The following is a 135,779-nucleotide window of genomic DNA, read 5'->3' on the forward strand; positions in this document are numbered from 1 at the left end:
CGATCTATTATGAAAGAGAGGCACTTATGGAAAACTCCTGGGAACATTTCAACTCGTGAAGTTGAACTCGTAAAACAATGAAATCGTGAATTCATCGAGTTGAAATATTGAATTCATTATGTTCCAATCGATAACAGGTAGTACTATAATGTCAAAGCCCTATAACATCGACTAAAACGGTATTTTATATTCAATAACTATCAATAGAGATATGGCGGTTGTCCGGTTAGCGCAGTGGTAAGCGCACTCGCTTCTCACCTAGGCGACCTGGGTTCGATTCCCGGCTTGGGCGCATGTGAGTTTGGTTTGTGGCCACCAAGCCGGACAAGTGGGTTTTCTCCGAGTTCTCCGGTTTCCCCCATAACACAAGACCACACTCTCGCGTAAAATCGTGCCAACGGGAGTGATTAATATAATGTTGTAATAACTTGCTTCATCGTTGTAAAAATAAATATGTTTAAACTAACAAGAGATGTGGCGGCATTAATGTCGGCGTCTCAAAGAAGACATGTTTGTTTCGAACCAAGACATGGTCATGTTGTTTTTTTCCTCTACAATGATACTTTAACGTGGAAACGGACTTTAGATTGATTCATACCAGCCCATAGTTATCTTCAATATTAAGCTTAAATTATTTCCCTGTAGTTTGTCAATCATTTTGTAAGCAGTGACACATCTGTCATTAACGGAAAAGTGTCCATAAAATGTAATTCTATAATTCAAGGTTGGTGACGTCATCGTAACAAACACCTTCAAGCAGAGTCAAGTTCAAGAAAAGGGGTTTATTAATGGCAAGAACAGAAGAACCGGACAGACGGGATTAGTGCCAAAATACAAAATTGTTGAAGTCTTTATACGAAGACAATACACGCATCAATAAATGTTGTCATGGAGATTTTCAATGTTGAATGTTGAAAGTCACTTTCTATTCGTTCGCGTGCTTACTTTTACTTACAACGGGGATAATATTCAACAACATTCCTATGACATGGTCTTGTGTTTTCTTGTATATTTATTTATCTATTTGAATAAACTAATTATCGATCCGTTTACCTTAGGAGCAATGATTTACATAAGGACTGCGGTGCGAGTAGGACATGTTGTGAGCTGATGTAATAACAAAGACAAGAGCTGTGAAAGAGACAGTGCACTCGACTATTCCGCAGTGAAGTTTAACGATTGCAAAGTTTTGACGAAACATGCATGGATCACTGTAAAATTAGATTACATGCCTTAAAACCTTAACCAGAATTTCTGAGAGAAATTATAAACGGACATAATTTGCATTATATGCAAAACAGAGTTATCTAACTCTATTAATTAAGTAAGATGGATCGTTGAGAACACCTGTATACAGTTTCAATGCAATACATGAAGTAGTTGCTGTGATGTTGACTTATGTGTGCTTACATACAAAACCTTAACCAGAATTTCTAAGTCGAATAACAAAGGGCAATACTTTGCATTATATGCAAGATATGAGATATGATACATGACTGTATTAAGTTTCAATGCAATACATCAAATAGTTGCTGAGATATGGACTTATATGTGCTTACATGCAAAACTAGAACGGCTTAGTAATATAACAAAGGGGAACATTGAGACAGAGTTATCGTACTTAATTGATAAAATTTCAATGCAATACATAGTTGGTGAGTTATTGACTTAATTGTGGTTACATTCACAACCTTAAACAAAATTTCGAGGTCTAATAAAAAAAATGGGGTAAAATTAAAATTATATGCAAGATGTTGTTATCTTACTTGATTAATTAAGTAGGTAAGATGGTTGCGAGACCTTGTATAAAGTTTTAATGCAATACATCATGTAGTTGCTGAGATATCGACTTATGCACGCTTATATGCAAAACCTTAAACATATTTTTCATGTCGAATATTAAAGGGCCATAATTTACTTATATGCAAAAAAGAGTTATCTTATACCTGTCTAAAGATTCATTGCAATACATGCAGTATTTACTGAGATATTGACCTAAATGTGGTTAAATCCAAAACCTTAACCAGAATTTCTAAATAAAAAAATAATTGGTATAATTTGCATTACATGCAAAATACAGTTATCGAACTTGTCTATGTAAGTAGGTTGGATGGTTGAGTACCGATGTATAAAGTTCCAATACAATATATCATGTAGTTCCTGAGATATTAATATGTGTGCTTACATGCAAAACCTAAACCAGAATTTCTAAGTTGAATAATAATGTGGTATAATTTGCATCATATTCAAAATAGTGTTATCTAACTTCATTAGTTATGTAGGTCGGATAGTTGGAAACACAGAGCTAAAGTTTCAATGCAATACGTAATGTTTTTGCTGAGATAATGCCTAAATGGTGCCTACATGCAATACTTTAACCAAGGTGTGACGCTGCTGCCGACGCTAGGTGAGTAGTATTCTTTCATAATCTTCGAAAGTCGAGCTGAAAATGAAGTTCTTAATAATATATCGAAGGAGCTCAGGCCGGTAAGAAAAACGCAATAAGGAAATAACAAAATTGGGGAAGACGTAATCTCCACAGTTAAAGATATGAAGAAACAACGATCTTACTATGGTAAAAAAGAAACACAATTGAAAACTACAGACTAGGGTGTGAGGCAAGGAATCACGCATCGGAATCAATGGAACGTTACGCCAGTGCCAACTGAAAGTAGTATTTAAAAAAAGCATACTGGATCCTTCCGCAATATTGCCGCAATGTAGTGGGTAAATATTATGGAACTGGGATTAATATAACATAAACTTGTTAACAGTTTAAGAGTATCTGATAAAATATAAGGTATCGATCTACACACTTGATTGTGATTTACACGTCAGATGCATAACTTTGTAAATGTAGATAATATACGATAATCACAAGCATATTAGCAGGGTCTGATCCAGGATTAGACGTTAGATGAGGCACAACTTCATTTGGACGTCGCCATGTTCGACTCAACCTCAGGGTAGAACAGTATATGGTTTTAATGTGGCAAGGGAGGGGGGTCCCTATTCATTTTCCCCGTTTTCACAAATCAATTATAGGGAGACGCCTCCGCCCACAACTCACCAAGTCCTCATCCAGAGAATATGAACAAAAATTGTAACCTGACATAAATAGCAGCCATTTTAACTTATAACAAGTAATTACATACAAATCCATTTTGTTTTATTGTGTAGCAAATATAAAACGTTCACGACTAATATTGGATGTAATGTCGAGCACCGAATGATATCAGACCAACATTGTAGAAAAAATGTAATATTCATAAGTGAATCAAAAACAAAATTTGTTAAACTTCAATGTTTTTTACTGTAAAATATCTCGTATTTCGACCATTAAATCATTCTAAATTTGTTTTCTTTAGTTTTTTTAGACAATTGTCTTAGTTGACACAAATATTTGACACAGGAACATGGTAATATGTCATTGTCAAACCTTTTGTTTAAATAAACTTATATTTAAAACTTTATTTAATTAGAATGATAAGTGTTTGTGTTTGAGTACTATGCAAGCTGTACTAGAAAAAAGTTAACGTTTTACCTTTTTATATTCTCCTAAATTCAACAGAAATAATTTGTTTCATAATGATCACCACATCTAATAAATCTAACAAATGCAAATAAAAAACAGCTGATATAATTTTGAGCCTTTAATACAAACAATTTACTATATTTTTCACTGTATGGAAAAACTTAATTTGTTCATCTTACCTGTTTACACAGTCAGATGTTAATGTAGAAGTAATTTCATTGTTCATTAAAACATTTGCATGTGCAAAAATTATTTATTAGTGAGGAGTATCGTGGTACGTTCTGATGTTATCATTTTCAGACAAGTTTAAATACCAATGATATAAACAAATTTGTCTAATTTATAATCAATATTCATATAGTGATATAAGCTCCTTATAAATGGTCCTAACACACTTATTCAAAAACTACATCGATACAAAACAAAATTTCTCGATTCAGTTTCACTGAGGATATTTCAGATCCAAAAACTCCTAATTCAAAAATAGGCAAACTCCCTGTCCACAAACAATACTCCTTATTCAAAAATAGGCAAACTTTTTTTCCACAAACAATACCCCCTATTCAGAAATAGGCAAACTCCCTGCCCACAAACAATACTCCCTATTAAAAAATAGGAAAACTCCTCATTTATAACACATGTCCGTATTCACAGACAGTGGCAATGACACCTTGCAAGTCAGCGTAACAGGATTCCTGAAGCTTTGAATATGTTGCTTCCATATAACATAACATAATACAATTTATTGTAGTGCAAGACCTCCGGCGCAATTTACAATTTTCAGAGAATAGTGGTGACAAGTTATGCATACATATATACGATCATATAAAACATATTGAACAATACAAAGAAATCATGAGCCCCATTATGTACAGAAATAAATGCATTCACTATTTTATGATCATGATATATTTCGTTAATATGTTCATGTCGAGCAGAATTAATTTAGAATTTAACTAGCTATGATACTTAATTAACAATCGGAATACATAAGTGTTATGGGATTTATTTTATTGTCATTAAGCAACTTGTAGTTGTACATGTCCTGAAGTTTAGACACAACATTAACATTTTTCAAATAAATAAAGTTTTAACAAATTAGATAATTAACTTTAAATTATTTTATACAATGATTTTATTCTGTTGGAATTAGTGTGCATGTGGTTTTACATACTTGAAATGAATTACGCTCATATTCACTATTAAAATTCATATTTAATCATTTAAAAAGCCTCTGAAGTGCCTAATTTCCATTTAGTCAATAATTTGTCTTATTAAGTTAGTTTACTTAGAAGTCTGGGCATTCGCACTGGCTAGTAAAGAGGCATTCGCGGTCAAGTTAGTTATTATTTATTTTTGCTTCACTAAACAATTAACTCGACAGCACGGGCTGTGATCGTCCTATACCGAATTAATGGCTTAGTAAAGCAATGAAAAACAGTTTTTTCCCCAAAATATTCCCAGCATGGCCAAATTAATGCCATTGTGAGAAGTGTTTTAAAAGAGAGTTTTCTTAAACTTGAAAAAACACTCTTTTTGCGAAGTATACACAGCATAACATCTCATTAGGTCACTTATGGAAATCCTCCACAACTACTAGCTTAAGCTTGATTTCTGTTGGGGAAATTTTCTGAAAAAGGTGAATTTCAGATGCTTATTTTGAGACGAACAAACACTCTCCTCAATATCGAGCTAAAAGGAATTAGTATCCACTAACCTTTTGGTTATTGTAGATACGGGCCCAAAGCAGATGCAACCCCTGCCATGACCTTTTCCCGGTCCGACCCCACACACACCAGTAACCGTGGCAATATATTGTCTAGAAATAGAATGATAAAATGGTCTATAAATGGAATGACAAAATGTTACAATTTATTTATGGATTGTGCTTTTTATTGAAATTATATTAGTCATGATGTTGAATATATTCAAACTCTAAAGAAAAGATAAATGTCCATTTAAAACGTAATAATTATTGACATATTGAGGTAAGTTTAAAAAGGTATTTTACGAATCGGATTCATCCACATGCATGATTCCATTACAATATGCCATATCGTGTTCTTAAATGCTAAATGTTCTTTCATTTCATGTATTGACTTGCCGATCGTCATGTATATATGAACAAGTATTATTTCCTGTTCAATGATCAAGGGTCATTTTGACCTATTTCATTGTATAATGATTATGTTGAATTTTTTAACTGAACTTTTTTTATAATCTGTTTTTTTTTTCGCTATATGAAATATGCACACAATCAAATATCGTCTTTTTAATATATATTGTCATTCTATTTTTTGTCTTTTCCAGATAGTTTTCATTACCATGAAAAAGAGGTTTTGCAATAACAGTTCGTGACACTGTGTACCGATTAAATGATGAATATTTGGACATTGCAATTTTTTATTAGATTTACATTTTGTATTCTTAGTTCATTACAGGTATTTATCATATTTATAAACAATAGTGCCGCTGAGGGAAAATCAACGCTCTTCTGTTTTTGTGTTGTTGTTTTTTCAGTCAAACTTGCATAACGCAACAAGTATTAAAGTAATATTTATGGGACTTGCTGCACATATAAACATTGTTACTGGTAGTACGTGTAGAAGTTTCATGGGATTATTTTGAATGATAATTCAGTTATAGCCAAATTGTTCCATGACCTTTTCAAACTATCAAGGGGCATTTAAACTTCACAATCATTAAAGCCAGATAATTGACCTCGCTACACATGAGTTTACTTCTGTATTTATTAAATACAAACAGAGGTTCTCATAACTAATAATTTGTCAATCCTGATTTGTTTTAGCCGGGGTCTGACTGAATACGAGAGACTCATGCTCAAAACAGAATAAACGGGCTTTCAAGGTACTTCTTACTGTTTTTAATGCAAATGTCCGAGCAAAAACAATCTTAACACATGTACAATAGTCGGAAGTTAATAGCTCTAAGTTCTGATTTCTTGATTAATCCTGAACTTAAGAACCCCTGTAAAAACTTATCATACAGCACATGACATCCATTTTTAGAGGAAGCTTAAATTGATATATTCATGGCATATAAAATCATATCATTGAGAGCAGGATTGGAAAGTTTGAAGGGTGATAGGCAAGGTTTCTGCTTATCATCACAGCTGTTTCTTATAGTCTTGCAGTACACTCTAGAAGAATGTCAATACACACTAAGATATGTAGACGAAAATTATATGACAGGTTTTCGAATGTTAAACTAGAACATCGGAAGTATGTGGTAGTTAAACATTTCTGGGGTGTTGTTTTTTAATTAAGGTACATAATTCACTTAAAATATTTTTTGAAAATTGATACAAGAGCACTGTGATCGAATAGTAATACAAATCTATTATTCTCATTAATTATAGTGTCATTTTTTTGTTAACAGGACACACAATATCAATGTTGTCATTATATGTCTAAAACAAATGTTATCATACTAATTTTCCAGTTAAAATGCAAACTTTCTTGAGGTATGACCTTTATAAACATATAATGCCAGCCCGGGTTGCCGGGAAAAAGCACAGTAACAGTTGTGAAGAAGTTCGAAACAGTTAGTGAACCGCATATTAAATAAAAATTGGACAAAATTCAATAAGTTCCGGATGACATTGTTTATGAACCCACAGTTGCATTCTTAACCACAGCGGATAGTCCCCTGAACATTTTACGCACATCATTGACCCTGATTATTGAGTTGCGCCCCTACCGCACTGCGGATGGTCTCTGATAATTGAGTTGAACCCCTTACACAGTGCGGATGGTCATACCGACCCCTATTTTTTTTATTCCGGATAACATTGCTATTGCACCCACAGTTGCATTCTGAAGCTCTGAGGATAGTCCCTTGAACATTTTACGCACAGCATTGACTCTGGTTATTGAGTTGCACCCCTAACGCACGGCGGATGGTTCCCCGATCCACAATTCTATAATTCCGGATTGCATTGCTAATGCTCCCACAATTGTATTATAATGCACTGCGGATAGTCCCCTGAAAAAATATGCACATCATTGACATTGAGCACTGATTTTCACCCTAACACACGGCGGATGGTTACCCAACCCCCAAAAATGTTATTCCGGATTACACTGCTAATGCGCCCACAGTTGCATTATAAAGCATTTTGGATAGTCCCCTGAACAGTTTACGAACAGCATTGATATTGAGCACTGATTTGCACCCAAACGCATGGCAAAAGATTACCCCACTCCCTAAATTTGTATTTCGGATTACACAGCTGATGCACACACAGTTGCGTTTTGAAGCACTGTGGATTGATTTGCAACCAAACGCACGGCGGATGGATACCCCATCCCTAACATTTGTATTCCGTATAATACTGCAAATGCATCCATATTTGCATTTTAAAACACTGCGGATAGTCCCCTGAACAGTTTACACACAACATTGACAACGAACATTGCTTTGCACCAAAACGCACGGCGGATGGTTACCCTACACCTAATTTTTATTCCGGATCACACTGGTAATGCACCCACAGTTGCAATATAAAGCACTATGGATGGTCCCCTAGTATACATACAGCATTGACAATGAGCACTGATTTGCACCCAAACGCACGGCGGATGATTACCCCACACCTAATTGTTTTATTCCGGATTACACTGCTAATTCACCCACAGTTGCATTATAAAACACTGTGGATAGCTCCCTGAACAGTTTATTCACAACATTGGCAGTGAGCTCTAATTTGCACCCAAACACACGGCGGATGGTTATCCCACCCCCAAAATTTTCACACCGGATTACATTGCTAATGTCCACACGGTTGCATTTCAAAGCACTGCGGATAGTCCCCTGAACAGTTTATGAACAGCTTTGAAAATGAGCAGTGATCTGTACCCAAACGTACGGCGGATGGTTACACCACCCCGAATTTGTTTAATTCCGGATAACACCAAAGTTTGCATTCTAAAGCTCTGCGGATAGTCCCCAGAACAGTTCGCGCAAAGCATTGACATTAAGCACTGATTGGCACCCTTACTAGTGTTGGTTGGTAACGGTAATTTGTAAAATTCTTTATTATTAAGTATTTATACATGTAGAATATTGTTGTTTTTTTCTTCTATTTGTCATCAGAAAAAAATGGCCCTTTTTGCCAAACGTTACGACACTATATACCGGTGATATTGCGGCATGCACGAATTTCAATGATAAATGACGCGAACAAGTAGTTGGGTGGGAACGATAATTGGTACAAATTTTATTCACAAGAATGTATACAATCATGTAGAATGTTGTACCTGTATCTTTTCATTGTCATGAGAAACAATGCACTTTTTGCCAAACGTTACGCCACTATGTCCTGGTCACGCATGGATTTCAATGCAAAAAGGGGTGAAACAATAGTTGTTTAGGAACGGTTATTTTTGCAATTTTGTATTCATATGGTTGTATACGGTGAACCAACCAATTATGCGGTGAACCAATAGTTGGTTGGGAACGATAATTGGTAAAATTTTGTATTCATAAGGATTTATACATGTTGTACCTTTCTATAATTGTCATCAGGAACATGGCACTTTTTGCCAAACGATACGCGACTATATCCTGGTCATATTGCGGCATGCACGGATTTCAATGAAAAATACGGCGAACGAATAGTTGGTTGGGAACGGTATTTTGTACAATTTTGTATACATAAAAATATATGCATGTAAAATGCTGTACCTTTTTTTTATTGTCATCAGAAACATGGTTATTTTTTAGAAACATTACGGCTCTATGTCCTAGTCAAATTGCGACATGCACGAATTTCAATGCAAAATGCGTCGAACCAATAGATGGTAAGGAACGGTAATTTGAACAATTTCGTATAAGGACGTACACATGTAGAATGTTGTACTTTTTTAAATTGTCATCAGAAACATGGCACATTTTGCGAAATATTACGGCATGATGTCCTGGTCCTAATGCGCCATGCACGAATTTCAATGCAAAATGCGGCGAACCAATAGTCGGTTGAGGACGGTAATGTGTACAATGTTTTATTCATAAAGATGCATATATGTAGAATATGGTTGCTTTCTTTTAATTGTCATCAGGAACATGGCACTGTTACTGCACCATGTCTCTGTCATATTTTGGCTTGCTAGAATTTCAATGCAAAATGCGGCGAACGGATGGGAACGGTAATTGGTACAATGTTGTATTCATAAGGATGTTAACACGTAGAATATTGTTGTCTTTTTCTAATTGTCATCAGAAACATCGCCCTTTTTGCCAAAGTTTACGGCACCATGTCCTGGTCATATTGCGGCATTCAAGACATTCTTGCAAATGCGGCGAACCAATAGTTGGTTGGGAACGATAATTCTTATTATTTGGTATTCATAAGGACGTATACATGTAGAATGTTGTACCTGTTTTTAACTATCACCAGAAACATGGCACTTTTTGCCAAGACCGCACAATGTTTTGAGGTGCTGGACATCAATATTCCAGTCAAGCTTTAAAAGCTATGACTTCAGAGACTCCAACACAACGCACAAAGAGGAGAAAACACTAATGCAAAGGAGAATATATAAATAGTTTGCCAATGTTCACTGTGTTGGCTATTGTTAATGAAGTGAAACCCTGCTATCCCGTATTGCCAAATATTTATATCCAACCCTTTCTTCATGTTCCTTTATTATTATTTTTCTATTTCCAATGACTGATGTCCAGTATCACGGGGCGCGTGTTGGAGTAAAGGACGGGTCTAAAAAGACCAATGTGTTGGCCGGCGTAGGGGGTGGTGATGGAAGTGGCGGTAACTTGTGGTACTGGTTCCAGGGGTAAGTTGGCGTCCGGTTGGCCTTGTTTGCGCTTGTTAACCTTGGGGAGTCTTTTAGTCGGAAACTTGTTTTATATGGCTGGAAATCGACATCAACTAGGATCTAGATGCATCGTCATGTCTTCAATCGTCTAAAAAGTCATCGACATATGAGCATAAGTAATGAGGTTAAATTGAAATTCAAATCAGCTGGGGTTCGAATGGGCGGTTGCCCTTCGCAAATAGTATCTGGAGTGACGTGTGACTGACCAATATTTGATCAATATTCGGATAGATCGGCCTGCCATGGTGGTGGTTAGCTCCTCAACTGCTTGACTGTTCCTCATATTGAATATGTGCCATGAATGTATAACAATGGAATCGGTTAGTGAATATCATTGAAATCGGTCAGTGAATGACACTGGAATCGGTTGGTTGGGCGTAGTCCAATGGTATCAGAGCAAACGTAGGTCCATTGTTTATCCATGCTTTTATCACTGGAAAGATTTGGATTTGTTAAAGAACTGTATACAAAGTGCTATTGTATAGTAAACATACAGGTTGTGATGTGCTGAAGTAGAGTATGCAAGGTGTTATTGTATAATTCACATACAGGTTGTGATGTGTTGAAGTAGAGTATGCAAGGTGCTATTGTATAATTCACATACAGGTTGTGATGTGTTGAAGTAGAGTATGCAAGGTGTTATTGTATAATTCACATACAGGTCGTGATGTGCTGAAGTAGAGTATGCAAGGTGTTATTGTATAATTCACATACAGGTTGTGATGTGCTGAAGTAGTGTATGCAAGGTGCTATTGTATAATTCACATACAGGTTGTGATGTGCTGAAGTAGTGTATGCAAGGTGATATTATATAGTTCACATACAGGTTGTGATGTGCTGAAGTAGAGTATGCAAGGTGTTATTGTATAATTCACATACAGGTTGTGATGTGCTGAAGTAGAGTATGCAAGGTGCTATTGTATAGTTCACATACAGGTTGTGATGTGCTGAAGTAGAGTATGCAAGGTGTTATTGTATAATTCACATACAGGTTGTGATGTGCTGAAGTAGAGTATGCAAGGTGTTATTGTATAATTCACATACAGGTTGTGATGTGCTGAAGTAGTGTATGCAAGGTGTTATTGTATAATTCACATACAGGTTGTGATGTGCTGAAGTAGTGTATGCAAGGTGATATTATATAGTTCACATACAGGTTGTGATGTGTTGAAGTAGTGTATGCAAGGTGATATTATATAGTTCACATACAGGTTGTGATGTGTTGAAGTAGTGTATGCAAGGTGCTATTGTATAATTCACATACAGGTTGTGATGTGCTGAAGTAGAGTATGCAAGGTGATATTATATAGTTCACATACAGGTCGTGATGTGCTGAAGTAGAGTATGCAAGGTGTTATTGTATAATTCACATACAGGTTGTGATGTGCTGAAGTAGAGTATGCAAGGTGCTATTGTATAGTTCACATACAGGTTGTGATGTGCTGAAGTAGAGTATGCAAGGTGTTATTATATAGTTCACATACAGGTTGTGATGTGTTGAAGTAGAGTATGCAAGGTGCTATTGTATAATTCACATACAGGTTGTGATGTGCTGAAGTAGAGTATGCATGGTGCTATTGTATAATTCACATACAGGTTGTGATGTGTTGAAGTAGAGTATGCAAGGTGCTATTGTATAATTCACATACAGGTTGTGATGTGCTGAAGTAGAGTATGCAAGGTGCTATTGTATAGTTCACATACAGGTCGTGATGTGCTGAAGTAGAGTATGCAAGGTGTTATTATATAGTTCACATACAGGTTGTGATGTGTTGAAGTAGAGTATGCAAGGTGTTATTGTATAATTCACATACAGGTTGTGATGTGCTGAAGTAGAGTATGCAAGGTGCTATTGTATAGTTCACATACAGGTTGTGATGTGCTGAAGTAGTGTATGCAAGGTGTTATTGTATAATTCACATACAGGTTGTGATGTGCTGAAGTAGTGTATGCAAGGTGCTATTGTATAGTTCACATACAGGTTGTGATGTGCTGAAGTAGAGTATGCAAGGTGTTATTGTATAATTCACATACAGGTTGTGATGTGCTGAAGTAGAGTATGCAAGGTGTTATTGTATAATTCACATACAGGTTGTGATGTGCTGAAGTAGAGTATGCATGGTGCTATTGTATAATTCACATACAGGTTGTGATGTGTTGAAGTAGTGTATGCAAGGTGATATTATATAGTTCACATACAGGTTGTGATGTGCTGAAGTAGAGTATGCAAGGTGCTATTGTATAGTTCACATACAGGTTGTGATGTGCTGAAGTAGAGTATGCAATGTGTTATTGTATAATTCACATACAGGTTGTGATGTGCTGAAGTAGTGTATGCAAGGTGCTATTGTATAGTTCACATACAGGTTGTGATGTGCTGAAGTAGAGTATGCAATGTGTTATTGTATAATTCACATACAGGTTGTGATGTGCTGAAGTAGAGTATGCAAGGTGCTATTGTATAATTCACATACAGGTTGTGATGTGTTGAAGTAGTGTATGCAAGGTGATATTATATAGTTCACATACAGGTTGTGATGTGCTGAAGTAGTGTATGCAAGGTGCTATTGTATAGTTCACATACAGGTTGTGATGTGCGGAAGTAGAGTATGCAAGGTGTTATTGTATAATTCACATACAGGTTGTGATGTGCTGAAGTAGAGTATGCAAGGTGTTATTGTATAATTCACATACAGGTTGTGATGTGCTGAAGTAGAGTATGCAAGGTGTTATTGTATAATTCACATACAGGTTGTGATGTGCTGAAGTAGTGTATGCAAGGTGCTATTGTATAGTTCACATACAGGTTGTGATGTGCTGAAGTAGTGTATGCAAGGTGCTATTGTATAGTTCACATACAGGTTGTGATGTGTTAAAGTATTGTATGCAAGGTGTTATTGTATAGTTCACATACAGGTTGTGAGGCATCACCACGATAGTTTGAGGTACCATTTCGTCCAGAAAAAATAATCAACTCACAAGCATATACGTTTACTGTGTGTTAGCTATATATATTGGGATATGCTGTTGTGGTCAGCTGCTCAATTGCCCGATTTTCACCGGTCTACATATTTACTATGTGACGTGAAATTAACAACGGTTGGAATCGGTTTGTTTGATGTAGTTAAACCGTTGATAATAGAAACCATTGGTAGCCCACTTATACAAATACTTATGTTGTGTTAATAAATAAATATGATAGAAGCTAAAGCTGTCCATACTTATAATAATTATATGGTTACAAATCATATTGGTTTATTCAGATGTAGTTGTTTACTTTGATATCAAATGACGCTACATATCTGTTGTAAGGCCAACAACTGAACTAACATACACAAAAATTGCAAAGCAAATTTTGCTGAAATTGTTGTAGAACTGTCTTTGTAAAAAGGGATTGATTGAAACACTTTTGCAATCTATTGGCATCAATTGCAAAAGGTGTAAAACAATAATGTTTTCAATACACCCGGAAGCAGTGATTAAATAAATTGTTTTAATTTGGTATCCCTCGGCATAAGATATTAGAAGTTTACTTACTTATATACGAAAAGTATTTACAAGTGGTTGTTCATTTAGTTCAACTCTTGAGAGTTTATCAGAAAAAAGTAATAAAGGCCACAAACAAGCTTAATTCAGACTTAATTAAAATGCCGGCTATAGCAATACGTCATTACTTGTCTTCATTTGATAAACTTATGTAGCCTGTATCAAATTATGAGTGTGAAGTTCGGGGTTAATAACAGCATTGAGATAGAAAGAGTTCATTTGGTAAGTTGGTAAGACATTCTAGGTGTAAGGATAACTTTGTTTATGGAGAACATGGTAGAACACTATTAATCACTACAAGAGTTGAAATTGTAATACACTATTGGTTGAAATATTGACAATGGGATGCTATCAATTGTGTAACAGTTTATAAATACTGTATAAAGATTTAATACATATGTCGAGTGTTTGACTACTCATACAATAGAGTGTTCGATATAAATGTACCAGGATGTGTCATGTGACTTGACACATTGATATTGAAAATTATGGTACCAAAAGTTTCATACGGTTACATAAAACTGTTTTATATGTGTTTATATGTTTGAAAACTGATTCAGTTTCTCATATTCTTATATTTGCAAGGTTGTTATAACAATTCATGTTTTATCTATTTGTACCTATATTGATGTCATAAGAAGTGAGACTTTAATAAAATATTAGTTGTTGTTGTTCTGCCAGAGAAAATGGTAATACCGACAAGTCCCGGCAAGAATAAATATCATTTTTCAAGTGGATTTAGATTAAGAAAATACTAATTATAAATATACATATGTGTAACACATGGTAAAATAACATATAGAAAAAACAGAGCACATGTTTCCTGGTTTTGTTGCCATCTGCTAGAAACATCAATGTTGTTAACAGTTACATTAACAATACTGTTGTGTTTGAAATAAAAAAGAGTCAGGTTATTTTGCAAAGAAACTGTTATTCAATGCCTTTGAAAAAAAATACAAATTAAATATTTAATCTTAATGTGTACCAATGATTTTAAAAAGAATGTAAATATTTGTTATCATTCTCTTAATTAACACGTAAAATTTATAATTGTGAATGCGATATCGTATAACGACTTCAAACACTATTTTCGTATTAATCTCTCATGCGAGGTCCTAATGTTCCTGTCCGGTATAAATCATAGCTTCTAAGGTAAAAGGATCGATGATTAGTAAATTCAAATAAATAAATAAATATATAAGAAAACACAAGAGTATGTCATATTAATGTTGTTGAATATTATCTACGTTGTGAGCACAGGTAAGAACGCGAATAGTTAGTGATTTAACTTTCAACATCCAACATTGAACATCTCCATGGCAACATTTATTGATGCGTGTATTGTCTTTGTATAAAGACTTCAACAATTTTATATTTTGGCACTAATCCCGTCTGTCCGGTTCTTCTATTCTTTCCTATAATAAACCCCTTTTCTTGAACTTGACTCTGCTTGAAGGTGTTTGTTATGATGACGTCACCGACCTAAAATTGAAGAATAACATTTTATGGATATTTACCGTTCATGGCAGATTTGACAATGCTTACACAATGCTTAAGAAACTATAGAGAAATAATTTTGGCTTAAAAAATGAAGACAACGATGGGCTGGTATGAATTAACTATAGTCCGTTTCCACGGTATGGCTGGTATGAATTAAACTATAGTCCGTTTCCACGTTATGGCTGGTATGAATCAAACTATAGTCCGTTTCCACGTTATGGCTGGTATGAATCAAACTAAAGTCCGTTTTCAAGTTTCGGCTGGTATGAATCAAACTAAAGTCCGTTTTCAAGTCATAGTATCATTGTAGAGGATAAACGAACATGACCCTGTTTTGGTTCGAAACCAAGTTGTCTTGTTTGAGAGACCGCCATATATTTATTGATAGTTATTGAATATAAAAGAACTGCTTTAGTTTATATTATATAGGTTTTCTAGATACGCACATATATATAGTATAGTAGTTAAAATAGATACCTACGTATTTGTATGATTCTGACTAGAATATTTTTAGTTTCAAGAATTCGAGAACTCGCGGAATTTATTAAGAGGTGTAGTGGTTTAAAAGTGACTAGACACCAGATGGTCCAAAAATCGGCAAATACAGTATTTCTTGAACACTAGCCTAGAATTGCAAATGCGAGCTAGGATTTAACATTTCAGTTCACATGAAATGGGTCCTCCTTTAGGAAAAACGGACAAGCTTTTCAACCGCTCGGAAAAGCAAATAAAATACTCATTGACGATATTCACTTATCCAACAGTTATCAAGAAATTGTAAATGTCAGTATATGCATTGTACGTACATTGGAACTCATGGTACACACGAGAAAGTCGCATCTTGACAACAAAACAGTGTCGCGAACAATTCCATCCAATGCCAGTTTTTCTGACGTTCGAGTTTTAACATTCGTGGAATACTTTGTTGTGGTTTTGTAGAACATAAACACATACTCTTGGTATATGTAGAAAGATTTAGTACAAATATAGAATTCAAAACATAAGAGGTGACCAAAACCCAAAAAGACAATGGATCAATTTAAATCTTTACAAACTTTTGTTCGGCTTCGAAGAGAACCTCGACCTTGTCCGACGCCAAATACACCTTGCGCTCAACACGGCCGTGAACTGCCTCGTATGCACTATACCTGGTTATTTGTGTTAAATTGGTGTCAATTTCTACAGAAAAAGGTTCTCATCTTCATACAAGTATCACTGTACCTAGTGATCTGTGTTTACAATTTGTCAATTTCTACAGAAATAGGTAGACATCTCCATATACATGTATGTTTCACCTTTCCTGGCAATGTTTGTAATATGCTTGTCAATATAAAAAAAATATGTTGACATAGGCAGACAACTACATATATGTATCACTGTACCTAGTAATTACTACATAAATAGGTAGACATCTTCATATATGTATCATTGTACCCGGTAATTTGTGAAATATGTTTATTAATCTATAGTTAAATAGCTTGACCGCTCTATATATGTTTCATAAATTAAAGTACAGTTCAAGATCTTTTTGGACATATATATGTTCTTAAAGTGTTGTCATGGACATAAATATAAACCAATTTAAAAAAGAAACACTAAAGAACATAACTTAGAGTAGAAAAAAATGCAAATTACTCCATTCATTCGCATTAAGCATACTTATTCAAACATTGACCTTTAAAATATATTAACCAATCAGCCACATGGCTCATGTACTCTTCTAATGCATGGAACCTGGCCTCTGGACCAATCTTGTCCGTTCTTCTTACGTACACCATTTAACAATCATTTATAGCAGTCAGTATTCATAATTGACACATGGCTACTGAATATAAATGTACTTTTAACCAACATTTATAGCAGTCAGTATTCATAATTGATACATTGCTACTGAATATAAATGCCACTTTAACAAACATTTTAGCTGTCAGTATTAATAATTGATATATGGCTACCCAACATACTATAGCTGTCAGTATTCATAAAAAACAAGTGCTGTATAATAACAATGTTGTTTTATTTTTTAAAAAGTCGCTTTCTAAGTTTAAATTAAAATTCAATATAAAATTGGATGGACAAAGCTGGTATCCATAATATTCTTGTTAGTTTTCTCTGAGTGCTTAGGTTTTCCCAAAAGTACAAAGTCTGTGAATTGTTTAAACCTATATTATACTCAGATCGATGTTTTTAAGTGTGTTTTGCAATCTTTATTTTTTATTTATGTTTACAAATAGATGGATATAGAACACATAATATTAGTAAGCCACATGTACCGACAACTGGGGATGTGAACGGCATTGTCTGAATTGCGTCCTGAAATATTCTCGAAAGATTATCTTTCACCAGCATGACGTATTCAGCCATTACTCCTATCCACCAAGCAGACGGGTGTTTGTTGAAGGAAAACAATTTCTTGGTTAAATAATTTGGAATTTCCGTTGGATTCGTAATTGAATTTCCATATGCGGGCAACGTCAGTTCTTCAAATGAAGTATACTTTGCAAGGTCTTTCTCTACAAATAGTAAATACAATTTAAATCAAGAGATGTGTTTGGTTAACACAAGATGAGTCCATTTGTTTAACACTTTCGTTGGTATTAGAAGTACCAATAATTAAAGATATATGCAATCAATTCAACTCTTTTATTGGTATTAGAAGTATCAATACTTAAAGATATATACAATTAATCCAACACTTTCATTGGTATTAGAAGTACCAATACTTTAAGATGTGTACAATTAATCCAACTCTTTCATTGGTATTAGTAATATCAATACTTTAAGATGTGTACAATTAATCCAACTCTTTCATTGGTATTAGTAATATCAATACTTTAAGATGTGTACAATTAATCCAACCCTTTCATTGGTATTAGTAATATCAATACTTTAAAATATCTACAATTAACCAATAGTATGGGTTTGTTTATCTGTAACAGTTGGAGCAGCGTAATTACTATAAATGCAAACTTAACGTATAGCTCTAAATAAATAAGAGCCCAATGACTAAACAACATCACAAATGACTTGTCGACATTAGTGCATTAGGGCTAAACGTTGTTTCCAAGGAAAGATTTAGCCATTTCAGTGTGAAATTATCATAATGTGTCTTGGTTACTGACATAACAATGTAAACTTGAACAATTTTAGGGAGGGCGCACACCGAATTCGCCTCCGTCTAAAACCGCGAGTGTATAAAATTATGTTATGGCGTAGTTGATTTAAATAACATGCGAAAACGCCATAAGGCATAGTAATCACATGCAGATTGAAACACAATAATGCATCGATTATCTGATTTTAAAATGGTCTTAATGCTTTTCGGTGGTTAGTTTAAACTTTATTTATTTAACAAATAGCATACAAACATACATACGTTATATGTATAGAAATGAAATACATCACAATATGTTCGAGGATTAGAAAACAAGAAATAACTTATTTTAATTCTGCTCCTCCTGCTCTCCGGTGGTTCATAGAGAGTTATCAGTGCAAATAATGATATTTCACTTGTTTACCGATTTTCCACGGGAACAAACAATTATCATCTAATTGAATAACTATCATCTTTTACTATAGCCTATTGTTAAAGTTATAAATGTGTGTTTATGATTCATCACTATTTATCATTATTCGTATTTTCAATATATCATTACCATGTTAACTTATAACAATGCATGTAAATGTATTACAATGTAAATGAATATGTTCTGTTTTTGGGAAAATATTCTGAGTTGATTTCAGTTGATACGTGTTCGCGGTCTCATCAGAGGACTGGTCGTGAAATCGGGGTGGTCGCATATAGGGTTTTTACTGTAAATGTATTACAATGTAAATGAATATGTTCTGTTTTGGAGAAAATATTCTGAGTTGAGTTGAGTTGATACGTGTACGCGTTTTATGCTGTTTAACAAAACATAATTGGCTTGATCTCAATAACCCTGTTACCGTTACGTTATGAATCATTGTTAATTGTTTCAAAAACGTTTGTAATTAACTAAAACTTACTCCAATAAGGCGCTTACGTCCGACAAAGTACTGTTCATGTAGTTCTGCAAAGACGTGGTTTTCATATATTGATCAATTTTAACGAAGTCTCTCTTCGCTTGAGATGCAAAATGTAGCATCATAGTCGTGCTATTGAAATGTAGTTTTGTAACTATCGAGACGGAGTTCGTTTTTGGTTCTTTTGTCGGCATAGTAACTGAAAAACAATTGAGAATTTCAGGAATTCATCGTTCAAGTGTTCTTTATGAAAAATATAGCTTACACCAGGGTTGCAGAATTTTACAATAAAAATATAACTTGGTTATTGAAATATTTGTAAATCGGTACTTACCAAGATCTAACTGATTGTTGACGAATTCGTATTTACAGATGATGAGGACTAAACGTGCTCCGAAATCGCCAGTAAAGCCTGTATTCCTTTCACACGTGTCATTTTCATAAGACTTATAGTAATTAGTTATCGAAGTATCCCGAAGTATTAACATTGATATTTTTCCACCGAAAATGTTAATGTTGAAAGTCAAAACATTCTCTTGCTTAACTTTTGCATCAAAAATATCAATTTTGTATTGGCGAGATCAAACACGTTTGACTAATTGCGTACATGTGAGGATATAATGCCCATAGCCATTATGACAGTCCTCCAAATTGATTAAAGATGCACACTTACACACAAATAAGATATACCACAATTAATACATTTGTTTTAATATACCAAAAAAAGATGAATACATGTCGAAAGCAATGGTTTTTATGAAGGATACCGTATTTTATGTGAAAGAAAGTTGCAGAATACACGGTATTTCTACCTTATGAGACGATAACAGAGCACAGTAAATCTTTTAGCACTCACCAATCATTTAATATTTGTGCGTTTTCATATATTAAATACACGCTTACAATCTCGTTATCAGTAATTAATATTTTTCATAAATGCATTATTTAGTAAGTAGTTAAAGGTTTATCAGTCAAGATTTATGTTTGTTTACATGTGTATGTATTTTTTTCATAAGAGTGTCACTTTGAAATACAAGATTTTCTTATGTGGTTACCTATCCTATTAAAACAAAGTACATTTGATTTCATCGCCTGTCTCGCAATTTCTCCAATAATTATTTTGCACTGTGATTTAGTTAACACATCCTAACGGTGTGTGCATGACATATAGGGATTTTCAAAGAAAAGAGGACTATTTCCGAAAAGAAAAAAAAGAAAAAGGTATCCACAGAAACATTCGCCATGCAAAAGGGCAAACATGATTTTTACCCATCATAAAGCTGAAAACACATTCCAAGCTAATTCCCTCAGCAAGAAAACTAAAACATGTCACGGTAATAGCTTGACCGACATAATTATCAATACATGCAGTACTGAAAACTTATGAGAGGCTGACTTTATATTGCGCACTTTACCCCAACATTTGGACATACTAGACTTTGCTTTGAGGGTCAAATTATACCATCACAAAGCTTCCTGTATTCGTGATAGTTTTCACTTTTGTTAATGTTGGCTAATAGCCCATTGTTTCCGCTACATATAGGCAAGAGACGCATAACAATGCCATTCGGAACAACTCGACCATTTTCCAACGAAAACAACCTCGGATGTATGCCGGTTCATTAAAAAAAGTAGCTCGTGAAAATTTATATAATAGTATTAATCAATTGTATTGTTTTAACGTGTAATTTGTATTACTTACTTCATAGTGATTCACATTGAAGTGTATACTTGCATAAATAATTAAGATCCCCAATATAAAAGTAAAAATATTTAACTGTTAAATTGAGATAACAGCGCGATCTTCTTGCAGCGTAGTTATATGTTAAGATTTCTGACAGAGTAAACCGTCCATATACATTTGAGGTTGTTTTCGATGTAAAATGTCCAAGGTGTTCCGAATAATAACAATGTATTGTAAAATTGGCATCCTATTGTATTCCTTCGAATCCCGACAGCACCACCACTACTCTACAGCGCCATCATTAGAGCAACAGCGAAACCACTAGTTCTTTTTATTAAGAACGTGTCAGTTTTGATGTGTGCCGGCTAAGTACTATACATAACAGTTATATTTGCACGCGCCATAAATTTCTTTCGTTCTGTCTATGAACCGACGTATAGCTGAAAAGATGATCTCAAAATAGGCAGAAGCAGGAATTGGAAGAAAAGCTCATGGCAGCAAAGTTTGTACTATATTAAAACGAAAGTGTAACCAACCTGTATTAAAAGTGAACTTACAGGGCACCACATTCTACGATTTTTTTAAATATGTCTATTAAATAAAAATATCAGATCAAATATATGTCATACTTACTTGTATACAAATAAACTAAAGGCACAGCTGCACCACGGAAGTGGACATGTCTCATTGTCTTTGCACCACTGATAATTGGTGGAGCTGGCGTTAAGTAGGCGTGCAGACAGGCCCATATAAAATCCATTGAAGTGATTCAGTGACTATGGAGGCCCGCTTCGCTTGCAACGACTTCTGTACCTAAATCGGAACAGTACCTTAATATGGAACACCCGTTATAAAATAGTTTTTCCGAACACGATCGGTTTATTTACGATTTTAATCAATATAGACGCTTGCCTTAGATACAAGTTCCAAAGAACTAGATACTCGGGTAAGTATTTCAAATGCTGCTATCATTCAAAGTTGTTCATGTTCAAATTTCAATAGATGGCACGCAGGGGAATGACTTCATGCTTGCCATAATCACAGCATACTGGTACAGACTGTATGTTTTTTACTTAAATCGTCAAATTTTACTGACAAAAATGACCAAAAAACCCAGCTAGAAATAAAATAAATTATTAATTTACTAAAACAAAACAGGTAGCAATAATTTTAAAAGGATACATAAAAATAAATAACGAATTAAAACTGTTCCATATTTAGGTACTCCGAGTACAAAAATGGCAGTCCTTGACTGTGCGGTTAATAAAGTACTTTTCATTCAGATTGGTAGTAACTTGAAAATGCCATTTATATCAACCAATAGGTCTTGAATCATAGTAAACTGATGGATACTTTTGTAGCTGTGGTGCAAGTCTAATTAAAAATATTTCAAAAATAGTGCCAAAGTGTTCCTATTTAGATACACATCTGGTCGCTGACCCTTGGGTGTGTCTCTCATGTAATAAAATATCTCAACTAGATGTTGCCTGAGCAGAGACGCAGACTAGCCGACTGCAGATTACATACATTATCAAGATAACCTTAAATGAACACCCAAGCGCCGACAGGTACCTTAGGAAGGACGATCCATGCACCGGAGGCCCACACAGATTAAACCAGTAGCGCATCACAGACCAGAGGCTGGCCAACTCCTAGGGTCCTTCACCAGTAGTCGCTGCAAAAGAAGCGGGCCTCTATAGGCTTGATGCAGCTCAATGGATAATATGTTGGCCTGCTTGTATGGAGGGTCCATAACAAGTCTCTATTACCCCCAATTACATGACCAAAATTTGCCCATGACGTAAATTTGCCCCCGGGGAGCATATATACACACCCGTTGGCAAATGTGCACCTGAGGTACTGTTAACCTCGTGTATTTAGCAATTGAGAAAAATGAGTATTTTAAATACAATTTCTTTAGTTCGTTAAGGAAAACATAATATATTATATCTACATATTTTTTAAACTGTAACTGCTCATATATGTTTAATTCGAAAAAAGAAGAAAAGAATAAAGAATTTGTATTTCAAAGGTTTAAAGTATCTGCTGAGATAGGAGTTCAATACCGTTTTATTAAATGCATTTTGAAAGCTTAGCACTATATCTTAAGACCCATGCGAGTCTCAAAGAAAGCCCAAATATCGCCAAACTTGGAAACAGTATATGGGCGAAGTTATTTTTCAAGACTATATAAAGAAAATGCAATATTTTCAAAGCACCAGATTAATCATTATCAAAACAATCATAATCTTGAATTATCATACGCATTACCGGATATGCAAATGTCTGTAGGTATACTATAATATAGTGATAAAAAACTCATTACTTTTCTCCAATATTACTTTGTTGGAATAATAATCTGGCATGTGTTTTCTGACCGAATATAAAATCCGACCCAAGGGGATCTGCGTTAAATCTTGCCATTTTGACGAAAAACGTGAAAAATGAAGGTAAGTTTATTACTGTAACGTATGTGTGCTTGTTTTCTTATGGAATCTAAATCCAGTCCGCTGTTTGCGATGAACGCAACATCAAGGGCTGGTTTTAGTACGCGTGAAGTGGTTCGGAAACACTTTAACCAGCCCAACTGCGTTCATACCTCGATAATGACATTAATCCCGCAATTCATTCCTTAAGTGAACAAATCTCCAAAACTTTTTTCAAATGATGATATAACTATCACTTATATAACTGCATTATATAATTGAATTTAAGATTGACAGCAGTTTCAATGGTCATAATAGAAACCATATAGTTCCAGGATAAAGACAGCTGCGTCGAAACTCATCATATCATTTTTTATCGCAAGCTGTACATTGTTTCCGGTTTAATACAACCATTCACTAATTTAACATGTGAAATTTACAGAACATTGCGCCAAATTGTTTGTAAACGTAACAATATTTCGGAAATGACGTCGTTAAAATTGTGTCCCAGCCTTTTACGCATTTTTATTTCACTGATATTTTTTATAAATCAAGGGAAAGCATAATAATAAAACAATATCTCGCCGCATGTTTGAAAACAATTTCATTAGAAACAATTATTGCTCAACTGGTAATATTCCAGGAAGACATATGTTTATTTCTCGTTTTAATTTGATGATATAAAGGATAAGTCGTTCGTCGTTCGTCGTCATGAAAAACTCGGAGTTCGAAACTGTGTTAGTATTAAAGCGAGCCCTTGCTTATCAATTTGCAACTTATGTACTTGAATAACCCCTCCAAATAATTTCTTACTGGTATTTACAAACTGAACCAAACTCTTAACACACCATGTTATATATATGGAATATATTGACAACAACTTTTAAATAAATTGTGGTAATGTAGTTTCTTAACAGAATATTGCACATAGGGTTAAAGTACAGTTCTTGACAGTCCTTAGTTACTCGCAGTCGAAAAGACGGGGCTTATCATGAAAAAGTCGTCAACTCATGATTACTGTTAAACCGTACCCTGTATTGCTTGTGGTATACAGAGAAATCGCACATATATATGTTTCAAGTATAGGCGTATCAACAAGAAACTAGTGATTTAAACAACAAATTAACCGATGGAGCATTTGAAAGTCAGAATGACATTTAATATAAAAATAATATCATTGATTAGGCATTAGATAAGAAAACAATCCAAATTATTACTGGGTGTCTTATTAGCGCTATTGCTTCTTTTTGTTCATTACCTTACGAAACGTCGAACAAAGCAGTTGTACTATCTTAGCCATGTGTTCTGATATGTCATTTTATTTCAGATTAAAGGCATACACTATTGCATACTGATCTCTGAATGTGATGACAAACAACGATTTATGAATTCAATAATCCGCATAACCTACATTACACATTTCATTAGGATGTTGAACGAACAATCAAAAGTAAAAAGACTTTCATATATTTTTCAGTTATTTCATTAACTTTTTAAATCAAGGCCTGTTTTGTTTAGCAAGTCATTGAAGACAGTCACAGTAAGTCCAATACGTTTGAACATTCTGAAAGTAAATGTAAGAGGTTTTTAAATTAGAATTATTTTTTTCTTCAGATTTTAAGATCTTGTGTATCATGCTATTAATTTACAATCTAAAACATATTAAAAGAATGAATGATTAGTAACTATTGGGGTTACAGTATTGGAGCGGTCAAAGAAACAGGTGTTTACTATGGGTTTGTACTTATTTATAAGTACTTAACCGCTTACTTGTACCAACACTGGGGTTAATAAGGAGTTAAATTGGAAGGAAATTTACATAATGCCTTACATAGCTACAATTGATACATTTATGCAAGCCTTTCAGTTTAAAATAATAAATAGAATCATACCTACGAACAGATATTTGTTCAAATGCAAAATTTCCAACTCCAGCCAATGCGACTTGTGCTCAAGCGATGAAGAAACAATTAGTCACATGTTTTGGGAGTGCAGCATAATACAAGATCTGTGGAAAAACCTTAAGACCTATTTTCAGTTTAAGTGTATACTTGTTGAACTTAATCTATTAACAGTTTTATTTGGAGTAAACACAGCTACACGTAGTAAATAAAGCAGCACACACTTGATGATTCTATTGATGAATATTTAATTCTCTGCTCAAAATACCGACAAGCGATACCAAACTTTTGTAATATTGAAAGGTACTTGCAAATACGTATAAATATCGAACGCGAAATAGCCATCATGAAAAATAAATTAGATATCATTTACATAAATGGAATTTCTTATCATAAAACAAAAAACAACAACCAAACATTAAATACCAGTATGTCTCTCACCCCCCCCCCTTTTATTCACCCCCTCCCCTCCCCCCTCAACATTTTTTATATAAATATAAACATTAAAATTTTAGTCAGCAATTCAATATCTAACATGGCAAGGCGTGTCAAGAAATAAGCTTATTTAACATAGATGAAACATTAAGTCATATGATAATTGAAAATATCGTGTGTGTTTTTTTCTTCTGTATATGTAATACCGTGTTTGATATTGATATTGATGTTGTATACATATTAATAAAAACAAAAAAGTTTGTTTACAGTAATACAATTTGTCTGATTCTACCAAAATATATGTGCGAATATTTTACCACAAATGAACCGTTTTAAAACAAAGAGTTCAGTTAACTTTAAAATCTCATATTAGTCATAAAAACATACCTGTTTGGTGTTTAATAACAGCTATTATATATGTTCCAAGATTCATATAAAGGAACCAATCTCCAATAAATATTACCCCAACAAATAAAAAAACGTCTAAATGTATCCTTAACATTTATTTCAAAAACAAAACATATCTGATCATACGCATTTATTTAAGAAGCGTTTATTTGACTTGTTATTAGTAATAGGTGTCCAATTCCAGAATCATGAAATGGGTTGTCATGTTTGAATTTAATACCTATCTACCGAAGCAGTCCTTTAATCAAAATCGATAGGTGATATATAGCGAACGTTCGAAAATGCAATTACTACATTGGCAAATTATTCGAAATACTTTTTTTCCTATCATTTGACCATTACATGTTATTGAATAAAAAATGCATATCTTGCAATATTTTGAATTATATGGCTGATTAATTTCAAGAAGTGTTTTTTTTAACTTGTTTTATGATAGTTTACGCTTTACCTTTAACTCCAGTTTTCCTTGTTAAAGTATGATTCTTCAAAGAAAGTTGTTTCTTCGTTTCGAAGACAAGGGCCTGCAAGCATTGTCCTGGACTTTTAAAAACATATGTCAATAAGTGGAATTCACTAGACTTGCTTTCTAATCATACGTGGACTTATTATTTTTTCAGACTGTCGAATACTATTTTGTTTTGCACCCCCTTTTAATCCCAGCGCATTCACTGCAAGCGAGGGAGCCAACTAGCAAATGTTAGCCTTAAATACTTATTGTTATTGAATGGACAAAAAACGTCAAATGTGGAACCGTGTAGATACACTTTTAATACAGGTTGGCTTCAACTTGGTTTTAATATAGTAAAAACAATACAATTAATTAATGATTAATACTATTATTCAAATGTGCATCTACTGATGTGCCGGCATACACCCGAGAGTGTTTTCGATGTAAAATGGCCGAGGTATTCCGAATGGCATTGTTATGCTCCTCGATATTGCCTATATGTTGCGGAAACAATGGGCCATTAAATATACATTAACCAAAGTGAAAACTATCCCGAATACAGAAGACTGTGTGATGGTATGTTTCACAATAAAACTGACTCTTTCATACCACAAGTCCTCAAAGCAATGTCTAGTATGTCAGTGTGTGTATACCACGTGATAAATTGCGTCATAAATGCTACGTCGGAAGGCAATATTTTGCTTCGATTGAAGACTTAAAACAATGATAACTTTTCATTTTCTTTACTATTTTAAATGAAAAATAGCGCAGTCTATGCAGCTTACGGAGCCCCGCCTTCGGTCATTTACCAAATTTTGATTGAGAGTTTAGTTTCTTATAACACTTCGACAAACCTTTTCACGATACGGCCGTCTGACGGAGCACTGTCAAAACATTGTTTGGGAAACACGTTTGTCGAAGTGTTTGATGAAACTAATCACCTTATTATACTCCGGTTATAAAACAAAGGTGGGGCTCTTTAAGCTGCATAGACTGGCCTTTGTTTCATTTAAAATGGTGAAGTAAGCGAAAAGTTATCTTTGATTTAAGTCTTTATTTTAAGCAAAATATTGCCTTCCGACGTAGCATATATGACGTAATTTGTCACGTGGTATACACACACTGTATGTTACAAATGTTGGGGGTAAGGGCGCAATAAAAAGTCAACCTTTCATAATGTTTCAGAACTGTGTTAATGATTATGTCGGTCAAGCTAATACTGTGACATGTTTTAGTTTTCTTAAATGTTTCTGTGGATTTATTTTCTTTTTAAATGGCGTGTCTTCCAGGGCGTACGTGTGCTGATTGGAACAGTCAACGAAAAGGACTTGACAAGGTTCTTGTTTTTTCCATTTTTGAAATACTCTTTTCTTTCAACCTTTGAAAATCCTTATCTGTCATGCACAAACCGTTATGAGGTTTTCAGTGTATTTGGGTCAACAGTATACAAAGTCAAAACAATTTTCAGAACTAAAAACCACTGCAAAAAAATATATTCGAGAAACCGTGACACGCTTTCCAAAACGATACAATCAAATGTACGTCTTTTAATTGGATAGGTAGCAACATAAGCAAAACCTAATATTTTAATGAACTTGAAGGCCAGCCATAACGACTACGGGCATTATTGTCCCAATGTCGGGTTTGATTTCGCCAATACAATTTTTTATTGATGCAAAAGTTAAGCAGAAAAAAATGTTTTGACTTTCAACATAAATATGATCTGTTGAAAAATATCATTTTTTGACGGATTACTCCAGTAACGGATTAATATAATTTTTAGAAAATGACACGTTCGAAAAGAATACAGGCTTTATTGGCGATTTGTGGAACAAGTGTAGTCCTCATTATCTGTAAATACCAAATCTTCAACAATCAATTAGATCTTGGTAAGTACCAATTAACAAATATTAACATAGCCAAGTTAGTGTAAGCTTTATTTTTCGTAAAGAGCAATTGACGTTGGATTCACGTAAACGCCTTATTGAAGTAAGATTAAGTTAATTCCTAATATTTTTAAACAATTAACTGTGTTTCATAACGTTACGGTAAGAAGCGTTCACTGGCACCTGATTTTCAAACTTAAGTTTGTTTTTTTTTAAATAAAAAAAATCTCATAATTCCAAACTAAATACGACAATGCCAGAAATGTGAACACATTTTCAATGTTCTTTTGTTTCATAAATATGCACTTTGTACTGTCTATATGTTCGATAGATAGACAGTAGAAAGTGCATATATATATATATGAGAAAAGAAATCACATTTGTGTCATTGTATTTTTTTAGTTTTGAATTATAAGAAAAACAATTTATAAAAAAAAATGAGTTTGAAACTCCGGCGCCAGTGGAATCGTTATTGAGATCAAGCCAATGATGTATTGTTAAACAGCATAAAACGCGTACACGTATCAACTCAACTTAACTCAACTCAGAATATTTTCTCCTATACAGAACATATTCATTTACATTGTAATAAATTTACATGAATGGTTATTCATTAACATGGTAATGCTTTATTGAAAATAAAATTAATAATAAATTGTGATGAATCTTATACACAAATTTATAATTGTAAACAGATAGTAGAAGATAATAGTTATTCAGATAGGTGATAATTATTTGTTCCAGTGGAAAATCGTTTAACATGTGAAATATCATGTTTTTGCTCTGATATAAAAACGTGTCGTGTTATTTTACGAAGTCACTGTTATTCAATGACTTTAAAATATTAAACAAATTAGATATTTCATTTTAATGTGTAACAGTTAATTTAAAAAGAAATGAAAATATTTGTAATCATTCTCTTAAAAAAATGTAATATTTAACATTGTGATTGTGATATCGACCTCACACACTTTTGTATTTTCATGCGAGGTCCTTCTGTTCCTGTCCGGAATAAGGCATTGCTCCTTATGTATACGGATCGATGATTAGTAAATTCAAATAGATAAATAAATATACAAGAAAACACAAGTCTTTGTCATATTAATTTTGTTGAATATTATCCATGTTGTGAGCAAAGGTAAGCACGGGAACGAAAAGTCAGTGATTTAACTTTTAACATCCAACATTGAAAATCTCCATGGCAACATTTATTGATGCGTGTATTGTTTTTGTATAAAGACTTCAACAATTTTGTATTTTGGCACTAATCCCGTCTGTCCGGTTCTTCTATTCTTTCCTATAATAAACCCCTTTTCTTGAACTTGACTCTGCTTGAAGGTGTTTGTTATGATGACGTCACCGACCTAAAATTGAAGAATAACATTTTATGGATATTTACCGTTCATGGCAGATTTGACAATGCTTACACAATGCTTAGGAAACTATAGGGAAAACAATATGGCTTAAGAGTGAAGATAACGATGAGCTGGTATGAATTAAACTATAGTCCGTTTCCATGTTATTGCTGGTATGAATCAAACTATGGTCCGTTTCCACGTAATGGCTGGTATGAATTAAACTATAGTCCGTGTCCACATTATGGCTTGGTATAAATCAAACTAGAGTCCGTTTCCACGTCATGGTATCATTGTAAAGGACAAAAGAACATGACCCTGTTTTGGTTCGAAACCAAGTTGTCTTGTTTGAGATACCGCCATATCCCTATAGATAGTTATTGAATATAAAAAACTGCTTTAGTTGATTTTATAGGGCTTTACCATTATAACATTATTATTGATAGCAACATAATGAAATCAACTCGATTAATTAACGATTTCATTATTTTACGATTCCAACTTCACGAGTTGAATTGCAGCAACGAGTTATCCGGAAATGTCTCGCTTTCAAAATAGATCATCATTCCGATGCATGCATTATACAAATCTCCTACGCATTGTTATCCCTTGATGAGAAGATCACCTACGCAATTAGCTAGACATTTGAACGGAAAAACAAAGTACCCGCTGTGTGGAATTAGGTATTACACGCATATTAAAACACTGTTGTGGTGTGATTTACAAATTAGAAAAACACAATTACAATAGAAGCTACAGTAGCAGGCCCAATTTCTCAAAACTTCTTAAGTTACATCAGGATTAAGCTGAGTTCACTATTTTTGTTTTTCAATAATTTGCATAATATTTACATCTTTGAAAGTGTAAGTTCATTATTATAATGATCACAATAAACCATTTTCATTTATCAAAATTCAAGTGGGTATTTCGGCTAATTCAAATAAGCTACATAAGCCTGTTAAGCTTAAGAAGTTTCGAGAAATTAGGGCCAGTCATGTTTAAATGCACAAAGGTCAAGGATAAACAAGCAACAAAAAAGAGACAAACGTTACAAGGAACAACTCTCAAAATATCGCCATTAGTAAATATTGGGCAGCCGTTTCGGAACGGTCAGTAAATGTTTAGAAAATTTTAAGAATTCGCTTTTTAAGTTAAATATTTTTTCTTACCTTAAAACTTATTTCCATATGCACTGGATTACTATGGTGCATCATAGCAGTATATATTCTTGATAATTGTATATAATAAAACCAGTCCACATCTACGGAAACTGCTCTGTCGAAAGCATCCCCTGTTTGTACGTGCATGAGTTCGTACGCCAATCGACATATCTGTTAAGCCATGTTTAGATGTATTCATATACACACATATATATGATATATAGTATAATATATAAAATCAGATTCTTATGTATTTTGCATGATTCTGAATCGAATATTTTTACTTTTTATAATTCGAGAACTCGCGGAATTTATTAGGAGTTGTAGTGGTTAAAAAGAAACTAGACACCAAAAATCGGCAAATACAGTATTTCTTGAACACAAGCCTATAATTGCAAATGCCACTTAGTAGGAGGCTGATAATAAATTATTTTACATTATTTCAAGAACAAACGCAACAATCATGTTGCTGTCTCATCTGAGTTTCGCCGTTTTAATGGTTTCCCAGTTTAAATCATATCTGTTAATAAATTCAAAAAAATATACCGACGCTATTTTCAAACTTACTGGATTTTACGTGGTAAACAACCACCAGTGTGTTTCGATTTTTCTAGCAATTGTAGCAACTGGTGTCAAGTCACTTTAAATTTACAGAACACACACGAAAGAACAAAACGCATCAGTTCAAAATTTCAAAACACACAAAATTTCAATCATATGATAAAGCATTGCATTTGGAATTTAAATGCACATGAATTTGTCAATAATATGTACTAAACGTGCGATTGGCCATGACGTATTGACTAGAATTTCAGAATATATTTCGCTATATATTAGGATTTAACATTTCAGTTCACATGGAATGGGTCCTTCTTTAGAAAAAAAATCATACGTTCACTGCACTGACAAGTTATTCAACCCCTCAGAACTGCAATTAAAACACTCATTAACGATTTTCTCTTATCCAACAATTATCAAGAAATTTTAAATGTCAGTACACATCCATTTCAGAACTGCAATTAAAACACTCATTAACGATTTTCTCTTATCCAACAATTATCAAGAAATTTTAAATGTCAGTACACATCCATTTAGTATATGCATTGTACTTACATTAGAACTCATGGTACACACGAGAAAGTCGCATCTTGACAACAAAACAGTGTCGCGAACAATTCCATCCATTGCCAGTTTTTCTGACGTTCGAGTTTTAACATTCGTGGAGTGCTTTGTTGTGGTTTTGTTGAACATAAACACATACTCTGGGTATCTGTAAAGAGGTTTAGTACACATATAGAATTCAAAACATAAGAGGTGACCAAAACCAAAAGGACAATGGAATAATTGAAATCTTTACAAACTTTTGCTCGGCTTCGGAGAGAACTTCGACGTTGTCCGACGCCAAATACACCTTGCGCTCAACACGGCCGTGAACTGCCTCGTATGCATTGTACCTGGTTATTTGTGTTAAATTGGTGTCATTTTTTACAGAAAAAGGTGAACATCTTCGTGTACCACTTAACCTAGTAATTTGTGTTTACAATGTGTCAATTTCTACAGAAATAGGTAGACATCTTCATATACATGTATGTATCACCGTTCCTGGCGATGTGTGTACTATGCTTGTAAATATATGTTGACATAGGCAGACAACTACACATATGTATCACTGTACCTAGTAATAAGTACATATTAATAAAATAGACATCTTTAAATATATTTCATTGTACCTGGTAATTTGTGAAAACTGTTTGTTAATCTATACAGAAATAGCTTGACCGCTCTATATATGTTTTATAAATTAAAGTACAGTTCAAGATCTTTTTGGACATATATATGTTCTTAAAGTGTTGTCATGGAGATTGGTATGAACCAATATAAAAACGAAACACTAAAGAACTCTAACGTAGAAAAGAAAAATAGGCAAATTACTTCATTCATTTGCATTAGGCATACTTATCCAAACATTGACCTTTAAAATATACTAACCAATCAGCCACATGTCTCATGTACTCTTCTAATGCATGGAACCTGGCCTCTGGACCAATCTTGTCCGTTCTTCTTACGTGCACCCTTAAACAAAAATTTACAGCAGTTAGTAATCATATTTGATACATGGTTACTGAATATTAATGTACTTTTAACCAACATTTATAGCAGTCAGTATTCATAATTGATACATGGTTACTGAATATAAATGTACTTTTAACCAACATTTATAGCAGTCAGTATTCATAATTGATACATGGTTACTGAATATAAATGTACTTTTAACCAACATTTACAGCAGTCAGTATTCATAATTGATACATAGCTACTGAATATAAATACACTTTTAACCAACATTTAAAGTAGTCAGTATTCATAATTGATACATAGCTACTTAATATAAATATACTTTTAACCAACATGTAAAGCAGTCAGTATTCATAATTGATACATAGCTACTGAATATAAATGTACTTTTAACCAACATTTAAAGTAGTCAGTATTCTTAATCGATACATGGTTACTGAATATAAATGTACTTTTAACCACCATTTATAGCAGTCAGTATTCATAATTGATACATGGTTACTGAATATAAATGTACTTTTAACCAACATTTAAAGTAGTCAGTATTCATAATTGATTCATGGTTACTGAATATAAATGACTTAAAAAAACATTTATAGCAGTCATTATAATTAATTGATACAAGGCTTATGAATATACTATAGCAGTCAGTATTAATAATTGATACATGGTTACTGAATATAAATGTACTTTTAACCAACATTTTAAGTAGTCAGTATTCATAATTGATACATGGCTACTGAATATAAATGTACTTTTAACCATCATTATAAGTAGTCAGTATTCATAATTGATACATAGCTACTGAATATAATTGTACTTTTAACCAACATTTAAAGTAGTCAGTATTCATAATTGATACATGGTTACTGAATATAAATGTACTTTTAACCAACATTTATAGCAGTCAGTATTCATAATTGATACATAGCTACTGAATATAAATATACTATAACCAACATTTAAAGCAGCCCGTATTCATAATTGATACATAGCTACTGAATATAATTGTACTTTTAACCAAAATTTAATGTAGTCAGTATTCATAATTGATACATGGTTACTGAATATAAATGTACTTTTAACCAACATTTAAAGTAGTCAGTATTCATAATTGATAAATGGCTACTGAATATAAATGCACTTTTAACCAACATTAAAAAGTAGTCAGTATTCATAATTGATACATGGTTACTGAATATAAATGTACTTTTAACCAACATTTAAAGTAGTCAGTATTCATAATTGATTCATGGTTACTGAATATAAATGACTTAAAAAACATTTATAGCAGTCATTATAATTAATTGATACAAGGCTTATGAATATACTATAGCAGTCAGTATTAATAATTGATACAAGGTTACTGAATATAAATGTACTTTTAACCAACATTTATTGCAATCAGTATTCATAATTGATACATGGTTACCGAATATAAATGTACTTTTAACAAACATTTTAAGCAGTCAGTATTAATAATTGATACATGGTTACTGAATATAAATATACTTTTAACCAACATTTAAAGCAGTCAGTATTAATAATTGATACAAGGTTACTGAATATAAATGTACTTTTAACCAACATTTATAGCAGTCAGTATTCATAATTGATACATGGTTACTGAATATAAATGTACTTTTAACCAACATTTATAGCAGTCAGTATTCATAATTGATACATGGCTACTGAATATAAATGTACTTTTAACCAACATTTAAAGTAGTCAGTATTCATAATTGATTGATGCTTACTGAATATTAATGTTCTTTTAACCAACATTTATAGCAGTCAGTATTCATAATTGATACATGGCTACTGAATATAAATGTACTTTTAACAAACATTTAAAGTAGTCAGTATTCATAATTGATTGATGGTTACTAAATATTAATGTTCTTTTAACCAACATTTATAGCAGTCAGTATTCATAATTGATACAAAGCTACTAAATATAAATGTACTTTTAACCAACATTTATATTAGTCAGTATTCATAATTGATAAATGGCTACTGAATATGAATGTACTTTTAACAAACATTTAAAGTAGTCAGTATTCATAATTGATTTATGGTTACTGAATATAAATGACTTAGAAAAACATTTATAGCAGTCAGTATTCATAATTGATACATAGCTACTGAATATAAATGTACTTTTAACCAACATTTATATTAGTCAGTATTCATAATTGATACATGGCTACTGAATATAAATGTACTTTTAACAAACATTTAAAGTAGTCAGTATTCATAATTGATTTATGGTTACTGAATATAAATGACTTAGAAAAACATTTATAGCAGTCAGTATTAATAATTGATACATAGCTACTGAATATAAATGTACTTTTAACCAACATTTATAGCAGTCAGTTTTCTAAATGATATATGGCTACTGAATATAAATGACTTAGAAAAACATTTATAGCAGTCAGTATTCATAATTGATACAATACTTCAGAATATACTATAGCAGTCAGTATTAATAATTGATACATAGCTACTGAATATAAATGTACTTTTAACCAACATTTATAGCAGTCAGTTTTCTAAATGATACATGGCTATTGAATATAAATGTACTTTTTACAAATATTTTAAGCAGTCAGTATTAATAATTGATACATGGTTACTGAATATAAATTAATTAAAAAACACATTTATAGCAGTCAGAATTATAATTGATACAAGGCATCTGGATATACTATAGCAGTCAGTATTAATGATTGATACATGGCTACTGAATATACTATAGCAGTCAGTATTATTAATTGATAAATGGCTACTGAATGTACTTTAGCAGTCAGTATTTATAATTGATACATGGCTACTGAATGTACTTTAGCAGTCAGTATTAATAATTGATACATGGCTACTGAATCTAGTTTAGCAGTCAGTATTAATTATTGATACATGGCTACTGAATATACTATAGCAGTCAGTATTAATAATTGATATATGGCTACCTAATATACTATAGCAGTCAGTATTAATAATTGATACATGGCTACTGAATATACTATAGAAGTCAGTATTAATAATTGATACATGGCTACTGAATATACTATAGACGTCAGTATTAATAATTGATACATGGCTACTGAATGTACTATAGATATATGGCTACTGAATGTACTATAGCAGTCAGTACTAATAATCGATACATGGCTACTGAATGTACTTTAGCAGTCAGTATTAATAATCGATACATGGCTACTGAATGTACTATAGCAGTCAGTATTAATAATCGATACATGGCTACTGAATATACTATAGCAGTCAGTATTAATAATCGATATATGGCTACTGAATATACTTTAGAAGTCAGTATTAATAATTGATATATGACTACTGAATGTACTATAGCAGTCAGTATTAATAATTGATATATGGCTACTGAATGTACTATAGCAGACAGTATTAATAATTGATATATGGCTACTGAATGTACTATAGCAGTCAGTATTAATAATCGATACATGACTACGGAATGTACTATTGCAGTCAGTATTAATAATCGATACAAGGCTACTGAATGTACTATAGCAGTCAGTATTAATAATTGATACAAGGCTACTGAATATACTATTGCAGTCAGTATTAATAATTGATATATGGCTACTGAATATACTATAGAAGTCAGTATTAATAATTGATAAAAGGTTACTGAATATACTATTGCAGTGAGTATTAATAATTGATATGTGGCTGCTGAATATACTATAGCAGTCAGTATTAATAATTGATATATGGCTACTGAATGTACTATAGCAGTTAGTATTATTAATCGATACATGACTACTGAATGTACTATAGCAGTCAGTATTAATAATCGATACATGGCTACTGAATGTACTTTAGCAGTCAGTATTTAAAATTGATACAAGGCTACTGAATATACTATTGCAGTCAGTATTAATAATTGATATATGGCTACTGAATATACTATAGCAGTCAGTATTAATAATCGATATATGGCTACTGAATATACTATAGCAGTCAGTATTAATAATTGATACAAGGCTACTGAATATACGATTGCAGTCAGTATTAATAATCGATACAAGGCTACTGAATATACTATAGCAGTCAGCATTAATGATTGATACATGGCCACTGAATATAAATGACTTTAAAAAACTTTTATAGCAGTCAGTATTAATGATTGATACATGGCTACTGAATATAAATGACTTTAAAAAACTTTTATAGCAGTCAGTACTAATGATTGATACATGGCTACTGAATATACTATAGCAGTCAGTTTTAACAATTGGTACATGACTACTGAATATATCATAGCAGTCAATATTAATAATTGATACATGGTTACTGAATATAAATGTAGTTTCAACCAAGCTTTATAGCAGTCAGTAAACATAAGAGATACATGGTTACTGAATATAAATGCCACTTTAACAACAGTTATAAGAGTCAGTTAACATTATTCAGTCATGACTACTGAATACAAATGGTAAATGGTAACAGACACATGAATGACAAGTGCTGTATAATAACAATCTTGTTTTATTTATTTTTAAAGTCGTAACACTATTCTAAGTTTAAATTAGAATGCAATATACAATTGGATTGACAAAGCTGGTATATCCATTATCTTCTTATTGGTTTTCTCTGAGTACTTAGGTTTTCCAAAAAGTACAAAGTCTGTGATTGTTTAAACCTATGTTATACTGAGATCGATTCTTTTAAGTGTGTTTTGCAATATTTATTTCTCATTTATAATTACTAATAGACAGATATAGAACACATAATATTAAAATGCTACATGTACCCGACAACTGGGGATGTGAACGGCATTGTCTGAATTGCGTCCTGAAATATTCTCGAAAGTTTATCTTTCCCCAGCATGACGTATTCAGCCATTACTCCTATCCACCAAGCTGACGGATGTTTGTTGAAGGAAAACAATTTCTTGGCCAAATGATTTGGAATTTCCGTTGGATTCGTAATTGAATTTCCAGATGCGGGCATCGTCAGTTCTTCAAATGAAGAATACTTTGCAAGGTCTTTCTCTACAAAAAGTAAGTACAATTTAAATCAATAGTTGAGTGTTCAGTCCGAAACCCTGTAAGAATATATGGTAACATTGGTTAACTTTTTCATTGGCATTAGAAGTACCAATACTTAAAGATATATAAAATTAATCCAACACTTTCATTGGTATTAGAAGTGCCAATACTTTAAGATATATACAATTAATCCAACACTTTCATTGGTATTAGAAGTACCAATACTTAAAGATATGTACAATTAATCCAACACTTTCATTGGTATTAGAAGAACCAATACGTAAAGATATGTACAATTAATCCAACTCTTTCATTGGTATTAGAAGTACCAATACTTTAAGATATATACAATTAAATCAACACTTTCATTGGTATTAGAAGAACCAATACTTTAAGATATATACAATTAATTCAACACTTTCATTGGTATTAGAAGTACCAATACTTTAATATATATACAATTAATTCAACACTTTAATTGGTATTAGAAGTACCAATACTTTAAGATATATACCATTAATCCAACTCTTTCATTGGTATTAGAAGTACCAATACTTTAAGATATGTACAATTAATCCAACACTTTCATTGGTATTAGAAGAACAAATACGTAAAGATATGTACAATTAATCCAACTCTTCCATTGGTATTAGAAGTACCAATACTTTAAGATATATACAATTAATTCAACACTTTCATTGGTATTAGAAGTACCAATACTTTAAGATATATACAATTAATCCAACACTTTCATTGGTATTAGAAGTACTAATACTTTAAGATATATACAATTAATTCAACACTTTAATTGGTATTAGAAGTACCAATACTTTAAGATATATACAATTAATCCAACTCTTTTATTGGTATTAGAAGTACCAATACTTTAAGATGTATACAATTAATCCAACACTTTCATTGGTATTAGAAGTACCAATACTTTAAGATATATACAATTAATTCAACACTTTCATTGGTATTAAAAGTACCAATACTTAAAGATATGTACAATTATTTCAATACTTCCATTTGATTTAGAAGTACCAATACTTAAAGATATGTACAATTAATCCAACTCTTTCATTGGTATTAGAAGTACCAATACTTTAAGATGTATACAATTAATCCAACACTTTAATTGGTATTAGAAGTACCAATACTTTAAGATATATACAATTAATCCAACTCTTTCATTGGTATTAGAAGTACCAATACTTTAAGATGTATACAATTAATCCAACACTTTCATTGGTATTAGAAGTACCAATACTTTAAGATGTATACAATTAATTCAACACTTTCATTGGTATTAGAAGTACCAATACTTTAAGATATATACAATTAATTCAACACTTTCATTGGTATTAGAAGTACCAACACTTTAAGATATGTACAATTAATCCAACACTTTCATTGGTATTAGAAGTACCAATACTTAAAGATATGTACAATTAATCCAACTCTTTCATTGGTATTAGAAGTACCAATACTTTAAGATATATACAATTAAATCATCACTTTCATTGGTATTAGAAGTACCAATACTTAAAGATATGTACAATTAATCCAACTCTTTCATTTGTATTAGAAGTACCAATACTTAAAGATATGTACAATTAATTCAACACTTCCATTGGATTTAGAAGTACCAATACTTAAAGATATGTACAATTATTTCAACACTTCCATTGGATTTAGAAGTACCAATACTTAAAGATATGTACAATTAATCCAACTCTTTCATTGGTATTAGAAGTACCAATACTTAAAGATATGTACAATTAATTCAACACTTTCATTGGTATTAGAAGTAACAATACTTAAAGATATGTACAATTATTTCAATACTTCCATTGGTATTAGAAGTACCAATACTTTAAGATGTATACAATTAATTCAACACTTTCATTGGTATTAGAAGTACCAATACTTAAAGATATATACAATTAAATCAACACTTTCATTGGTATTAGAAGTACCAACACTTAAAGATATATACAATTAATCCAACTCTTTCATTGGTATTAGAAGTACCAATACTTTAAGATATATACAATTAATCCAACTCTTTCATTGGTATTAGAAGTACCAATACTTTAAGATATATACAATTAAATCAACTCTTTCATTGGTATTAGAAGTACCAATACTTAAAGATATATACAATTAAATCAACTCTTTCATTGGTATTAGAAGTACCAATACTTTAAGATATATACAATTAATTCAACACTTTCATTGGTATTAGAAGTACCAATACTTAAAGATATATACAATTAATCCAACACTTTCATTGGTATTATAAGTACTAATACTTAAAGATATGTACAATTAATCCAACACTTTCATTGGTATTATAAGTACTAATACTTAAAGATATGTACAATTAATCCAACACTTTCATTGGTATTATAAGTACTAATACTTAAAGATATGTACAATTAATCCAACACTTTCATAGGTATTAGAAGTACCAATACTTTAAGATATATACAATTAATTCAACACTTTCATTGGTATTAGAAGTACCAATACTTAAAGATATGTACAATTAATCCAACACTTTCATTGGTATTATAAGTACTAATACTTAAAGATATGTACAATTAATCCAACTCTTTTATATCAAGCTCTTTCATTGGTAAAAGTAATATCAATACTTTAAGATATATACAATTAACCAATAGTATGGGTTTGTTTATCTGTAACATTTGGAGCAGCCTAATTACTATAAATGCCAACTTAACGTATAGCTCTAAAAAACAATAAGAGCCTAATGACTATACAATATCACAAATGACTTGTCGACAATACACAGTCTTAAGACAAAATAATAAAACATTAAAACTTACCATTGTTTATATTCATTGAATTTGATATCGAACAAGGCCATTGTCGCCTATGTTTTAAATTCATATAATTTCCCCAATTCGTCGGAATAAATGTAGGGTTCTTTGCATCCATGACCAATGCTCTCTGTAGGGAAAGAGCAGCTACCAAACAACTAAGGGTTCTGTGTATAAAACTTCCTATAGGTGTCCAGAACACATGCAGACACGTCAAAATTCTAGATGAGTTACATTGGGGAGATTCCTAGAGGCAAACAGAATGAAAACATGCATGTTTGAAATGTATAATAAATCTAATATAAAAACTGCATCGTCGATTTGATTAAAACTGTGCAATAATTGTGCACTTTAATAATAAGTTCAATTCTGCCAACGCCCCCTTGCACCGCTTAAGCGCTATTTAATCTTTGTCGATATTGATTCTCCAAAAATATATAACTAAACTTTTTTTAAGTAATTATGTACCTGAACCTATTATACTAGTCATCAGAATTTTTCAAATGGTAAAATCTAAAGACCAAATATTTTTTCAAGTCGGACGAATCAATGTATTAAAACCTGCAGGCGATATTAGTTCGAAAAAATTTACTATAGCTTCTTCAATTTGGTTGAAAAGAAAATCTATTATAGACAGTGTAATTTCATGGAATAAATTCTCATCAATTATATATATATATATATACGTTTTTATTATGTATCCAGTACAAACAGAAAGTCCCAATACTCATTTTGAAGCTATTAAGGGCATTCTCTTTCATGCTATTTTTTTTATAAAGTTACTTTTATCCATGTATGTACAAAACGTTTTGATCATTTTTTAATTGTTTTTATTCGCGGAGAACCGGATTTTTTATAAAAAAAAATAAGTGCAGTGCTGCATCTTTCAAATATGTTGAATATGACATGATATAGATGCAGTGTGTATTTGTTAATATGAGTGCATAAAAATAGGTGACCTCCAAATAATTCAATTTGCTGAGCATAAATATTTCCCAAAGGATAACTCGTATGATCTTATATGTATATATATTAACGCATTTCACAGCATTAATGATACAATAAATTATATAATTCAGAGAATAATATCAAGGGGTGGTCAATAGGCAGTTTGAGTCAATTTTGTGGTCGTTTACCATATCATTGACTCAGTATATAGGTTAATTACTTACAACGCCCAATCCGATTAGCTACATCAATGTTAGATGAAATTAAAACCAATATTAAATATCTCACACACACATACACACACGACCCAACCCCTTAGTGCCGTACGTACCGTACATATTCTTAATTTATCAACGTGTACCTTATATTGATTCAGATGATATTGGACCTCACTCTGCAGCTCACGTGACATCTTTATTCTCCATTCGTTACCCGTCTGATGTCTGATTTGTTCTTCTAGGATCCCCCTTGCGAGTTCACTGGCATGTAAAATAAATTAAATACAAGGACATAATATATATTGCCAATGTCGTATGGTTACAAATTAAATATATATAAAAACTAACTTTTAAAACATTTTTTTTGTATTTGAAACCGAACAAACATTTGAACCAAAAAACTGATATAACAAGCCATCGAGCATTGCTAGCAATTGTCCCCCAACAGGTTTGTTGCCATAGTTACAACTTTTTTTAAATATGTTTACTTGACAACAAAAGAAGAAGTGCATAATCCCTAAATGCCCTTCTTTTTACGTACCAGATTTCATGATTTTAGCTTTTTAATACTTTTTGAGTTATATTAAGATCCACCCAAAAGTATTATTTTCACTTATTTGTAGCCATAGCAACCACAATAATTGTCGAAAACAAACGACGTTCATAATACTATAATGGCCCTAAGAAGATAAGAAAAATATTACGTCTGTAGTTTAAGAAGCTTCTTGCACACATTTGATAACGTTTCCATTATCCCAGAATCGTTTGCAGACAGTTCCTTCAAACCTTCACATCTTTTGAGAACAAACTCGGAAAAATGGCCAAATCCTTTGTCGTGATACCTTTGTATTAGTTCCTTTTGAATTGCCTCGTTAATCGGCAACCGATCCTTTCTCTATAACAACAATAAGCATATATGGGTTTGAGTGCACACACACACGCACGCACGCGCGCACGCGCGCGCACGCACGCACGCTACCCGGGCGGCTAAATCCTCTTATTACTCAATTCAAACAAACTGATGCACATGAACAACCGTAAGAATTTAAGGACCCGATAATATATAGACAGTACAAAGTTCATATTTAAGAGAGAAAACATATTTTCAATACCTTTTCACATTTTTGGCATCTTAATTTTTAGTATGGAATTACAAGATTTTTTTATTTAAATTAAAAAAAAAAATGAGTTTAAAAATCCGATGCCAGTGGTATTACCTATAAAGATCTTACTTCTGTTTTCATTTCTTTTGATTGATTTCTTATCTGTGATTATATACAGTGTGTGTATACCACGTAATAAATTACGTCATATATACTACGTCGGAAGGCAACATTTTGCTTAAAAATAAAGACTTAAATTAAAGATAACTTTTCTTTTACTACAGCGTTTTAAATAAAACAAAGGGCAGTATATGCCGCTTAAGGTGCCCCGCCTTTTTATTGTCGAAGTTTGATAAGGTGATTAGTTTAATCAAACACTTCGACAAACCTGTTTCCAAATTTCCATAATAATGTTTTGACAGTGCTTCGACAGACGGCCGTAATGTGAAAAGGTTTGTCAAAGTGTTTTAAGACACTAAACTCTCAATAAAACTCTGATAAAGACCGAATGCGGGGCTCCGTAAGCGGCGTAGACTGCGCTAGTTTCATTTAAAATGGTGAAGAAATACTGAAGTTATCTTTGTTCAAAGTCTTTATTCGAAGCAAAATGTTGCTTCCGACGTAGCATTTATGACGCAATTTATCACTTGGTATACACACTCTGATATATTTAGCGACGATATGCGTCCAGAATTAATGCCAATAAAACCGTTTTCTCAACTCGAGTTAATTTAGATAAATAAAGCTCTGGTGAATATGAAAGCAATTTAAAACACATAAGGCTGTATATAATACAAATTCGCGCATCATACCAATGAAGAAAATGGCGAACTTTTTACAACGTCTTGAAGTTTAAGATCAATCTGCGTAGATGAGAAGATTTCTTCAAAGGTATATAACATATTTTCTTTAACTCTGGAATTGAATACAAAGTTGTACAATACTACTGGATAAAAATATCTAAGCAAATGTATTTTTACGAAATATTTATAACCATCTTGTTTACAGATGCTTTATCGAATTCTATAGTCTGATGTAACAAATGTTACCATGGCAAATAAAGGTAATTGTTGTTGTTGTTGTTGTTGTTGTTGTTGTTGTTGTAAAAACCTTACAATTCCTGATGAGTTATGTAAGGAAATTTTTAATGAAGAAACAGAGTATTTATTTCTTAAGGCTGTGATTAAGTTAATTTATTACACGCAATATTGAATATATATAATATATGAAATTACTAATAAAAACATTTTATGTAATGTGAGTTTTCATCCTTGTAGATACTTATAGATAAACACTATATCCTGATGCGGAGCGCATGTTTCCCTTTTATATTCATCTTGTTAAATAATTTACCACTATCCCAAGAACATGAAGAAAGCACTGATTAGGGGCTGATTTAGGAATTGGCGTTAATGCTGCACACTCACAGATTTACCATTTTTACAACTTTTTTTGTCTTGGAATGAGCAATTTTTTTAGATAATATCTGCAAATCAGTGATATAAGACTGCTGACAAAATATCAGATCGCAGATTTTTATAATTCCGTTCCAATTTTATTTTTTTTGCCTAAGACCTTTACTGACGGTTTAAGAAAAAAAACCAGTAAACATCATTTGTTTAACTTATAAATAAAAATCTGCGATCTTATTTTTGTCAGCCGTCTTATATGACTGGTGTTCATGTATTTTCACATAAATTGGCTCGTTCCAAGACAAATAAAGGTCAAAACGTTGAATCTGTGAGAGTGCAGCTTTAAAGGAAAGAACGAATGCCCCTTGCTCAACGAATACAAACAACACACGATTTTAGTTAGTACTATAGCAGTGTGTGTATACCACGTGATAAATAACGTCATATATGCTACATCGGAAGGCAATATTTTGTTTAAAATGAAGACTTAAATTAAAAATAACTTTTCTTTTACTACACCCTTTTCAATGAAACAAAAGGCAGTCTATGCTGCTTTAAGAGCACCGCCTTCGTTTTATTACCGGAGTTTGATTAGGTGATTAGTTTCCTCAAACACTTCGACAAACCTGTTTCCAAAATATAATGTTTTGACAGTGCTCCGTCAGACGGCCGTATTGTGAAAAGGTTTGTCGAAGTGTTTTAAGAAACTAAACTCTCATTCAAACTCTGGTAAAAGACCAAAGGCGGGTCTCCATAAGCGGCTTAGACTGCGCAAGGTTTCATGTTAAATGGTGAAGAAATGGTGAAGTTATCTTTGTTTAAAGTCTTTATTCGAAGCAAAAAGTTGCCTTCCGACGTTGCATTTATGACGCAAGTTATCACTTGGTATACATACACTGTATAGGGCTAAACGTCGTTTCGAAGGAAATATTTTGTCATTTCAGTGTGGTATATTGCTTCCAAACGCATTCTTTTCATAACCTTTCTTTATTCATAAAACAAATGTTAACTTGAACTATTTTAGAGGGGGCGCGCACCGGATGCGCCCCAGTCTAAAACCGCGAGTGTATATGCTATTTCGTAGTTGATTTTAATAACATGCGAATTAATGTGCCATAGGGCATAGTAATGACATTCAGATACACCAGAATGCATCGATTATCTGGTCTGATGGTCTGAAAGATATGATTACTTAACAAATACAATGAAATATTCAATGAAAAATGTATTCCGGTGGTTTATAGAGAGTTATCAGTGCATATAATGATAGTTCACTTGTTAAACGATTTTCCACAGGAACAAACAAGTATCTTTTAAATGTAATAACTATAATATTCTACGATAGCCTATTGTTTTAAGTTATAAATGGGTGTATATGATTCATCACTATTTATCATTATTGGTATTTTCAATATACCATTACCATGTTAATTTATAACTATGCAAGCAAATGTATTACAATGAAAATGAAAATGTTCTGTTTTGGAGAAAATATTTTGAGTTGATTTCAGTTGAGACGTGTTCGCGTTTTATGCTGTTTAAAGTGACACTCTTATTCAAAATCAATACATACACACGTAAAACAAACAACAATTTTGACTGATAAACCTTTAACTACATACTAAATAATGCATTTATGAAAAATATAAATTACTGATAACAAGATTCTAACCACGTATTTAATAGCAGAAAGCGCAAAAATATTAAATGATTGGTGAATGCTAAAAGATTTACTGTGGTGTACTATAGTCTCATAAGGTAGAACTAGCTTGTTTTATTGTCATTTATTTTAAATTAAACTCGGTATCCTTCATTAGAAACATTATTTTCGATATTTATTCATCCTTTTTGGAATATTAAAACAATATTATTAATTGTGGTAAATCTTATTTGGGAGTAAGAGTGCATCTTTAACAAAACCTAACTGGCTTGATCTCAATAATGCTTCAGACCGTTACGTTATGAATCATTTTTAATTGTTTCAAAAACGTTTGTAATTAACTCAAACTTACTCCAATAAGGCGCTTACGTCCGACAAAGTACTATTCATGTAGTTCTGCAAAGACGTGGTTTTCATATCTTGAGCAATTTTAACGAAGTCTCTCTTTGCTTGAGATGCAAAATGTAGCATCATTTCCGTGCTATTAAAATGTAAATTTGTGAGTGTCGAGACGGAGTTCTTTTTTGGTTCGTTTGTCGGCATAGTAACTGGAAAAAAATTGAGAGTTTCAGGAATTCTTCGTTCAAGTGTTCTTTATGAAAATATAGCTTACACAAGGGTGCCGGAATTTTACAATAAAAATATAACTTGGTTATGAAAATATCGGTAAATCGGTACTTACGAAAACCTAATTGTTTGTTGACGAATTCGTATTTACAGATAATGAGGACTAAACATGCTCCGCAAATCACCAGTAAAGCCTGTATTCCATTCACACGTGTCATTTTTATAAGAAATATAGTAATCCGTTATCAGAGTATTCCGTCAAATATTGATATTTTTCCAACGATCATGATAATGATGAAAGTCAAAACTTTTTTTCTTCTTCACTTTTGCATCAATAACAATTTTGTATTAGCGAAATCAAACACGAAGTGACGATTGACTATTCGTGTACATTGGGGAAATAATACCCGTAGCCGTTATGCTCGGCGGGTAATCATTAGAGCCATAACATTTTGTTATGTGTTGAAAATGCTCCAACGCGTCTTCCGTTATAGTGCCAATGAGTGGAATATGGATGTAAACAGTGAGTATGGTTTCTTATTTTTCATTTTAAGAGGTTTATTCGAGTAAATTTAAAAAAATGGAGAATGTAGTTCCACATAGGAATGGCCATGAGTTGTTCATAATGTAAAAGATCTGAATAAAACTTAATATCTGATTAAGAAAGAAAAAGAAATCCACAGAAACATTCAAGAAAACTAAAACATGTCACGGTATTAGTATATATATAGTAATCCGTTTGTGGAGTATTCCGTCCAAAATTGATACTTCTCCAGTGAAAATGGTAATGTTGAAAGTCAAAACATTTTTTTTTCTTCTTCACTTTTGCATCAATATCAATTTTGTATTGGTGAGATCAGCAACGTTTGACTATTTGCGTACTTTTGTATGGAAGCTATTTGTTGCCAAAAGTCCAGACGCGTTAATTCCCACAATGTGCTTCTTCACGGCGGGTAATCATTGGAGCCATAACATTTTGTTATATGTTGAAAATGCTCCAACGCGTCTTCCGTTATAGTGCCAATGAATGGAATATGGATGTAAACAGTGAGTATGGTTTCTTATTTTTCATTTTTAGATGATTATTGGAGTAAATTTAAAAAATTGGGGAATGTAGTTCCACATAGGAATGGCCATGAGATGTTCTAAATGTAAAAGTTCAGAATAAAATTTAATATCTGATCGTCTTGAACTTGCATAACTTGCTAAACGTTAGTGTTGACAACGTAAAAACGAGAGGTTTAGGTTTAGACCTTAGGTTTAAGCATTTTCTTTACATGTGTGTGGCTTATTGACAAAAGGTTGCCACGTTACAAATTTTAGAACTATTTGTTTTACTTGCTGCACTATGCTCGATTTTCTGAACGTTGTGGTGCCAATGAATAGGTTGTGGTGCTCATGAATAGTAATTTAGTAGGAAACGAATTGTGAAAAAACTGTAGTAATTTCATAACATGAAAATTAAAAATAAACTGAATTAATATCATGATCGATCTTTTTAAAGTATAAACTATCGTAAATAGATAGATAGATAGATCTTTTATTTCCTCCATACATGGAGAGCATAACATATATACAGCAGGTTTAGTTGATACCAAAGTACAATACAAATGTCAAATAATGCATGGTTTTATATACACAACATTGGACAAGATATAAACATACAAAATAAATGAACTGGTGTTTTTAAATTTGAAGGATGATTACACCTATATACAACAACAACAACAACAACAACAACTTTTAATGCATTCAGGCAATAATGCCTATAGCATACAAACAGTTTATGAGCAAACAGGTAGAACTTAGCGAGAAGCATAAAAATAAAATGTGAACATAAAGATAAATGGTTGTTAGTCAGTAGTAGTAAATTATTTTGCAATTAAAGGTAAATCTAGAATGCTTAAATAGAACATTTTGTTATTAACAATTTGATAGAACAAAAATTAATTCACCAAAGTCCGAGTGTTTGTTTAACAGAAGTTAGATGTAGTAGTATTTATACAGTCGTGAATATCTTGAGCTAACTCGTGTTTTTGTATGTACTCAATGACTTGACACCCACGTGCTATGTGGTACTACAACCAACTTTCTATGAATGAAAAGTATTATACATTTGTGAATGACATTCCAACCGTGAATATATAGTGAATTAGTTGCAGCAATGTATGTTAAGTTGCAATATTTTGTATGGTATTATTCATATGTAGACTGTCCAACTGGTGAGATTGAATAATGATGTTATTTATTTTAAGTTCTTAGGTTATTTGCATGGTATATATATTTTGCCATATTGATGGTTGTGTTAATGGTTTATTCGCATAATAATTTTGTAAACTTGTGTATATTAGGCCAGTGGCAATAGTATGGTTTAAAGAATTGTTTACGTACATCCCTAAATTTTGGACATACTAAAAGAAAATGGTATTCTGATTCTATATGTGCAAGGTCAGTGAAGATATCTACTCAATTATCACAACTAAAATATAACTGAGTAATTGCCCGAGGTGTTTGGTTGATTTGTTTATAATTGCAGGTTTTTGGAACCTAGAGACAAGAGCGAAATTCTAAATTCCATATTGCATAAGGAGAATCAAATGTAAACGATTTAATTTATATGGAAAGACAAATGTGAGAAGCTTTTTTTTTGTTTATAAGAGTAAAAACATTTGAAGTTCTTTGTATTACCTTACATGCTTCGAGTTAATATTGCTCGTATATTTCATCAAGATTTCTGTATGTAAATATTGATATTAATATCTGACGTATCATAAAATGAGCTTCATCATTATGTCTCAAGTTCTTTTCAACACAAGCTAATGGCATTTTATTAACTAGTCAATGTTATCAATTACCATATAAACGCGTTCAAAACATACCACAGGTGCAAATTTGCGTACGTGGCATAATAACGCAACATATCGTAACGAATAGATGATATAGCTGTTTCATGATGTACTTCATACGGACATAAAATACTACGCATTTCAAAATGTAGATCAAAATCATCATTTGAATGTGAAAATGCAAATATGATCAATTTCGACAGCGCTGTTTTGATATAATCTTCGTTTTATTTGAAGTCATAACAATAAATATATTTTATCTCTTTTCCCATACTAAAAGTCAAGTGAACCATGCATCCGGTGCAAAACAAGCTACATTTGTTAATATTCTAGCACCAAACAACCCAATAAACATCTTTCCCCAGGTCGAAACAATATTTAGAAAGCAAAAACGTATTTCTATAAGTCCACTGAATTCCTCAAACCCCATTAGGACGCAATTTAAAATTGTGTCTTGTAGACAAAATAGGTCTCCAGCAGCCCTCTGCATCCTTATTGTGGTTACAGACATGCCGATTCATGATCAAACAAGCCTCAGACGGGCTCTAAAAAGTCAAGCCAGGGCTCATTCAACCTCATTATGCCATAATGGCTACCATCAACCCATCTCAGTCACCACAGACAGATTGTTCTCAAGTCCACTGTGTGTCCAATAATCATTTTGTGCCAAACGAACAATAAAGGGGCTCTATATATGAAGTGCCCAATTGACAATAGTTTTGTAATACACGTACTTGATACTAAACGTTGTGAATAGATATAGCATTGCTGATTGGCCCGAATCCCACATGATAACGGTGATTTTAAAAACGGTATACCGGCGAAAATACCTCGAGCCTCGGAAAATTTGAGCGAAGCGGGAAAACTTACGCTCAGTGTAAAGAGATCGGTCCTTAACGTTCAATTCGAGCCAACGAGGAATTCGAGCCAAACGAGTTCGAGCCAACGGGGTTCAACTTAATTGATACGCAAAAGTTCGTCACAATTAGTTTGTACAAGTCATCTTTAAATCAACGCTCTTCATATGAGAACATTCACCTTGTGTTATTTTTTTTAAATGATTGGCTGTTGTTATGAATAAGAAAGGCAACATTATTGCAGACTTCATAGGTACGATCTGGATCAGTCAACTATAAACTTCTGATTACGGTTTTTTGACAAAAGAAAGCAAATGGGTAAATTCTAGTTAAATAATAGTTTATTGCATGTATGTTGACAATAAAGCAATACAAATAGATCATATATATATACCTTATTTAAAACAAATGAATGATTATCTGACATGCAAAGGGATCGGGCCACGAGTTATACCAACATCAGTTACGGCCCTCTCCCAAAACGTCAAATTAAATACCAAGCAAAGGTGTTGAAATATCAAAGTTAGTTTTTATATAAATATAAATTTGTATTGTTATAAAGAGGACATAAAGATTTAAAAATAAATATAGAGAACAATATGAGATAAGATATATAGAAAGAACACGAAAAAGAGAAAATTAGGCTCCTGCTACTGATCTTGTAACTTAAAAACGGTTGGTGTTTTGAATAAAACAGTGAACTTTTCTGAATATTTAAACATTTTGATCGGCGGAAACCATGTCATGTCCGAAAATTAGTTTAGCTGTACTCAGTGGATGAAATTGTATTGTGTTTCTGAACATTGTTAATCTCTGCTCTGTAAATAATGTACATTGAAAGAAAAAATGTTCAGTCTGACTGATAAACCTTTAACTACTTACTAAATAATGCATTTATGGAAAATATAAATTACTGATAACAAGATTCTAACCATGTATTTAATAGCAGAAAGTGCAAAAATATTAAATGATTGGTGAATGCTAAAAGATTTACTGTGGTGTACTATAGTCTCATAAGGTAGAAATAGCTTGTTTTATGGTCATTTCTTTTAAATTAATCTCGGTATCCTTCATTAGAAACATTATTTTCGATGTTTATTCATCCTTTTTGGAATATTAAAACAATATTATTGATTGTGGTAAATCTTATTTGGGAGTAAGAGTGCATCTTTAACAAAACATAACTGGCTTGATCTCAATAACGCTTCAGACTGTTACGTTATGAATCATTGTTAGTTATTTCAAAAACGTTTGTAATTAACTCAAACTTACTCCAATAAGGCGCTTACGTCCGACAAAGTACTATTCATGTAGTTCTGCAAAGACGTGGTTTTCATATCTTGAGCAATTTTAACGAAGTCTCTCTTTGCTTGAGATGCAAAATGTAGCATCATTTCCGTGCTATTAAAATGTAGTTTTGTGAGTGTCGAGACGGAGTTCTTTTTTGGTTCGTTTGTCGGCATAGTAACTGGAAAAAATGAGAGTTTCAGGAATTCTTCGTTCAAGTGTTATTTATGAAAATATAGCTTACACAAGGGTGCCGGAATTTTACAATAAAAATATAACTTGGTTATGAAAATATCGGTAAATCGGTACTTACGAAAACCTAATTGTTTGTTGACGAATTCGTATTTACAGATAATGAGGACTAAACATGCTCCGCAAATCACCAGTAAAGCCTGTATTCCATTCACACGTGTCATTTTTATAAGAAATATAGTAATCCGTTATCAGAGTATTCCGTCAAATATTGATATTTTTCCAACGATCATGATAATGATGAAAGTCAAAACTTTTTTTCTTCTTCACTTTTGCATCAATAACAATTTTGTATTAGCGAAATCAAACACGAAGTGACGATTGACTATTCGTGTACATTGGGGAAATAATACCCGTAGCCGTTATGCTCGGCGGGTAATCATTATCTAGAGCGATAACATTTTGTTATGTGTTGAAAATGCTCCAACGAATCTTCCGTTATAGTGCCAATGAGTGGAATATGGATGTAAACAGTGAGTATGGTTTCTTATTTTTCATTTTTAGAGGTTTATTCGAGTAAATTTAAAAAAAATGGAGAATGTAGCAAGTTATGCAAGTTCTAGACGATCAGATATTAAATTTTATTCAGATCTTTTACATTTAGAACAACTCATGGCCATTCCTATGTGGAACTACATTCTCCATTTTTTTTTTTTAATTTACTCGTATAAACCTCTTAAAATAAAAACAAACAAAAAACATACTCACTGTTTACATCCACTCATTGGCACTATAACGGAAGACGCGTTGGAGCATTTTCAACACATAACAAAATGTTATGGCTCCAATGATTACCCGCCGGGCAGGCCTCCAAGTTCATTAAAGTATTGATTTAACATTTGTCATTATAGTAGACACAATGAATATTTGCCAGATCTAAGCTGTATAAATTCATTATTTGACATTGATCTGCAGTCGACACTCAAATTTGTACATGTAAATAGAGAATACTATTTTATATTTTATGCATTTTTCTTAAAGCCATAAAACATTAATTTTCGAACGGAAATATAAAAATCTACGATCTAATTTTTTGTCAGCAATCTTATATCATTGGTTTGCAGATATTTACACAAAAATTTGCTCTTTCAAAGACAAAAAATAAAAAAGTTGTTAAAATGGTCAATCTGTGATCGGTATTTACAAGAATGATACAAAAAGCAAATGGGTTGGAGAACGGAGTTCAATTCCGTTTTATTAAATGCATTTTGAAAGGTTAGCACTATATTTAAAGACCCATGCTAGTCTCAAAGAAAGCCCAAAAAATCGCCGAACTTGGAAACAGTATATGGGCGAAGTTATTTTTCAAGACTATATATAAAGAAAATGCACTAGTTCAAAGCACCATATTAATCATTCATTCGGAGCTCCTCGGCCATTATTTTCAAAAACAACCTCGGATGTATATGGACGGTTTACATACTTAAAAAGTGGTACGTTTAAGTCCGCTGCAAATAGATCGCGTAGTAATCTTATTTAGTGGTTAAAATTTATGACTTAACTCTTGGGAATCGTAATTATGTTTGCAATAATACACTTCACTGGCAATCAGTTTAAACTGAGAGCAATGAATACACCTCTTAAACACTACATTTAATTAATGCTTTTATTCAAAAAATACGGACTACTTCAACAGATGTACCGGCATACATCCGAGGTTGTTTTTGAAAAAATGGCCGAGGAGTTCCGAATGATTAATCATTATCAAAACTATCATAATGCTTATGCATTAACGGATATGTGAATATATGTTGGTATTCTATAAAATACTGATATTATTTCTCGTTTTAATTTTATGATGTAATAGATCTTTCATTTGTCGGAGGATATTTATTTCATTCCGGAAAAAAAATTGTGTCAGAAGTGGGATTTGAACCCACGCCCACATACGTGGATCAGAACACTCATTGTAAAGGCTTTGCCTTGAGTCTGACGCCTTAGACCACTCGGCCATCCTGACTACTGATAAATTTGGTTCAAATAAATAATAAATATTCAAATACAAGTAATTGAAGCATTGTTTTCAACCGTGTGGGTTTTAGCTTTCTTAATTTAAAATAAATCAATTGGTAATGGCAATTCAGTCCAACACGTATCAAATAGAGATAATATATCATGTAAGAGTTCTGCATATTTCAATGAGCGTTTATCTGAAAAGCGCGTACGTGACTATGATCAAGAAGTAGACTGTCATAATAAATATTTTCTGAAAACTATATGTATTGACTACTGAAAAGAAACCAGTCTAACAAATTTGTCAACAAGTCTGAAAAAAAAATAACTTCGTCAATTTCTCCATATTTTCTTTTACGTGAACAACCCCAGATGGCAGACGGTGACCCGGAGAAGACACAGGGGAAGACGGACGGCGGGGCGGACGGAAGTGATGATGACACGGACGAAGAGTGCGAAGTTCTGGAGGAAAGTCCGTGTGGCAGGTGGCAGAAACGACGAGAGGAGGTCAGTGACTGTCATTGAGTCACCCAGCGTTTGTTTCATTCATGTCTTCTGTTTAATTTGACAACTGAAATATTTTTGTTGAAATAAAACTGTGTTCTAATGTTTGTTTCCAGTTTCTACTGACCCAAAAATTAAGCACCTAATAACCATATTGTTTTCCTGACCATTGTTGTTTTCCTGACCATTGTTTTTTCCCCTTTGGATTTTGGGAAGAATTTTTTTGCAGGTCCGGGGTGACTTGCATTATACATTCTGTTGATATAGGAAAAATGACCAAACAGTTGTGTCTGGTATCTGATCTCAATCCATCTGTCTGTGAATGGTTGAACTGCAATTCAAATGTGCAACAGCATGCATTCAATTTCATTCTACAATTTAAATTTGTGCAGGTGGCAAATAGTCATCAATAGCTATTCATAGCTAATGTTATCTCTGTTATGTCATACCAACTGAAAATAAAATTTGATCTGATTTGCATGTCACATTGAATCACAAAGCATCAATGTACATGTACTGTATTAAGAGCTTAACTAAATCTTTTGTCAGACAAACTGTGTAAATCATCTATTTAGGTACAGCTTTACTTTTAAAAACAACCCTAACAAAACAGCCAAATTTTTAGGCGGCCTAAATTTGCAGCTGTCTATACACACATACATGATGAATATATCCATATTAATGTACACAAGAACTGTTTGATTTTTTCATAACCATACATGTGATAATTTCTTGGGTCGATTCCGGGACACCCATCGTAATGTCAACGCACACTAGGGGGGTCCGGGGGCATGCCCCCCGGAATTTTTTTTAAATGGGGAACGTCTGTGGTGCATTCTATAGCATCTCTGGGGCTATTTTAGTCGTTTTTAACGTCGGGAAAATGTACCTATTTTGACTGCCAAGACGTATTTTTTACTTGACATGGTTGTTTTTTTTTCTGCATTTTCTTGAAAAAAATAAAACCACCAGATATTTTCCCAGGCTTTAAATGAAGTGCTAACCAGGAGGATATGCAGTCTACTTTCGGTTTCATCAAAACAGGAAATAAACAACTATACGGGCACCTGTTTTCCCGCGCTTTTGAGAACATGCGTTACAAAATATTTATTTTTTCATCACATTTAAAACGTTTGCAATTTATGACACACAATATTTTTCAGACGATAAAGAAGATTTTCCAGTCGATGAGCTTTTTTCCGTTTGGAGATGCATATAATTTTGATAGAGACGTGTCAACAATCGGCTGTATAAAGCGATCACGTGACTTACCATGGTCACGTGATTAAAGCACTCTATATAACCACCTGTAAACCCCATATCGTCAGTTTTATTTCGGCGTAAAAATACACACGATAGTTCGGAAAAAAGGTCAAAACACTAAAATTCCTTATGGACGCATAAGTTGTTAAAAGTATAACGACGTATCGACTTTGAAATTTGAAAGGAATATGGGATGTTTTCCGTGTTTTAATTTTGTTTTTTTTACTCATTTTGTCACTTTCTTTGAACTTACCTTCATGCTCGTTTGTTGGTAAAATGTGTGAAAAATATCAATTCATCAATTAAAAGCTATCATTCATAAGACCAAACAAATCCATATGAAAACAATGAATTTGTATACAAGAACCCTTCCCCACTCGTTAAGCACAACAATAGGCCGATAGATCAATTATCGGGTGATTGACGATGACCTCGACGACACACGTACCAATTAACGGATTAGTGTCAACATGTCCTGTGTTTTACGACCAGTGTCCCGGACAGGCAAAATAGCTGACTTACATTGGTAAAATTCAGATAATCGATTCCGATTCCGAGATTTATTTATTTTTTTCGTTTTTTTTTATGACTTTCCGGGACAAACATGCACCCTCCGTGACTCCGTGACAGAGATACGATTTCCGGGACAATCCCGGACGTCCGGGACGTTATCACATGTATGCATAACTGACTTTCCTGATGTTCTTCATATTCAGGTAGAACAGAGAGATGTGCCAGGTATTGACAGTGCGTTTCTAGCCATGGACACAGAAGAGGGGATGGAGGTTGTTTGGAACGAGGTTTACCTCTCCGAGAACAGGAACAAAAAGGGTCAACAGGTTATTAACAGGCCTTTTTATAATACTGCCATGGGTTCGACTATCGGACCCGTTCCCAAAGCAAAATATATGATATTTTCCCAATCTTCAGAAAAAATCTCAATCAAACGTAAAAAAATAATAAAAAAAATAAATTATGAAATTCTTTTTACCTGTACTTGTTAATTCAACATCCTAATAAATTATGTGATGTAAAGTTTTGAGGATAATTTAATTCAGAAATCATTGATTTTCATCACATTCAGAGATCAGTATTGAATATAATCTGTCATTATTTATTGCAATAGCAGTCTTTGCCTTAATTTCTTTTCAGCACTTGTCCTTTCGGGCAAGTAATTGAAGAAAACCACTTGCCCCATAACAGTTTTTCTTGCCCAAAATAATTTAAAAAAGACACAACAATAATCAAATTGTAGTGTTCATTTATTCCCTCAAGGATAACAACAAATTGAAAACAAGGTCTTCAGTCATCTCTAAGTCATCATCATCACCTGACCATCCTCAACCTCATCAGAATCATCAAAATACTTAAAATTCATCATTTAGTTACCAAACCACAAACGAGAGAAGTATTTCATTAATAAGCGTCCATCACAGTATCGGGCAGACGCTTAGAAGCTTATAAATTTATTATTTAATTAATAAGCGTCTAAGCATCGGGCAGACGCTTAGATGCTAATTAAATGAATGCTACAAATGCTGAGCATGTAGAATGCTGTGACGTCACCAAGTCATACCTAAATATACGAAAGCCAATATTTAGAAAGTTCATTCAGGATTTGAGAATTGTTGCTGAAGAAATTATGAAAACTGAGGGATTTAAATTTTGGAAAAACGCACTTGCTCGATCGGGCAACCACCTGTGAATTTTGACTTGTCCGAAACAGTATTTACTTGTCCCGGGCTTCAGGCAACCCAGTTACGACGAATACTGCGAATAGATATTTATGATCATGTCTTTTTATAATGGATTTAATTTTAATAAAAAAACATTAAACTGGCATTTTTTATCTAGATATGATTGTTTATAAACAAATGTATATGTTTCTTTGAAAACATACTATCCTTGCAGTATTAAAATTCTTAAAGGTCATAATTAAAGTGGCATGTTATTGTTTCAGGATAAAATCCGACAAGTGTTTGATAACCTGATACAGCTTGACCATCCAAACATTGTCAAGTTCCACAAATACTGGACAGATCCATTACCTGATGAAAAACCTTCAGATCCTGTGAAAAAACCTCGGGTATGACCAAGTTTTAACATCACTCCATCAGTCATCAAGTTAAGTCTTTTAAATTAAAGCCTAAAAAACGCTTTTTGTTACTCAACTCTACCTACGAAAGGGGCGCCCACCCCAATTTTTATAGTCCGTTTAGAAAATATGTGTATTGATATGTAGTTTCAACTTATTTTTAAAGCTTTATACTTAAACACCATTCTCCAATGATGACAATAGCGTTCTTATATAAACTTAAAGCCTAAAAAAAAATAAAAAGCCTACCTACCATACCTGTTTTTGAAAAGAATGTAACCCTAACCAAACCTTTTTTTTGGGCCTAACAAGCACTTGTTATAACAGTAATACAGTGAACTTAAAGAGATTGCAAGGAGCTTGGTTTGTAAAATAGGGATTTTGGAGCCCAGTAAATTTGCCATTAAATGTTTAAAATGATGTAAAGTAAATATTATATAGATCTGAGGAATGATTATTTGAGCCACATTGCATGATTTGGGATCTTCTGACAATTATTTCAAATGATAATTATAATCATCAATAAAAAATGCCCCCAAATATGAACCATTAAAATGATTGTCATTTGTGTTTTATTAATGACAATTACTTCACTCCTGTTTCCATATAAACCACTGCTTTTCTACCAACTTAATTCAACTACACTCATAGTGTTTGTTTCAAACAGCCAGATTGTGTTAAAATATTAGTATAAATCATCAAACTTTTTTTCTTTATTTTTCATTATAAAGATTTAATGTTCGGATAAAAAATAGAACTATGAGCAAGTTGGAAAATATGATTCAATATTTGTGCTTGTCCTGTTACCAGTAATAATTTACATTTATTATGACGTTATGTGTGTGACGTCAAGTTAAGTATTCAAAATACACAGTGCATGATCACTTGTAAAATACATACCTTACACAATTTCAGAGATATGATCATTAAATTTTCATTGTTGCTTCCTGTAATGTCATTTAATAGAAATAACCAACAAAACAATAAAAGCAAGTGTGTGTCCAAAGGCCCAAGATCATGCCACGCTGTTAATTTATTGTCAATAAACTTTACCAGCATATCTAAGTTGTCAGTCCTTCAAAATGTATTCTTGTTTTATTCTGTTTTGCTAACTGATACCCAAAGGCTTGAACTGAATGCATATTTTATATTTCAGGTGATATTCATAACTGAGTACATGTCATCAGGCTCCTTGAAACAATTCCTCAAGAAAACCAAGAAGAATAATAAGACCTTTCAGCTTAAGGTAATCTACTAAAGTACATTTATTAGGACCAGGTTTTACCGTATTCACCGGATTTTTACGTGAAATCTGGTTATTAGAATGAAGTGCGTTGTTGTTCGGGCGGGCCTGCATGAGGGTGGTGTGAAACTCACCCATGGTATTGAATAAGTATCGAGTTAGGTTTGACATGTAGTGACCAAACTTTGTACATAGGAAGAGTGTATGGAGGACTTTCATTGGATTGCATTTTGAGTCCCAAGGGTCAATGTCAAGGTCACTGTTACTAAAAATAGTAAAAACAGTTTAAACTGATTCTCACAACAAAGGCTGAAGTTCTTCTGTAATTCATTGATTTAATTGCATTGCATCATTTCTTGTGTTTTTTTCTTCTTGTGTTGAAGTTGGCATGGTGTTAAAAAAACAGTGGATTTTGTGTCATAGGTTGCTGCAGGTTCATGCGAAAATGTTTACCGTGGACAAAAAAAAGTTCCGATATTCACAGAAATATGAGTGCACATGTTTCAAGGCATTTAAAATATCATTCCATCATTTTGATAGGCTAAAATAATTGTCTGGTTACAGTGCTCTTGTATTACAAGTTTGATTTGGCCAGAAGGCAGATCGCAACCTTTTTTACATGATTTGATGATCGTCTTTCACTGGTAATTCAAAACAATGCTGTCAATAAGCCAAATTGAATATGAGTAATTTGGGGTAGATATTTATGCATTCTTGCACTGTGGTCAAAAATTGGCTCAGGGAGAGTAATATTTGATGATCGTATAGAGAGCTGATTTTTCTACCTTCTGTACCCTGTGCGTAGGAGTGAATGGTAATAAATTAATTAATGCTTGGTAAGTTTCAACTTTGTGCTCTGTCTGTTGTTTACCATGTTGATTCTGGCAAAGACAATGAATGATGGTGGTGATGATGATGATGATGTAGTTGATAGTGTTTTAGCTAAAGCGGAAAGCGGCCCGCCCTGCCCTTTTTTGACCCCGCCCCGTTGCCCCTTTTTACACGCCCTGTCATATTTTCCCGCGCCCTTCTGGCCATTCAGATCGTTGTTTATCACATAGTTACGCCCTAAAACTATTTCATTGGTCAATGTCGCCGTTTCCTAATCTGTCATAGATCAGTGCGTAATAAGGCACATGACCGTCATCACCGCGGGTCTGATTAACGGTAATTCAGGGTGCTAATTGCTGTTCGTTATGACACATTATTCCTTGTCTGAGACATCAAAGTTGTACCTCTAAATGTCGATCTTTGATGCCGATGTTGTTACAAATTTAATTAATTTAGCCATTTATAATCGGTAATCTCCTTATCACTTTCTATCATCCAATTATCGAAACGTCCCATGTCAACCAATCAGAGAAGACACTGGTCAATTGATTAACAGTTTGTTAAATTGCGATAGAAAAAGCTAAGAATTGATGAAAAATGTCGTCAAGCATTAGTGAACAATTGATACTTGCATTGTAAAAACAAGGCACACTTTTTAGAAAATTGTTTCGTTTGAAGCAGACGGTCATTGAAAAACAGACGGTGGCACTAAGAAAATCAAATACTCAAAACTTCATGACCAATATTCGATAGTTTTTGAGTTGAATGTTCATAATGAAAATTTGTTTTGTAATCTCAAAACTTTTTTATTTGCTTTATATAGCGTTTACTTACAGTATTTTCCTCATTTGTACGATGTTTAAAAGTAGAAGATTCCGCGAGTCACCGCCATTTTGTCATAACATTTTTCGGAGTTTATTTCTCGATTTTCTAGTTCTATTATTAAGTATTAGTGAGTTTTCCATGAATGATAGAGATTTTAAATGTCATTTTATTTAAAAATGTCAGCATATTGAAATTTATTTAACCAAAGACAAGTAAACAACAGCAAAGCTAAATGTGACATTCGTACCCTATCCTGATCGTACCAAAACAAGATTCGCCCCCCGGTCTTAAATGTTTTTAACAGCTCATATATAAGGCCATTCTGATTGTTTCAAATGGTATTTTTTTTAAATGTCTTTGTTTTTATTTTTTGGAGGTAAACTATACATTGCAAAAAGGAGACTCTACACAAGTACACTTTTGATAGGCCAAAAAAGAACACTTTTTAACATTCCATCTAGTAAAAGCAATCAAAGTTAATGTGAATTTAAAGTTTTGTGTCATGGCACAATATTTATCTCAGGTTTTACGATAAGTGTCTTTTCTCCTTTAAGTCTCCCCACTTCTCCCTAATTTGACTCTTGGGAGAAGTGACTTTTCCCCCAAAAATCAGCCTTGAGAGGGCCCTGGTGACAACAACCAGAGATGGTAAAGAAAGTGTCTGAAGTAAAAATGAACAAGAAAGAAGAATTAAGAGTATTCTGTAGGGATATTACTACAATGGGTGCATGAAGTTGCATGTACTTTGATAAGGTACATGGTCGTTTTACAACAATACAAGGCTAATATTGTGCGCATTGTTTTTCCATTTAAGAAAGCACCATGCCCCTATTTTGGCCCACCCTGCCCTTTTTTTGGCCCACCCTGCCCTTTTTAATTTCTGGCTAAAACACTATAGTTGATTCTGCGAATGATGATGGTTATGGAAACACCAGTTTTGGTTGGATTGACATTGTTCATGGACAACAATAGTTGTAGCCCGGAATTATAGCTATTCTGGTTTTTTTACCTAATCCTCCGGTACAAACAAAATAAAACCGTTGTAATATACACACGTTACCTAGGAAACAATAGAGTCATTGGACTGTTACATGAATTTCAATAGCTCGAAATTCACCTTTTATTTGTACCGGCATGGGAAAACCCTGTTATGTTAATTCCGGGCTATATGTATTGTAGGTCCAGCATGTCCACATGGCATGGGAAACTGATCCAAAACTTGGATGAATCAATTTATTGGATTAAGGCCCTCAAAGTTTAACTGTTAGCTATCCAAACTTTATCCTAGATCAGCACACATTAACATAATAGTCATGTTTCTTGATGCCAAAGAACCCAAAAAGACATGACAGCATCCATGCAAGTATAGTTTTGTAGGCTCCTTTATGGTCATAGTTGAAGCAAAATGTATGACAAAAGTTAATACACATGTATGTGCATTTCAGGCTTGGAAAAGGTGGAGTACACAGATTCTATCTGCCCTTAGGTAAGTGTTTTATTAGACATTAAAAACCTCTGATTCTGTTTACATGACCCTTCCTACAAAAAATGTGCCGACCCTACTGTTTTTATAATCTGTTAGTAGAAAGAAAAAAATGTGTTTATATGTAATTAATAAACCTTTTAAGCTTGATATGGAAGGTTACTTTAACACCATTACCGAATGATGACAAAAATGTTCTTACATAAAGCCTAATAAAACAATTAAAAAAACCTACCATACCTGGGTTTTTTTGAAGGATGTAACTATAACCAAACCATTTTTATTTATCATTTTGGCCTTATTGGTATGGGGCTAATGGTACGATTTAATTAACACAACACTGATTAACAAGTAAGCTATGCTCTATAGATCTTTATAAATTGACACAAATTTTTCACACAAATTAACTATATATAAATATAGTTAAGCTCATCTTTTTTCTTCAAAGAAACATGTTCATATCCTTGGCCTTTGGGTAGGTGTGTTTTTCGGTTGCAAAATTTCAAACCTTAACGGGTAATTCATAAAATTTTATGGCTGGTAAAGATATTGATATTTTCACAAATATATCTTGTAACTATTACAGTTACCTCCACTCGTGCAAACCCCCTGTGATACATGGAAACCTGACCTGTGATACAATCTTCATCCAGCACAACGGGCTTATCAAGATCGGCTCAGGTATAGCATTGAGAAAACTTATTTCACCTTAGTATGGGCAAATTCTTGGAAAATTGAAAGAATATGAATATTTGCATGATCTGAATTCATGATCACAAAAAGTTGTTCAAAAACATTTGACAGCTTGATTACCACATGTTTTTGTTCTTGTGTATATAGCATGATTTTTTAACCCTATCTGTTTTTCAAAAAATAAAGTCACGGTATTGTCATTGTCTTGGTGTCGTTGTTATTGATGTTGTTGTCATTGGTAATGATAACTTTATTGTCGTCCTTGTCATTGTTGACATGCATTGACCCAGATCTTAGCCATATTAAAAAAAATATATTAAAGATATACAAGTGAATCTTGGTAGACTTGTTTCAAAAAAGAACACACACACATGTATAGCATGAGTGGCAGTTTCACCATTCTAGTAATTAACTGTGTATTCTTTTTTCTTGATTGCAGCTCTGAATTGATGTTTCAATGTAATTCCACTATTTCAGTATAAAGTAATGTGTTTATTTACAGGATACATGTATATAGACTTAGTTGGTGAGGATTTTTGCCAGTCTGCGAGAAATGTTCCTTTCCCATTTAATGTATCTGATGTACATATGAGGTTTTCGTTTGATCGTGCCATGGGTTGTAATGCTAATTGCTTAATTTTGATTTCTGTTGACCTCATATAAATTTGGTATCATTTGAAAAAGTATTGCTTGCTGAATATTAATATGTAAAATAAACAAGTGAAAAATCTAGGTAAATTTCTAGCTTTATTTTTCTTTATTACAACTGAAATCGGATGCAAATTACCTATTAAGTAATCTTCAAGGCAGGGGTTTTTTTCTGAAAAAGGGGAAGGGACCTTGGGCAGTGCAGAAGGGGAAAATTTTGCAGCATTTTAGGGTGAAAAAGGGGGGATTTTTTTGTATATAATGTGCATGTTTAACTTATAATTGGCTATCATACATGTTATATGATCATTTCATGGCTATTTCTCTATGTTTCATGTTTTTGAACTCCTCTTCTAGATTGTCATAGTCCAGTTTTGCGCAAATTATCACCATTGTCACTGATCCATAGGCCTGAAAAAAATATTGTTTGGTTAAGCACCAGTCAATTGTAACCACTCCCCCCCCCCAGGTCTGGGGGTAAACTGGGGATAGCCGGGGAAATGGGGCCGTGGGCCGTGTTTTTAGCTCGACTATTCGACGAATATGGAGAGCTATACTACTCACCCAAGGGTTGGCGTCACACCTTGGTTAAGGTTTTGCATGCAAGCACACATAGGTTAATATCTCAGCAACTACTTGATGTATTGCGTTGAGACTTTATACAATGGTATTCAACCACCCAACGTAATTGAATAACCAAGTAAGATAACTGTATTTTGCAAAAAATGGCCCTTTATTATTAGACTTAAAAATTTACGTTAAAATTTTCCATGTAACCACATTTATGTTAATATCTCAGCACATCATGTATTGCATTGAAATCTAATCTAACAGTGATCCATGCATGTTTCGCCAAAACTTTTCAATCCTTACATTGAAAAGCAGCGGAATAGTCGAGCGCGCTGTCTCTGTGACAGCTCTTGTTACCTTTCAGGTGGCCCGGCAGTGCTAGGTGAATGCGATGGTTTTGTCTTCGCGCAAAATATAGCAGGTAATGAGCCTTACCTAGGGTCCGTGGGGTGCGGGGGCATTTGGCGGGTATTTTACCATCAGTTCGTCCCCGCAGGGCGGGGATTTTACCCGGGCTTGGCTGGACCGAAAGTCAAAGTCTCCGCTATTCCCCAGACCTGGGCGTGGTTACAATTGACTGGTGCATTAGGGTAACATCCTTTTCAAAAATAGGTAGGGTAGGTAGGGGTTTTTTTTTGTTTTTTTTTTATATCTTTTATTTTTTATTTTAAGAAGGTGACATATTAAGATCATGTACAAAACTACAGAATCTTATTTTCGATATGGCCCTCTGAAACAGAATGAAAATATGGCAAATAATCATAAGACAAACATGAAGACGATGCTAACAACGATGACGATGATGATGATGATTATAAGTATGCTGTTGATGCTGACGATAATGATGCATATGATGATATGATGATGATGTTGAATCAATATTAGACAGATACTCTCAGTTAAATATAATTATGAATAAAACATCACAATTTGTATAATCATAAGGGCTATATAAGAATGTAACTTTCATCATTGGAGAATGGTGTTCAAGTTATCTTCTGTATAAGCATTTAAGGTTTTAAACTACATATTGAAAAGCAATTAAAATATTTTTTAATTTTCTTTTTTAGTTTTTCAAATTTTTTTCAAATTAATTTAAAAATGGTAGGGTCAGCGCCTATTCCGTAGGTAGGGTCGGGTTACCCGAACCAAATGTATTTTTTTAGGCCATATGATCACATTTTGTGTGCTGGCGGGTTGACTACATAAGAATCAATTTTGCGATTATTTTTTGCATCAGATTTTATTATTGAAATGTTTCAGTTATGAGACTTTTTTTTTTTTGAGACTTTGAAATATAAAATTTAATCGGAGGGGAATTTTCAGACGTTAAACTCCCCCTTTTTGATGGGAAGGGGTCATTAAAAGGCCCCTTTTATATACCTGCTAAGCCAAAAAATATTATTTATTATTATTTTTGCATATTCTTTTCAAATTATACCAAAATAATATGGGTTCACCAGGCATCAAAACACGTACATCAGATACTTTAAACAAGACTAAAATGTTTCAGCTACTCTGTTGTGTATGATTTGTGTTTGTCGAGTGTTTGATTTTTGGAAGAAAAAACAGATAATTTGTCACAGCTTGGGTGTAAGTCATCTTCAAAATCATTTAAGATTGAAATGTTTGTATGACACTTGGTACACATGTTGGTATGAAACTTGGTAAACATGTGAGTATCAAACTTGGTACCATTGTTAGTATGTAACTTTGTACACATGTATGTACGTAACTTGGTACACATGTTGGATGAAACTTGGTAAATATGTGAGTATCAAACTTGGTACCATTGTTTGTATGTAACTTTGTACACATGTATGTACGTAACTTGGTACACATGTTGGATGAAACTTGGTAAACATGTGAGTATCAAACTTGGTACCATTGTTAGTATGTAACTTTGTACACATGTATGTACGTAACTTGGTACACATGTTGGATGAAACTTGGTAAACATGTGAGTATCAAACTTGGAACCATTGTTTGTATGTAACTTTGTACACATGTATGTACGTACACATGTTGGTATCAAACTTGGTACATGTACACATGTTTGTATGGGAGTTGGTACATGTAAGAATGAAACTTGGTACACATGTTTGTATGAATTAGAACACATTTTTATATGAAAATTGGTAGATTTGTTGGTATGAAACTTGGTACACATGTTTACATCTACAAGATGCATTATAAAGTTAAGTTTATTTGGCAAATCATTCTTTTGATAATACTCTGGTACTTAAATGAGTATCATTAAAAACTCTTCTTTTTTTCGCTTAACTGCCGCCATGTAATATGTGTATTGGTTTGAGTGAATAGACAGTGTTTGACTTGACTTGACAAAAGTTCTTGTTGAGTTGTGTCCCTTGGTTAATACAGAGATACAGAATTGTTCAGTTGAAGCAAAGATAGCCCTATAAAGGTTTTCATATATATAAATATAACTAAAAAGTTGTTTTTACCATATCTGGCCGACCCATCTATGGTGAAATATTTTTTATGAATTTAAATTTTTTCTTTTTAGTGAGTAAAAAAAGAAAAAAATCTACACACAAAAGCACATTAAAAGTTTTATTAATGACAAAGATGTATTGAATATTAGGTGAATAAACTGACTTGATCAATCACTTATCTACATAATGATGTTTTTATAATTTTGCAGTCTGTCATGATTTAAACCAAAAGGTTGACTAAGGGAAACTAAAGTCAAATGAGAGCTTTGTCATAACTCCTTAATTTCCACCAATGTTTGTGATATAAAGGTGTGAAAAAACAACATAATGGTAAGAGATTGTATAAAGAAAATCAATTGTTTCTTTTTCTTAAAAAATGTTACACACAGATGGTTGCAACTTTCATGTCATGGCCAATGAATATTACCCTTATTTCAGCTTTCATGTCATTGATTATCACCCTTGTAGCAGATTTCATGTCATGGCCAATAAATATTCCCCTTGTTGTAGCTTGCATGTCATAGCCAATGAATAACACCCTTAATTCAGCTGTCATGTCATGACCAATGAATATCACCCTTGTTGCAACTCTTGTGTCATGACCAATGAATATCACCCTTGTTTCAGCTTTAATGTCATGACCAATGCATATCACCCATGTTGCAACTCTCGTGTCATGGCCAATGGATATCACCCTTGTTTCAGCTGTCATGTCATGACCAATGCATATCACCCATGTTGCAACTCTCATCTCATGGCCTATAAATATCACCCTTGTTGCAGCTTTCATATCATGGCCAATGGATATCACCCTTGTTACCGCTTTCATGTCATGGCCAATGAATATCACACTTGTTGCAGCTTTCATGTCATGGCCAATGAATATCACACTTGTTGCATCTTTCATGTCATGGCCAATGAATATCACCCTTGCATGGGTGAAAGTTTTCAGTATTGATACTGAATTCAGTATTTTGGAAAATATTTATCCTATATAATGTATTGTAAAAATGGCATTTCCCTATGTAAACACCCTATTTTCAGTATTTTGAAAAATTCAAACTTTCGCTCATGCCCTTGTTGCAGCATTCATGTCATGGCCAATGAATATCACCCTTGTTGCAGCATTCATGTCATGGCCAATGAATATCTCCCTTGTTGCAGCTTTCATGTCATGGCCAATGAATATCACCCTTGTTGCAGCTTTCATGTCATGGCCAATGGATATCACCTTTGTTGCAATGTCATGGGTAATGAATATCATCTCCAATGTCAAAGTAGGCATTTTTGTGGTGTCGAGTGTCTACTGTTTTTAATCCCTTGATGTTTGAGAAGTCTTAACGTCAGAACGTACCAATTATTAAATTACCTTGCTTTAAAAATGTTTTGGAAGCAGAAAATGAGGGATTGGGTAATTTTTGTCCCAGGCCACAATTAATTTATTGTTTGGCATATGTCTTTCCACATGTTTAGGTGTTGGTTACAGGTTGGTAGGTTTTGTTTGTGAATTTTTACTTTCTAAGGTGTTATTTTACTGTAACCGAAAAATGGAAAGGAGGGACATATAACCAAGAATGTGTAAAGAGGGGATAGGGATGCGGGTATCTTTGCGAGGCTGTCGGGAAATGCCTGACTTACAGCATTAGTTAATTATTTTTTTCTAAAAATATTTTAATTGCCATCACTTTTACCTCAATTTGATCTTGAGTTATCTTGTTTATATACCCGTTATGTGACTTTTTGATATCACGGACAGATCACGAATGACATGTATTTCCAAGTATTACAATGCTCAGTTAGCTGTATTGAACAGAAACTCTCTGGTGAGGTTTAAATGGGACTTTCCCAAATTTGCAAAAGACAAAGTACAAAAAATATTCAAAGTTAGTTTATGGTCTGCAGTTGTTATTCGATGTCGTAATCATGTTTAGCAAGACCAAAATAATGTTGGTTCTTACATTTCAGTTGCGCCAGACGCCATGCACCACGTTAAGACCTACAGAGAAGATCTGAAGAATATGCACTGTGTTGCCCCCGAATATGTAGGTGAGTATTCGCAGGAGTTTTCCAGGACTATATAACGGGTTGTTACGCTACTGTTTGCAAAAATTGGACGTTGCACGTCATGTTTCTGAAACTTTGAATGCTTGTGGCAATAACTCTGCCAAATTTGTTTCCACACTTTGAAACAGGTCGTTACTACTATTTGCAATTATTGAATTTAACGCTTCATGTTTCTGAAGCATTGAATGCTCGTGGCAATAACTCTGCCAAATTCCATCAAGTTCATATAAAATCAAGTGCAATATCTACGGGGCGGGACAATCAAGTTCACATATCAAAAAAACATCAATTATTGCAATCAGCCATTTAACGTTGACTTTAAAGCTGCACTCTCACAGATTGAACGTTTTCACAACTTTTTTGTTTTTTGTCTTGGAACGAGTCAAATTATGCAAAAATGCATATAAACCAGTCATTTAAGACTGCTGACAAAAAAATAGATTACAGACTTTCATTTTTAAGTTCAAAAAGTGATGTTTTATGCATTTTTCTTAAACCGTTTGTAACAGTTTAAGCCATAAAACATTATTTTGGAACGGAAATATAAAAATATGCGATCTGATCTTTTGTCAGCAGTCTTATATCACTGGTTTGCAGGTATTTACGCAAAAAACTGCTCATTCCAAGACAAAAAAATAAAAATATTGTAAAAACGGTTAATCTGTGAGAGTGCATCTTTAAGTTATCATGTGGAACTTAACTACAAAAGAGGCGGGCTCATATCCTAGCAAAGCATCCACACTTGTTCAGTTTTCAATGGTTGGCCTGCAACTGGCAAATGAAATCACATAATTATTTGAATTACATGCGGGGAACAAATTGAAACTCTGTGCAACTGATTGATTGAAGCCACTGTTTGGGTGGTACAAATTGGCCATCTTTTTCTTGCAATCATGCTTTGTTAAACTGATTGAAGAGCACACTTTGCTTAGTTTTATTGCAAACAGTAGAAATGGGCCTTTTAACAGTACACTCACTGAGTTTTTTTCGAAAACCTATTTCAGTTCTGCCAATATTGTATAAATACATTTTGTATTTTCATTTCATGTGTATGGTTCTATACTAAAACACCTTACTATAAGCTTATTAAGCATCTGTTACTGGCTGTAAACATAAATAAAAAATATTTGGTAGAATACTCATTGCTCATGATTATTATCTGCTAGATAATTCTATGACATCCTGTCCTTCTGCATCATGCAGTCCGAGTCAGCTCTTGAGTTATTTTTTTAAAGCTGAAGTATTGTGATAGCCTTAGAATCATTATCCTTAAAAAATTAACCATGACCATATTGTATGAAACTTGGTACACATGTTGACATTCAATCATACACAGCATAAAGCCTACAACTCAGACTTTAATAATCACTTTGAGTGATGCCCCTTGTTCGGATGAAAATCAACAGAAAAGGGTTTGCGTTTGCATTGTGGTGCTCTTGTTTATGAATGCCATAGAATTCATGGACTGATGTTATGAAGAAAGCTTTTTTTTTTTTTAAATTTGTGGAGTAAAAACATTTGATTTTTTATCTTCAGCTGGCCAGGTAACAACAGCGGTTGACATCTACTCATTTGGCATGTGTGCCCTTGAGGTAAGCTGCATTGAAGAGTGGTCATAAGGCCGTCCTTAAGGTTTCCAGTACACAAAATCATTAGGCGGTTCTTAAGGTATCTAGCCAACTTTCAGGGTTCTGATACACAAAGTCATAAAACTGTGCTTAAGGTATCTAGCCAACTTTCAGGGTTCTGATACACAAAGTCATAAGACTGTGCTTAAGGTATCTAGCCAACTTTCAGGGTTCTGATACACAAAGTCATAAGACTGTGCTTAAGTTATCTAGCCAACTTTCAGGGTTCTGATACACAAAGTCATAAGACTGTGCTTAAGTTATCTAGCCAACTTTCAGGGTTCTGATACACAAAGTCATAAGACTGTGCTTAAGGTATCTAGCCAACTTTCAGGGTTCTGATACACAAAGTCATAAGACTGTGCTTAAGGTATCTAGCCAACTTTCAGGGTTCTGATACACAAAGTCATAAGACTGTGCTTAAGTTATCTAGCCAACTTTCAGGGTTCTGATACACAAAGTCATAAGACTGTGCTTAAGTTATCTAGCCAACTTTCAGGGTTCTGATACACAAAGTCATAAGACTGTGCTTAAGGTATCTAGCCAACTTTCAGGGTTCTGATACACAAAGTCATAAGACTGTGCTTAAGGTATCTAACCAACTTTCAGGGTTCTGATACACAAAGTCATAAGACTGTGCTTAAGGTATCTAGCCAACTTTCAGGGTTCTGATACACAAAGTCATAAGACTGTGCTTAAGTTATCTAGCTAAAGTTAATGGAGCTATCAGCAAACCAACATGTTTTAGGGGTCATATTCCTTGCACTGGCGCAAACCACTCTTTTTAATTGATTTGACTCAAATTATTATGATCCAAGGAGTAAGTTAGCAAATATTGAACTTTGTTCTATATACCCATTTAAAAAAACCAGTTCTGTTAAAAGGGCGGCCTTTGTTGTTACTCTGAGTTGTTGGCCGTTGGAGAATTGTTAAGATAATGGATACCTACCTGTTCTAAAAGATTTCAACATTTTGTATTGTAAAATTTTAACTGTTTAGCCCTATAAGATTCAATTAAAACTAGGTGCTTTGATTAACTGTTGCTAAAAAATTACTTGATTACTTGACTTGAAAGTTGATTTGTTAATGATCTGTCAAGGGTTTGGATTAGGCAAAAAGTTTCCATCTTCCCAACCTACTCTAATCTTTTGCAACTGCCCCTAATTTTTATACGCCCATCTTACGATGGCCGTATTATGGGAACACCCATGGCGGGCGGGTGGCGGGCGGCTCCACAATGTTGTCCGCTCTCTAACTTGAACATTTCTCATCCAATTTCCACCAAACTTCATGAAAGTGTTTGTTGGTGAAATATCTAGGTCAAGTTCGATAACCAGCCAAATCGCTTTAGGCACTCCAGAGTTATGGCCCCCTGAATTTGTCAAAATTGGCCATTTTAGCTTTGTCCGCTCTCTAACTTGATCATTTCTCATCCAATTTCCACCAAACGTCATGAAAGTGTTTGTTGGTGAAATATCTCGGTCAAGTTTAATAACCAGCCAAATCGCTTTAGGCACTCCAGAGTTATGGCCCCCTGAATTTGTCAAAATTGTCCATTTTAGCTTTGTCCGCTCTCTAACTTGAACATTTCTCATCCAATTTCCACCAAACTTCATGAAAGTGTTTGTTGGTGAAATATCTAGGTCAAGTTCGATAACCAGCCTAATCGCTTTAGGCACTCCAGAGTTATGGCCCCCTAAATTTATCAAAATTGGCCATTTTAGCTTTGTCTACTCTCAAACTTGAACAGTTTTTATCCGAATTTCACCAAACTTGCTACTATAAATGTTTGTTGGTATATATTCTTGGCAAAGTTCTATAACCAGCCAGGCTCTTCAGGATTATGGCCCTTGAATTGGTCAAAATTTGCCATTTTTGCTTTGTCCACTGTCTAATTTGAACAGTTATCATCTGATCTTCACCAAACTTGCTGAAAATATTTGTTGGTAAAATAAATCGGTCAAGTATGATACAGTAAGTTGTCTTAGAATCCAAGAAATTATTGATGGGCGTATTTTGTGAGTGTCACTCTTGTTAACTGCATGCAGATGTATTTTTCAGACCACCACTTTCTTCTCCTTTTTGGGTTCATTAACAGTATTTTTTGCGCAGTTTGTGACAGTTTTGAGTATGAAAAAGACAGCTGTTTACAGAAAAAAACCTGACCTACCTTTGCAATATTGGCAGTGAAAGGGGGATCAGAATTAATTTATTTTTTGCCATATAATTGAACTTACAAGTGAACATATCCTTGCACAGATGGCGGCCCTAGGTATCCAAGGAAACGGGGAAAGTGGCAACGTGATTACACCAGAGGCAATAGATAAGACTCTACAGTCAATAGAGAACCCACTACAAAGGGTAAGAAAAATAAAATGTTGATGTTTTTACTTAGTAGTTGCACTGTCCATGCCTCTGTCCATCTATCCATCAAACTGTCTGTTTCAATTTTGTATTGGCTGTAACTTTCTCAATTTTATTTGAATTTCAATCAAATTTAGCTGGAATGTACAGCAGCATTGGAAAGATTGTTATGCAAAGATTTCATGCTCTTACCTTAAAGGTCAGGGTCACACTTAGAGAGCAATTTGCTGCACTTGGACAAGGCCATTTGTCACATTCCTGTGATAGTATCTAATGGTATAAAACTAAGAAAGAATATCTCATTCCAGTCAAGAATTCTTTAAAAATTGCTTGCCTAGTGTTGGTGATCATTGAATATTTTTTCCTTGACTGCTTTGCCAAATTTATTCAAACTTAATCATTGGCTGTCTGAAATAAGCATGGACTTAAGTTGCTATAGTAACAGAAAGGAGGTCAACAGCTTGAGACCAACTTTTCTGTGCATGGTGGTTTAGTTAAATTTTCTCGCTCTAACTTTTTAGAATTTATTTCTCACCTTTAGGATTTCCTGGAGAAATGTTTGGAGAAGGATCCTACCCAACGACCAACAGCCCGTGACCTACTTTTCCATTCTGTGTTATTTGAGGTCCATTCGCTCACCCTCCTGGCCGCACACGCTATTGTCAACAATGGTATGTTATCGCCATTCATTTTGTCCGTTTTAAGAAAATTAGTCAGGCTGTTGTGATGACTTTTGTGTCAACGGCAATGTCGGCCCTTCTAAAGCTTTAAATCACAGATTTACCTTTTTGACACTCTTTTTAAATTTGTTTGTCATAGAATTAGTCAATTTTGGGGTAATGTCTAGAAACAAGGGACTGCTGTTAAAAGATCAGATGGCAGATTTTCAAATTTACTGTTTTTTTATGCCAAAATGCTTAATTTTTCATTTATTGTAAATTTGAAAACTGCTATCTGATCTTTTGTCAGCAGTCTTCATTGCTGATGTAAAGATATATTTTGAGTTATTTGCCTTGATTAAACTCAGAAAAATTGATAAACTTTGGCATGGGTTCATTCATAAATTCAGCACAGCTGTTGTTAAGACACAGTTTCGTCCCTTGATTAACCACAGAACATATGCCAAACTTCAGCATTTTCATGGGTTCGTCTATTGCTTTTTCTTCATTATTTTCAATATTCACCATTTCAGCTCAGCTTGTAGAAACAATTGCGGAGGACACCCATATGTTAAAAGTGGAGCCCAAAAAAGTGATGGCGGGCATCAAATACCACGGGCAGGAGGAGCCCACTTTGACTAGGTAATGATTTAAAGAAGGTATCCTGTGTACAGGTGACCTTATCATGGCAACCAGCCATTTGAGTAATGCCAAATTTGGATGTCAGGTGACTCCATAGTGGTTTCATTCAAATTGGTATTGCTGGCTAATTACTAATTCTTTAAAGGGACTAGACACCAGATGATACAATTGGAAGAAAATTGTCATAAACATCAAAACATGCAAGGCATGGAATCTTACTTACTGATGTAAAACATGATCGCTTACGACACATGCATCCTTAGCAGTTTTTGCACATTTTTCCAATTCAAAATTAACTGTGGTGTTCTTCCATGTAAAATCCCAGTCAAAATATTGATGGTTTATTTACCTTTACTCATTGCGTGACTTTACATGCTAAAATCCCAGTCAGTTTAAAAATATTGACGGTTTATTTACCTTTACTCATTGCGTGACTTTACATGCTAAAATCCCAGTCAGTTTAAAAATATTGACGGTTTATTTACCTTTACTCATTGCGTGACTTTACATGCTAAAATCCCAGTCAGTTTAAAAGTATTGATGGTTTATTTACCTTTACTCATTGCGTGACTTTACATACTAAAATCCCAGTCAGTTTAAAAGTATTGATGGTTTATTTACCTTTACTCATTGCGTGACTTTACATACTAAAATCCCAGTCAGTTTAAAAATATTGACGGTTTATTTACCTTTACTCATTGCGTGACTTTACATGCTAAAATCCCAGTCAGTTTAAAAATATTGATGGTTTATTTACCTTTACTCATTGCGTGACTTTACATACTAAAATCCCAGTCAGTTTAAAAATATTGATGGTTTATTTACCTTTACTCATTGCGTGACTTTACATGCTAAAATCCCAGTCAGTTTAAAAATATTGACGGTTTATTTACCTTTACTAATTGCGTGACTTTACATGCTAAAATCCCAGTCAGTTTAAAAATATTGATGGTTTATTTACCTTTACTCATTGCGTGACTTTACATACTAAAATCCCAGTCAGTTTAAAAATATTGATGGTTTATTTACCTTTACTCATTGCGTGACTTTACATACTAAAATCCCAGTCAGTTTAAAAATATTGATGGTTTATTTACCTTTACTAATTGCGTGACTTTACATACTAAAATCCCAGTCAGTTTAAAAATATTGATGGTTTATTTACCTTTACTCATTGCGTGACTTTACATACTAAAATCCCAGTCAGTTTAAAAATATTGATGGTTTATTTACCTTTACTCATTGCGTGACTTTACATGCTAAAATCCCAGTCAGTTTAAAAATATTGACGGTTTATTTACCTTTACTAATTGCGTGACTTTACATGCTAAAATCCCAGTCAGTTTAAAAATATTGACGGTTTATTTACCTTTACTCATTGCGTGACTTTACATGCTAAAATCCCAGTCAGTTTAAAAATATTGACGCTTTATTTACCTTTACTCATTGCATGACTTTACATACTAAAATCCCAGTCAGTTTAAAAATATTGATGGTTTATTTACCTTTACTCATTGCGTGACTTTACATACTAAAATCCCAGTCAGTTTAAAAATATTGATGGTTTATTTACCTTTACTCATTGCGTGACTTTACATACTAAAATCCCAGTCAGTTTAAAAATATTGATGGTTTATTTACCTTTACTCATTGCGTGACTTTACATACTAAAATCCCAGTCAGTTTAAAAATATTGATGGTTTATTTACCTTTACTCATTGCGTGACTTTACATACTAAAATCCCAGTCAGTTTAAAAATATTGACGGTTTATTTACCTTTACTCATTGCATGACTTTACATGCTAAAATCCCAGTCAGTTTAAAAATATTGACGGTTTATTTACCTTTACTCATTGCGTGACTTTACATGCTAAAATCCCAGTCAGTTTAAAAATATTGACGGTTTATTTACCTTTACTCATTGCGTGACTTTACATACTAAAATCCCAGTCAGTTTAAAAATATTGACGGTTTATTTACCTTTACTCATTGCGTGACTTTACATACTAAAATCCCAGTCAGTTTAAAAATATTGACGGTTTATTTACCTTTACTCATTGCGTGACTTTACATACTAAAATCCCAGTCAGTTTAAAAATATTGACGGTTTATTTACCTTTACTCATTGCATGACTTTACATACTAAAATCCCAGTCAGTTTAAAAATATTGATGGTTTATTTACCTTTACTCATTGCGTGACTTTACATGCTAAAATCCCAGTCAGTTTAAAAATATTGATGGTTTATTTACCTTTACTCATTGCGTGACTTTACATGCTAAAATCCCAGTCAGTTTAAAAATATTGATGGTTTATTTACCTTTACTCATTGCGTGACTTTACATGCTAAAATCCCAGTCAGTTTAAAAATATTGATGGTTTATTTACCTTTACTCATTGCGTGACTTTACATACTAAAATCCCAGTCAGTTTAAAAATATTGATGGTTTATTTACCTTTACTCATTGCATGACTTTACATGCTAAAATCCCAGTCAGTTTAAAAATATTGACAGTTTATTTACCTTTACTCATTGCGTGACTTTACATGCAAAAATCCCAGTCAGTTTAAAAATATTGACGGTTTATTTACCTTTACTCATTGCGTGACTTTACATGCTAAAATCCCAGTCAGTTTAAAAATATTGACAGTTTATTTACCTTTACTCATTGCGTGACTTTACATGCAAAAATCCCTGTCAGTTTAAAAATATTGACGGTTTATTTACCTTTACTCATTGCGTGACTTTACATGCAAAAATCCCTGTCAGTTTAAAAATATTGATGGTTTATTTACCTTTACTCATTGCGTGACTTTACATGCTAAAATCCCAGTCAGTTTAAAAATATTGATGGTTTATTTACCTTTACTCATTGCGTGACTTTACATGCTAAAATCCCAGTCAGTTTAAAAATATTGACGGTTTATTTACTTTTACTCATTGCGTGACTTTACATACTAAAATCCCAGTCAGTTTAAAAATATTGATGGTTTATTTACCTTTACTCATTGCGTGACTTTACATACTAAAATCCCAGTCAGTTTAAAAATATTGACGCTTTATTTACCTTTACTCATTGCATGACTTTACATACTAAAATCCCAGTCAGTTTAAAAATATTGATGGTTTATTTACCTTTACTCATTGCGTGACTTTACATACTAAAATCCCAGTCAGTTTAAAAATATTGATGGTTTATTTACCTTTACTCATTGCATGACTTTACATGCTAAAATCCCAGTCAGTTTAAAAATATTGATGGTTTATTTACCTTTACTCATTGCATGACTTTACATGCTAAAATCCCAGTCAGTTTAAAAATATTGACGGTTTATTTACCTTTACTCATTGCGTGACTTTACATGCTAAAATCCCAGTCAGTTTAAAAATATTGACGGTTTATTTACCTTTACTCATTGCGTGACTTTACATACTAAAATCCCAGTCAGTTTAAAAATATTGACGGTTTATTTACCTTTACTCATTGCGTGACTTTACATGCTAAAATCCCAGTCAGTTTAAAAATATTGATGGTTTATTTACCTTTACTCATTGCATGACTTTACATACTAAAATCCCAGTCAGTTTAAAAATATTGACGGTTTATTTACCTTTACTCATTGCGTGACTTTACATACTAAAATCCCAGTCAGTTTAAAAGTATTGATGGTTTATTTACCTTTACTCATTGCATGACTTTACATGCTAAAATCCCAGTCAGTTTAAAAATATTGATGGTTTATTTACCTTTACTCATTGCGTGACTTTACATACTAAAATCCCAGTCAGTTTAAAAATATTGACGGTTTATTTACCTTTACTCATTGCGTGACTTTACATGCTAAAATCCCAGTCAGTTTAAAAATATTGATGGTTTATTTACCTTTACTCATTGCGTGACTTTACATACTAAAATCCCAGTCAGTTTAAAAATATTGACGGTTTATTTACCTTTACTCATTGCGTGACTTTACATGCTAAAATCCCAGTCAGTTTAAAAGTATTGATGGTTTATTTACCTTTACTCATTGCATGACTTTACATACTAAAATCCCAGTCAGTTTAAAAGTATTGATGGTTTATTTACCTTTACTCATTGCGTGACTTTACATGCTAAAATCCCAGTCAGTTTAAAAATATTGACGGTTTATTTACCTTTACTCATTGCGTGACTTTACATACTAAAATCCCAGTCAGTTTAAAAATATTGATGGTTTATTTACCTTTACTCATTGCGTGACTTTACATGCTAAAATCCCAGTCAGTTTAAAAATATTGATGGTTTATTTACCTTTACTCATTGCGTGACTTTACATACTAAAATCCCAGTCAGTTTAAAAATATTGATGGTTTATTTACCTTTACTCATTGCGTGACTTTACATACTAAAATCCCAGTCAGTTTAAAAATATTGATGGTTTATTTACCTTTACTCATTGCATGACTTTACATACTAAAATCCCAGTCAGTTTAAAAATATTGACGGTTTATTTACCTTTACTCATTGCATGACTTTACATACTAAAATCCCAGTCAGTTTAAAAGTATTGACGGTTTATTTACCTTTACTCATTGCATGACTTTACATACTAAAATCCCAGTCAGTTTAAAAGTATTGACGGTTTATTTACCTTTACTCATTGCATGACTTTACATACTAAAATCCCAGTCAGTTTAAAAATATTGATGGTTTATTTACCTTTACTCATTGCATGACTTTACATACTAAAATCCCAGTCAGTTTAAAAGTATTGACGCTTTATTTACCTTTACTCATTGCATGACTTTACATACTAAAATCCCAGTCAGTTTAAAAGTATTGACGGTTTATTTACCTTTACTCATTGCGTGACTTTACATGCAAAAATCCCAGTCAGTTTAAAAATATTGATGGTTTATTTACCTTTACTAATTGCGTGACTTTACATGCTAAAATCCCAGTCAGTTTAAAAATGTTGATGGTTTATTTACCTTTACTCATTGCGTGACTTTACATACTAAAATCCCAGTCAGTTTAAAAATATTGATGGTTTATTTACCTTTACTCATTGCGTGACTTTACATACTAAAATCCCAGTCAGTTTAAAAGTATTGATGGTTTATTTACCTTTACTCATTGCGTGACTTTACATACTAAAATCCCAGTCAGTTTAAAAATATTGACGGTTTATTTACCTTTACTCATTGCGTGACTTTACATGCTAAAATCCCAGTCAGTTTAAAAATATTGACGGTTTATTTACCTTTACTCATTGCGTGACTTTACATGCTAAAATCCCAGTCAGTTTAAAAATATTGACGGTTTATTTACCTTTACTCATTGCGTGACTTTACATACTAAAATCCCAGTCAGTTTAAAAATATTGACGGTTTATTTACCTTTACTCATTGCGTGACTTTACATGCTAAAATCCCAGTCAGTTTAAAAATATTGACGGTTTATTTACCTTTACTCATTGCGTGACTTTACATGCTAAAATCCCAGTCAGTTTAAAAATATTGACGGTTTATTTACCTTTACTCATTGCGTGACTTTACATACTAAAATCCCAGTCAGTTTAAAAATATTGATGGTTTATTTACCTTTACTCATTGCGTGACTTTACATGCTAAAATCCCAGTCAGTTTAAAAATATTGATGGTTTATTTACCTTTACTCATTGCGTGACTTTACATGCTAAAATCCCAGTCAGTTTAAAAATATTGATGGTTTATTTACCTTTACTCATTGCGTGACTTTACATGCAAAAATCCCAGTCAGTTTAAAAATATTGATGGTTTATTTACCTTTACTCATTGCGTGACTTTACATACTAAAATCCCAGTCAGTTTAAGAATATTGATGGTTTATTTACCTTTACTCATTGCGTGACTTAACATGCTAAAATCCCAGTCAGTTTAAAAATATTGATGGTTTATTTACCTTTACTCATTGCGTGACTTTACATGCAAAAATCCCAGTCAGTTTAAAAATATTGACGGTTTATTTACCTTTACTCATTGCGTGACTTTACATGCTAAAATCCCAGTCAGTTTAAAAATATTGATGGTTTATTTACCTTTACTCATTGCGTGACTTTACATGCAAAAATCCCAGTCAGTTTAAAAATATTGACGGTTTATTTACCTTTACTCATTGCGTGACTTTACATGCTAAAATCCCAGTCAGTTTAAAAATATTGACGGTTTATTTACCTTTACTCATTGCGTGACTTTACATGCTAAAATCCCAGTCAGTTTAAAAATATTGATGGTTTATTTACCTTTACTCATTGCGTGACTTTACATGCTAAAATCCCAGTCAGTTTAAAAATATTGACGGTTTATTTACCTTTACTCATTGCGTGACTTTACATACTAAAATCCCAGTCAGTTTAAAAATATTGATGGTTTATTTACCTTTACTCATTGCGTGACTTTACATGCTAAAATCCCAGTCAGTTTAAAAATATTGACGGTTTATTTACCTTTACTCATTGCGTGACTTTACATACTAAAATCCCAGTCAGTTTAAAAATATTGACGGTTTATTTACCTTTACTCATTGCGTGACTTTACATACTAAAATCCCAGTCAGTTTAAAAATATTGATGGTTTATTTACCTTTACTCATTGCGTGACTTTACATGCTAAAATCCCAGTCAGTTTAAAAATATTGATGGTTTATTTACCTTTACTCATTGCGTGACTTTACATGCTAAAATCCCAGTCAGTTTAAAAATATTGATGGTTTATTTACCTTTACTCATTGCGTGACTTTACATACTAAAATCCCAGTCAGTTTAAAAATATTGACGGTTTATTTACCTTTACTCATTGCGTGACTTTACATGCTAAAATCCCAGTCAGTTTAAAAATATTGATGGTTTATTTACCTTTACTCATTGCGTGACTTTACATGCAAAAATCCCAGTCAGTTTAAAAATATTGATGGTTTATTTACCTTTACTCATTGCGTGACTTTACATGCAAAAATCCCAGTCAGTTTAAAAATATTGACGCTTTATTTACCTTTACTCATTGCGTGACTTTACATGCTAAAATCCCAGTCAGTTTAAAAATATTGACGGTTTATTTACCTTTACTCATTGCGTGACTTTACATGCTAAAATCCCAGTCAGTTTAAAAATATTGACGGTTTATTTACCTTTACTCATTGCGTGACTTTACATGCTAAAATCCCAGTCAGTTTAAAAATATTGATGGTTTATTTACCTTTACTCATTGCGTGACTTTACATGCTAAAATCCCAGTCAGTTTAAAAATATTGATGGTTTATTTACCTTTACTCATTGCGTGACTTTACATACTAAAATCCCAGTCAGTTTAAAAATATTGATGGTTTATTTACCTTTACTCATTGCGTGACTTTACATACTAAAATCCCAGTCAGTTTAAAAATATTGATGGTTTATTTACCTTTACTCATTGGGTGACTTTACATGCTAAAATCCCAGTCAGTTTAAAAATATTGACAGTTTATTTACCTTTACTCATTGCGTGACTTTACATGCAAAAATCCCAGTCAGTTTAAAAATATTGACGGTTTATTTACCTTTACTCATTGCATGACTTTACATACTAAAATCCCAGTCAGTTTAAAAATATTGATGGTTTATTTACCTTTACTCATTGCGTGACTTTACATACTAAAATCCCAGTCAGTTTAAAAATATTGACGGTTTATTTACCTTTACTCATTGCATGACTTTACATGCTAAAATCCCAGTCAGTTTAAAAATATTGATGGTTTATTTACCTTTACTCATTGCGTGACTTTACATACTAAAATCCCAGTCAGTTTAAAAATATTGACGGTTTATTTACCTTTACTCATTGCATGACTTTACATACTAAAATCCCAGTCAGTTTAAAAATATTGATGGTTTATTTACCTTTACTCATTGCTTGACTTTACATGCTAAAATCCCAGTCAGTTTAAAAATATTGATGGTTTATTTACCTTTACTCATTGCGTGACTTTACATACTAAAATCCCAGTCAGTTTAAAAATATTGACGGTTTATTTACCTTTACTCATTGCATGACTTTACATGCTAAAATCCCAGTCAGTTTAAAAATATTGACGGTTTATTTACCTTTACTCATTGCGTGACTTTACATGCTAAATATCAGCACTTCATGGCTTCCCAGAAGAAAGGGCATTGCAAGGAAGCAGAACACTGCTGTGAAACAAGGTAGACACAGAGCCCAACAGATCAACATCAGTGATGAAATTGATCGATGGAAGCTTTTGAAAGAGTTTGACTCTGCTGAAAATGACACCAAGTTGCTGACACATTATTGACAGTTTAGTGTGTGAAACAATATCATGACTTGTAAGGTGGTAAAAAAAATACTCCATGCTTTTTTTAAATTGGGAAACCATGATGCACTATTTTTTAACATACATTTTTTTTTTTTACAGATTTGCAAAAGTGCAGAGTGTGGAGTTGGAAAAATTTCTTGAAGATGTAAGGTAAGGATAAATGTAATAGTTGGACATATTATGTAAATTTTGAATGATTGAGAAGTTTGGAGCAAACAAAACTAAGGCATTTAGATCTCATATTGATATAACTTACTGTCATAGATTATCATTTAGATCATATATGAATATAACTAACGTTGTAGATTATAATTTGTTTTCAGCCAGAGAGGAACATAAATTTGACGTAGACTAGTGTCTTTTATGTTTTAAAACAAATGCAGCAGTGTTTATCCAATCTTCAAGAAGTGTTAATAGTTTTTAATTAATTAATATTTCTCAGCCTGATATTAACCTTTGCATGCTGGGTAAATTGTCGTCTGCTCAAAAATGTTGTCTGGTTTATTCTAAATTTCTTTCAATTAACTTAAAACTTTGGGGATATATTGACTGAGTGGCAAACAGCTTGGAACCTGACAAGGCGCCGATTTACTCGGTGTCTGGTCTGGTTCCAAGCTGTTTGCAAAGCCTTTAAAATCGCCTTAAGCAGCCTAAGGGTAAAAATTGGTTATCTCTGGTCAAAAAACAAGTCAGACGCGTGTGAATATAATACAGGAGCATTTACTTTTTCCTCTTGCTCCTGCTGCAATATTGTATTTGTCACAATAGAAAATGCAGCCTTACTGTGGTTTTGGCATTAAGCTTGCTCATGTTTTTGGACCAAAAAAAAGTTTTCCCGGCAATGCATCTGAAAACACTTATTATGTCACCCCCATTCATGGGGAGACATATTGTTTTTGCCCTGTCCGTCAGTCAGTCAGTCTGTCACTACGTCACACTTCGTTTCCGCTCAATAACTATAGAACGCTTAGACCCAGGAACTTCATACTTGGTATGCTAGTTGGTCATGACTAGTAGATGACTTCTATTGATTTTGAGATCACGAGGTCAAGGTCACCGTGACCTTGAGGTGAAGAAACGGTTTCCGCTCAATGACTTAAGAATGCTTGCAACCAGGACTTTCAGACTTAATATGCTAGTTGGTTGTGACTAGAAGATGACCTCTATTGATTTTGAGATCACAAGGTCAAGGTCGTTGTGACCTTGAGGTGAAGAAACGGTTTCCGCTCAATAACTAAAGATCCTTTGGGTCCAGGAACTTCATACTTCATCAAAGGTCATGGTTACCTTCAAGTAAAAAACGATATGTTGGCAGTGACTTTAAGCTTAAAAATGGTTTCTGCTCATTAACTAAAGAACGCTTGCACCCAGGAACTTCATACTTTGTATGCTAGTTAGTCATGACTAGTAGATGAACCCTATTGATTTTGAGATCAATAGGTCAAAGGTCAAGGTCGCAGTGACCTTGAGGTGAAGAAACGGTTACCGCTCAGTAACTAAAGAATGCTTGCATCCAGGAACTTCATACTTGGTATGCAAGTTGGTCATGACTAGAAGATGACCCCTATTGATTTTTTTATCAGTCCGTTAGTCAGTCAGTCAGTTCGTCAGTCTGTACGTCAAACTTTTTTTCGCTCAAAAAATAAAGAACATTTGCACCCAGGAAGTTCATACTTGGTATGCTAGTTGGTCATGACTAGTAGATGACCCCTATCGATTTTAAGATCAGTAGGTCAAAGGTCAAGGTTGCCGTGACATTGAGGTGAAGAAACGGTTACCGCTCAGTAACAAAAGAACACTTGCACCCAAGAACTTGAATACTTGGTATGCAAGTTGGTCATGTAGATGATCCCTTGTTGTGATCAGTAGGTCAAAGGTCAAGGTCATGATGGCCTTGAGCTGAAAAATGGTTTCCGATCAATAATTGAATAACACTTGCGCCCTGGACTTCATACAATGCAAACTTTGTTTACATTTTCCAAGATTAATCAACAACCCTTTTTTCTCTTCGCTATTTAATACGGGTGAATAAACCGAACCTCACTGTTGGGTCGTATCCAGTCCAAAATTACAAATTTCATGTCCATCATTAATTTTTCTAAGCTACGACCACACAATAGGGGAGACAAGCGCTTTTTCAAAAAAGCAATCTCTAGTTTTATCATTGTTTTACTCGATGATATCAAAATTATAGAAAAAAATACAATTATAGTATAAAAAAGTAATTTTGGTTTAAGTGAGGCTGCGAACCCACGCCCGGAAAGTCCAGAAAGGAATAGACTGACGCCTTCATCACTAGGGCACCAGGACTTATACAAATTGATGGCTATTTTGACCTTTTAACAATACATTGATAACATAAGGTGATTATGTCAATCAACCAATCAAGCAACAACAAAGCTGTTATTAAGTGACCATTAGCTTTATGGATAAAGCTAATGACAGTTGTGGTCTTCTAAGACAATATTTGAGCAAATATCAAAATTTGCTGTATGGTTCCAGCTTTTGGTATTTTAGTTTTAACACTCCTAATGATTTGCCACACTTGAATTCATCATACAAAAAAGTGCATTACACCAACACATAAGTTAGTCCCATTAACCCCCTGTTCTGCTCATTATTTTGGTGCTCATAAGATCTTGTCTGTTTTTCAAAGAAGATTGAAAGAAATGGTGTACAGTAAACATTGGTGTTGTTTTCACAAGTTTTGTCATGTAGAATCTTTAACTATGGCTGTATGTTAACTAAAAATGAGTTCGAGATATTCTTATGAAACTTTGGACTCATGATACCAATGGTTATAGAAAAAATACATGACTTATTATATATAGTAAGGCAGGTTACTTTGGCTCTGACAAGAATATGCACTGGCTTGCTATCCTGTTTTTATGCCCCCACAAAGTGGCGGCATATAGGGTTGCCCTTGTCCGTACGTACGTCTGTCTGTCTGTACGTACGTACGTCCCGAAGATTGTTTCCGATCTAATTCTTGAAAACCGTTTGTCCAATCCTCACCAAACTTTAAACACATGTTTGTGACCATAATATCTTGATCAAGTTCGATAGTCATGGAAATCGCTTTAGTCATTTAGGAGTTACGGCCCTTTTTTGCCAAAAATACTTCAAAAATATATGTTTCCAATCTAATTCTTGAAAAGTATGTGTCCAATCCTCACCAAACTTTACATACATGATTGTGACCATAATATCTTGATCAAGTTCGATAGCCATGGAAATCGCTTTTGTCATTTAGGAGTTACGGCCCTTTATTTGCAAAAAAAGACTTGAAAAATACGTCCCGAAGATTGTTTCCGATCTAATTCTTGAAAACTGTTTGTCCAATCCTCACCAAACTTTTAACACATGTTTGTGACCATAATACCTTGATCAAGTTCGATAGCCATGGAAATCGCTTTAATCATTTAGGAGTTAGGGCCCTTTATTTCCCAACAATACTTAAAAAATATCTTATCCGATCTAATTTTTGAAAAGGATTTGCCCTTGTGCAGATTATCCTGAATAATCATTATGGCTTATTTTCTGTGACAAAAAATCGAAGTGGGGGCATCCGTGTCCTATGTTTTCCGACTGAACCTTACGTCGCTAGTATATTAAGTGTTTTAAAAATGTGAAAATTGAATTACTTTTATACCTTCGATTTCCAGAAATGGCATCTACCCCCTGACTGCCTTTGATCTCCCCCAGGCACCCAATGCCAACACAAGGGCCGCAACTCCTGAGGCAAAAGAACAAGAACTAGAGGAAACACCTGAACCCCAGGTTCGTACTCAATACTCCTAGTAATAATCACCCTGTACTACTAGTAAATAAGTCCTAGTGACAACCTTTGACCTCCCCCAGCCACCAAATGCCAAGGCAAATTGCTAGGTTTTTTGTAAGAACTTTTTTTATGCCTGTAGATTACGGCACAATATCTCGAACAAGTTTGATAACCAGTCAAATCGCTCATTGTCACTGGAGAGTTATTGCCCTTTGATTATAGAAATTACCTAAAAATGGGTCTTTCCAATCAATATCTTAAGAAGCCTTTGTTCAATCAAATTTGGTCAGAATGTGTATGAGCATAATATTTGGACGAAGTTCGATCACCAGCCATGTCACTTCAGGCAACCCGGAGTTATGACCCTTGAATTGGCCAAAATTGAATTTACAGTGTCGGCTATCTTAAGTTGGTAAAGTACAACTACCCATAGTTATTACAAAACTTGTCATCATAAAAATTGGATAGGTGTATTTTCCGACAGTTGGAGCTTTTGTGTGTTTTTTAAAGATTTAAAAAAATGATTATGCAATGTTTATTCTCTGATCTAGGATGTAGAAGCACGCAGAGTGATCAACATGTCATGTCAAATCCGCCCACTAGAGGACAACATCACATACCACCTGATCCTTTTGTTACGTATGGACGATAAGATGAATCGGCAGCTCGAGTGTGACTTTGGGGGCAGCGACAATGCTGGTGTTCTTGCGGAGGAGTTGGTGCACTATGGCTTTATAAATGAGGTTTGAGGATTAATTCATGGGCTGTGGTTTAAGGGTTACAATGAAAGTTGACACTTAATAGATGCGACAAAATATAATAATAATGCGTATAATTAATACGTTTTTTGTAAATCTTTGTAATAGATACAGTGCGAGTTTTTCTTCAAAAGTGTCCTCTTACAGACGTAAGAAGCTATTTCGCTAGGACGAACACCAATTTTGTCCTAGGCGAAGCCGAGGATATAATTGGTGTTCGTCCTAGCGAAACGGTTTCTTACGTTTGTAAGAGGACACTTTTGAAGAAAAAACGAGTAACTGTATCTGACTTATACGACGATAAGTGTATTGCATATGTTAGTGAGCAAATAAATGCATTAATAAATAAATAAATACTGATTCATAAATAAATAAATAGAAATATTTTTCTGAACGATAAACATAAGATTATTATCATGACCTTTCTAAATACAATGTATTGGCTTGTGGGATTACTCGAAATTCGTGTTATTGCAAGATTTCTTTTCCAAAAGCAACTGACTAGCTTCATGGTATTGCAAAATCATGGTTGAGCGTTCATACTTCATGAAAGCATGAAAACTATTTGTTAATATTTAATTTGTTCATTAGATAAACTTTTGAGGATTTATTGGTGCTTTATGAAACGATCTTGGTTTACTTTATAACTTCATGCACCGCTTTTGACATTTTATGCATAAAATTATACAAACTTCTAAAGGGGTTTTATTTGTTTGACTTTAATGATCAAAACATGCGTACAATTTAGGTACAGATAAAAAAAACGATATTTTGGCGCTTTTAAGCTCGACTATTTGAAGCGTCGGCGTCCGGTTAAAGTTTTAGGGCAAGTTGGGATTTTCACTTATAGGTCGGATACCCTTCATTCAATTCACTTAAAACTTCACACAGTTGTTCAGGGACATCACATAATGAGGTTAAATAACTCCATATTATCCTTTATACAAATTATAGCCCCAGATTGACTAAGGAACTTAGGTTAAAGTTTTAGGGCAGGTTGGGATATTTATGCCCCCACAAAGTGGCGGCATATAGGGTTGCCCTTGTCCGTACGTACGTCTGTCTGTCTGTACGTACGTACGTCCCGAAGATTGTTTCCGATCTAATTCTTGAAAACTGTTTGTCCAATCCTCACCAAACTTTAAACACATGTTTGTGACCATAATATCTTGATCAAGTTCGATAGTCATGGAAATCGCTTTAGTCATTTAGGAGTTACGGCCCTTTTTTGCCAAAAATACTTCAAAAATATATGTTTCCAATCTAATTCTTGAAAAGTATGTGTCCAATCCTCACCAAACTTTACATACATGATTGTGACCATAATATCTTGATAAAGTTTGATAGCCATGGAAATCGCTTTTGTCATTTAGGAGTTACGGCCCTTTATTTGCAAAAAAAGACTTGAGATTATCCTGAATAATCATTATGGCTTATTTTCTGTGACAAAAAATCGAAGTGGGGGCATCCGTGTCCTATGGACACATTTCTAGTTATTAATAACTTCTATACCCGTCATTCAATTGACTTAATACTTCACAGAGTTGTTCAGGACCATCACACAATGAGGTTTCATAACTCCCTCCATACTATCCTTAATACAAGTTATGGCCCCTGATTGACTTTAATAGGAACTTAGGTTTAATTTTTAGGGCAGGTTAAAGTTTTAGGGCAAGTTGGGACTTTCTCTTATAACTCCAATACCCTTCCTTCAGTTCACTTAATACTTCACACAGTTGTTCAGGGCCATCACATAATGAGGTTAGATAACTCCATATTATCCTTTATACAAATTATGGTCCCTGATTGACTTTGGAACTTCGGCTAAACTTTTAGGGCAGGTTGGGATATTTATTAATAACTTATATACCTTTCATTCAATTGACTTAAAACTCCACACAGTTGTTCAGGATCATCACACAATGAGGTTATATAACTCCCTATTATCCTTAATACAAGTTATGGCCCCTGATCGACTTAGGAACTTAGGTTAAAGTTTTAGGGCAGGTTGAAGTTGTAGGCAAGTTTGGACTTTAATAAAAAAAAAGAAAATCATACAATTAACTTGATACTTCGCACAATTATTGACGACCTTCTTACAATAAGGTTAAATAACTCTTATTTAAACCCTAAATACAAATTATGGCCCTTGATTGACTTTTTTTTATTTATTTTTTATATTCTTAACCAGGTTTTCACAAAGGGAAAACAAGTTATTAGAATGACTTGCGTCATTGTTTGGGCAGGCTGGTGATAGGGCAGCATCAAAGTCACCTTATGTATCAAATAATTTTGGCTAGGTTTGACATAATATAATGATCAAACTTGGTTTATAGGAAGAGTTTATGGAACCCTTTCATGGGATTGCGTTTGAGGCCCATAGGATTAAGGTCAAGGTCAAAGTTACTTTTAATAGAAAAAAATTGTTGGTATTGAATAACTTAAGTAAGGGTCGACATATTTCAAGCAAACTTGGTATATATAAAGAGTTTATAGAGACCTGTCATGATATTTTGTTTTGGGCCCCCGAGAGTTATGGTTACTGTTTACTTTTTAATTTGATTTTTTTTATCACTTTTGACAGGCACATGCATCATTATTGTATTCTATCCTAAGTTAAAGCGGCGTAGTGGAGCGCGCTGTCTTATGACAGCTCTTGTTTAACTGGGAAATTTACAACCATTGGGATATAGAGATTTGCATTATCAAATTAAACATTTTTATAGATATCAACAAAAAATGAATTTGAATTTAATATATAATGTATAATTTCCCACCAACCTTCCCCCTTACTCCTACCATATTGTAAGGAAAGTTTCAAAAATGTTATTGCAATGATAATGCAAAACATGTATATATTGTCCTCTATTAAAATAATTGTAAATATGGAAAAATTGAGATTTTCTAAATTTTACCATGAGAGGACAATTCTATGGTCGTACACACACACACATGCTTAAACTCGTAAAACGAGCTAAAAGCTAACATCTTCGATGTTTAGAAAACCCATTCAAAAAGATTAACTTTTTTCTTTTTATCTATACCTAAATCATATGCTTTTTTGTTTTTAATCATTAAAGTCAAATGAATCAACCTATGGTGTGCCGCCTTTAAGATTGAATTCTCATAGGGCTGACTTTTCTTTTGCCTCAAACATTTTAAATCTGCATCATTATGTTGTTTGCAGGAAGACAGAGAAAATTTAGCTACCTTCTTGACCAAAGAGCTGCAAGGAGCTAATCCTGTCAACAATATCCAAGAGCAACAGACTGGTGCCCCAATAACTGTCTCATGAGGGTAGACTGGTTTATAGTTTTGTGGGAGTTGACTGAAGAAACCCTGACAGGACCAGTCTATGGTATTCTGAAAGTCACTGTCATCAGTATCCAAGTTTAACAACCAAGCAGGTGCCCTTAATCAGTCACATGACATAATGACAGTAACAATAGACTGGTTCAAAATTTGTGGACTGGTCCAAAATTTGTGGACTGGTTCAAAATTTGTAGACTGGTTCAAAATTTGTGGACGCTAGCTGAAAATATTACTATTAAAGTTTTCTTTTTTGACTAGGTTATTAGGGTGCAACTGATTAAACTTTAATTTGTAAAGTTCCAAAATGGGTTATTATCTGTATGACATTATTGATGACATTCCTTGTGTTTGAACGTGACTTTTTCGGTCAAGATTTTTGTGAAATTTTCCCTACTTTGATTTTCAAACTGCAAAGCTTGTTTTTCCCTTGTGTAACACAATGACAATCTATTATATTCATGGGTTTTACTGATGTCAATCCTTTTGTATCATAGTTAATTAATATCATTTATGAAATTGACATATTTGTATGGAATTGAATTTTCCGTTTTGTGACTTATAGACTAACTGTTAATTAGACTTTATGTTGAACAAGACCGAATTACACTCTAGTGTTTGGTATGAAAATTTTCCACGAGCCCAAGTATACAAATCTAAAATTTGAGCAAGCCGGAAATGCACATTACAATTGCAGGATTGAGCTTATTTCGACTGCTGCTTGTACAGTCAACCTGTAGGCCCGATTTGCATGGCTTGATTTTTCTTGTTGGCTCGAACTTGATGAAAGGACTGATTATTTTTAACTCTATGTAAGCATTCCTGCTTGGCTCGATATTCGTGAGGCTCGAAGTATTAGGCCGGTCCCTGGGATATCGAGCTAACCAGTTTCGACTGGGTATGCATTTCAATCAGTTTCTGACTTTTTGTAAATAATTATATGATGAGTTCATAGTGATGTAAACATAAATATGGTTGAACTAAAGACCAGATTTGTTCATTCAACAGGGCATTACATACATTTCTGTAGAAGTTCTTTTGAAATTTGAATTAGTCAGAGCCCATTGTCCAGAACTTTGTTACAGTTAATAGCTTTGTTAACGCCATTGTTGTTAAAGCTGCACTCTCACAGATTTACCGTTTTAACATCATTTTATTTTTTTGTCATGGAAAGAGCAAATTTTTAGGTAAACATCTTCAAACCAATGATATAAGATTGCTGACAAAAAATCAGATTGTAGTTTTCCATATTTCCATTCGAAAATTAATGTTTTATGACTTAAACCGTTACTAATGGTTTTAGAAAAATGCATAAAACATTAATTTTTTTAACTTAAATATAAAGATCTGCGATCTAATTTTTTGTCAGCAGTCTTATATAACTGGTTTCCATGGAATTTCCCAAAAATTGGCTCGTTCCAAGACAAAAAATAAAGTTGTTAAGATGTTCAATCTGTGAGAGTGCAGCTTTTACATTCATATGGTTCTGCTCTGAAAGTTTTATTGATACACTTGTGATCTGCTGTCTTTCTTACAAGATTAGAGATAGCTGTTCTAGCTGTGCTTGGTTATTTTTAAATATGTGATCACATCATCAAATATTTCATGTTTAAAAGTTAACAACAATGCCATTGATCACGTTGTTAACTTTAACAAAGCTCTGAACAATCCGCCCAATGGTATACATACATTTGAAGATGTACACAGGTTTAAGTTATAGGTCATGGCCAAGGTCGTTTTAAAAAGTATAGTTTAAACTTGATTGAATTTACAACAAATGTAAATTAAGTTATGCTAAGTTGTGCTAAGTCACTCTTATTGACATGATATTGAGCAAGCCTGTGGCCTTTTGTTGTGGGGAAAACTAGTAAAAACCCACTTGTCTGGTTGTTGACCACCAACCAAACTCACATGCACTAAGGCCAGTAATCGACCAGGGTTGCCTAGGTGAGAAGCCAGTGTTTCAACCACTGCGCTAACTTGATGATCTATGTAACATTCATTTAGGGGCATGTTGTTTTACATATAACTCTTGGTTGCATTTATTTCTCTTTTGTTTGTTCATTTCCATTTGTACTGGTATATAATTTCAGTATTATTATAACACTTGTGTTTATGTATTACCATAATATATCAAACATCCAAGAATATTTATATGTTAATAATCTTTCGTGCAATACTTATTTGAATATCGTGAAATGATGTATTATTCTATATATTTTGTTCACTTGTTGATACATATGTTGATTTGCACCACCTAGAATGAATTCTGACACATTAAAGGTGCTAGACACCAGGTGGTTCCAAAATCGGCAAATAAAGTATTTCCTTAAAGCTGCACTCTCACAGATCTTTTTTACAACTTTTTTTTATTTTTTGTCTTGGGAAGAGCATTTTTTTGCGTAAATATCTGCAAACCAATGATAAAAGATCAGATTGCAGAGTTGCATATTTCCGTTCGAAAATTTATGTATTACGGCAGAAAAATGCATAAAATATTAACGGTTTAAGAAAAATGCATAAAATATTAATTCTTGAACTTAAATATAAAAATCTGTGATCTAGTTTTTGTCAGCAGTCTTATATACTAGTAAGTAACTGGTTTCCATGGATTTTCGCAAAAAATAACTCGTTCCAAGACAAAAAAAATGTTGTCAAAACGTTCAATCTGTGAGAGTGCAGCTTTAAGCAAGCCTAGAATTGTACATGCAAGCTAGTAGGAGGCCGATAATTCATGATTAAAATAATAAACACAACAATCCTGTTGCTGTCTCATATGTGTTTCCCTGTTTAAAAATAGCATGTAATGGCTTCCCAATTTAAATCATATCTGTTTATGAGTACAGATTAATATACCAATGCTATTTTTAAACTTACTGGGATAAACGGGGTAGACATCCCCAGTAAATTTCGATTTAGAAAAATGTGTAATAACTGCGAAAGATGCATGTGTCATAAGCGATGGGATACACCAGACAATGCGTTGTACACAACGATGTAAATTTTATGTAAATTTTTGACAATTTTCTTTTTTTTCTTGCTTTTGTGATATCTGGTGTCTAGCCCATTTAACAACCATATTTGAGGTCATAGAGTTTGTCATGTGATTATTTGATTTCTTTCACTTCAGCTAAGTCCATTTTTGTGCAAGTTTATAAATGTTAATTAAAAATAACAATACCAATTTTCTGATTGCTTCAGGAGTTCTTTACTTTAGGATTAATACTGATATCAAGATTTAGAGCTGTTAACTTCAGATGATTTATTGTACAGTTGTAAATACTGTTTTTTGCTTGGACATTTGAATTAAAGCAGTAGGAAGTACTTGATATGAATATAAATGACTTTGTAAACATTTTTAAAAAGGGTCTTATCCCGTTTGCTCTGCTTTTGGCTTGACCCCTTGTACTCAAACAGACCTGGATGGTTTCTAGGTTTGACAATTATCAGCTGTTAGATCCAGCTTACAAAGTGTGTGTATACCACGTGTTAAACTACGTCATATATGCTATGTCGGAAGGCAACATTTTGCTTAAAATTAAGGCTTAAAACAAAGATATCTTTTCTTTTTCTTCACCATTTTAAACGAAACAAAATGCAGTCTTTGCCGCTTGAAAAGCCCCGCCTTCCTTTTATTACTGGAGTTTTATTAGGTACATGTAATTATTTTCTTCCAACACTTCGACAAACCTGTTTCCAAAATAAACTGAGCTCCATCAGGCGGTGGTTTTGCGGAAAGGTTTGTCGAAGTGTTTTAAGAAAGTAATCTCTCAATCAAACTCTGGTAAGGGTCTGAAAGCGGGGTTCAGTAAGTGGCGTAGACTGTGTTATGTTTCATTTATAATGGGGAAGAAATAGTAAAGTTATCCTCGTTAAAAGTCTTCATTCAGAAGCAAAATATAGCCTTCCGACTTAGCATTTATGACGCAATTTATCACGTGGTATACACACACTGTTACAGCCTACTCGTAAATTTAGCCTTAGAACATAGAGGGACTAGGCAAAGTTCAATGTTTATTTAGTATTAACATGGACTTAAAGGTACTTTGATTGTGTTGTGTTGGTATTACCTATTTAAGTGCTGTTGACTTGATTTCAAATGGCAAAAGCTTTTTGAAGTTAACTTTTATAGATCTGCATTCATTGATAAAGGAACATATAGTGTTGATCTTTGTCTGTATTTATACTAAAAATTAAATATGACGTCGATAAATGTCCTTTTGTATATGGTGCATTGTTAAAAGTTTCAATTTGTGCTATCAAAATTAAAACCATGTGACTCATAATGAGTTATGGAAATGCCAAAGTCTTGTTTTCATTTATAGCTCAACAGTACAGTAATGAGTTATGATTTTAATAGTCTTTTAAACCAGGTTTTCAGTGAAGAAACTTAGTTTAAAGGTTATAATTATATTTTACAACGATTGTGTTCAAAAACTATGAAAGCTAATACTAAGTCTCTCTCGTTGGCACGATATTGCGCGAGAGTGTGGTCTTGTGTTGTGGGGGTAACCGGAGTACCCGGAGAAAACCTACTTATCCAGCTTGGTGACCACTAACCAAACTCGCATGCGCCCAGGCCGGGAATCGAAACCGGGTCGCCTTGGTGAGAAGGGAGTGCGCTAACCGGAAACCAGTTTATTAGAATGGGGATGTAGCTGGACGGGCGGCATCAAACATTGGTTTCTGCTCAATAACTTGAGCTAGCATGAAAGTTGGTGTGAAGGTAACTTATGTAAAGAGCTAGATTGGGATTGCTTTTCAGGGGGGTGGGTCAAAGGTCAAGGTCACTGTCACTAAAATGCAAAAATGGTTTCTGCCTAATAACTAGGTAAGGTTGATAGATAGTGATGAAAGTTGGTGTGTAGGTAGCTTATGTGAAGCGCTGGTTATGGATGACTTATGAGGGGTTGGGGTCAAGGTCACTGTTACTAAATAAAGTAAAGTGGTTTCTGCCCAATAACCTTTGTGAGAATTCATTGATAGTAATGAAAGTTAGTGTGTATGTAGCTTTTGTAAAGAGCTAGTTTGGGATTGCTTTAATTGGGGGGGGGGGGGGGGGGGGGTGAAGGTCAAGTCACTGTTGTTACAAATAGAAAAACGGTTTAAGCCCAATAACTTGAGAATTAATAGGTAGTGATGAAAGTTGGTCTGTAGGTAGCTTATGCGAAGAGCTAGCTTAGGATTGCTTTTGCAGGGTTTGGTGTCAAAGTTTAATTCACTGTTACTAAAAAAGGCAAAAGGTTTCCACCCAATGATGAAAAATGGTCTGTAGGGAGCTTAGGTGAAGAGCTAGCTTGGGATGGCTTTGAATGTAGGGCCAGGTCAAGGTCAAGGAATTGATGGTTATTAATGAAAGTTGGTGATTAGGTAGCTTATGTCACGAGCTAGCTTGGGATTGCATTTAACGCAGATTGGGTCAAGGTCACTGTAATTTAAGTAGATATAAAGGTTTCGACCCAATAATTTCCGTTAGAACTGATGGCTATTAAAGAAAGTTGATATGTAGGTAGCTTATGTCAAGATTTAGCTTAGGATTGCTTTGTGAGGTTTGGTGTCAAAGTCAAGTTCACTGTTTCTAAAAAAGGAAAAAAAGGTTTCCTCCCAATAACTGTGAGAATTGATGGATAATGATGAAAAATAGTGTGTAGGGAGCTTAGGTGAAAAGCTAGCTTGTGGGTGGGGGCAGGTCAAGGTTAAGGTCACTGCCACTAAAATAGAAAATGATTTCCGCCCGACAATTGCAGCAAGAATTGATGGAAAGTGATGAAAGTTGGTGTGTAGGTACCCTATGTGAAGAGATAGCTTGTGATTGTTTTTTTAGGGGAAGGAGGGGGGTCAAGGTCACTGTAAACTTAAATTAAAAAAATGGTTTTCGCCCTTTTTCTTAAGGCTGCTACTTTTCCGTAACTTAAACAAGAAAATAATTGGCTATTATCTCTGATTGCCCATATTAAAAACCTGGTTTCGTCGCAGTGCGGCATTTCTATAATGAGGTATGGAAATGCAATGGCATTCTTTTCATTTATAGTTCACCAGTAAGATAATGAGTGGTGGACATGCAATAGTCTTGTTTACATTTATAGCTCAGAAGTACGGAAATCATCTTTGAACACGGCCATAATTGGTCATTATCAAATACACAAAACACAGGAATGTGAAACCAAAGCAACACACATATGATACAAAGCTGGGGCTTATCATCTCAGAAAGTCCATAAACTAGGCCTCTAAATATTGTCCAACCTGTTATACATGCTATTTTAGCTAAAAGTCTACATTCACCAACGTAAGCCTTATATAGGATTTTCATTTAGCAAACTGCAAAAGCACGCCTACTAAACGCCAGCTCCATTACTCCAAAGGTGGAACGAAAAAAAAACATCGGCAACCACGGTACGTAATTTCGTTACACTTCGTAAATATGGTGAGCAATCGACTGACAAAATCTCACCATTCTTTCAATAAACTCACATGTTACAATAAACTATTCAATAACCCTGTAGTATCAGTAGCCTCCATGGCCGAGTGGTCTTGACTGCTGGGAAATATTATTGTCCTAAAAAGGCGGACCTGTTTAAATTCTGGCTTTCGCCAGGATATTAGTCAAGGGGAAAGCATCTTGTACATTGCGGAACCAATGAAATCGCCTCATTAGTTGTTCATGATTTTTTTTATCCAAATCACCAACAAAGAAGCATAGCGTCTTAGTTATCATGTATCAGTGTGTGTATACCACGTGATAAATTACGTCATAAATTCTACATCGAAAGGCACCATTTTGTTTCGAATTAAGACTTAAACCAATGATAAGTTTTCTTTTTCTTCACTATTTAAATGACACAAAGGGCACCCCCAAGCCCCGCCTTTCTACGATTACTAGAATTTGATTAGGTGATTAGTTTCCTCAAACACTTCGACAAACTTGCTTAAAAAATAATGTTTTATCAGTGCTCCACAACTTATCGCGTAGTATACACACACTGTGTATCGGGGATACCCGGCGATGGAAGAAAAGAGCTGTCAACATACCCACGGTATAGCTGTGCCTTTTGTTTATTTGTACGCAAGATAGTATAACTGATATTTTATCTAAAAAAATATTATCAAATAAACATAATTATTTCGAAAATCGGAGAATGTAGACCCGTAAAAGAACACTTATTACAGGTTGGCTAAGATTTTGTTTTAATATAGTACGCATTTTATCGACAGAAGCTTTCAGCCGATTTAAACTTCTACATATTTTGAGATCTGCTAGCTAGCGTTTAGTAGGCGTGAAAAAGTTCAGCAATTACTTACGCTATTTATTCCGAATTATAATGGATTGGTTTAGTCTCTATGTTGACAGTACTTGTCAGTTTTTAATAAAGTGACCGATTTAATCGTCTATTGCATGTATACAAATATTTGCAGTCACATTGATTTGTCGTCTTACCAGTGGAAGTACTTTGAACTCTGAAAACTTTCTATGTTTTCTATGTTTGACTTAACAACTTAAAACGTCCATTGTCGCTTTAGTCAAACATAATCGTCCGCATTTAGAATCAGCTGGAAATCGATTTCAAAATTATTTCCATATTTGACACTTTTTCATATCTGCCTATTTTTGATTTATCTCAATGCAAAAAACAGTATAACATAATAATATGTCCGGTTAGCGCAGTGGTTAGCGCACTCGCCTCTCACTATGACGTCCCGGGTTCGATTCTAGGTATTGGCGTTTGTCAGTTTGGTTCGTGGTCACCAAGCCGGACCGTGTTGTGGGTTGTCCTTCGAATACTCCGGTTTCCCCTTTAATTCAAGACCACACTCTCACGCAACATCGTGCAAACGAGAATGAGTAACATAATTTTGTAAGAAATGGTTTCACACTCGTAAAACAAATAGGCATAAAATATGAGAGCAGTAAACTTTGTTTTAGTGGTGTGGCGGGGAATCAAACCTGCGACCCTGTTACTTAAAGTCAAGATTGCTACCACTAGGCCACGGATCCGCCACAAGCCCATTAAAGGGCGCGGACAGACCTTTATAAACTTAACAACAACAAGCATGCAATCATCGGGACAAGTCATCACTGGATTAAAGTGACAAGTAACAACACATTGTTTTTCCACAAAACGCTGTAACTCTAAATTCTCAAACAATTTCAATAGTCGACCGTGCACTTCAGTTCGACTTTAAAATTCAAATGTCAAATTTAAAAGTTAAATATACTTACTTTTAATCACACTCAAGTGTTAATGGAACTCATTTAAATTTCAATTAAAAAGTTTACATCTCCTAGCTTATTGAAAACCTATTTTTGGCATTGATAAATAGAAGTTTTAAATTATAGTGCATTTCGATATAAAACTCATTAGTATTCTATATCTTGTACAAATAAATCAGTCGAACTGTGTACCATATGCTCAAATCGCCTTTTTATATGTTTGAAATTATCAATCTGCCATTTATAATGTTAATTGAACTTTCCTACGAAATTTGTATCGATATTTATTGAGGGAAACCGTGTTGACGACTTTTTGTGTCAATAAGCGAGCCACAAAAAAGTGCAATCACGCTAAATCAACTGATAACATAGGATCTTTAAACTTAAACGAACAAGTTTTCCATTATTTCGTGCAAGGCGTTTCAACCTCTTTTAATATCTGATCGAATAATGGAGATTATTTTTATCATTGGATGTTTGTTCAGAGATAACCCGCATTGAAATCAGCGCTTTTTTGAATGCCATAAATATACCGAAGTACTTCTTAGATATATACCATTCCACTGAAATGCAGATTTATTTTCTAGTTCGTAAATTTACCGCGTATTTGAAATCGCAAATACATGTAGACCAAACTCTTCATTTTAAAGGATTGTATATTATAAGGCATTACAATTTAAAATTTCAAGTTTATTCAATTGTTTATTTATATGGGTTAAATAAATATTCATGTGATTTTGATTGTTCAACTCCAATTAATAAGAAATCCACCAGGTCTTATGAGATTTAGGCTTTTATTAACACTTATAAATAAAGTTTCATGAATAACTCAGAGGGATATTGATCCTTTGTGCTGTTAAAATCGTCCAGGAGTTCATGAAGAGGCCCAAACTTTCCACTTGGTATGTTATCAATGTATGGGGTTTGCTAACAAGCGAGGAATTTCTATGTGCCTTCTCGAGACGAACGTGTTACTTTCCCGTTTCGATTGAGAAAATTCATTTAAAGTGACACGGTGGCGTTAAAGCTTTTTTTATACTCGCACGTACACGGGCCTTGCCTATTCGACGAGTGCTCTGCTAAGATTGTTAGTCATTTTATGTTTTTTGGAACATAGCGCACATACTGAATGTAACCCTGGTTACAACTACCCTGGTTATTTAACGTGCACCAGTGTATAGCACTGTCACACGGTCCACCATTTAACGTCACTCCTGGAATACGATTAGTTTGTGATAAATAATTCGGCGGGGAATCAAGCATGCGACCCCTGGATTGATAGTCAAGTGTGTAACAACTAAACCACGGATGACACCCGTATTTAATATCAATACATAGACATGTATAACAAACATACATTTTGACTGATAAACCTTTAACTACTTACTAAATAATGCATTTATGAAAACTATTAATTACTGATAACAAGATTTTAACCGTGTATTTGACTGGTGGGTCCTAAAAGATTTACAGTGATCGACTTATGTCTCATTATGTCATTCTTGTACACCAGAGTGATGATGCTATGCGTATGTTAGATTAATTATTATCAAACTACTGATAAATGAGAATGCATAATGTAGAAATACCATGTTTTTCTGCACATTTCTTTCAAATTAAACACGGTATCCTTCATATTCTAACCATTGTCTTCGATTTGAATTCATCCTTTTCGGTAAATCAAAAATATTGTATTAACTGTGTTACATGTGGAAGTAAGAGTGCATCTTTAAAGTGACACTCTTATTCAAAATCAATGCATAGACATGTATAACAAACATCAATTTTGACTGATAAATCTTTAACTACTTACTAAATAATGCTTTTATGGAAAGTCTTAATTGCTGATAACAAGATTGTAACCGTGTATTTCATAGCAGAAAGCGCAAACAATATTAAATGATTGGCGAATGCTTTAAGATTTACTGTGGTCTTCTATAGTCTCATAAGGTGTCATACCGTGTTTCATGCCCAATGCTTAAAATTAAACTCGGTATCCTTCGTAAAAACCATTGTTTTTTTATATTTATTCAACCATTTTGGAATATTGAAACAATATTATAAATTGTGATAAATCTTATTTGGGAGTAAGAGTGCATCTTGTTAAAAGTATTTGATTTTATATCATATACCGGTTCAGTTCAGGACTTTTTTGCGCATTGAAGTTTCCTTAACGCAGATTATGTCTATAGAACTTTATAGATGCTAATCCCCAAGTAAAGATCACAATATGCGTCATCAGGTTTTCAGATTCATGATTTAAAGGGACACACTCATGTTTTTTTTGTAAAATGCACTTTTTTGTATGACAAAACAAAGTGTGGTAAATCATTAGGAGTGTTAAAACTAAGATACTGATGGGTGGAACCCTTCAACAAATGTTGATATATGCTCAAATATTGTCTTTGAAGTCCATGATTTTGAAAAGCGCCAGTCACGCGATTCAACAAAAGGATTAAAAGGTTAAGTTATCCTAATGATAAAGTATATTAATAGATATTAACCGCCCGGTTAGCTCAATCGGTAGAGCGTTGGACTCTGAATCGAACAACCCGGGTTCGATTCCCGGGCGGACCAGGTCACTTCTGTTGTGATTGGTTATGAAATCCTTTCTACGACCATTCGCACTGTACCACTGTCCCTTGCATGTACAGAAGTTGTCAGTTCCTTGCAGAGGTGAAGGCACCCAGTACTGGTTCTGCCCAGGATAGGTGTGCGATGGTTGAACTGTCACTCTGGGACCCTTCAATGTGCTCACGCCGGGACCCGGAGTATAAACTATTAACACCACCATGATAAAGTATGAGTCCTTGTGGGTTTTGTTGTCAGTTTTCTATTTTTCATTGACTGTACCGGCGTTGTTTTGCACCCAACTAAAAGCAGACTATTTTTATATGATTAAAATGTATTTTCTTCTACCATTTCGGTATCAAAATGTATAACAGTTAAGTTTTCAAATGAATACACGGGGAAATACTGCTGCCATAACATGAGCGGTTTTGATGCCAAAACATAAGCAAGTCCCTTTAAGGGAATGGCAAGGTTCTTGATACAAAATATAGGCTAATCTCTATATTCTAGCAAAACATTATCAAAATCAAACTTTCATGAATATAAAAAAATATTGCATTTTATAGATGTATTGATTGAACGCCTTGTGATATCCATGGACGTCACCACTTTAGATACAAATGACAAGAAAGACAACTCGTCAGTTGTCGGTTTGCTCTGCGTTACATATTTCCGGAACACCATATTTTTCAGACATGAATCTGGGTCGGTCAAACTCTAAGAATACTGTAGTGCCCCAGCTAGGATTTGAAAAGGGCAGGGTGCTTGTTCAGAAAGGGCACTATTGAGGCTTTATGGGGCACTTGCTTGCCAATGTTCAATTCTTATTGTGTATATGTGTTGTAACCACTTTCAATACTAATGAATATCTTAGCTAGTATCTTTACGTTATTTTCAAAATCATGTTTGTCTATCATTTTTATACTTATTTCTGAAAATTGACTCTATTAAACAAAATGGCACAGCAGGGTGTAGGGTGTAGTAAAAAGGCAGCATGGTACTTGAATATGGCAGTAGGGTTCCCCAGCCTGTTTTTAGGCCAAGCTGGAGCAATGTCCTGTAATACTGCGAATCACAACATATCTGTTGATGAAGTATTTTTATCATATAAATTATGGTTATACAGTAAATCTTTTTTTAGACCTAAATATAGGTAAAACGATGAATCTTTTCTGGTTTTATTCAATTATTAAGTAATATTATAATGTCTATTACATAGTAATAACGTAGAATCACTATAGGCATACAATTATATATCAATTATGAACTAAAATTGAACATAAAACATCAATAAATAACAAATAGAACCTGATATTTTTGTAATATAATGTAAAAAGATTTTGCGTACAGCGAACATGGCATGGAATGTATAAAATCAGCAAAAATGAATATTGTGGAGGATTTAGTTACATTTTCAGTTTTTGCAAGGTATCGTGCCTAAAAAAAGGTCAATCATAGCGTATTTTGATAAATCTTTTTGATAAATCTTTTTTATTTTTTCTCATAGACTAAGTCAATTCTGAAAATTGTCAAAAGTTTGTTTCGTGATCAAATTTTGTATCGGTAACGTGAATAGCTCCACAGACCTCATTATAGCATATATGCCAGATATCAGATACATGAATATGAACTTTTAACAGAAATAAAACAGATTTCTGCTGAAGCAAAATGCGTATAGCTGATGTGCGTTGGGAAAATACACGCTGCGATTTATTAGAAGCAGTTCCAGTACTCATCAAAGAACACCCAGCTATTAGTGTTGGTTGTAAGCGAAAATCACCTGCGTATTCCAAAAAGCTGCGAAAAAAATCAACTTTCCTTTTTCACTCCAATTAAGAATAAACATGAACTATCAATTTGAATGTGTTTTCAGAATGGGATTATTGACATTAAAGTTGCACTCTCACAGATTGACCATTTTGACAACGCTTTTTTATATTTTTGTCTTGGAATAAGCAATTTTTTGCGTAAATGTCTGGAAACCAGGGATTCAAGACTGCTGACAAAAGATCAGATCGCAATTTTTCATATTTACTCTCGAAATTTGATATATTATGACTAAAAGCGTTACTAACGCTTTCGTTGTTGTTTTTTGTTTTTTTGGCAGTTTTCCAAACAATTATCTGATAATGATTGAAATAATAAGCCATTGTCACCAAAATCAGCTGATTCTGAGAAAAAAAGTAAAACAAAAGTCAAAACTGTCAATCTGTGAGTGTGCAGCTTTAAACTAATATCTGTAAAAGATGGGCGAAAACCTCTCAGTCATAAATTGACAAAAATGGTTTGAATCAACGTGGCTAATGGCAAAAAAGACAACAGACTGAATATTCAGAACTTTGTGTAAGTTAACAACTCATTGTTAACTTTCAAATCGTTACTAATCTGGAAGTTGATATTTTGATACGCTGTATTTGAGAAAACTGTTTCAGCAGTACTTGTTTCTATTTCAATATGTGAGCACATAATCAAATGTTTCACGTTAAAGAGTTAACAAGGAATCCGTTACTCGCATTGTTAACTTAAACAATGTTCTGAACAATCGGCTAAATGTTATACATGGTAAAGATGTATACAAATGTTATAAAAAGAACACTCTATCCTGATTGTGTAAACCTGAAACTTGTTGTTTTTTTGCACTGGATAACTTGGTCAGCCCCAACCCCACTTCCGTGTTAGTCGGTCAATGTAAATTGTTGAACTATTTGCCATGAGAAAAAGCGTTTAATCCTAATTAATACTTGGCACGAAAATCAAGTCGGAAGCTTAATCGTGTTATTGTCCGAAATTGAATTTTGAAGGCTGTCTAAAAACGGAAGTATGCTAGGTGTGCGCAGTGACTGACTAGAGATGGTGCCGTTGGCAATTTGCCAACCGTAGTTCCGCTTTGAGGCCGCGTTCATATTATCGGGGTCAAGTCTTGTGATACTTTCTTTTTCAACTATTCCGTGTTTTTGAAGAGCGGAGGTCAGTTGAACATAAGAGCTTGGAAGAACACTTGTTAAAGAATCGTAGCTCGCGGACACAACGTGAGCGACGGAACGCGGTTTCTCAACCGGAAGTTCCGTAGTAGAATGTGAGACGCCTGAGTTGGGTCTATCCGGTTTGGTTATTCGGAAGGAGGTCGGTTGTAGGCGGGTTCGATTCGTTAACGGTTTTGATGTACCAGTCAAGGAATTGTTGACGTCAGGAATTGAAGTTCTGACGTCATTCTTATACGTCATTTTCGGAGCACTCATTTGAACACCTTGTCTATTTTGAGACTCTACGGTTGCTCTTATTTCTAACAGCCTCGCCCTACTTCGCCTATGTCTGTTTGGTTTTTCAATATCGGGCTTTATTGCGTTCAACTTATTCTTCTTAGGAAGTTTTCTATTGTTTACAGAAATCACAGGAAGATTTGCAACTACTTCCTTTTTAGAATTCTTACCTCGTTCCTTCCTATCCTTTTTAACGAACTTTTTATTCCGTTTCTTAGATTTCTGTAGTTGGAGATTAACATCAACAGTAGTAGCAGATTTTGGCCTTTCAGGAGTTTTCCTTATGTTGTTTCTTAAATCCGGAAGTGACCTCCTTCTGTTGTTTATTTGTTTAACTGCGATAAGTCTTGCGAAAGGTTTATCTTTTTTAGATTTCACTTTAGCTTTCCTTTCACCATCACTATCGTCATCATCATCATCCTCATCGTCATCGTCGTCATCATCATCTTCATCGTCGTCATCTTCATCATCGTCAACATCATCCTCATCATCATCATCTTCGTCATCGGTTTCTTCACCGCTATCATCTGAATCGTCAGATCCACTTTTAAGTCCAAGCATTTCTCTATTAGGAATCCAGTACACAAGAACTAAGCTATCTCCGGGTTTAAATCGAACTCTTTTCTTAGATTTCTTAGATTTGATCGTTGCCGTCGTTTTTCCTGGTTTCACCCTGAACGCCAGAGACCGAACTGATGCGTTTTCGCTGACGTCATCAGTATCGCTTTCCGTGCTCGTGCTACTTTCTGACGTCACACTTTCACTGTCGTCCGTAGACATGTCTTGACGTCACATTATATCCATACAATCAAATACGATATTTTCTTATTCCTGTTTCCAAATCACAAGAAATTTATCTTTACAAGAGCGCCACCTCTATAGCAGAACTGTTTGTTATTAGATAATTTAGCTGATCTACTTTGTCTCCGAAGTTTTTATCCTGGAATGAAACCACAGGTCGTACGTAAATACAAACCATTTACGTAAAACATCATATCAAAATATTTTCCCACCGATATTGACTTAGGAATTACATGTATCCGATTGATTAGTCCACTTTGAACCGGTCAGTCGGTATCGTATTAACATCTACGAGTTTCATGTATAACTATGAATAATTTATTTCATACCAATATCATGTTTAATCAGCGTTCGATAATCATGCCTTTGTTCTGCATGTCAGGAGGTTTGTTCAAACTATGTCAACTATTATGATGATTATTCTTTGAAATATTTCCGAATTCTTCCTAATCGCATGTGTATTCCATGACTAAGTATTGGTCAAAGTAATTAGTATGTATTTACCAAAATATATGGACCTGCATAGTCTTAGACACTCGGCCTATATATTTGATATCTAAAGGCATAGTTTTACTAACAACCTTTTACCAGCTATGTTAAAGATTATATTTTGTCTACTGACCGAACCTCTAGCTGATTTAAAAACGGTTGACTGCTGATTTTACCAAAATAAATGTGAGATAGATCAGAAAATGATGCCATTTCATTGGACAAAATATAATTTCGAACACTAAGTAGTTATTGTCTTTGCAGTGACACACGTAATGCCTTATGAAAGTAAGTAATATGATAAAAGATCGACACAAATGCACAATTAAGTGCCTAAATCAATAAGAGTTTATAGTAATTGTGTTATGAAGAACACATTAGTGGTCAACGCTATACTTTGTCTAATGATAAGACCGTATTACCCAATATTTCATTTTTTTAAGTAAATCAGCAGTCAGCCATTCGTGATTTTAATCAGGTGAAGCGGTATATATTAACAGTGGCTGGCCCAGTCAGTGGGTAGTTTAAACAATATAATGTAGATAACGAAAAACTTTTCTTATCATTAGTGTATACTAACACAAAAATGCGAAGGCGCCGCATCAAACCATTTTTAAGTACATACTAACAATGTTTTAACAATTACTCAATCCTCGATTAAAATCTAAAAAATATAATCAAGTTATTTTGTTTTGTGTTTTTCAAGTTATAAAAAGGATGCACGCTCATTTTAACCACGATGAGACTATTAAAATATCTGATTTAAGTATAATTAAAGCCAGAATGTTAAAATGCGCTGTTCAATAATAACACTATTGATATTTTTAAATTACGTTAACACTGCAATGTATCTATAACACTTGTATGTGCCAAGTTTTTGACAATGGATTGAAAATTAGCCGTAATAATAGCGTCAAATTTGTTACTGCAAATTTGAAACTCCTTTAGTCTTCCTGCAAGATTTAATTTCGATTACGGTATTAAAGTTTTATTCGACACGATAATGGTTTTCGGCTTTTGTTAATTTAATGAAAGGACGTTGCAAAAAATGTAACCGGACAAAAGGCAAATAATCTTTATTCAAAACAAGACGAAACTGAATGAATTATAGCTTTTTGTAAGTAAAGTTTACAAATTATTTACTTAACTGCTGCTTTTACATGACATGAATATTACCTACGGGGGTGAATTTACTTCACCTCAAGCCTTGGAGCAAAGTTGGCCCCTAAAGTGAATTAACCCCCCCCCCCCATAGGTGCGTTTATATGCACATAGTTGCCCCTGGGGTTAATTTACCTACGGGGCCAATATTTTGCCTGCGAGGGTAAATCTTGTCATATAAAGGCAACATATGATTTTTGCAAATGACCAAAACAACTTTCGAGAATAAATTACCTTCCCCACCTATTGTGTTCCCTTTTAATTCAAAAAAAAATCTAAACTAAAATCAAATACAATATATTCTCTAATTATTTTTATGATATTAGAAAATAAAACAATTAATACACTTACCAGCGATGTGTCCAAACCATTGCACTACAGATTTTTGATATCTTATTTTAATTCATGCATGCTGTGGTTCTGTTAGATTGATTTTATATCAAAATCGTGGATCGTTTTTCTCTCTATCTCTCTAATCCCATTTCATTTTTTTATCCATTTCTCTTTAGCCTGACATTCGATACCGCAATGGATATTCATTAATCCCTATGATAGCGATAGCGTCTATGCTATCGGGTTATCAAAATCAAGCAAAGCGAATATTTACGCTTTATGAAGAAAAATCAAATTATGAGATAATAGCTATAAATCCTCATAAATAATATCCCATTAATATACAACACGCGTTTGTTAATTGCACTTAACTCCTTTGAGAGCGTAAACCAAGAGGGGAATGATATTCAATTTCAAAATCATTTCTACCCAGTTTTTACTATACAACTAGGATATGACTTTATTACATTGAAACCATGCCTCGACTTATCGATTGGCACATTTGAGAGCACGTTGAGTATAAACATTGGCGATTAGCGAACACTTCAATACTTAAAGGGACATTTATATGATACCTTTGTTTCATATCATCAAAAATGTATCGAGTATTGTTTCACACCATTTTGAACTGTACACATTTTAGCATGCAGATTGCCGATTCAAAATTGTGTCGATTTGTGCAAACCCCTTACTCACTCAGAGTTTAGCAATGGTTTAATGTTGTTATTATGCAGGGACGGCTCCAGGAATTGACGTGAGGGGGGTAACCTAGGGCAAAACCTTTTGACATATGCACCTACCTCACAACAGAAATTTAAAAAGTTTGAACAGTTGGCAGAGGGGTTTGGTACTCCCCCAAGACAGTTTTTACAATTTCTAGTCCAAAATGGTGCAAGTTGATCGCATTTATTACCTTTTTTTTCCAATATTGACATAAAAGGAAATTAGTCTTAAAGTAGTGTAAAAACCCACTGGATGGGCCAGCCACTGTTTCTATCGCTTCACCTGATGTAAACCAATAACAGCTGAATGCTGATGTATTGAAACACATGTATTGGAAAACTAGAGAATAATGCCATTGAACATAAGAAAATGTTGACCACTTATTCACGAATGATTACAAATTTAATGTAATTAATTTCTTTGTTTGACAAAAAAGCTAGCCAATGGGCCGATTGTTCAGAACTAAGTTAAAGTTAACATCGTGATTAACGACATCGTTGTTAACTTTTAAACGTTAACTATTTAATGATGTATGTGAACCTGTTTGCTACTTTTACGTCTATGTGAACATGTGAGCTGCTCGTACGTGTATGTGTACATGTGAGTTACTTGTACGTGTATGTGTACCTGTGAACTACTTGAACGTGTATGTGTACATGTGAGCTACTTGTACGTGTATGTGTACCTGTGAGCTACTTGAACGTGTACCTGTGAGCTACTTGTACGTGTATGTGTACCTGTGAGCTACTTGAACGTGTTTGTGTACCTGTGAGCTACTTGTACGTGTATGTGTACCTGTGAGCTACTTGTACGTGTAGGTGTACCTGTGAGCTACTTGAACGTGTATGTGTACCTGTAAGCTACTTGTACGTGTATGTGTACCTGTGAGCTACTTGTACGTGTATGTGTACCTGTGAGCTACTCGTACGTGTAGGTGTACCTGTGAGCTACTCGAACGTGTATGTGTACATGTGAGCTACTTGTACGTGTACGTGTACCTGTGAGCTACTTGAACGTGTATGTCTACCTGTGAGCTACCTGTACGTGTATGTGTACCTGTGAGCTACTTGTACGTGTATGTGTACCTGTGAGCTACTTGTACGTGTATGCGTACCTGTGAGCAACTCGTACGTGTATGTGTACCTGTGAGCAACTCGTACGTGTATGCGTACCTGTGAGCAACTCGTACGTGTATGTGTACATGTGAGCTACTCGTACGTGTATGCGTACCTGTGAGCTACTTGTACGTGTATGTGTACATGTGAGCTACTCGTACGTGTATGTGTACCTGTGAGCTACTTGTACGTGTATGTGTACCTGTGAGCTATTTGTACGTGTATGTGTACCTGTGAGCTACTTGAACGTGTATGTGTACCTGTGAGCTACTTGAACGTGTATTTGTACCTGTGAGCTACACGTACGTGTATGTGTACCTGTGAGCAACTCGTACGTGTAGGTGTACCTATGAGCTACGTGTACGTGTAGGTGTACCTGTGAGCTACTTGTACGTGTACCTGTGGGCAACGTGTACGTGTATGTGTACCTGTGGGCAACGTGTACGTGTATGTGTACCTGTGGGCAACGTGTACGTGTATGTGTACCTGTAAGCTACTTGAACGTGTATGTGTACCTGTGAGCTACTGGTATATGTATGTGTACCTGTGAGCTTCTTGAATGTGTAGGTGTACCTGTGAGCTACTTGTACGTGTAGGTGAACCTTCGTGCTACTTGTACGTGTATCTGTGTGCTATCTGTTATGTACCGCGTCGTCCACAGCCTCTCTATGTATTAATAAGAATCGAACTTTTACATGCGAGCAACTTCTACATGTATGCTTGCTTGATAGCTACGTGGAACGTGTATTAGTATCTGTGTGCTACGTGTACGTGTATATGAACATGGGAGCTGCTCGTTCGTGTATGTGTACATGTGAGCTGCTCGTACGTGTATGTGTACCTGTGAGCTGCTGGTACGTGTATGTGTAGATGTGAGCTGCTCGTGCGTGTAGGTGTACCTGTGAGCTACTTGTACGTGTATGTGTACATGTGAGCTGCTCGTACGTGTATGTGTACCTGTGAGCTGCTCTTACGTGTATGTGTACATGTGAGCTGCTCGTACGTGTATGTGTACCTGTGAGCTGCTCGTACGTGTATGTGTACATGTGAGCTGCTCGTACGTGTAGGTGTTGCTGTGAGCTACTTGAACGTGTATGTGTACCTGTGAGCTACTTGAACGTGTATGTGTACCTGTGAGCTACTCGTACGTGTATGTGTACATGTGAGCTGCTCGTACGTGTAGGTGTACCTGTGAGCTGCTCGTACGTGTATGTGTACATGTGAGCTACTTGTACGTGTATGTGTACATGTGAGCTACTTGTACGTGTAGGTGTACATGCGAACTACTTAAACGTGTATGTGTACATGCGAACTACTTAAACGTGTATGTGTACCTGTAAGCTACTTGTACGTGTATGTGTACCTGTGTGCTACTTGTACGTGGATGTGTACATGCGAACTACTTAAACGTGTATGTGTACATGCGAACTTCTTAAACGTGTATGTATACCTGTAAACTACTTGTACGTGTATGTGTACCTGTGAACTACTTGTACATGTAGGTGTAACTGCAAGCTACTTTTACGTGTATTAGTACATGCGAGCTATTTGTACATGTATGTTTGACTGATAGCTACGTGGTACATGTATTAGTATCTGTGTGCTACGTGTACGTGTATGTTAACTTTTGAGCTGCTCGTTTGTGTTTGTGTACCTGTGAGCTACTTGTACGTGTATGTGTACATGTGAGCTAATTGTACGTGTATGTGTACATGCGAGCTATTTGTACATGTATGTTTGCCTGATTGCTACGTGGACGTGTATTAGTACCCGTGTGCTTCAATAAATACATTCCTATATTTGGTCTACTCAATAGCGCCTTCACCTAGTTACACATCATATAAGAAATACTTAGATGACATGAAGTATAACCTTAATCATTTAGAATAGGCGGAGTGAGCATAGCGAACGAGCCCTTTTTAATCATTAAGGTTATACTTCAGGAAGTCTAACTGACATATTATGCATCCTTATTGGCTGACTCAGTATCAACGGATAAGTGGCAGAAGGCGGACTTTTAAACACCTGCGAAAATGGACTTTCTTTATTAAACGTAGTTCCTTATGATCTAAAATGTAGGCTGTATAATAAGACTATAAGTATCTTCCATTGTCGAGAGGGTTAGATAGGTTCATCCTGACCCGAGCGTAGGGTGTTTTGCGAAAACGAGGTTTACCGAGTTTCCGCAAAACACCCTGCGCGATGGCTGGGTGTATCTTCCATGGCCGAGAGTGTAAGATAGGTTCATTCCCACCCGAGCGTATGGTGTTTTGTGGAAACGAGATTTACCGAGTTTCCGCAAAACACCCTGCGCGAGGGTCGTGATGAACCTATCTTACACGAGCGGCTATGGTAGATGCTTTTTCTACCACCTCAGTTAAAGAAAATTAAGTAAAAATGTATTTTTTTGCTGGAACTCTTTTGTGCTTAGTGAAAATAATTGCGTACGGATATGCGATCATTCGTGGTTGTCATGGATATTCGCGCAGGGATTTAGAGTATGTAAATGGTCTCATCGGTCTAAAAATAGTTCTAAGAAAAGTGAAGCATTATTTCTTGAAAGTTGCGTGAAAATTGTTTTCTGGTGACATTCGAAGCGATAAATAATTAACTAGCGTTCTAAATATTGCCACAAGACAAGGTTTCCATGATGCGCTACAGACGACAGTTTTCAACAAGTGAGGTAATTACAATGTGGCGACCATTAAAAAGAAGTTCCATACGGGCATTTTATATTCGCCCGTAGGCAAGATAAGAATTTCTAGCATGGTTAAATTAATGGATCTACTTATCTGAGGTGGGAGAAGGACATATCTTACACGAGCGGCTATGGTAGATGCTTTTTCTCCCACCTCAGAAACAAAATTAAGTTAAAATGTTTTTTTTGCTGGAACTTTTTATGCGTAGTGAAAATAAATGCGTAAAGATATGTGAGAATTCGTGGTTGTCATGGATATGCGCGCAGTGATTTATATATGTTAATAGTCAAATCGACCTTTAAATAGTTCTGAGTAAAGTGAAGCATTTTTTCTAGGAAGGTGTGCGAAAACTTCTTTATGATGACATTTGAAGCAAGAAATAATTAATAAGCATTCTAAATATTGTCACAAGATAAGGTTTCTATAAATACTACAGACGACAGCCTTTAACAAGGGAGGTAATTACAATGTGGTGACCATTAAAAAGGAGTTCCATACGGGTACTTGTTTTATCGTTACCCGTGGGTTGGAGTTTCTTAATTACTTGCCACAATTATTTCGTATTAATTTGATTTTCGCAATGAGTGCATTATACAAACCATATGCGAATCCATTTAAAAGCGGTTGTCTAAACAGATTAACAAGCGAGCAATATGTTTGATCATGTTTATTCTGATAAGAGCAAATAAATGTATAACAAAATTAATGCTAGAATATTGTAATAGAATAAATGTTGATTCAACACTAGGCAGGATTGCTAAGCTGTTTGAAAATGTCTATGGGCTTAGCTTTAGCTGATTGTCTATAAGAGCAATATTTCTTTAGAATTTAAGCTAGTGATTGCTTTAACTATCTTTGCATACAAAACTATCCATAAATGGAAAACAAACTCCATATATTAACAGGAAGTGCAAACGTTCTCATTCCTGCAGGTATCTGTTATGAGTGTCATTATTATCTCTTTTTTTCTCGCAGTCGAATGGGGAAATACGGTGTGGTCGATAACTTAAACATTTTGAAATAGATACACGCGCCTTATCCGTTTCATTCGGAACTCCTCGGCCATTTTTATCGAAAACAACCTCGGATGTATATGGAAGGTTTTCATAGTTAGAAATCGGTTCACTTTAAGTTTAAGTCCGCTGCAAGTAGATCGCGTAAAAATTTAATTTAGCAGTTAATAACTTAATGACTTAACTCTTTGGAATCTTAATTATGTTTGCAATAATACATTTCACTGGCAATCAATTTAAACCTAGATTAATAAATACAAGCTCAAACACTACATTTCATTAGTGATATAATTAAAAAAAATACGAACTACTTCTACTGATGTACCAATCTCATTAAAATCAGATCCCCAATACACGCTTCACGACGTTACGCTATGTTACGTACATAACGTAATGAAATGAAGTGAACGTCACGATATGATTTTAATGAGATTGCTGTACCGACATACATCCGAGGTTGTTTTTGATAAAAATGGCCGAGTAGCTTCGAATGTATTCGTATTCTACGCTTACACTATGCGCAAGCAATCTTTCCTCAGTTTAATATGGCCTGTTGCCATATTGCAATGATAAGGCGTATAAAATAAATACCGTTTGTTTCCGGATTCGGATCTACCTTATTTGTTTGCCCGACCCTAGACCATTTTAATGCCTTGAGATTTTTTTTTTTTTTTTTTTTTTTTTTTTTTTTTTTTTAATTTAATAATAGTTTATTGCATGTATGTTGACAATAAAGCAATACAAATAGATCATATATATATACCTTATTTAAAACAAATGAGTGATTATCTGACATGCAAAGGGATTGGGCCACGAGTTATACCAACATCAGTTACGGCCCTCTCCCAAAACGTCAAATTAAATACCAAGCAAAGGTGTTGTAATATCAAAGTTAGTTTATATATAAATATAAATTTGTATTGTTATAAAAAGGATATAAAGATTTAAAAAGAAATATAGAAAACAATATGAGATATATGTTTTTTTCTTTTCTTCTAAAAGTTAAAATTGAAGTGTTTTTTTTTATTTTAACAATACCAGTGATGTATATGATTGTATAAATGTTCTTAACCATATAATTTAAAATGTTAGGTTACAGAAAAACCTCAAGAAACAATTTGCCTCATAAAAAAATAAAAATGAAAATATTTTCTGACCTATTTTCCCTAATTTTGGGGACAAGGAAACGGAAACAAACATTTTATTTGTAACACCTAAAAGCTTTATAGGTTGATAAATAATCAGTGAGATTATTAAAGCTGCACTCCTACGGATTGATTGTTTTACAACTTTTTTTATTTTTTGTCTTGGAATGCGCCAATTTTTGCGAATACGTTTGGAAACCAGTGATACTAGACTGCTGACAAAAGATCAGACCGCAGCTTATTTTATTTACGTTCAATAATGATCTTTTTATGACTAAAAGCGATACTAACGCTTTAAGAAAAATGAATTTTTCGGCATGTTTTTCCAACAATTGAGTTTTGTTATATTGTGAGTTATCTTATATGACTGAATTGAAGGCCTTGATGCCAAAATCAGATTCTGAGACAAAAAAAAAGAAAGAAGGTCAAAACTGTTAATGATTCAATTGGAGGTGTTGTTTTTTGTTGCTACTGTTAAGCACAAATAAGATTTTATGATAATTTATTAATTAAGAAACAAATGACAACATCTAATTGACCACATCCCATGCCCCATAAATACGTCCGATTACTTCTGTGACAAAGGCATGCCGTTTACAATCGGATGTTGCATGAATTCTTAGTGCCCTTCCTCCTCCAGATATTGGCCGGACAAGGTTTACAATGGTAGATACATGGCAGCTGTGGAATTGAGCACATCCAATATGATAGGTTTACTTCCATTGGTCAAGAGGAACCGCGATATTAGGGCACTACCTCCTCAGTGTATAAATCGGTCATACAGGGTTTCGGAACACCTCAGCCATTTTTCATCGACCCCTGCAGTCGCCGAAACTTTTTTGTTAAGTTTTATGAAATTGATTTCATTTGACATAATATAACATCGATTTTAGTATACAACCTACATTTACAGCCAATGGAATTGCAGACAGGCAATAATTCAGTACTTGACTCAATCATTAAGAAATTCAACTTTCGCGGGTATTAAAAGGTCCGCCCAATGCCACTCATTCGATTCAGAATCCCTATGTCAGATTTTGCGTTCATAAGGTGTCAGCCAATGAGGTTGTATTATATGTCAGATAGATGAAATAAATTAAAATCTTAATGATTAAGAAGGGGTCATAAGCTTCGCTTACTGCACCCATTCTTAATCATTTAGATTCTAATTCATGTCATATATCTATTATATTATTTTAAAATGCAGCTAATGGGCCTTTAAAACATGCGGAAGTTCCGCTCTAGACCAAATTTACAAACAAAAGACAGTTACAGAATTAACTAACTTAGCTGCACTTCATGCACAACCAATTACAGACGTGTAATGTTCACCGTCTTTCAAAAAACCTTGATCTTGACAGAATAAAAACGGATGTTTACAATAGCTATATGTTCATCCTTTGTCGGAGAACTGTCATATAATACACGTTTCACCACTGGGTTGATTTTAAAATATAAAACAAAAAGTAAACACACAAATGTTCCTTATCTAAAAGACACTCAAAACTTTGAAGTAGGGAAAGGTATATTGCAGATTGTAACATATCAACTGTCAAATGTAGGCCAAGGGTATGCATTATTTGGAAGTTTGTAATCTCGTAATCTTTCTATATTTTTTCCTCTCTGGCATGAGAGTTCAATATATGCTTTGGGACTAAAGAACCGAGTTGTGCTACTTCATTTGTATAAAAGTTGAAACTTGGCAACTTTCAATTACATTCATGTCAGAGTTAAATTTATGTCCTATGCTGAACTAATTTGTTAACCAACAATTATCTTTCAGGACACAATAACAAGTCAGGAAATATCTTCGAATACCATGAAAGTTGTGTATACTTAACTTAAAACCAAAGTTGTCCAATAAACCCGTTGTCCGGCTAGTGCAGTGGTTAGCGCACTCGCTTCTCACATAGGAGACCATGGTTCGATCACCAAACCGGACATTGGGCTTTCCTCCGGGGGCCCGGCTCCCCCATAACACACGTAACATCATGCTAACAGGAGAGATTAATATAATGTCGTAATGACTTGTTTACAGTAGTTGTAAAACAAATAAGTTAAACTGAACTTAAATGAACACAAAACTTTGTTCCTGAATTACTTTTTTGTCTCGCCTGCTATGGATTATAATCACGTAGTTGAGATATTGACCAGTAGCGTCTAAAAGGGCGAGGGTGCGCACCTGGCGCCCATCAACAAATCATAGTAATAAAACAAATAAATATTAATAATTGTCGAAGTTAATTTCTTAGGTCCCAATGCTTAACCAAATTTACATCAAAACCGAAAATATCGAATTTGAGGAAAAGGGTTTTTTTCATGTAGTATTTGGTCAAGCATAAAATATTAGGCCAAAAATACAGTATTAGGCGAAGCATGTAGTATTAGGCCAACCATACTGTATTAGGCTAAGCATGTAGTATTAGGTCAAGCCCAGAGTGTTAGGCCTAGCATACAGTGTTAGGCCAAACATACATTATTAGATGAAGCATATAGTATTAGGGCAAGCATACTGTATTAGGCCAAACATGTAGTATTCGACCAAGCTTACGGTGCATACAATTTAAGGTGAAACATGTAGTATTAGACCAAACACGTAGTATTAGGCCATACAAACAAGATTAGGCCAAGCATATATAATAAGGGCAAGTATACAGTAACAGACCAAGCATATATTAAACCTAGCATATAGTGTAAGGCTTAGCATATAGTATTATTAGGCCAAACATGTAGTATACGGTCAAGCATGTAGTATTAGGCCAAGCATGTAGTATACGATCAAGCATGTAGTATTAGGCCAAGCATGATGTGATATTAAGCCAAGCATACAGTAGAAGTCCTCGACCAAGCATGTAATATTAGATCAAGCATATATTATTAGGTTAAGCATACACTATTAGATCATACATGTAGCATTAGACCAAACAAATAGTATCAGACCAAGCATATGGTATTAAACCAAGCATATAGTATTAGACCAATCATATGATATTAGGCTAAGCATTTAGTATTAGGCAAAGCATGTAGTAATAGCCAAATCATGTAATATTAGACCAAGCTTATAGTATTAGGCCACGCATAAGTATAAGACTAAGCTTTTCGTATTAGATCAATCATGTAGTATTAGACCAAGCATATATAAATAGACCAAAAACATAGTATTAGACCAAGCATATAGTATTAGACAAAGCATGTAGTATAATACCAAGCATACAGTATTAGACCAAGCATGTAGTATTAGACCAAGCATATATTATTAGACCAAGCATGTAGTATTAGACCAAGCATATAGTATTAGACCAATCAAGTAGTATTAGACCAATAATATAGTATAAGACCAAGCATATGGTATAAGGCCAATTATATAGTATAAGACCAAGTGTATGGTATAAGGCCAAGTATATAGTATTAGCCCAAACATATAGTATTATTAGCCCAATCATATGGTATAAGACCAAGCATATGGTATAAGGCCAAGTATATAGTATAAGACCAAGCGTATGGTATAAGGCCAAGTATATAGTATTAGCCCAAGCATATAGTATTATTAGCCCAATCATATGGTATAAGACCAAACATATGGTATAAGACCAAGCATATGGTATAAGGCCAAGTATATAGTATTAGGCCAAGCATATAGTATAAAACCAAGCTTTTCGTATGAGACCAATCATGTAGTATTAGACCAAGCATATCGTATAAGACCAAGTATATGGTATTAAACCAAGCATATCACATTAAACCAAGCATATAGTATTAGACTAATCATATAGTATTAGACCAACCATATAGTATAAGATCAATCATATAGTATTAGGCCTATCATATAGTATTAGACCAAGCATATAGTATTAGAACAATCATATAGTATTAGACCAATCATAGTATTTGGCCAAGCATATATTATTAGACCAATCATTTAGTATTAGACCAATCATATAGTATTAGACCAAGCATATAGTATTAGACAAATCATAGTATTTGACCAAGCATAAAGTAATAGGCTAAGCATAGAGTATTAGACTAAGCATATAGTATCAAACCAAGCATAACGTATAAGACCAATCATAGAGTATTGGACCAATCATATAGTGTTTGGCCAGGCATATAGTATTAGATCAATCATGAAGTATTTGACCAAGCATAAATTATTAGACCAATCATAGTATTTGGCCAAGCATATAGTATTTGGCCAAGCATATAGTATTAGACCTAGCATATAGCATAAGACCAAGCATATATTATAAGACCAAACATATAGAAATATACCAAGCATATAGTATTAGACCAAGCATATAGTATTACACCAGTCATGTACTATTATACCAATCATATAGTATTAGACCAAGCATATAGTATTAGACCAATCATATAGTATTTGGCCAAGCATATAGTACTAGACCAATCATAAAGTATTAGACCAATCATATAGTAGTATACCAATCATATTGTATTAGGCCAATCATGTAGTATTAGCCCAAGCATTAAGTATTAGACCAATCATAAAGTATTAAACCAATCATATAGTAGTATAACAATCATATTGTATTAGGCCAATCATGTAGTATTAGACCAAGCATTAAGTATTAGACCAATCATATAGTATTAGACCAATCATAGTATTTGGCCAAACATATAGTATTAGACCAATCATTTAGTATTAGACCAATCATATAGTATTATACCAATTATATAGTATTAGACCAATCATGTAGTATTATGCCAATTATATAGTATTAGACCAATCATGTAGTATTATACCAATTATATAGCATTAGACCAATCATATAGTATTATACCAATTATATAGAATTAGACCAATTATGTAGTATTAGACCAAGCATAGAGTATTAAACCAATCATATAGTATTAGACCAATCATAGTATTAGACCAATCATTTAGTATTAGACCAATCATAAAGTATTAGACCAAGCATATATTATTAAACCAATCATAGTATTTAACCAAGCATATAGTATTTGGCCAAGCATATAGTGTTAGACTAAGCATATAGTATTAAACCAAGCATAACGTATTAGACCAATCATATAGTATTAGGCAAATCATGAAGTATTTGACCAAGCATAGAGTATTAGACCAATCATAGTATTTGGCCAAGCATATTGTATTAGACCAATTATAGAGTATTAGACTAATCATATAGTATTAGACCTAGCGTATAGTATTAGACTAATCATATAGTATTAGACCAACCATTAATTATTAGACCAACATATAGTAATAGACCAAGCGTATAGTATTAGACTAAGCATATAGTATTACACCAATCATGTAGTATAAGACCAAGCATGTAGTAATATTCCAAGCATATAGTATTAGACCAAGCATATAGTGTTATACCAATCATATAGTATTAAACCAAGCATATAGTAATAGGCCAAGCATACAGTATTAGACCAATCATATAGTAATATGCCAAGCATATATTATTAGACTAAGCATATAGTATTAGACCAATCATATAGTAATATGCCAAGCATATATTATTAGACTAAGCATATAGTATTAGACCAATCATATAGTAATAGGCCAAGTATATAGTACAAGACCAAGCATATAGTATTAGATCAATAATATAGTATTAGACCAAGCATATAGTATTAGACCAAGCATATAGTAATAGACCAAGCTTATAGCATTAGACCAAGCATATGGTATTAGGCTAAACATGTAGAATTAGGCAAAATATGTAGTAATAGGCAAACCATGTAATATAAGATCAAGCATATAGTATTTGGCCACGCATAATGTATACGACAAATCTTTTGGTATTAGACCAATCATGTAGTATTAGACCAATCATGTAGTATTAGACCAATCATGTAGTATTAGACCGATCATGTAGTTTTAGACCAAGCATGTAGTTTAAGGCCAAATATTCATTTTCAGTTTGCTTCTATACATCGAGTTGGCCAAAACATTTCGGTCCAATCATAATGTAACTTAATACAATAACGTTTGCAGTCTCAATGAGAGCTCGGATAACAGCAAGTATGAACTCTCGATTGAAAAGTTCGTAGGCTCATCAGAAAAATGAATGATAAGCAGTTAGGCTTAAATAGGCCAGATTATTGTGTTAACTTCCTCTGCTGAAAAAAATGATCGATGCAATGAAACAGTTATCACTCAGGATGAATATTTTTATTATTATATTTGACCCATGCAGTTAAAGTCATAATGACACTTATATTAATAAAATAAATAGATAATTAGAGGTAAATAAATATATGCGTATATAACTATGATTAAGTCTCAGATAATGTTTGATAAAACACGATGCTTTATTTAAAAGAAAGTGGATGGTCAATAAAGAGGGAATCCCTAACTCGACCACTGACTCACTATGTGCTAATGAGGTAGATAGGTTTGCGGAGCATGGCGCTTTGCACAAGCAGTACCTGAGCAGTTGCCGGACTCTTATTGAGGAAACACACTGGGACTTTAACCTGAGGGTATCCCTAACTCGACCACTGACTCACTATGTGCTAATGAGGTAGATAGGTCGGCGGAGCATGGCGCTTTGCACCAGCAGTACCTGAGCAGTAGCCGGACACTTTTTAAGGAAACATACTGGGACTTAAACCAATATGGTTAGATAGTATTCGGTTCCGAAAAGAGAATGGGAAAGATTATATAAACATATACCCATCAGTGCAGAATAGTTTAATTTTTTCATCATTTTAATTCTAGGGTCGTAATATTATACTGGATGAGTACCTAAATCGGAACACTTTCGGCATTATTTTTGAAATATTTTTAGTTAGACTTGCACCACAACTACAAAGTTTTCCATCCGCATACTAGGATTCAAGAACAATTTGTTTATATAAATGTTGTTTTTCAAGATACTACCAATCTGCATGAAAAGTACTTTATTAACCGCACTGCCAAGGACTGCCATTTTTGTCCTCGGAGTACCTAAATATTTAACAGTTTTAACTTGTTATTTATTTTTATGTATCCTTCTAAAATTATTGTTGCATGTTTTGTTTTAGTAAATTAATAATTTATTTTGTTTCCAGCTTCTTTTTTGGCAATTTTGTCAGTAAAATTTGACGATTTGATTAAAAAAAAATACAGACTGTTCCAGTATGCCGTGATTGTGGCAAGCATGAAGTCATTCCCCGCTCGCCATATTATTTAAGGAATAAATTGCGGGGTTGATGTCATTATCGGGGTATGAACACAATTGGGCTGGTCAAAGTATGCGTGGAGTTCTTCGGACTCCACACACTTTGACCAGCCCAATTGCGTTCATATCCCCGATAATAACATCAACCCCGCAATTCATTCCTTATATTTACACCAATAGTTCATTTATAACTTCGCCATGACTCTTTGACCACAATTTCAGTCGGGATTTATTCGTTGTAACACCAATTTTCTTCGGACACTTCCTCCTGAAGCGGACATGGACTACACATAAATAGTAGCGATGAAAAAGAAAACTGATTGGACCAATGAATGATTGTAACCTTGAAATTGTGACCTTTTTTCAAACTCTCGCATAAGGTAAATAATTCAAAAGGTAAAAATATCAGTTGCGTTTTCAAAACCTTTGTCGGACTCAATTGTAAGCAAATTAATACTCAGACCACTACTGCTCAAAAGTAAGTGTCACGTATATCTGACATTACCGGATCCAGGTACTGTTCAGATTCATATGGTTTATGTAGAAAAGGACAACGATCTTCGAAACAAACAAAGAACGTCAAAATAGAAAAAAAAATATTTTCGCAAATGAGAAGTTACCTACCTAAATATTAAACATCCCACGTGAAAACAATGTCTTACTCAACGGACACGGAAGGCGGACTAAATCCCCACGGACAGTTTTGAATAGGCAGACATAGTCCCCCTATCAAATTTTCGAGGGGGATAATGTCCGCCTTGTAAAAATGAGTGGGAGGGATTTTGCGCGGGGGGTGGGGGTGGAGGGGGCGTCCCTCCCTCAACGGACACACTTAATTCTACTGACTGTAAGACTGCCGGGCTTGAATGGCGTTCAAACGATCATACATTCAGACAGACAAACAGACGGACGGCCGGCCCTTCGGACGGACGGATGGACACAGAATTACATCTGTATAGTCTATTGTTAATGGTATCCATTCACCAGATAGGCAAACTAATTTTTTGTGCTTATCAGTGTGTACATTTACACAAATAAAAACAAACAAGCGGAAATGACGTCATCATAACAAGTTGTAAAAAAATGACGCTCTTATATATTTTAACAAAAATAAATTATTTTAACATTATTTCTTAAGCAATATTCAAAAAAATATTATCAAACGATGTCAAATTAAAATTCACGTCTTATGGTACAATTTTCATCAAGATGGTTTGTGTGAACGTTGGAAAACTTCAAATTTGCTTTGACGTCGGCGCAAAAAATCGAGTTACAAAGAGGAAAAAGACGGAACTTTCACTTAAAAGATGGGAAATCAACACTGAACAATCATTTTGCCAACAACCATACCGTTTATGACAAATTCAACAAAATCGAACAACAATTCCACAGGAGATATAACGTAAACGCTTGATAGTGTTCGGATCCCGGCGTAGAAATTACCGAAGGGGTACTTACAAGCTTAGTAAAAAGGAAGAGTTAATTATTTTTTCAACATATGTGGAGAGTCACTTTTTCTTCTGGACGTACTGGTGAGACATTTAATTTCGTTTTAATACAGGAGCTAACAGTCTAGTCGTTCAAGATGGTGGCTTTTCGTGGAATATTAGTCGCCTGTATGCTTCTTCAAATATATTTAAAAGCAGTGGAATACAACGATACCAACCAGCCTAAAACAAAACATAAATATTCTCCAGGCGAAAAAACACTTGTCAACTGTTTCGACTCGACAAAAAAAAGTATTTTCACGTTTGAAATTCTTTCATACCTTTCGCCCCCAGTGGTTGAAGTGGCACCCAGCCATTTTGTATCCTCCATGCGAACTATTAAAAACCTTCAGAAGTATTATGCCAAGGTTAATCCAAGATATATATTTTTCGTGTTCCTTCTACTAAGTGGTGACGTGCACCCTCGCCCTGGACCTATTGAACAGGACAAGAATGCTGATAATTCGGGATTTTCAAATATGAAAAAAGGGAGACAACCTAAATTTCCTTGTTCGGTTTGTGGAAAAGGTGTAACTGCCCGTAGTAAAGCTGTCAACTGTGATTTTTGTGAAATCCGGACACATATAAGATGCTCAGGTTATATAAGTGATTCTTTTTACTCAAACATATGCAAATCTAATGGATCTTTCTATTTCACTTGTCGGATATGTACTTTTAAATTATTACCTTTTTATCTTTGTGATGATTTAAACGATATTCATGATAGAATTCTGCCGGATTTACATGACAATTGTTTTGCTGAATCTTGTAGTAATTTTAACTGCTTTGAACTTAAAGGACTTCATTTTATTCATTTCAACATACGATCTCTATTACCAAAGTTGCCCGAAGTGAGACATTTAATGTCAAAATATAGATTTGCAGCCATAGCGTTTTCAGAGACCTGGCTGGGCAATTCAGTTATGGACTCGGAAATACAAATTCAAGGATACAATGTGATCAGAAAGGACCGGAACAGACAAGGTGGTGGAGTATGCTTATACGTTAATGAAGATCTGGCGCTCACCGAAAGACGGGACCTAGAAAATGACAATCTTGAAGCAGTGTGGGCTGATATTTTATTACCAAAAACCAAACCTATTTTAATAGGGTCATGTTATAGACCACCTAAACAAACAGATTTTGTTGATATTTTTGAAAATGTTTTATCTATGGTTAGATCTGACACAGAATGGTACATCCTTGGTGATTTTAACATTTGTTTTTTTGCAAAGAAATCAGCTCTTTTTAAAAGGTTTGAACAAGTTCTTAATATCTTTAATCTAAAACAGATCATAAAGGACCCTACCAGAATCTCAGAGTCCTCCTCTTCTGTGTTAGATCACATTTTATGTAGCCATCAAAACAAGATTGTTCAGTCTGGTACTCTTCCGATAGGTCTCAGTGATCATTTGCCTGTATTTTGTACGCGTAAAACACAGAAAGGGACGTATAATATGCATAAGAATGTTGTTGTAAGGTCTTTAAAACATTACAATGTAGATCATTTTATTCACAAACTTAAACTTTGCGATTGGTCAAACATGTTTATTGCAAAAACTGTAGAAGATTCATGGCTGTCTTTTAAAGAAACATTTCTGTCAGTTTTGAACACTGTTGCTCCTGTTAAGGAAGTCAGACTAAACAAAGAAGTGGACCATGGTTAGATTCTAACATTCTGGAACTCATCAGTCAAAGAGATGCTTTTTATTTCAAATTCAAAAAATACAAATAGAAGGAGATGTTAGATAAATATCGTTTTTACAGAAACCTTGTTCAGAAAGAAGTAATTAAGGCCAAATTGGAATATATGTCGAACAAGCTGGAAGAAAATAAAAATGATCCAAAAAAGCTGTGGTCAGATTTAAAAAATCTTGGATATAGTAGTAAAAGTAAATCTTCTCCAAATATTGTTTTGAACATTGATGATGAAAATTGTTTTGAACCATGTAAGATTGCAAATCACTTTAATACTTTTTTTACTACTGTAGCCTCAACTTTAGTAAAAAAACTACCTTTGCCCTTCAATTTGTTTAACTATGAGTCTGACTGTTTTAAACGATTTTATAAAGATAGAAATCCTGACTCGGTTAAATTTAAACTTCACACTGTTAGTGAAGAATACATTGACAAGGAACTATGTAAACTAAATTGTTCAAAAAGCACAGGGTTAGATAACATTCCTGCAAGATTTTTAAAAGATGCTGCACCATTTTTAAAGATACCAGTAACATTTCTGATAAACAGTTCTATCACAAGTAACATTTACCATCTGAACTCAAAAATGCTAAAGTTAAACCATTGTTTAAGAAAAACAACAGATCTGATGTTTCAAACTATCGACCTGTAAGCATACTATGTATAGTTTCAAAAATCTTAGAAAGAGTTGTATACAACCAACTAGAATCTTTTCTTGTTAAACATGGATTATTATACGAACTTCAGAGTGGTTTTAGATGTAACTATTCAACTGACTCCTGCCTAATTCATTTGACCGACCATATAAAAGAACAAAATTCCAAAGGTCTATATACAGGAATGATTATGCTGGATCTTCAAAAGGCGTTTGATACCGTAGATCACAAAATTCTATGTCAGAAGTTAAAAAAATTGGTGTGGATTCAATTGAGTGGTTTCAATCATATTTATCTGGACGTAAACAAGTTTTCAATGTAAATAATACAACGTCTGAATTCATGAACATCTCTTGTGGCGTTCCTCAAGGAAGCATACTTGGACCGTTGCTGTTTTTATGCTATGTCAATGATATGAGTATAAGCATAAGTGAAAAATGTAAATTAATATTATATGCAGATGATAGTGCTTTCCTTTTCTCACACAAAGATCCGTCTGTTATTAGTAATGTACTCGGCAAGGACATTGAAAACTGTAGTAAGTGGTTAGTTGACAACAAACTTTCTTTGCATCTTGGAAAAACAGAATGTATTTCATTTGGGTCTAAAAGAAAACTAACAAAAGTTGATAGCTTTAATGTAAACTGCAATGGCCATATCATAAAACCTAAACAATCTGTTAAATATCTTGGAAATATACTGGACAATGATCTCAGTGCTGCATCTATTGTTAACAATATTGTCAGTAAAGTTAATTCTAGGCTAAATTGTTTATATAGACAAAATCGTTTTTTAGATATGAATCTAAGAAGATTGTTATGTAACTCCTTAATACAATGTCATTTTGACTATGCATCGACATCTTGGTACAGTGGTATATCTAAACAATTCAAGAACAGATTACAGGTCACTCAGAACAAAGTTGTCAGATTTATTTATGGCTATGATTGTAGAACTTCCCTGAAAGTCTCGGCTTTCAGTGATATTGGATGGCTTAATATAGAAAATAGGATAAAGCAACTACGACTAAACCATGTACATAAAATCTTTAATAGCAAATGCCCATCATACTTACATGAACATTTTACTTTAATCTCATCCACACATTCTTACAACAGTAGACATAGTGCTGGAAATTTTAAAGTGCCACAGGCTGACAGTTTTATATTAAATACTTTCTTTTATCAAGCAATCCAGGACTGGAACAGTCTTCCAATAAAGTTGAAAGAATTGAAAAATAAGAATACTTTTAAAAAAGAAGTGAAATCACATCTCATTGTTGGTATGAAATGTGCAGAAATGGATGATTTCCTATTTTATTAATTGTTATTCATTTAATCTTGCATATCAGTCCAAAGATTTTTGTCATATTATGCTAAAGTGTCATATGGTTTTAACAGTCGGTTGCATTATAACTGAAAAAGTTCGATATCAAACATTTAATCATTCTTAAACTGGTCAAGAGTACATGCATGTTATTATTGTATAAGTAAACCTAATTTAAACAGCTTACAACTGAGATCTTGGCAAATAATTATATTTGTCATAAGGACCCCATTGGAAATAAGTTGAATAACTTTAATGGGTTATCCTGTGTTATATATTTGTCACATTGAATTAAATCTTTGTTAACGCACGTATGTATCCAAAGCATTCTAATGATGTTGTGCTTTAGTATAGATATCATCACTAATACTTTGTTAATCAGTCTGTGTTATAACTTTATGAGATATTTGGTTTGTTACAATGACATATATATGCACGAATAAATCTATCTATAATCCTTTTTGAACAGACACTCTTTACTTTCAAGTGGAGAAAGGAATAAACATATATTTATACAGGATTATATCAATCCCCGAATTTAGGCCTGGGTTTGTATTATTTCGCATGTTCATATTTGATTATTTCAATCAGTTTTGGCACTCTTGTAAGAGTGCATTTTTTAATTGAATAAACAATCTATTTGTCTCATTTGTTGAAGTATGGATACTATGTGAAAAACTACAGAAACAAGCTCAGAAGCAAAAGTTTTAAACATAAACCCGGTGCAATATCGCTGGTTAAACGCCAAAGGCATAGAACACAAAAACAAATCAAAGCGCGAATGCGCTGAAAGACTATCTGCGGGCAAATATGTGAGAGTTTCAAATTTTATTTGAAAAAGGGAATGGGTGAAGGGCACATAGATAAAAGTGAAAACTGTGCTGAGGGCCAAGAGCGCTTGTGCCCACATTGGGCGAAGAAACAAACATATCTATATCAAATTTATGGCGTCTGGTGTCATTTTGTTTATGCCAAATTCACTTCAATCGTCGTTATCCCCCATCCCATGTATTTAAGGTTACAATGCATGCCCCTTTCAATCGTTTCTAAAGGGTTTTCGTTGCTTTGATTAGATATCATACGATAGGAAAGAATAATACATCATATATATATATATATATATATATATATATATATATATATATATATATATATAATTTCCTTTTATGAACATACACGTTTTGTTTAAGGAAAATCATTTTTTACAAACAACTTGAGCAATAATTACTTTCAAAATGCACAGCTTATCACTTCAGTCAACGTATCCCCCATCCCCATGTATTTCAGGTTATAATGCATGCCCCTTTCAATGGTCGTTTTCCCGCGGTGAGGACAAACATGTGGTCACTTAATGTATGTAGAAACTATTTTTGAATATCGGTCAGTTAATGTATGTAGAAACTATTTTTAGATTATCGGAAATTGCCTGTTTTAAGAATGAGAATATGATAGTGCTTTTTCAAATATAATTGACAAATTAATGTTACTAATGTTTTATGTTAGTATCTTTGTAGAAACAGTTCTAGTGCTGATATGAATGCTTCGCACTCTTTGGATGTTTTACAGGTTTAATCCGAACTACTTTGCTTGACCAAACGTATGCATTACTCACTGTCGTATCAGGACATGTGTGCTAATATAAATTGAAAGCCTAATGTCTAAAACTATGCCAAGAATACACCGGAACCAAGCATTTATGCAAAAAAAATGAAAACATCTTATTAGAAAAGTATACACCTAGAAGTCATAAAATGAATAGTATTTTGTTATTGCATAGCAGGTAAATCATAGTGATTGAAGCATTAGCAACCCAACACCTGAGATACAACTATTTTGATATTCAGACAATCATTTTTGTTTCTTATCTCAAAATATGTAATATCGAAAATACACCATTTCAAATAAGCGTGCTTCAGGGTTACGCCAGGTTATAGTAACAAACCCTGTAGGCGATGGGACACTTGCGGTCGGTAGTAATTTCTGCAACATCTTGGGCTAAACTCAGAGTGAATATCATTATGTTACCTTCCTACCAGAGCCTCCATTATTTTGACCCACATTAATCTGATAAATATAGCGATCTAAAAAATGTTATACTCTGCTAAAAATAAAACGCCAGGATACAGAAATACAACGCGGAAATAGCCGAACAAGCAAGAACTCATACTTGGACCGCAATACAATTTAATGTATTTTTATAGTTTCGACGTCATTCTGCTATATATAGAGCGCATTGACACAAAAATGGGTTAAAACGACATGAAAAGAAGTAGTTCTTCGGATGCGCAGATAGTCTCTAAATGACAAACAAGAAACATGGAAGAACAGCACAATACTCCACAAACAGCACAGTGCATACATACTTTATATTAAAAAAAACTAGGTATGTTTATCAAAGATTGTTAGGTACCGCATTGGAACAGTCAGTAAAACGTAAATTTACTGGGGGTTTAAACCAATTCACGTGCACAAACCTCAATCTTATCCCAACAATCCTCAATAAAGAAAAAACGTAAAAGGTAAATCTTATCAAAGTATACATTAACCTGAGGAAACTTAATAATAAAACAAATAATAATAAGCTTATAGGTAAAACCCAAGTACTTCAATGATGAGAGATCCCAACTCTATCTGCAGACGGAGGAATACAATACAGAGCACCTAATGCAAAAATCGTTTCAAAGATACGATGCAGTCATTGTTTGAAACTATTAGCATGGCACACTGTCTGTCTTATTAAATAAAAGGTTTAAAACTGTGTGATCATATAGTTTCATAATAAAAAGCATCATTGTACTAAAACTGGGAACAAAAAAAGAAAACATTATTAAGAATAAAAGCGACATATATTAGCTAATCTTTTCTTCCAAATTATTACCTATGTAAAATATTTGAAGAAAATGACGTCACATGCCAAAACACTCCGAGCCAGCCAAATTCAGTTTAAAGATAACATGAATCTGCAAAGTTTTCTTAAAATTAAAGGACTGAAAGCTTAGTAAAGTCAGCCAAAGAAGGTTTTAAAGATAACAGGACAAGCTCGAAGATGGTCGCGTTAACAGGTCGAAAGTTCAATGCTTTATTAAAGACCTAGTTTAATCCTTGTATAAGTGACCCCCCCCCCCCCCCCCCCCACACACACACACCAAAATCGTGTATTTGTACACAACCTCTGCGTTTTGATCTTACTCTAATTGCCTATTTGTCTGAATATCCTACTGTGCAGTTTTAGAGGTTTTATGATAGAAATGGACCCTAAATGGCTCTTAGCCAATAAACGAATAAACAGGAAATTGGCCCCTTCTGTGACATCAGTGCAATTAGCAGGAGATGCACAGCAGGGGATTGTCATGCCAAACATTCCTTAAACTAGGCCTTCAAGAGACAGTTAACGACCGCGACACCAATTGTGGCAACGTCTAAATCCAATGAAGACGTTCATTGGAGATTTGAGAATATTTATATTTTTTAAGTTAACCTATGAACCAGGGACCCATTTTTATATTGAGGTTGAAGGCCGCAAATCGAGATCAGATATCGTCCGGTCTACTTTTTAACATGACATATTAATAGAATTAATGTGCCGGGATACCAAATGAGACGTATGTATGCGGTCTAAAATAGTTCGGATCTAAAGACAACTTTATTTCAATATGCTCATAATAATAATTGCAACGTTCATGTGAATTTAAAAAGCAAGCATAGAAATCTTCAATACATCTTGGTGAGGAATCGAGGAGAATTGATATATATTTCGATAATTACACATACAATGGAAATATAATGACTAAAAGCCTGCCTTACTTTATTTTTTACAAATAGTCAAAACGTCCTCATCTAATATCGGGTTTCTTTAATCAACTTGACACCAGCAATATACTTGCCAGTTGATATCCTAGAAAATATAGATTATCAGTAAAGGTTATAAAACTATCTAATTGTATTAAAACAATCATCATTTTACATTATCTATTCGAAGGTGATGAAAGGCACTAATCATTTACAGTTTGGGGCCACTTAAAAGATTGTTTGATTTTTTATTCTTATTGCCTCTTAACAGAAATGTAAAGAAGTAAAAACACGCTTGTCGCGCCTACAGCCTTTCAACGTTCTCCGCGCTTTCATTTACTAATAACGTCTTAAGACTGAGTTTGAGCCTCAGACCCGGACTCAGATTTTTATACTACTACTCCTAAAACTACTACTACTACTACCACTACCACTACCACTACCACTACTACTACTACTACTTCTTTGTAATTTTGTTTCGATTCATTTTTCGATGACGAGGGTTAACGATTCTTATGTTAGATACATTCACAACATTAAGTTGTCAATGACCTCTTGATCCTGAATTGTTATGGTACCTCTTATGGTAAAGGTTATCGTCGGAACACCACGACTAACCAATTTCGTTACACGATAAATGGAGGATAGCGAAAGATGTGGCAAGTGGGTATCCGACGATGCGAAAATGTTTGCAATCATCTGCTACATAATGCTGTGGAATCACGTGACTTAAAGGGTTCTCACATTGGTCACCACGGGTCACAGCCGATATAAACAAAGATAAGTGGCGTTAATTTCTATAAGATTTGAACATATTTCTTAGCCTATAACATACTGAGCTATTTTTTTGCTTCTTAAAGTAACGTTTGAACTATTTTTGATTTGCATGTATTTTAATGATCCAATCCTTGGCCAAAGTTTCAAGTAAAGTCACGTGACTCCTCATCCTGTGCATGTAAATGTAGGTCTCTTCTGCCTCCATAAATTTTCCAGACACTGACATGATAGCTGGCTTCAGTTCATTGAATAAAAATTAATCAATAACTTCACTTGAGCTTCCTGCCTCGGGAAGTGAACCATTTGCAAATAAATGACAGCTGTGGATCTGACAAGATGTATTCTATATATAGAAGACATTTGTTGGTCAAAAGCTGCCGTGAACCCTGAGCACTTCCTCTTCGGTATATCAATTTGTCGTACTTAAAGGGGCAACATGTAGGTTGATGCTAAGTATTTTTATGCACTTTTGTCAAACTCATTTGACTTAAATGATCAAAACAATTAAAGCGTATGATTTGTGTACTAAAATTGTGGCTAAATTGCATTTCCTGTTTGATTTAGATTTTATAGTTACGAGGGATCACATGCATATATATATTCACATCTCATATTCCAGTATAAAGCAAAAAAGTAGTAAAAATATGCCCAAAATGCAGCATTTTGGACAAGATATAGTTAACCTTTTCTGCGTGTGTGTGTGTGTGTGTGTGTGTGGAGGGGGGGAAGTACCCCAAACCCCCCGTGCCAACACTTCGAGCCAAAAAGAATACGATTCTGAGGGAGGGCCGCAAGTCATATATGATGCCCCTATGTTACGCCCCCTTTTGCCCCTGGCATGTTTCCTTTCCTTACTAAGTTAACCCCGAAGTATGTAAATAGAGTAAAGGGTGAGGTCAAATACGACTTAATAAATTTTCTAATTAAAGATGCACTCTTCCTCCCAAATTAGATTAATCACAATTTATACAACTGTTTGAAAAAAAAGAATGAAAAAATGTCGAAATCAATAGTTCTTATGAATGAGAACGAGTTTGATTTGAAAGAAAGGTGCAGAAAACTTGGTATTAGATCACAGTTAATATTTTAACACTCACTAATCATTTTTTTGCGATTTTAGCTATTATTATACGGTAACAATCATGCTATCAGTTATTCATACTTTCCATAAATTCATTATTCGATTAGTAGTTATTGTTGTATCAATCAAAATATATGTTTGTTATACATGTGAGTGTAATAGTTTTGAATAAGCGTGTCACTTTGATAAATTTATTCTATAGACAATTGACCTCTTTACACTCGAAATAAAACTGATGTCTATTGCCTCACGACCCCCAACACCGCTTATTGCGAGAAAGTTCCATATTTGTACTTAACACTAAACTAGGTTAGAAAAAAGTTACTTTTCTTATTTAAAAAAATGATTGAATGTAGCCACTCTGTATACGACAGAGAGACCAGATCCGGTGTAGGAGTACAAAATGCTGTGAAAATGAAAACAAAGAAAGCAGATCAAGTGTATCCAGCATGTCCAGCCTGTTTTTGAAGTCACAAACCATTCAGTTTCAAACCTATAAAGACGAAAAGTTCCTGATGGTCTGAGATGGTTAAACCATGCTTTAATTCACTGGCATGTGTATATTAAGAAACAATAAGTCATGTGACAATGTGTAGGACGACACAATGTGTGTAATTGGTCCGTGAGTGTACTCTGAACAATAGTGACTGCCTCATACATTTACGTATGTCTTGTCAGGCGGCCTGTACAGTAAAGTGTGTGAATAAATTCCAGATTATACCCTCCAAATGAAAAGTTTTTTTTATCCCCGTTCAGTTTACTCATAACAGTTCAGTGTGTTCACAAAAACAAAAAACAATTGTTACAGTATCATCAACAGTAGTGTATTTTGATCATAATTGTATACTTAACAAGTAAGCATTGAAGTAAATAAGGTTACACGGTACTATAGCAATTATCTATTTATTTCTCAATCTCCTACGCAATAATCTCCCTTGGCGAGCAGCGTTAAAGGCAGTTTAAAAACCTAACAATAAGCTTAATTGTTTGTTTTGCAAATGGCATTCAAAAGAATAAATTCCGGATTATACCCTTATAATGTAAAATCTTTTATTCCCGTTTAAATTGCTCATAACAGTTGAGTGTTATCATAAAAACAAATACATCTGTAACAGTAGATAAAGTACAATCAACAATAATGTCTTTCGAACATTTGTATACTTAGGATGTTATCATTAGCGTAAATAACAACTTTATTTTGGTGATCTACATAAATGTTCTTTCTTCTATTTGAATAGCGCCGACTTGAGGCTATGCCATATTTTTGTTTTGTTAATAGTTTGCTTACGGTAGTCAACGACGATTGTTCGCGGTTCTTGGCTGCTCTGAATTCACGTCTGTTCCCGGATCGCTTGTAAGGCAGATCATTGTCATTATAATCTCCATTTTTCTGTTTGTTAAAGTCATTTTATTTAAACTATTCTCCGTGTAACATCGATATATATTTTTTATATTTAAATTCATATTCACTGTTTAATAAGGTTCCGATATGTATCTTTGATTATGTTCGTGTTTTGCTGCTTGTATTATTAAGTTCATGTCATCTTGTGTCTAGTACCTTTAGTCTAAGAACGTTCATTATAACGCCATAATCCGAATTCTTTAAAACGTGCCAGTTTTTTGTTATATCCAATGATCCAATTGTTATGTACAACTGCAACGTGTTTTCTTTGTGTGTCATTAAACATAGAAAAATACAACCTTCCGCCGGGAAAGTAATCCCTGTTCAATCCCTTGATTCTTATATTAGCAAACCTTTCTCTAACGAGTGCATTGAAAACGCCTTGGTTAACTCCCGGTCTTTTCTGTTTAGCTAGCATTTGATCCCACTTCTCGAAAAACGCCAGTGTTCTGTTTGACAATTTCACTGCCAAGAGCCCCGTACAAAAAATGTTTCCATTCCATCCATCAAATTGCGCTAAGATATCAACCTCCTCCATGTTTAAGTAGGGTATTGGGTTTGCCAGCCAGACGGAATCCAGGTCAACGTACAGGACATATGCAGACTCTTGAAGTGCATGGAAGATATGCCTTGGTCGTTCAGACACGATCGCGTTATAGTTTAAAGTATTGTAGTCAGCTTTTAGACTCTTATTACCTATTGTCGCGTCTTTGCCCATTTTGACGTGTATGCCTTTCCTTTGCATCGTGTGTAGCTTCTTATACACGACTTCGTCTTCAGCAACGACAATGACATTGTTCCGGAGCGACAATTGGTCAAAGTGCCATAGCCAGTTGTAGAAAAAGTCTATAAAGCCGTCATTTACGGTCACCAGTACAGTCCATCGCATTTCAGTCTTAAGTTTCGACCGTAGCATGTCTTCTCGCTGGTCTACCTTGTCCACCATGTGTGCTTGTTTAGTATCCCAGTCGCATTCAATTACTTTTTTTGTGAGAAAGATTGCCAATACACTTATTAAAACTGTAAATACTTTCTTATGAATAGACATACTGAAAATCACACTTGTGCAGTATATTAAATACACACAGATCGGCTATTACCAAACTTAATACTTTGCTAGTAAATAGTTTTATACTCATGATCTAATACAATTTAGGTCGAATTACTCGATACTTATATCGATTATTTGATACATGTCTACGCTGGAGGTGCTATGTGGTAAGTAAGTAAGATTTTAATTACTGTGACATGTATATATACAGAACAGAAAATTTTAAAATATAATGAACCAAATAGACCTTATTGGTTAACAGTTTCGAAAGTTTACAATAAATCAAATTAAAAATGCATATTGAAATAAAACAGAAATTCGCGAATTTTAACAATGTAAATGTTGAAATGAGATATAAAACTGTTTCTCAACCGCAAGACATTAATATGGAACAGATGATATATCATGAATAATATATTTGAACCTATCTATACATAACACTTTTTCTAATTAAGTTGGCATGAACAAGGAATTTGAAAATTTCACGTGATTTATAAGACATTAAATGACAGTTTTTTTGGTTGTGTTTACATAATTGACTTGATTAAAATATCACTATAATTTACAGTTCACAAGTGATTATATAAACACTCGAACAGAAAATATGTTTCGTCTTGCATGGCTTTATTGCCATACAACCTACAAAGTCTTTGCTCCAGTACATGTTCACAAACGAACCGATCTATCTCTACCTTGGTGTGAGTATGTATGGTACGTGCTAATTTACGCCATATAGGCTATGTCGGAAGGCAACATTTTTCTTAGAATGAGGACATAAAACAAACATAACTTTTCTTTTTCTTCACTATTTTCAATGAAACAAAGGGCAGTCTTTGCCGCTTAAAGAGCGTCGCCTTTGTTTAATTACCGGAGTTTGATTAGTTGATTAGTTTCATCAAACACTTCGACTACCCGTTTCCAAACTCATGTTGAGATTGATATAGTTTTCAATTTAAAGTGAGTCCTTAAAGCAGTGAAGATAGCAGCTCAGGTAAAAATAAATCCAGGGCTAACAAGGAGGCTAAAAAGGGGGACAGTGTTTCTCAATCATTAGTGAGCGATTCTCAGTCAGAGGGATTACTTACTGGATTGTTATCACCGGACTTGATTTTGGACAATAGCGTTTTTAGTGAATCGTTTGGCTTAACTGTAAATCAAGACAGCATGGATAACTAAAGTGGCTTACAACAGATGGCGGCGACAGGTATTGGCTACGGTGTGACGTCACCTCCGCTATACCATCAGATGCAAACTATGGCGAGTACTGGTATTCCCGGTGTCAATCCACAATACATGAATCAACAGGCTTATCAACACTCACCAGGGACTACAGCCCCAAATGCCAACAGTCAAATATTCACATATGCAAATCCATCTAGCAGTATGAACAATAACGCTAGTGCGCAGAAGACCGTATCAAACTCTGACATTGTCCAACTTATTAATTCGAAATTTGATGAAATGACAAAACGGCTAGCAAAGCTTG

The 135,779-nt window shown here is 33.9% G+C and overlaps 3 protein-coding genes and 2 non-coding genes across 5 annotated transcripts; 2 read left to right on the forward strand and 3 right to left on the reverse strand.

The window, feature by feature from the left end:
• Window positions 1-29,033: 29,033 nt before the first annotated feature.
• LOC128212787 (alpha-(1,6)-fucosyltransferase-like) lies at window positions 29,034-47,327 on the reverse strand. Its single transcript, XM_052918097.1, has 12 exons — window positions 47,125-47,327; window positions 46,795-46,990; window positions 44,183-44,285; window positions 42,972-43,162; window positions 42,411-42,528; window positions 41,108-41,348; window positions 38,018-38,258; window positions 33,133-33,216; window positions 32,505-32,597; window positions 32,257-32,413; window positions 31,153-31,314; window positions 29,034-29,992 (listed from the first exon to the last, which is right to left on the reverse strand). The coding sequence occupies exons 1-12, from the start codon at window positions 47,225-47,227 to the stop codon at window positions 29,837-29,839; spliced, it is 1,845 nt and encodes a 614-aa protein (XP_052774057.1). The 5' UTR covers window positions 47,228-47,327; the 3' UTR covers window positions 29,034-29,836.
• Window positions 47,328-54,106: 6,779 nt separating this feature from the next.
• Trnal-caa (transfer RNA leucine (anticodon CAA)) lies at window positions 54,107-54,211 on the reverse strand. Its single transcript has 2 exons — window positions 54,174-54,211; window positions 54,107-54,152 (listed from the first exon to the last, which is right to left on the reverse strand). It is a non-coding gene; the product is annotated as a tRNA-Leu (tRNA).
• A 296-nt stretch (window positions 54,212-54,507) lies between these two features.
• On the forward strand, window positions 54,508-94,651 carry LOC128213871 (nuclear receptor-binding protein-like). The gene is made up of 15 exons (XM_052919941.1): window positions 54,508-54,711; window positions 56,688-56,810; window positions 57,932-58,057; window positions 59,223-59,312; window positions 62,411-62,451; window positions 63,035-63,129; window positions 68,781-68,861; window positions 70,416-70,471; window positions 72,767-72,868; window positions 73,413-73,542; window positions 74,064-74,172; window positions 82,603-82,653; window positions 86,169-86,283; window positions 86,836-87,027; window positions 90,230-94,651. Exons 1-15 carry the CDS (start codon window positions 54,577-54,579, stop codon window positions 90,335-90,337), a joined length of 1,554 nt encoding a protein of 517 aa, XP_052775901.1. The 5' UTR covers window positions 54,508-54,576; the 3' UTR covers window positions 90,338-94,651.
• Window positions 94,652-101,067: 6,416 nt separating this feature from the next.
• Window positions 101,068-101,144, forward strand: Trnaq-cug (transfer RNA glutamine (anticodon CUG)). Its single transcript has one exon. It is a non-coding gene; the product is annotated as a tRNA-Gln (tRNA).
• A 1,153-nt stretch (window positions 101,145-102,297) lies between these two features.
• LOC128213324 (putative uncharacterized protein DDB_G0270496) lies at window positions 102,298-107,612 on the reverse strand. The gene is made up of 2 exons (XM_052918929.1): window positions 107,196-107,612; window positions 102,298-105,333 (listed from the first exon to the last, which is right to left on the reverse strand). Exon 2 carries the CDS (start codon window positions 105,171-105,173, stop codon window positions 103,887-103,889), a length of 1,287 nt encoding a protein of 428 aa, XP_052774889.1. The 5' UTR covers window positions 105,174-105,333; window positions 107,196-107,612; the 3' UTR covers window positions 102,298-103,886.
• Between the last annotated feature and the right edge of the window lie 28,167 nt (window positions 107,613-135,779).

Source organism: Mya arenaria, chromosome 13 (genome assembly GCF_026914265.1).
Source record: "Mya arenaria isolate MELC-2E11 chromosome 13, ASM2691426v1".
Lineage (NCBI taxonomy): Eukaryota > Metazoa > Mollusca > Bivalvia > Myida > Myidae > Mya > Mya arenaria.

Coding starts and splice junctions, on each gene's coding strand:
- LOC128213871 (XM_052919941.1), top strand. CDS start 54,577: ATGGCAGACGGTGACCCGGAGAAGACACAGGGGAAGACGGACGGCGGG. Junction 70,472..72,766: donor TTGGCATGTGTGCCCTTGAG/GTAAGCTGCATT, acceptor ATCCTTGCACAG/ATGGCGGCCCTAGGTATCCA. Junction 72,869..73,412: donor TAGAGAACCCACTACAAAGG/GTAAGAAAAATA, acceptor TCTCACCTTTAG/GATTTCCTGGAGAAATGTTT.
- LOC128212787 (XM_052918097.1), bottom strand. CDS start 47,227: ATGACACGTGTGAATGGAATACAGGCTTTACTGGTGATTTGCGGAGCA. Junction 42,529..42,971: donor AAGCTTCTTAAACTACAGAC/GTAATATTTTTC, acceptor TTTACATGCCAG/TGAACTCGCAAGGGGGATCC. Junction 32,598..33,132: donor ATGAGACATGTGGCTGATTG/GTTAGTATATTT, acceptor ACAAATAACCAG/GTACAATGCATACGAGGCAG.
- LOC128213324 (XM_052918929.1), bottom strand. CDS start 105,173: ATGTCTACGGACGACAGTGAAAGTGTGACGTCAGAAAGTAGCACGAGC.